The sequence below is a fragment of the Podarcis cretensis genome (assembly GCF_951804945.1).
Source record: "Podarcis cretensis genome assembly, chromosome: 6".
In the NCBI taxonomy this organism is placed as follows: domain Eukaryota; kingdom Metazoa; phylum Chordata; class Lepidosauria; order Squamata; family Lacertidae; genus Podarcis; species Podarcis cretensis.
The window spans coordinates 10,726,996-10,836,419 of record NC_137175.1 but is presented as its reverse complement, the minus strand read 5'-3'; the positions used below and the strand labels follow the sequence as shown (position 1 = coordinate 10,836,419).

The following is a 109,424-nucleotide window of genomic DNA, read 5'->3' as shown; positions in this document are numbered from 1 at the left end:
ATGCGCTGCAATCATGCTGATGTGAAGAAGGGTACTCTGAAAGTTGGAGAAATGGGAATAACTAACAAAAAACCCAAAGCAAACCCTTCTGTCCAGGTTGAAAGGAATATAGCATATCTTTTAGCCTTCTCTGATTAGTCCTGCCATAAATGTTTGATCCATCCTTCCTGTTTTGGAGATTTTGTATATAGGGTGACCAAGCGTGACAATGTGCAAAATTTCAAGTCAGCTGTTCCACAGATTCCCTGCCCCACCGCAAAAGGCCTAAAATCAGGATTTGCACCTTGAATGCATGCGGAAGAGCAGAGATAAGAAAGTTATTTGGATCCAGCAGATGAGCAGTTCCATCAGTTGAGATAAGCAGAGCCTTTGCATGAATGATGTCCAGGACCCTAGCTCTAAATCCCCTGTCCCAATGCCTGGTTATAAATATGATGGATGGAATGTAAACCCCATAAAGATTAGCAAAAGCCAGAGAGAATGGAAAAATCCGGGTCCAAACTGGGTGGCTTTTCTGCATTCCTGAGGAACATTGCATCAGTACTGCTTTCTAACAGCTCCAGCTGCTGGAAATAGCTGGAGGGGAGAGTGCTTTTGTGCTTGAGTCTTGCTTATGGGTTTCCGACACGTTTCTGGTTGGCCACTGTGAGAACAGTGAAGTAGATGGGCAACTGGCCTGATTCAGCGAAGCTCTTCTTCAAAGAAGCAGAGTTATGGCAAAACACTCAATTACAAGTTAAAGGAACATCGTAAAGGGACCCCTGACCATTAGGTCCAGTCGTGGCCGACTCTAGGGTTGTGGCGCTCATCTCGCTTTACTGGCCGAGGGAGCCGGCGTACAGCTTCTGGGTCAGGTGGCCAGCATGACTAAGCCGCTTCTGGTGAACCAGAGCAGTGCACGGAAACGCCGTTTACCTTCCCGCTGGAGCTGTACCTATTTATCTACTTGCACTTTGATGTGCTTTTGTACTGCTAGGTTGGCAGGAGCCGGGACTGAGTGACGGGAGCTCACCCCGTCACAGGGATTCAAACTGCCGACCTTCTGATCGGCAAGTCCTAGGCTCTGTGGTTTAACCCACAGCGCCACCCGCGTCCCACAAAGGAATATAGTAAATACAATATTTTAATAGCCCATGAGATGAAATACACGCTAAAGACAAATATGAAGAATGCATGCGTATATTTTACTTATACGCCAAAAACAAACCCCTGTGTTGCAATAAGAACCAATCACAGAAATATAGGCACAACACGTAGGCTAATAACTGTTGGAGCATATATAATAGAATAATGATATCATTCAAAAAGTAGAAATAAATCTATTAGAGTTCATATATACAATGTAACAGACTAGTAGTGCAGAACGTCGTCATGTGTTCAAGATAGGCTTCGAGGGTTAGCCTCACAATGGTTATTAACAGAAGACGTCTCAAATGTCTAAAAATGTAAAGTTTTCTGAATAGTTTTTCAAAAGTCTCGACAGAAGACGTCCCAAAAGTCTCAAGGACAGTGTTTCCGGAATGATACTACTGTTTTGTGATAGTCTTCATCAGCTGAAAATACAATACAAAGCATACAACCAATGAATGATAACAGATCAGTGCTCACTAGTAGTGTAGCTGCTGATACTTACAACTCAATTGCATAGGATATACCAAGTAAGGCACAGGTGTTTCTAATGATGATATGCTTAAAGAGACAGTATAGTAAGTACAGCATATGAATACAAACTAGATCCATAAGGAGCAGTTACACAGCTACACGCATAATGCGTACAGATCCGAAGCATGAATCTTACTTACATATTCTTGTGAAAAATATTGGGTACATATCTTTCTTTATACACTTTGTTTTGTATATTCAGTTTTATTCTACAATGTGCACGTGGGTAGCTCAATTCTGTTATCATTCAATGGTTGTATGCTTTGTATTGTATTTTCAGCTGATGAAGACTATCATGAAACAGTAGTATCATTCCAAAAACACTGTCCTTGAGACTTTTGGGACGTCTTACGTTGAAAGTTTTGAAAAACTATTCAGAAAACTTTACTTTTTTAGACTTTTGAGACGTCTTCTGTTAATAACCATTGTGAGGCTGACCTTTGACGCTAATCTTGAACACATGGCTTGACGTTCTGTGCCACTAGAAGAAGAGTTTGGATTTGATATTCCACTTTATCACTTCCTGAAGGAGTCTCAAAGCGGCTAATAATCTCCTTTTCCTTCCTCCCCCACAACAAACACTCTGTGAGGTGAGTGAGGCTGAGAGACTGAGTGTGACTAGCCCAAGGTCACCCAGCAGCTGCGTGTGGAGGAGCAGGGAATCGAACCCGGTTCACCAGAGTCCACTGCTCTTAACCAATACCACACTGGCTCTGTTACACTGGCTCTGTTACTAGTCTGTTACATTGTATATATGAACTCTAATAGATTTCTACTTTTTGAATGATATCATTATTCTATTATATATGCTCCAACAGTTATTAGCCTATGTGTTGTGTCTATATTTCAAGGTAAAGGTAAAGGTACCCCTGCCCGTACGGGCTAGTCGTGTCCGACTCTAGGGTTGTGCGCTCATCTCACTTAAGAGGCCGGGAGCCAGCGCTGTCCGAAAACACTTCCGGGTCACGTGGCCAGCGTGATGAAGCTGCTCTGGCAAGCCAGCACCAGTGCAGCACACGGAAACACCGTTTACCTTCCCGCTATAAAGCGGTACCTATTTATCTACTTGCACTTAGGGGTGCTTTCGAACTGCTAGGTGGGCAGGAGCTGGGACCGAAAGACGGGAGCTCACCCTGCCGCGGGGATTCGAACCGCCGACCATATGATCGGCAAGTCCTAGGCACTGAGGTTTTACCCACAGCGCCACCCGTGTCTATATTTTACTTATAGGCTAAATGCCAGCTAAGAGTAAGTACTCCTTAGATGAATCAGTATTGGCAGGGCTGGCCCATGCATGAGGCAAAGCAAGGCACCTGCTTCAGGCAGCAGAATTCACCAGGGCAGCAAATCCCTCATGGGTCTCAGCCCTATCTGGAGATGCTGGGAACTGAACATGGGACCTTCTGCATACAAGACAAATGCTCCACCACTAAGCCACAGCACTAACCATGCAATATTTTCACAAATCAAGCAAGTGTTGCAGGTAAACCCTGACCCACAACCCCAGGGTTTATATGTGAGCAGGGTTGTTGTTGTTTAGTTGTTTAGTCGTTTAGTCGTGTCCGACTCTTCATGACCCCATGGACCAGAGCACGCCAGGAACTTCTGTCTTCCACTGCCTCCCGAAGTTTGGTCAAACTCATGCTGGTAGCTTCGAGAACACTATCCAACCATCTCGTCCTCTGTCGTCCCCTTTTCCTTGTGCCCTCAATCTTTCCCAGCATCAGGGTCTTTTCCAGGGAGTCTTCTCTTCTCATGAGGTGGCCAAAGTATTGTCATGAGGTGGCCAAAGTGAGCAGGGTAGATTGACAAAAACTAAACAAAATACATTTGTCCTGAATTGTGACATCTAGTCTGCAGGAAGGGCCATAGGTCAAGGTAAAGCACATGTTTTGAATGTAATCACTGTGCTGGGCAAGAAGCTGCCTAAGACCCTGGAAAAACACTGCCTGTCTGTGTCGACAGTACTGGGCTAGATGGGCCAATGATCTGACTTAGCACAAGGCAACTTCCTATGTTCCTAGGACAATGGGGAAGTGCTGCCAGTCAGAATAGATGAGGCTAGGTTAAATGGGACCCATGATCTGACTTGTTACAAGGCTCTCCTGTATACCGGTACATCACCACTTGGAATTTAAGTGTTGTGTTTATTTAGTCCCTCCTCAAACCACAGACAAACTTTTCCTTTCTGTCACAGTTCCTATCCGAACATTAAAGGCAACCAAGGGGAAGAAAATAGCTTGCCGCCAGGTCTGCTAACATAACCTGCTTCTTTGCACTGCCATTCATTTCCTTCCCTGACTCTGCCTTGCCGGCATAAACTGCTGCGTTAAAAGCCCATAAAGGGACTTCGCTTTCCCATATAATTTATGTCAAGGGAAACCATCAGGTCTTCAAACAATGCAGCACTGTGCAGGTTATAAGGCGTGCATAAATTGCGGGCTGCCCCTCCCAAGATAGAGACTTGATGTCAGCAAAAGGAGTTCCTTTGGACCCCTCAGGTGACAGGGGGATGGACTGATAAACGGCTGCCTCTGTAGGGATGGCAAATTCCTTGCCTTGGAGGCAAAGAGGGAGTGTTCCGGGCACATATTTCTGCTCTGAAATCACTCCCCTGTGCCTGCCGGCCTACTATTTTCTTCCTCCTCCTCCTCCCTCCTCCAGGTTTTACCCTCTGAAATATCCCAGATAAGAGGAATCCCGGAATGCTGTGTTTTGTGTCATTTTTTACCCTTGCCTAGGCTGAGCCTGGCAACCGTCCTAGTTCTGTTAAGGATGGCAAGGTGGCGGTGAGGGGAGCAGCGGAGATGAAAAGGCTGGGCATTCCTCTTTGGCAGGAAGCACCTCTGGAATTCATAGCTGCTGGGCCTGTTTCATCGAAAGCTGCTCTAAACACAGGCATTTGTGAGCAGACAGTTTTTGCTCCTTTTTTTAAAAAAAGGAAATGTAAAACATTGCACACAGAAAGAAAGAAGGAGGTTTATTGACAATGGGCAGCTGTTTCTCGCATTTGAGGCCCCCTCTGTACCTATGCATCCCACTTTTATCATGACAAAAGCACTTCATTCAGACATTTCAAACAAGAAAAGCCCTGCTGGGTCATGCCAAAGGACCATTGATTTGAGCATCCTCTCTCATGGTGGCCAACCAGATGTCTGTGAGAAGCCTTTAAGCAGGACCAAAGTGTGACATTGCTCTCCCTACTTGCGATGATTCTCATCTGTTGGGTCCCTGCCGGCATGGGGTAGTGTGCAATCTTGACTAACCTTGTTGGCACCAAGCCTTGTGTATGGGTGCTCCCTTCAGCACACAAAGTACGTTTCCAAGTACAACTCAAAGTGTTGGTGCTGACCTTTAAAGCCCTGAATGGCCTTGGCCCAGTATACCTGAAGGAGTTTCTCTGACTGCATCGTTCAGCTGAGGTCCAGCTCTGAGGGCCTTCTGGCGGTTCCCTCACTGTGAGAAGTGAAGTTACAGGGAACCAGGCAGAGGGCCTTCTCAGAAGAGGTGTTCTCCCTGTGGAATGCCCTCCCATCAGATGTCAAGGAGATAAACAACTACAGTGGTGCCTCGGGTTAAGAACTTAATTCGTTCCAGAGGTCCATTCTTAACCTGAAACTGTTCTTAACCTGAGGTACCACTTTAGCTAATGGGGCCTCCCGCTGCTGCGGCGCGATTTCTGTTCCCATCCTGAAGCAAAGTTCTGACCCTGAGGTACTATTTCTCGGTTAGTGGAGTCTGTAACCTGAAGCGTCTGTAATCTGAAGCGTCTGTAACCCAAGGTACGACTGTAAATCCCCAAAGGGTGAAGTTCAGGGTGAGAACACATTCCTCATACCCCTCTCAATTTAAGCAGGGCATTCCCGAATTACAGAAGACATTCCAGCTTCTGATCGAATCATGGAATGTCTTGTTTTGGGGTCTGGCATTCTGGCACAAATCAGCTGGCTCATGCCAGACGACCAGACCAAAAGAAGCTCCTTTTTTTGGTTTCGCACTCTCACACAAATCAGCTAGCTCCTGCAAAAACTCAAGACCAAAAGACAATTGTCCCGATTTTCATCAGTGGTATGTTGGAGGTGTGACTCTTCATGTTGACTGTACGCAGATGTTGAGTATCCTCTAATCCTAAAGCTCTGCTGCCTTACAATTATACTTGTTTGTGAGAAAGGCTTTGGGAGTAAACCCCAAGGAAAAATCCATACCCGCTCCTTTGTGGGACATCTTTGGGAGAAGAAAAGTCTAATGACACAAATACAGAGTGGAGTCCCTTAAACAGTTGAGTGGTGTCTTCTTCTTTTTGTATATAATTTTTATTAAATTTTCTGTTTTACAATTTTAAGTACTCATTTTTATATTCATTTTATATTCATTCATTATATATCATTGACTTCCCTTCTCTTTCCATGGTTCATTTTACATATCATAAATCCCTGCATATTTTACAAAAAATATACCATTCAGTATTCCATTATTGCATCCATCAACACTTATGTACACTGTTGAATTTATCTTAATGCTGCCAGCGTTTTCAGCTCTACACAATTATTTCCCATATATTCAATAAACGTTTTCCAATCTTCTCTAAATGTACAATGGTACCTCTGGTTGCGAACGGGATCTGTTCCAGAGGCCCGTTCGCAACACGAGCAGAACATGAGCATGCGTGGGTCGCGATTCACTGCTTCTGCGCATGCGCGTGATATCATTTTGCATGTCTATGCATGCACGAGTGGTGAAACCCAGAAGTAACCCTTTCTGGTACTTCTGGGTTGCCGTGGGACACAACCTGAAAATGCTCAACCTGAAGCAAACGTAAATGAGGTATGACTGTATGTTCTTCTTGTTCTCTGATTCTATATGTTAATTCTTCTTTGGTTGGGGACTCACTCGTTTTCCATTTTTTGGCTAATGAAACATGGTCCGCAGTAGTGGCATACATAAATAACCTTTTTCGACACCTGGGAATTTCAGTCTGAATTATCCCTAACAGAAAGGACTCTGGTGTTTTTTTTTAGGGGGGGGGAGTACTTTTAAACATTTTTTTTCAATTCATTATGGATCATTTCCCAATACTCTTTTTACCCTTTTACAAGTCCACCACATATGAAAGAATGTTCCCTCAACCCCTTTGCATCTCCAGCACTTCAGTCATACATCTTAGCAAAGCCTACCCTGAGTTAGACACCATCTGTAAATCATTTTTAAGTAGTTCTCCATCAAAGAATAACATGCTGTGAACTTCAGATCACTTTTCCAGAGTTTTTCCCAGAGGTTAAAATCTATATTGTGACTGATATCTATTGCCCAGTGTGTCATTGAGGCTTTGACAAGCTCGTCTTTTGTTTCCCAATCTAATAACAAATTACACATTTTGGACAAAAGTTTCTCTTTGTTTTGTAAAAGATCTTTTTCAAATTGTGAGCTTTGGTCTGAAAAACCATTTTTTCCTATCTGATTTAAACATTTCATGTAACTGATGTCTTGGACACCTCCTTCCAGCAACTCCTGCAGCCAAGTCGGTACCCAACATATTGCTCTGTTTTCCTTTGGACCACATCAGTGAGACCAAGGGGTGGGTGTGTCTTGTCATCTGCGCAGCTGTACGCCGGCTCCCTCAGCCAATAAAGTGAGATGAGTGCCACAACCCCAGAGTCGGTCACGACTGGACCTAATGGTCAGGGGTCCCTTTACCTTTACCTTTACATCACAGGTTTGTGCCCCCAGTCTTACATAGTGGTGCCCTCCCCCCCATCTCCTGCTTCTTTGGCCGTGCTTATTCTTTCCCTAAAATCACTGGTTTCTTCAGCTCATCCTTCCTTAAAGGCTCCTTTCCCCTGAGGGTTCATTTTTCACACTCCACCTACCCTTTTCATGAGAGTTTCCCGTTTCCTGGAATTGCTTGCTTCCTGGACAGCTCGGCTTCAGCTTTGGGGCTTTCTGCCTGAAAGCTCTGACCGCTGCTCCCTCTGTCTGTGACATCGCCGTTGCACAGCCTGGGTGACATCAGTAGTCTTCTGTGACATCGTCGCTGCTTTGTGATATCACCACTGCTTAGCCAGAGGTTTTACCACTGCCACAAACTCCCCATATGCACTAAAACCAAAGATATAATAATACTAATTAGTCTCTCTGGAGATGAAAAACTTGCAGAGCATAGCTGTGGGGGGTCGGGAAGTCTCCTTCCAATGCTTGTGAAGGAAATATTTGGGGCTCCACTCTCAGCAGATTGCTTTGATCCCTTTAACCATCAGTTGCTTTGTAGGCATGTTTGAAGATTAGGCTATGTGCATTTTTAAGAATGGCTGACGATTAAGCAGGAAGCTGTCCAAATTACTTAACTCAGATAGCTGACTTGCCTGGGCAAAACCAGAAATTGATCACTGAAGAAGTTCAAACAAAGTGTCTATTATACACAATGGCAGAAAAAGGGTTCAGCACTCTGGGTCCTCATCGTACTGTAAGATTTGGAGAAAGGCGAATTTCAAAGGAAGGCTGCTTCAGTTCTTATTGCTTCAGAAAGTACAGAAACTTATTTTCTAAATCTTATTTTTCTATCTTTCTCTTTTAACCTCTTTTCTTCTTCTTCTTCTTCTTCTTCTTCTTCTTCTTCTTCTTCTTCTATTATTATTATTCTTTCTTTTTCCTTTTTTCCTTTTTTCCTTTTTTCCTTTTTTCCTTTTTTCCTCTCCCCCGCCCACTTTTTGTGTTTTTCTTGTACTTGGATAAAAGTCTTGGTTTAGTTAAAAAAAAGGAAAGAAAAAAAAGGAAAAGATATCAAGCTTTGTATTTTTCTCTATAAAGCTTAATAAAATTGATTCAAAAAAGAAAGAAAGTGCTGTGTAGGTAGGTTTGCCTTTAAATGTGAACTGCATTTCTCCTCCAGCCCTACCCAAAATCCTTATGAATTGTTTTAACCAGTGGCGTAGCGTGGGGGGTGCAGGGGGGGCCGGCCGCACCGGGCACAACATCTGGGGGTTAGGGAAATCCACGGTTAGGGGGCGCAAATCCACGGGTTAGGGGGCGCAAATTCATGGGTTAGGGGGCGCAAATTACTTGCCTTGCCCCGGGTGCTGATAACCCACGCTACGCCACTGGTTTTAACACACCCCAGTCTGGAAGATCAACTTTTCAAATACAGTTTTGTATTTTTTTTAATTAACACCCACCCACCCGCATTTTAGCCTGATCTAGTTCTGTTTCCTGCAACCCAGCTGCCTGATTATATTAATGGATAAATGGCTGGCTGGCTGAATGAATGAATATATAAACTGAAAATATGGAACAGGCATCAGATGCAGCAGGAACAACAGAAAATAAGGGAGCTACGTTCGAGAAGTTCATTCATAGGGCTATACCAAATTAAAAGCAGAAGATTGCAGTCCTATATCAAGAAGGCTGTGAATATAGTTAGCTTTAATTAAATTTAAATTTCTAATATCTAACCAAGGAGATGTATAGCCTGAGCCTACATTCCCCAAGGATGCAAGACGTCATCCTTCACCACCTGAAAATTCACACACATAACATCCCAGTTTCATTCCTGGAGGAAGCCTTTTCGCAGACACTCAGATGCACCTTCACACACTTAGAAGGAACCCATTTTTGTCCAACTCAGATTTTATCTGAAGATGTTACGGTCTCCAGGCTTGCTGACTATGGGCTGGTCAAGAATAAAGTATTCTGCTGGAGGCATTCAGCACTTGAATTTCATAAGCATCAGAACATAGGGAACATTTGCAAGAGTGACCCTGGAAACGGTAACGGGTGGGCTGGACATAGACGTGGGAACTTTCAAGCGAAGAAAGGGATTGAATCCAGATAACTGAACAGTAGCTCACGCCTACCCTCACGCTGCTCTTTCCATCTAAATCTTTCCCAAGGAACAACAGAGATGACTGGAGATATGGTTAAAATGATATTATTGGTGGACTTAGAATTTATTCCAGTGTGTGTGTGTGTGTGTGTGTGCACGCCAGTTCAGCTACGAGCACAGAGGCCATTTGAATGAGAATGAAGTGGGTGGATTTATGTTTTTTTCTGGCACTGGGTTGAGTAAACAACCCTTTCCACTTAAAAGCACACAGATTCTGACCCAATTCATTTTCAGTATTGGCCACAGCATAAGAAGTCACTGTCAGGGACATTGTAAAAGTTGGACTTAATGTCACACAGCTAGGCTGCAAATTTAGGACAAAATCACAAGGCTTGGAAGGGAGAATTTAACTATTGCTTTCCATATTAATTTCTGGAGAGTCTCCCCCTCTACACCCATGGGCATATGGAAGTTGCAGATTTTCACTGAATATGAAAATTATAGCTTTGTAGAAAGAAGACCAGCAACTGTTAGAGAGATGTCTCTTCGAGGGCCAGGGCATACGACATGCTGCCCTCCAGGTGTCTGTGAGTAACTCCCATTATCCTTATCAAACTGGCAGGCACTGATGAGAGTTGCACCCTATTGGTTATCCTTCCTCTAGGGTGGGACGTGGGTGGCGCTGTGGTCTAAACCACTGAGCCTCTTGGGCTTGCTGATCAGAAGGTCGGCAGTTTGAATCCCCGCAATGGGATGAGCTCCCGTTGCTCAGTCCCAGCCCCTGCCAACTGAGAAGTTTGAAAGCACGCCAGTGCAAGTAGATAAATAGGTACCGCTCCGGTGGGAAGGTAAACGGCATTTCTGGTCTCGGTGTTCTGTTGCGCCAGAAGTGGCTTAGTCCTGCTTGCCACATGACCTGGAAGCTGCCTGCGGACAAACACCGGCTCCCTCGGCCTGTAAAGCGAGATGAGCGCCCCAACCCCAGAGTTGTCTGCAACTGGACTTAACTGTCAGGGGTCCTTTACCTTTACCTTTAGGGTATGGATACAAGCCTCCCCCAAATCCACACTTGAATTATAGACAGCAGCAGTGACAACAAGGAGAGGAACAGGCCCCTGCCTCTCTGTTTATCACAGGAAAGCTGATCACGCCATTCACAACTGACATCAAAGCACATACAGTGGACCCTTAAGAAGAGAAGAAGAAGAGTTTGGATTTGATATCCCGCCTTTCACTCCCTTTAAGGAGTCTCAAAGCGGCTAACATTCTCCTTTCCCTTCCTCCCCCACAACAAACACTCTGTGAGGTGAGTGGGGCTGAGAGACTTCAGAGAAGTGTGACTGGCCCAAGGTCACCCAGCAGTTGCATGTGGAGGAGCGGAGACTCGAACCCGGTTCCCCAGATTACGAGACTACCGCTCTTAACCACTACACCACACTGCTCTGGAGAAGTTACATACTGCTCTGGATATGTAACTTTTGGGTTGTGAACATGGCAAACCTAGAAGTGTATACTTCCAGGTTTCACCGCTCTGCACACTGCACGCATGCACAAAAGCGGCGCCTCCAGTTACGGACTTTTCAGGTTAAGTACGGACCCCCGGAATGAATTTAATACATATCCGGAGGGTCCACTGTATAAGGTTTTTTTAAAAAAGCACATAAAAGTTCCATTCACATGTACAGTAGTACCTCGGGTTAAGAACTTAATTCGTTCCAGGGGTCCCTTCTTAACCTGAAACTGTTCTTAACCTGAGGTACCACTTTAGCCAATGGGGCCTCCTGCTGCCGCTGCACCGCTGGAGCACGATTTCTGTTCTCATCCTGAAGCAAAGTTCTTAACCCAAGGTACTATTTCTGGATTAGCGGAGTCTGTAACCTGAAGTGTCTGTAACCTGAAGCGTCTGTAACCCGAGGTACCACTGTAGTGCTAAGCCAAACCATTGCTTCATGTGAATGAACACACATGCATTCTCCTGGAGAGAGCACAACCATTTCCCTCCTCTTCCAGTCCTGCTCCCACTATGAGATATGCTATGCTTCAGCTTAGCATGCAGTCCAAACCCAGGCTATGGTTTGTCTCCTCCAGACTAGCTGCAAGCTGTATTGGAGAACAAACCATGGTTACAGCTTGCAGTTCATGAAACAGACCACAAGCCCAGGTTCAGGTGACACGACTTAGCTCACAGCACCAGTTGGATAAGGGGAGGATGACAGCAGCTGCAATATCCTCTGCAGGAACTGGCCTGTTTATGCTAAACCAAGCTTTGGCTTAGCGTTAAATGCAAACCAAGGACATAGCTTGACCGCTGAAATAAAGTACCTTTTGTATCCTTGTTCTAAAACAAGGCATGAATCAGCTCTATGATGGAAACAAGCAATTACGGTAAATTATCTATGGAACTCCCTGTCACAAGATGTGGTAATTGCCATTGGTTTAAATGGCATTAAGAGGGGATAAGACAAATTGTCTCTGTGCCCTACTTTCCTGAAGCCAGGGGTCAGCAAGGTTTACCCTGCCTGGGCCGGTTCACTCCAGTGGAGATTTCCGGCGTCTGTGTCTGTGCAGACACGATTTTTAGAGCCACGAAAGCAAGTCTCTGCGCTGCGCTGTGCCGGTTTAGCACAGTGCGCAGGGATTCGCCAAGCGGCAGCTTGGTTTGGGGGCGGCTTGATCCCTGTGGGCCGCTTGTGGCCCATGGGCTTTAGGTTGCCGACCCCTGATCTAGTTGAAAACAAATGGATCGTTGCTCTGATCCAGCAGATCTCTTTTTATTTTGCTGTGCTCTCCTGATCCCAGAAACAAGACAATTCCCTTTATATGTAAAAAGCAGCGGCAGCAGTGGTGAATTATTTACTGCATGGCTTTATTTGACTTACTTTGCCCTTCTTCAAAGCTCAGAGTCAGATTCCTTCTTAACACAAACATGCCATAAAAATACATTAAAACCATTAAGCCTTTTAAAAGCACAAGATCAAACTCTTCAAAACACAAAATGTAATCCCAAGACATCTAGAAGAAGCATCTTCAGTCGAAACCAGTGTGACATTTGTGCCAGCAACTTGGGTGAGGATGGAGTTGCAGGGAAACAATGCGGGCCCATTAAAAATTATAATCTCTCTGGCTAGCTAGAACGAGTTATACCCTCATTCAGGGTGCAGCTGCAGGACAACTCTTTCTGGACTGAGGTATACATTGGCTGTTGGCAATCCTTGATGGCTGTATTTCACATCCACTTTTGGAGGCAATATGCATCTGAATGCCAGTTCCTGGGAATCACAAGTGGGTAGATAATAAATAATCTTCGTCTTGTTGTTGTTTAGTCATTTAGTCGTGTCCGACTCTTCGTGACCCCATGGACCAGAGCACGCCAGGCACTCCTGTCTTCTACCGCCTTCTGCAGTTTGGTTAAACTCATGTTCGTAGCTTCGAGAACACTATCCAACCATCTCACCCTCTGTCGTCCCCTTCTCTTTGTGCCCTCAATCTTTCCCAACACCAGGGTCTTTTCCAGGGAGTCTTCCCTTCTCATGAGGTGGCCAATGTATTGGAGCCTCAGCTTCACAATCTGTCCTTCCAGTGAGCACTCAGGGCTGATTTCCTTCAGAATGGATAGGTTTGATCTTCTTGCAGTCCATGGGACTCTCAAGGGTCTCCTCCAGCATCATAATTCAAAAGCATCACCCCTTCTTGGATCACTGCCTTGCCGTAGCAAAGGGGCTTGAATAACTCAGAGAAGCTATGAGCTTTGCTGTGCAGGGCCACCCAAGATGGACAGGTCATAGTGGAGAGTTTTGACCAAATGTGATCCACCTGGAGGAGGAACCGGCAAGCCACTCCAGTATCCTTGCCAAGAAAACTCCATGGACAAAGACAACAGGCATATAAAAAATCTTTGTCTACATTTATGCTATTTATGTAGACAAAGATTAAATGTAAAGTATTGGTTGTATTGTAAAGTACTGGTTGTGTTTAGAATAGATTTATGAAAGATTTAGAAAACTTATTGATTAGAATATTTGTGTGAGATTGTATGGGAATAATACAGAATAACAGATACAATCTTGCTTAAAATGTATATAAGCGTGCAGTGTAAGCGATGGAAGTCAATCAATGAAATTTTATTAATATTTACATATTGGGATATTTGTAGAATAAATTTGGAAGAAATTCTTCCAACTTTTCTTCTTCTTTTCTTTCTCTATTTTTTCTTCTTTTTTATCTTTTGTTTTTTTTATATATGTGTGCTTATCTGAAATATATATGCATTGGCAATATTTTGCTTATATTTTGTAATAATTATGTTAAATAATTTTTTAAAAATTAAAAAAAAACACAAGTGAGTAGAGTTGTGTTGGGACCTGCTTGCGGATTTCCCATGGGCATCTAGCTGACCACCATGAAAACAGGACGATGGGCTAGGTGATCCATCAGGGCTCTTCTTGTATAATGCCAATTGCAGATCACACAAAGAAGCCACACAAAAAAGCAGCCTCTGGGATTTATTTGTGAACAGTAGTATATAAATTTAATGATGGTGGTGGCAGTGTTCCCATAATTAAAAAGGAAATCTGGGAATAAGTCTCACCAATCAAAGGAATTTATTAGCATTAACTTTCATGTAAATAGATGGAGGATGTTAGGATTTCTTGTTAATTCAGTTTATTGTCCTGGTAACAAATGAGCTAAAAACTGGGAGCATCAACTATTTTATAAAATACTTTACTGATAACCCTGAAGAATAGCAACTACCGAAATCACAGATTGGACTCTGGCAAATTTAACCAGATTGATCTGTCCTGGAGCAGGAAGTGGGCCAGTTGGGATTTTGTTTTTGTATATTTTTCTCTTTTTAGTAATTGTTATATATCAATAAAATCAATAAAATCAATCAATGAAAAATTGTTATATATTGGAAATCAAGAAAACGATATATATATATATATATATATATATATATATATATTCAAAAAACCTATTGCTATAAAAAACCCTATTGTTGCCACCATTATTTCCTGAAAAAGCTTAATTTAATAAGTGGTGTGGGGTGGGGAGAGCAATGGATATTGTAAAACTGGGATGGCTAGCCTCTGCTATACAGCTGTTGGAAGCATCCCAACCTAGGTTGGTTCCATCAGTGCATTTGCACCATGCTGACCTCCTCACTGACTCACCTTCCCTGTGAGCTGCAATGACACTGGCGATGGGAAGTCGGGTGAGTGCCAAAACTGTTATGTACTGAAGTTCTCACCCTCGGCCAGCAGGGGGATACTGTAGATAGTTTTCACTCAGGTCCGCATATGCAAATACGGAATTGAAAGTGACGTTCAGTGATTGGATAGTTACAGAAAGTTGTTACTGTTGCGTTGTAGTTGAGCTCTGAACCCTTCAGTTCCCCTGGCTGAACCCTTCAGTTCAGTTCTGTTCTGGCCTGTGAATAAACAAGAGCTGCCTGAAGAATCGCTGTGTCATCTGATATGTTTGCTCACAACTTAACAAAAACAACTGCTTGTTGCACACAACATGTGAACACTCCTCTTGACACTTCAGTTTGCATAGTTCTTTTCCGGCTTCTCCCGAAGCCACCAAGCCAGTTTGGTGCAGGATTCACAGGGCCTACGAACAATAACTTTTTGTTCATCAAGAGGCCAACGTACCAGGTTCTCCCCCTCCACCCCCAAATTAAATTCAGGTTCATTCATATTTAGCTAGAGGCTTCTTCTTTAACAAAACAACAATAAGCCTATGGTTACGTGAAACATACTCAATAAACACACAAGACGTAACTGGCTGTACTTTTGAATAAATAAAGTATACTGTTCATTGTATCAAATTGTAGATTTCAACAGTCTCATAACATTCAAACCTTCTTTATTGTTAAAACTCTTTTACCTGCAAAGCATATTTGCAGGAGGAGCAATGCTCACACTTAAACACTCTGTGAAAGGATTCTGTGGAACTGTAACAATCCTTCAAGTGGATTATTGGACTCTATGAACAGACAGGTGGAATAGACACGTTTACATGTATGGACCTTATGCATGAACTGATTAGAGAAAGAACTGATCCACTGGGTCTTCTGCTTTTTTTTGTTGAACTTTATGAGACCGTTGAAATCTACAATTTCATACAATGAATAGTATACTTTATTTATTCAAAAGTACAGCCAGTAACGTCTGGAGGCTTATGTTTGGCTGCCATCCAGGATACAGAAAGTGGTTTTTCTGCCTCCTCCTCCTCCTTCGCCCCGTTTTCTTTTTCCTCTCGGCTATGGCTTTCTTTTCTAATCCTTAAACTGAGGCTCCAATACTTTGGCCACCTCATGAGAAGAGAAGACTCCCTGGAAAAGACCCTGATGTTGGGAAAGATGGAGGGCACAAGGAGAATAATAATAATAATAATAATATAATAATTTATTATTTATACCCCACCCATCTGGCTGAGTTTCCCCAGCCACTCTGGGCAGCTTCCAATCGAGTGTTAAAAACAATACGGCATTAAATATTAAAAACTTCCCTAAACAGGGCTGCCTTCAGATGTCTTTTAAAAATAAGATAGCTACTTATTTTCTTCACATCTGAAGGGCGTTCCACAGAGCGGGCGCCAATACCGAGAAGGCCCTCTGTCTGGTTCCCTGTAACCTCACTTCTCACAAAGAGGGAACTGCCAGAAGGCCCTCGGTGCTGGATCTTGGTGTCCATGCTGAACGATGGGAGTGGAGACGCTCCTTCAGGTATACAGGACCGAGGCTGTTTGGGGCTTTAAAGGTCATCACCAACACTTTGAATTGTGCTTGGAAACGTACTGGGAGCCAATGCAGATCTCTCTGTGTTATGTGGTCCCAGCGGCCACTCCCAGTCACCAGTCTAGCTGCTGCATTCTGGATTAATTGCAGTTTTCGGGTCACCTTCAAAGGTAGCCCCATGTAGAGTGCATTGCAGTAGTCCAAGCGGGAGATAACTAGAGCATGCACCACTCTGGCAAGACAGTCCGCAGGCAGATAGGGTCTCAGCCTGCATACCAGATGGAGCTGGTAAACCGCTGCCCTGGACACAGAATTGACCTGCGCCTCCATGGACAGCTGTGAGTCCAAAATGACTCCCAGGCTGCGCACCTGGTCCTTCAGGGGCACAGTTACCCCATTCAGGACCAGGGAGTCCTGAACTGTGGGAGGCAGTGGGAGACAAGAGTGCCTGGCGTGCTCTGGTCCATGGGGTCACGAAGAGTCGGACACGACTAATTGACTAAACAACTAAACAAAAGACTTTACTTATTCGGGGGCGGGGGGTTCTTTCAACTTGCTACATTTGTTCTGCTTGCGCTTTAAAGGTTTGGAAGTACGAACATGGTTCCAGATTTGCAGCAGGGGTTGTAATGTGACGTAGCCATGCTGAAATTTCATTTGCCTCATGAGATGCAAACATATAAGAAGTTTCCCAATTGGGGTGCGGGGGGAAAACCTATTTGTTGAGGATGGGTAGCTCTCAACGTCTAGGAATTAGGTGGGAATCCTATTCTGAGAGAGGTCACATTCCCTTTGAAGGAACAAGTCAGCAATCTGGATTCAAATTTGCACAGCTGCAACAAAACATGTCTCTTCTGCATTTGTCCAGTCACTGCAGGAAATGCAGCCTTCCAATAGCTTCACTTCACCTCCAAATGTGGATTCCTCCATTGTCTCCAGGGACAGATGAATGCAAAGCCCTTTGTTTGTCTTGAAGTTGGCTGCTGGTAGGGTTCAGGACAGAGAGAGGCATGAAAGTCTTCAAGCACACATATAACTCACTTATGGCATTCACCACAACAAGATGTGTCCAAGGCTGTTAACTCAGAGTGAGCATTTACAAGGGTTTAGACAAATTTATTGGTCTATCAAACGCCGTTTAGTTGTGGTAGGTAAACAGAAGAAGAGCCCTGCTTAGAGTCAGTGGATCTCTGAACTGCAAGGGATTTTAAAGGCATGCCCTCTGCTTGAAAGTTTCTCAGAAACAAACTTAAAGCTTTTGCAGATGACCTAGTTTTGACCCTGCAGGAGCCAGAATCTAGTACAAAAAGAGTATTACAACTGATTCAAGATTTTGGTCGGGTGGCAGGATTTAAACTAAATAAACAGAAAACTAAGGTGTTGGGGAAAAATCTGACAGATGTAGAGTCGGAACAGTTTCAGAGAGAAACGGAACTAACTGTGGTTAAAAAAGTAAAGTACCTAGGGGTAAACATAACAGCAAAAAATCTGAGTCTATTTAAGGATAATTACGAAAAATGTTGGGCTGAAATTAAGAGAGATTTGGATAGCTGGACAAAATTGAAGCTTTCTCTGTCAGGCCGAATCGCTGCTGTCAAGATGAATGTATTGCCAAAGATGTTGTTTTTGTTTCAAACATTGCAGATTGTGGACAAGACAGAGTGTTTCCGGAAGTGGCAGAGAGATATATCTAGATTTGTCTGGCAGGGCAAAAAGCCCAGAATTAAGTTCAAGATACTAACTGATGCAAAAGAAAGAGGGGGCTTTGCCCTGCCAGACCTAAAGTTGTATTATGAAGCCGCAGCCTTTTGCTGGCTAAAAGACTGGCTACTTCTTGAGGACACTGACGTATTGGACTTGGAAGGGTTTAATAATGCCTTTGGTTGGCATGCATATCTATGGTATGATAAGGTTAAGATTAATAAGGTCTTTAAGAACCATATTGTCAGGAAAGCAGTTTTTAAAGTCTGGACAAAATACAAAGACTTATTGGAAAATAAAACTCCGAGGTGGCTTTCACCTCTGGAAGCTAAGGCCCGAAAAAGACTCAATATGGAGGCCAACTGGCCAAAATATTGGGAAATATTAGAAAAAGATGGAGACAATTGGAAATTGCAGAGTTTGGAGAAAATGAAGGATAAAGTGCGAGACTGGTTACATTACGCTCAGATTAAAGAAGTTTTTAAAAATGACAAAAAGCTAGGGTTCCAGGTGGAGAAATCGAAGTTGGAAACAGAATTGTTAGAGCCAAAAACTAAGGTTTTATCAAGAATGTATAACTTGCTGCTGAAATGGAATACACAAGACGAAATGGTTAAATCGGTTATGATAAAGTGGGCTCAGGATATTGGGCATAATATTATGTTTGAGGACTGGGAAAGGTTGTGGACCACTGGGCTGAACTTCACTGCATGTAATGCTTTGAAGGAAAATGTAATGAAAATGATGTATAGATGGTACATGACCCCAGTTAAACTTGCCAAAATATACCATTTGTCTGATAATAAATGTTGGAAATGTAAAGAACATGAAGGAACATTCTTTCACCTCTGGTGGACTTGCCCTAGAGTGAAGGCCTTCTGGGAAATGATTTATAATGAGCTGAAAAAGGTATTTAAGTATACCTTTACTAAGAAACCAGAGGCCTTCCTTCTGGGCATTGTCGGCCAGAAGGTGTTAAAGAAGGACCGAACATTTTTTATGTATGCAACAACGGCAGCAAGGATACTCATTGCCAAGAGCTGGAAAACTCAAGATCTACCCACACTGGAAGAATGGCAGATGCAGCTGATGGACTATATGCAACTGGCCGAGATGACTGGCAGAATCCGAGACCTGGGAGAAGAGAGGGTTGAAGAAGACTGGAAGAAATTCAAGATTTATCTACAAAAGTATTGTAATTTGGTTGAATGCTAAGAAGGATGCTAGATCATAAATAATTGCCTACCACTGAATTAGATTGAACCTGGCGATAAGTGAGATTGAGGGAAACATAAAATTTGTGGAGAATAGATTAAATTAACTGAACAAAACTTAAGAATATAAACAAGATGATAAATTGCTGGAAAAAATTTATAACGATGTAAGTGGGAGCGGGAGACGTGAGGGAGTCCAAAGAAGTTCTGAAAAATGTGTTATATTGTTTATTATTTTTGCATTTTGTATTTTAAAAAAAATCTCAATAAATATTTATAAAAAAAAAGAAAAAAAGAAAGTTTCTCAGAAACTTCTCTTTGCACCCAGTGGGCCTTGGTGTTTATCTAGCAGGGACATTGCCGCCATTTATAAACACTCCCAGCAGTTCTCAACAATACTGGGGCCATGCTGGCACTGTTAAAAGTGATACCAATAATGGCTGCATATGTGAAACTCATCAGCCGGTTACTTCACAACAGAACGCAGGAAATGCTATCTTCTAGGATGCAGCTGCAATTCTCCGATGGGTTGAGCAGCTAAATCAGACACAGATCCGGATGGATGCTGCTGTAGCCTGACATTTTGTTTAAAAAGTGTGCGGATTTATGGGGACCCCTGATAAGCTTTTTATCTCCAATCAGTTACCGCCCCCTGGGGTGGATGGAATTTCCCTTGGTTTCCCCATAGCAGTTCCCAGGACATTTGCTTCTGGACGGCTTAACTGGAAGGCTTTTTGTTATGGCGTTTTGCAAAGATGGGCCAAGATTGGAATCTTAAATGGTTTAGCTGTTATCTTCTCTATTTACATTTCAGAGAGCATCGAATTGGGGAGGAAGAACTGGAAAACTTTAGTCCCCTTTCACAAGTGATGTTAGGCTGGCTATGGCATTTTCCTTTTTCTCTAATCCAAATATCAAACCCTATCAGTGGATTTCAAAATATGGTGTTCTCCTGTGTGTTTTTTTTAAACTTGCATTTATCAATATTCATGAGTAGGTCCAGGGAAAAACAAACAAAAAACTGAAACAACAACAAAGTGGTTGTTTTATCCTCCGGGCTTTACATCTCTATATAATAACAGAGCATGGTGCTGATAATTCCATGGTTGTGGGTTCAACCTTTGGATGCGAAAGCCGCATATTCCTGTGTTGCAGGGGGTTGGACTAGATGACCCTCAGGGTCCCTTCCAACTCTACAATTCTATGAAGTGACTCAAAATATTTTTGTGTATTGTCATTTTGCCCTTTTTATGGAGAGTGAGAGAGAGCATCCGCCTTGCATGCAGGAGATCCCAGTTTCAATGAATGGCATCTCTGGGTAGGCCTGGGGAAGCCACTGCCAATCAGTGCAGGCAACACTGAACTCTATGGGCCCATGATCTGACTTGGCTTCCTATAAACAGGCAGTGTCCTATGTTCCTAGATTCACACAAACAGCTAATCACTCAATTATTATCTTGTCTAAGGTGTCCATCTAGTGCTTATGGAACTTCTCCCTGCAGACCCCTCACAGCAGCAAAGTCCACAGAATTCTCAGCGGCTGTGATGAAAAGAAATGAAATAAGAAAAAGAACCACCATGGTGTTCTCTGAGTCTTAATTTGGACAATTTTTAATTTGGAAGTTTTCTCTGTTCAGTTGTGTTTTTCTGTTTACTGTCCTGTGTCTACTGACACAAATGAATGCTTTTATAACCACAAGTGACCTAACAGGCATAAAAAGGTAAAGGGACCCCTGACCATTAGGTCCAGTTGTGACCAACTCTGGGATTGCGGTGCTCATCTCGCTTTATTGGCCGAGGGAGCCGGTGTACAGCTTCCGGGTCATGTGGCCAGCATGACTAAGCCGCTTCTGGCGAACCAGAGCAGTGCACGGAAACGCTGTTTACCTTCCCGCCGGAGCGGTACCTATTTATCTACTTGCACTTTGACGTGCTTTCGAACTGCTAGGTTGGCAGGAGCAGGGACCGAGCAACGGGAGCTCACCCTGTCACGGGGATTCGAACCGCCGACCTTCTGATTGGCAAGTCCTAGGCTTTGTGGTTTAACCCACAGCACCACCCGTGTCCTGTGTCTACTGACACAAATGAATGCTTTTATAACCACAAGTGACCTAACAGCCATAAGACCCTGGAAAAATGTAAGAATTTCCCCCTCCCAGTGTTGTCAGGATCAAGTCAACATCTGTATTACTTTCTGCATTGCTTAGAGGAGGGGTAGCTAATGGAGGCTTCCTCCTGCCATTAAACCCCAGCCAGCATTGCACATGGTCAGGGAATTGTTGTTCAACAACATCTGCGAGGGCACCCCATTGCCTTCCCCTGCTTTATACTGAATCAGACCATTGGGTCCATACAGCTCAGCATTATTGAATTGACATTGAAATTGAAATACTTTGTCACTTGTACAACTTGTGTACAGTGAGATCACACAAGCACCCCCCACTCAGTTCTCTTAGTCTTAATTCCCCTTGTTTACTGACGCACACCCACCAAACCCAAAAGTCAGTTGCCCTGTTATCTTTTCATTCAGCAGCCTAACAGTCCACGGATAGAAGCTGTTCTTTACCCTGTTGGTGCGACTAATCATGCTTCTATATCTTCTGCCTGAGGACAGGAGATCAAGAAAGTGCCAGCCAGGGTGTGAATCATCCCTGAGAATTCTCCTCACTCTCCTGAGGCAACGTTCTTCCGCGATGTCATCCAGCAGATTCACGGGACAGCCCATAATATCTTGTGCTGTATTCCCCACCCTCTGTAGGCACTTCCTATCAGCTGATGTCAAACCAGCGTACCACACCATGATGCAGTATGAAAGGACACTTTCTATTGTAGAAGAAGATCGTCAAATGTTGATTGACATGTTCTTTCGCAATACTCTGAGGAGATGGAGTCTACACTGAATGGCCATTGCTTTCCACGATTTTACACAGGGAGTCACCATCCCTGGACTATGGTATCAGGTACGACTCCAGCAAGAGCAACACGGGCACAAGGGAGTCCATTCCTTCTGTCTCTTCATTTTGTTTTGTCTGTTTGCCACACAGATGCCACCTGCTTACCGTATTTTTTGCACCATAACACTCACTTTTTTCCTCCTAGAAAGTAAGGGGAAATGTCTGTGCGTGTTATGGAGTGAATGCCTGCGAGTGGCGGGGGGGATCTGCTGCAGTCGTGAGCAGAGGATCCGTGGTTCCCCTTCCTTCCCTCCTCCGTGGTTACAAAGCATGGATCCACATGGATCCTCAGGATTTTTGCATTGGGTACTCCAAACTCACTGTCAGATCACATGTCTGTGGCCACAGCATGAACCACAAAAATCATATATCCACTATTTCGTTTAGAATATTTTTTTTCTTGTTTTCCTCCTCTCCTCTAAAAACTATGTGCGTTTTATGGTCTGGTGCGTGTTATAGAGAGAAAAATACGGTACTTTAAAACGTGGGGTGGAAAAATAGAAAACAACTGCTTCCTTTAAAAAGTGGAGAGGAAAAATATGCACAACAATATGGCACAGTTTCCCCTTACTAAAGTGTCAATCGCAAAATAGCACAGCCATGATTTCCTCTGTCAGTGCTTAATAGATTAATACTAAAAGTGTAGGCCACCTCATTTGGCCACCTCATGAGAAGAGAAGACTCCCTGGAAAAGACCCTGGTGTTGGGAAAGATGGAGGGCACAAGGAGAAGGGGATGACAGAGGACGAGATGGTCGGACAGTGTTCTCAAAGCTACCAGCATGAGTTTGACCAAACTGCGGGAGGCAGTGGAAGACAGGAGTGCCTGGCATGCTCTGGTCCATGGGGTCACGAAGAGTCGGACACGACTAAACGACTAAACAACAACAACAAAAGCGTAGGAATGGGAGGCCAGTGCTTAAAGCCCTAAAAGGTAAAGGGACCCCTGACCATTAGGTCCAGTCGTGGCCGACTCTGAGGTTCCAGCGCTCATCTCGCTTTACTGGCCAAGGGAGCCGGCATACAGCTTCCGGGTCATGTGACCAGCATGACTAAGCCGCTTCTGGCCACCCAAAGCAGCACACGGAAAAGCCGTTTACCTTCCCGCCACAGCAGTACCTATTTATCTACTTGCACTTTGACATGCTTTCGAACTGCTAGGTTGGCAGGAGCAGGGACCGAGCAACGGGACCTCACCCCGTTGCGGGGATTCAAACCGCCGACCTTCTGATCGTCAAGTCATAGGCTCTGTGGTTTAACCCATGGCGCCACCCGCGTCCCTCTTAAAGTCCTACTTGGCCATAAAATTTACTGGGTGACTTTGGGCTAGTTGCCAGCTCTCAACTTCATCTGCCACACAGGCAGGGCTGGAACGAGGGTGGGGTGAACAGGGTCCTTGCCCGGGGTCCCTGATTCAAGGCCTCCCCCCCCAAAAAAACCCATGATAAATGTTGTATCTATTTACAAAGATAACATTTACTAATTAATGGTTTAACAAGCAATCCCTGTTTCTTCCCAGGGAACTCTGGGAATTGTAGCTCTGTGAGGGGACTAGAAGTCACTCTCAGCACCCTTAGCAAACTGCAATTCCCAGGGTTCTTTGGGAGAAGCCACTGCTGTTTAAAGTGGTATGACACATTTTTAAAAGCATAGCGCAGATGAGAACCAAGTTTGTTTAGAAGTGAAGTCCTATTCTTTTGAAGAAAGCACTTACGTACAGTGATATCTCGGGTTAAGTACTTAATTCATTCCGGAGGCCCATACTTAACCTGAAACTGTTCTTAACCTGAAGCACCACTTTAGCTAATGGGGCCTCCTGTTGTTGCCGTGCCGCCAGAGCACAATTTCTGTTCTCATCCTGAAGTAAAGTTCTTAACCTGAAGCACTATTTCTGGGTTAGCGGAGTCTGTAACCTGAAGCATATGTGTCAGAGCTGCCTCCAGGTCCCAGCTCACAGAGGACCAACGCTAGGCTGTAGTTATGTACAAAAGTCTTTATTGCGATTCAGTTTCCATTTTAAAGCCGCAGCGTGCAGCTCTACGTCTCGACCTTAGACCGGTGAAGTCCCGTCTGAGTCTCCTCCCCTTCCACACCAGTTTAAGACTCTCGCTTTGCTCCACCTCTTCCTAAGTTCCTTTCTCCTCTGGGCCCTCCTGCCCGCTAGGGTCTCATCCTTCCTGGACTCCTCTGACGCTGACCCTGACGATTCTTGCCCCTCCTTCCGGCGGGCTTTAGGACCTGGTTCCCTATCCGGGCTACCTTCTGTGCCGCTCGCCTGTACCTTTGAACTTGGCGCGCGCGCCCAGCCTGCAACTTTCCTCTTGACCGTTAACTCGCTCTCCGATGGAGGCGTGGTCAACCCTGACTCATCTTCTCTCGCTGGTGGTGCATATGTGGGCTCTGACACCTGGGACTCCTCCCCCCCACTACGCTCTGGTGGGGAAGCTGGTCCTGATTTCCAACTGCTGCTCTGGGAGTCCCCGCTGGCCCCTTGCTTCTGGGGTGTCCCCCTTGGGTCGCCCCTTGCCCTGCCCATCGGCGCCCCCTTCTGTGAATCTTCCGATTCGCTGGAGAGGCTCATGGAATCTATCGGGCTGCTGTCATATTCTCCTACGCTGCCCTCGGATTGCTCCCCCTCGCTTTCCATCTCCTCTCCTCCCTGCGCTCCCGCTGAGTCCCTGACAGTATGTAACCCAAGGTACCACTGCATAGCTACCTCAACTTGGTAATGCTGTGGTTTTTTTAAAAAAAGATGCACAACATCTACCCACTTTGAAGAAGGCATAGACAAACATCTGAAAATCAAATATAAATAAATTCAGAGAGTGATGGTATAACATTTTCAACTTGATTAGAAAAAAAGAAACCCAGAAGGTTTAGGATAACTTACCACAAGGCCTTGGTTGGGCCTGAGCAGGGTTGCAATCCTGTTGCATGGGCTCTGTAGGCTTTGAGGACATCTCAAACTGCCTCACCTGTTTTACAGGTGCAATGATGTAGACAGCTCTCTGGGACCACACAGTGGCCAAGGGAAGTAATGCAAAACTGGTGGCTGAGGTCAAGAAGGCAGTTTAGGCTCTACAGCATTGGTAAGCAAACTAAGGCCCGGGACCCGGATCTGGCCCAATCGCTTTCTAAATCCACTGTCCCTCAGACCTTGGGGGGGGCGGACTATATTTTTTGGGGGGAAATGAACCAATTCCTATGCTTCACAAATAACCCAGAGATGCATTTTAAATAAAAGCACACATTCTACTCATGTAAAAACAGAGGGCAGACCGCACAAATAACCCAGAGATGCATTTTAAATTAAAGGATACATTCTACTCATGTAAAAACACGCTGGTTCCTGGACCGTCCGCAGGCTGGATTTAGAAGGCGATTGGGCTGGATCCGGCCCCTGGGCCTTAGTTTGCCTACCCATGCTATACAGAGTGCTAGCTACCAATGCATAAACTACCTGTGGTGTGGGATATGGAAGAGAAGGGAAGAAATTGATCCCACCCCTAAATGGTGCTTCCATAGATTCGTGAAAGGAGCTGGAAATGTCGAGAACATTTCTGTACCCTGAGAAAATGAGACTCTGTCCTCAAGGTGCCTGGTCTCTGAATTGCTCTACATGTCCCTATTGGCACGGGTTTAAAACAGAAAAGCAGACCTTTTGTTAAAAATCAGAGCTCATACCGGCAAGCTTAATCGAACAGCATGAAATTTAGTTCCAGTTTGGGGGGGGTTTCATCAGAAGGAACTGCTGCCTGCTGTCAAACAATAGTTTGCTTCCTTCTTGGAAAAAGTGTTTAATTGGCTTTCCTTTGTTTACTTCAAGCTGATTAGTCCCACAGATAATGATGGAAGGGTCTATCACAAGTTCCAGATTCCACAAGCTATCTCAGGTTGTGAAGGATGCACAGTGCAGATGAAAAAGAAACCATTTGCATCTCTATACACAAGATACAAATTGTTAACTAGAAACAATAATTATCGTTTGCAGCTCACTTGAACCAAGCTTGCCTGTAAAGAGCCGCTCTCCTATGTGCAGGCGGACATACTTGGGATCTATGAAGATACTGTGGTACCTCGGGTTACATACACTTCACGTTACATACACTTCACGTTACAGACTCCGCTAACCCAGAAATAGTACCTTGGGTTAATAACTTTCCTTCAGGATGAGAACAGAAATCGTGCGGCGGTGGCGCAGCAGCAGCGGGAGGCCCCATTAGCTAAAGTGGTGCTTCAGGTTAAGAACAGTTTCAGGTTAAGAATGGACCTCCAGAACGAATTAAGTACGTAACCAGAGGTACCACTGTACTGGTTTTGCCCAAGTGTTTTTACCCAAAAGGTCCTGGGCAGAATTGCCCCCCTCCAAGATTTATCTCAGTAAGTTGTCTATTTTAAGGACTGTGTTATTTTATGGATTTTATGTGCTCATCTTTCTTTGACGTTGTTGTAAACCGCAGGAGCAAAAGGCAGGTATATCATCTAAACAGACAGACTGTGACGGAAGTTCCACAAATGCTGATGGTAGGAAGTTAAATAACAGGGACTGCAACACAACAAATAAGCCATTCAGGCGTATGCCAGCTTGCGTGAAGAAGTTTGTATTCATATGCCAGCTTCGTGAAGTTTTAGCTATTCAGTCTCTCCCCCCCCCCCCTTTTAAGGACTCCTTTCCCAGCAATGAAACAGAAACAACAGGTTTCATTAAGCAACAGGATTCTATTCCAAAAGAAGGAATCCTAGCCCGTTTTGCGCTCAGGCAAGCAATGTGAAGTTTTAGCTGAAACAGCTCAATTCAATTCAGCTGCCTTTCCAACTGTAAGTAACAGAGGAGAATTTCACAAGCTGGTGTAATGTAACCATGTAAGGGCAATAGGGCACCACTTGTACAATCAAACTCTAGTTCCTTCCCTTTCATGGCTCTTTTGAGATCTGAACTATTCTTATCCGAGAACAGCACTGGCGATTTAACTGCACACTGGAAAGAGTCTTAAAAATACATCTAGAAAAGCTTTCTAGGCTGACCATACTCTTTTAGCCGGGCAAGAATTTTAGAGACCCTGATGTAAGCAGAAACAATACTTCAAAGAAGAAAAGAGTCATATCCTGGTTGGAATTTATTACCAATCCTTAAAGGTAAAGGTAAAGGTACCCCTGCCCGTATGGGCCAGTCTTGACAGACTCTGGGGTTGTGCGCCCATCTCACTTAAGAGGCCAGGGGCCAGCGCTGTCCGGAGACACTTCCGGGTCACGTGGCCAGCATGACATCGCTGCTCTGGCGAGCCAGAGCCGCACACGGAAACACCGTTTACCTTCCCGCTGGTAAGCGGTCCCTATTTATCTACTTGCACCCGGAGGTGCTTTTGAACTGCTAGGTTGGCAGGCGCTGGGACCGAGCAGCGGGAGCGCACCCTGCCGCAGGGATTCGAACCGCCGACCTTTCGATCGGCAAGCCCTAGGCGCTGAGGCTTTAACCCACAGCGCCACCTGCGTCCCACCAATCCTTAGATGTAGGTTAAAATCCAGCAAGATGTTACACTGATTAGGATATACATTAAGGACATGGAAACAGACAATGGGATATCTTGGGCCGAGACTTAGATTACTTAATGGTTTGCATTATTTGAAATAAAGATAATAAACAAAGTTTAACAGAACTAGTTCAGCCTCACAGAAGCATTTCTTGAGTGAAATTAGTTTAGCTGGGACAAAGTTAAATCCATTAATTTCAGTGAGTCTACTCGGAGCACAACTTAGTTGAATAGATTTCTTCACCTTTCCCCAATTCAAATAGTGAATTGAACATAAGTAAAATACAGGAAACAACATAACTGCATAATATAACAATGTAACTGCATGAATAGTACATTTCCGAGCACAATGCAAAGTGTTGGTGCTGACCTTTAAAGCCCTAAACGGCCTCGGTCCAGTTTACCTGAAGGAGCGTCTCCACCCCCATTGTTCAGCCCGGACACTAAGGTCCAGCTCCAAGGGCCTTCCAGCGGTTCCCTCCCTGCAAGAAGGGAGGTTACAGGGACCAGGCAGAGGGCCTTCTTGGTAGTGGCGCCCGCCCTGTGGAACGCCCTCCCATCAGATGTCAAGGCAATAAGCAATTATCTGACTTTTAAAAGACATCTGAAGGCAGCCCTGTTTAGGGAAGTTTTTAATGTTTAATGCTGTATTGTGTTTTTAATATTCGGTTGGGAGCTGCCCAGAGTGGCTGAGGAAACCCAGCCAGATGGGCAGGGTATAAATAACAAATTATTATTATTATTATTATTATTATTATTATTATTATTACTCCTCCAGAACGCCTCTCCATGAGCCCCTTGATGCTTAGATATTTGAGCCAATGATGTTTTGGAAATTTGGAAGGTGGCAACAAATGGTACATTGGGTAGCATGCTGGATTTTGGTTGGGGAGACCTGGGCTCACACCATTCAACAATCATAAAGTTCAAAGAGTGATCTTGATGCAGTCAATGAGCCTAGCCTATCTGCTGAAGGGCTCATGGGCAAGGCCAGACCTTGCCTCCAACCCCTACAGGCTTACAAGCGCTAGAAAACACAGCTCCAGAAGATGTGTCTGTTGCTCCTGCTGAGATAAACATACCTGAGCTGCTGTGCTTCTTCTCGTATCTGCTCTACCCACCAGCAAACTTGGAAAACAGACCAATCCTCAGTCGATTGCAGATATTGCAACACAATACTCTGAAAAACTGTTCAATTCAGCAGCTAACACAAGTTATGATGGAGTGTGAGTTATGGGTCAAGGAAAAATATTAGTTCAAATATATTCTTGTTCTAGGATGGCAGAACTATGTATTTCTGTATACCCTTTCTGCCTAGGTTTTCTATTTTAAGCAGCATGCTAAAAAATGGGGGTTGTCTTAAACATGGGTAGTGCATAGGGTGGATGTTTGATTTCTTGCTGCCATGGCTGTTAGTGGCTTTTGTGTGTGTTATTGGTTGCTGTGTCAATTGGGCGGGTGATTGGCAGCTTCTGCTGGTGAGGGGACAGACGAGAGGATTTTGTGATGCGTGTGGTTGAGCAGTTTTCTGCAACCTGCAACCCCTCCTGAAAAAAAGCTCAACAACCCTGGGTAATCCTCCCTAAAAGAGCCGGTGTGGTGTGGTGGTTAAGTGTGGTAGACTCGCAGTCTGGTGAACTGGGTTCGCATCTCTGCTCCTCCACATGCAGCTGCTGGGTGACCTTGGGCTAGTCACACTTCTCTGAAGTCTCTCAGCCCCCCTCACCTCACAGAGTGTTTGTTGTGGGGGATGAAGGGAAAGGAGAATGTTAGCCGCTTTGAGACTCCTTCGGGTAGTGATAAAGCGGGGTATCAAATCCAAACTCTTCTTATTCTCTAAAAAAAGGTCAACAACCCTGAGTTATCCTCCATGAAAAAAACTCAACTCTGTGCCATCTCTCCCATTTTCTTAAATTTGAGTCCCCCGAAATAGGGGTTGTCTTATACATGGAGGTGTCTTATACATGGAAAAGTACGGTAGCTTGTCTGACATAAATCCTGCACAAATGAAATGCCATTAAGTTCGACTTTCCTGACCCCACTAGTATTAATCCTCTAAAATGAATTGAATATTTAGGCAAATCTATGCACACTATGGCTCAGCTTTGTGCCTGAGCTATATAATGTTTTAACACCTGTTGCCAATTACAGCAGTAGAATGCTCATTTTTATATAATTTCTGTTTCTATAAGCAATTAGCAGGTGCTAAGGCTTCATGAGGGACGCAGGTGGCGCTGTGGGTTAAAGCCTCAGCGCCTAGGGCTTGCCAATTGAAAGGTCGGCGGTTCGAATCCCTGCGGCGGGGTGCGCTCCCGCTGCTCGGTCCCAGCGCCTGCCAACCTAGCAGTTCGAAAGCACCTCCGGGTGCAAGTAGATAAATAGGGACCGCTTACCAGCGGGAAGGTAAACGGCGTTTCCGTGTGCGGCTCTGGCTCGCCAGAGCAGCGATGTCACGCTGGCCACGTGACCCTGAAGTGTCTCCGGACAGCGCTGGCCCCTGGCCTCTTAAGTGAGATGGGCACACAACCCCAGAGTCTGTCAAGACTGGCCCGTACGGGCAGGGGTACCTTTACCTTTACCTTTAAGGCTTCATGACCCATGAGTTATGCAAAATGCTTGACAATCATAATTCTTAATCTGGACAATTGGAAAACCAAGAGGTAAGCTGAAATTTAAATATCAACACTTTTGGCTGGCTTTCTAAAGTACAGTGGTGCCCCGCAAGACGAACGCCTCACAAGACGGAAAACCCGCTAGACGAAAGGGTTTTCCATTTTGGAGGCGCTTCGAAAAACGAATTTCCCTATGGGCTTGCTTCGCAAGACGAAATGTCTTGCGAGTTTTTCCGCCTTTCCCCCCCCCTTCCCCTCCCCTTTTTCTAAGCTGCTAAACCACTTATCAGCTGATCCGCTAAAAGCCGCTAATAGCGCTAATCCGCTAAGCCGTCAATGGGCTTGCTTCGCAAGACGAAAAAACCGCTAGACAAAGAGAATCGCGGAACGGATTCTTTTCGTCTTGCGAGGCACCACTGTATGCAGTCTTCACCTGTAATTTGGCAGCCATGTGAGGAGATGCTATTTATGGTGTAAAATTAAAAATGGTGCAAAGTTTTAAGAAAGCTACTCGTGCTTTTCACAACATCCTCCGTCTCCACTTTGTTCTAGGAATTTAAGTCTCAAATATATAAATTATATGCTCATAAATTTACAAGGCAAACACATACATAAGTATATAAACCACGTCTGAAATAGTACAGGAGAGCAATCCTGAAACCACTTTGACTCTCCCAAATTGACTTCAAATGTTTCTCTGCAAGGAGGAAGGAAATGGGAAAACCTCTCTTTTTCTTACCTGCCTTTAGGGCTCCTTTGTGTATGAATAGGGTGAGCCTGTGACCTGGATTCAGGAATTAAAGTATTTACCATCACAAAAGAATGGCTGGGATGCCCAAGTAATGCAATCGCTGGCCACTGTCAGGTATCCTGGCAGAAAGGATTTCTGCTGTAGACTGCCTCCTTCTTGATGTATGTATGATGTTTTTTGGGGTACTCTTGAGCTACAGGGTGGGCAATTTCAAAAGTATATATAAGGGCTTGCATACCATTGTTCTGGGTTCCTCCTGCCTGTGGTGAGGACTGTTGCAAGTTTAATAAAGATCAGGCTTACTAGCTGCTTCTCAGTATTCTCTGGTTATTTTCTGTTATTTTCTCCTACTGATAGTGAACCCACTTGAGGACTCTATATGGCCTCTTGGTTACCCCATAAGGGAAAAGGAGGTTTTTTCTACAACTTCTTCAGGTGCCTTTTCGTCATTCCTACTGATGACACTGTATCAAACCAGGTGTCTTCTGCTAAGTGCCTCTGCCTCTCAAGTGAGGCAGTGTACCGAGAAGCTGCTGCCATACACATAGGTAAAGGTAAAGGTACCCCTGCCCGTAGGGGCCAGTCGTGTCCGACTCTAGGGTTGTGCGCTCATCTCACTTAAGAGGCCGGGAGCCAGCGCTGTCCGAAGACACTTCCGGGTCACGTGGCCAGTGTGACGAAGCTGTTCTGGTGAGCCAGCACCAGCGCAGCACACGGAAACGCCGTTTACCTTCCTGCTATAAAGCGGTACCTATTTATCTACTTGCACTTAGGGGTGCTTTCGAACTGCTAGGTGGGCAGGAGCTGGGACCGAAAGACAGGAGCTCACCCCGCTGCGGGGATTCGAACCGCCGACCATACGATCGGCAAGTCCTAGGCACTGAGGTTTTACCCACAGCGCCACCCACGTCCATACACATATTTACCTAAAATTCCTACCTACTGCAGCTAACTACTGGCACAGCCTCCAGAATATACCTGGATTGGAAGTTTCATCCTATATGGGAATGTCACTAACACCTCAGGTTCGCCATGATGTTTTAATATACCTGGCTGCTGCTATCTCTTAAGTTTAAAAAGAAGCCTTTGGAAATCTTAAAAGCTGAAACAGCTGTGCACATCAGGTCAAAAGTGCAGCATAGTGGATGTTAGCCAGAATCAGGGGAGTGACAGATAACAAAAGTGGCGTCAGCATGTGTCTGTCTTCTCAATCTATTCAAGATGTGGTTTCCCCTAGGGCTTTGTGAGGCAGATAGAATATAAGCCTTCCTACCTGCTGCCAAGTTAATAGGTTATTAGAATAGACTTGCAGAATTGTGTTTGCTCAGCTACTGGGTAAAACTTAGAATCATAGAATTGCAGAGGTGGAAGGGAACCCAAGGGCCATCTAGTCCAGGGGTTGGCAACGAGTCCCCCGTGCGCTGCGCTAAACCAGCGCAGTGAACGGGGACTTGCTGAGCAGCGACGGAAATCGCGTCTACACATGCGCAGATACCGAAAATCACTTCTGCACATGTCCAGACACTGAAAATCACTTCTGTGCAGACGCAATTTTTGGCGTATGGGCATGCACAAAGTGATTTCTGGCGCTGCGGACATGCACAGACGTGATTTCCGTGCCAGTCCGGCCTGCGGATGATCTCTGTGGGAGTGATCCGGCCCATGACCGGTAAACCTTGCCGACCCCTGAATTCTAGTCCAACCCCACACAATGCAGGAATCTTTTTACATTATTCCCCTTAGAAAAACATGGTCAGCTTTTCTAATAAAGGAAGTTCTCAAACTTTGGAATACCAGAAAAAGAAATAGCGGCTCCAATCAGATCTCTCCAGAAACAAGCCATTGTACTCTGCACTTTGGATTTTTAATTTTTAGTAATTCACTTCAGGTCTCCAGTGAAAAGAGGCGAACAAACAGAGTTCTAAAAATAACCACCCACATCAGACAGCGTCGGGATGAGGGCAGCACACACACCTTATTCTGGGGTGTGACATTTGGTGAGTCTGGGTGTGTGTACAGCTCCTTGAACCACCCACCCAACTCAAACTGAACTCTAAACACAAAAGCTTTCTTCTAAGCTTACTAAACCGAGTGCTTAAAAATCAGCCAGTTCAAGCTCCTACGATCCTTATGACAACTAGTTTACATCAGAATAATTATATTTATCACAGGATATCAATCTACTGCATTTCCTCACATTTCAGACCTTAACAAGCAAAGGGAAGTTCTCTTAACAATTGGCTTGCTGTTCAGGAAAAAAACCTGCCAAGAAATACACATAATTTTCTTTCTCATGGGAGAATATATAAAGAATGAGAACCCTAGAGACAAACGTAATTCACAGATAAATGTAGCAAAACCATTTCTGCATCTTTCTAGCCAGTTAGGTGTGCCCTCTGCAAACGACATATAAATGAAGGCAAAACGTGTGAGACCAGGGATGGAGAGAAAACCTGCAGCTTTGCAGATGGTATTCAGGGCCTCCATCCCTGTGTTTTAGAGTTCTAAGTAGAGAAACAAACGTCATCTTGCATCTCATGGCAAAAATGATGTAAAGTTTAAGAATCTGGGACAATAGTTTGGTGACTAAGAATCTGTGGTCTATTTTGGCTGTTAAGCATTACCATTGCAATCTATCATAAACGCAAGCCTATTTTTAAATATAAAAATAATCCATTTAAATTGTCCTATGTAATCAATATCAACAATTCTGTAATCTTCAGAATTAAGCCTCTTTTAACAGTTTCACCTGTTACGAGCTGAAATGACACACTGAACTTTAGGTGCTTTCCAACAGTTTTATTTTATAACAAATTTCACATCATGCTTCTTCGTCATGCTTTAGAAATTCCTAGAAAAGGAAAAGAAACAGTTACAAACATACATATTAAGCTTAGCAAAACAGCATAAGAAGCTGGCAAACTGAGAATGCACAGCTGCATTAGTACCCGAGAGAGAGATATGAGATTCAACAAAACTTACTTGGATATTATACCATCGTTCTTTGCAAGGCGCAGGATTGAGTCATCAGATTCCCCCTGAAACAGAGAAAATAAATTTAACTGAGTGGCAAAGGCCTGTTCAAAGTGCTCTACATACAGAGCTTTAAGATGCTCTCCTGCAATCGGTTTTTGGAATGCACAAGCCAACACTTGACCAGGGTAGGGTACACAACTGATTTGCTTTCCTTTTTCCTCAGTAGAAGGGGCGGCAACAATTCTTATGAACACTTACCTGCGAGTAAACACAACTTAATACTATGGATCTTGCTTTTGAATAAACTTGGACACAATGTGGTTAGGCTATTTTCACAATACTAGCTTGGTTAACAATTTTTTAATGGGTGCCTTAGTCAGATTCTTACAAGAACGTAAGAATAACCAGTAGGATCAGGCCAATGGCCCATCTAGTCCAGTATCCCATTCTCACAGTGACCAACCAGATGTGGTTTGGTCACTAAATGTTATTCTAACATGGTAACTATCAGTTCTCAACACTGCTTACCTCCCTGTGACAGAATTACATTACTAAGTAGTAGTGTAGCCCACTGTCTTGAGATGACTTCAAATTAAGGCTCACTCTATTCATTCCAGAATGATGGTGTATAATACAGAAGGAATGATTGCTTCTTTCAGGAGCAACTATTCATGGTAGCCTATTCATTTACTGATAGAGGGAGCTTTGCAAAGAATATTGCACACACAGAGAACAGAGAACTCTTGAATGCCACTGTGAGTTAATTCATCAACCATATTTTCAGATAAATGAAAAGCTTCAGAACAGTCCACGAAGATGGTACTCAGTAATCCCTGCAGTGGTATCCAGCTCTGTTCATATTTGCTTATGTTAATGTAGTACAAGTTCATGTAAGAATTTGATACTGCTTGCAAATCTGTTTTCCATACACGCCTCATGAGTTAAACATGAAAGACTAAAAGCCCAATCATAAATATATTTATTGATTTCCATATATGTTACTTCTAAGTAAATGTGCCTAGCATTGCAGTCCAGCAACTGATAGTCCTGGGGAAAGGATGTTTAAATATTACTAGTGTAAAGAGCCCCTTTACATTACTCTCACAACCCAGAGGATGACAATTTCCTTATTTAAAACAGAATTAACTCCAAGACCTAGTCTCTTAACCTTAAATGAGCTGCTACTCATAAAGTAAAATATGTCAAATTAAAGTGCGAGCTGCAGTTTATATAAAAGCAGAAACCCAATATGCAGTGAGACCACCTCCCACAACAGCCAAACACTGAGGTGGAAAGACAACATAAGTCATACTACTGGGGAAGATAAACCATTTTAAGTACATACTTACCATTCTGCGAATTGCTCCACAAATTGCGTAAGTTTTGCATTGGCCATTGACTCTGCCTGTGACTTTATCAACCTGAAATGGGAATTAAGACTGCATTTCAACATGTTAACTGTTGTGCAGTTATACTGGAAAACACAATGCGTAGAAGAGATCAATTATCGGCAGTGAACCCCTTACAAATCTAACCAGGGAGTTTACAGAAAGCAAATTAATAGTTTAAATACCTGTATGAAAAATGTGTTTGCCCAGATTTACTGGATTACTGAAATCTGGGACAAATGTCAGCCATGTCCCATGTACACAAAAGGATTAATTTTTCATTTCTATTAATCCACGATACATCCAAAAATTAATAGGAATTCGTTTAAAACACAAAGGGAAGCAACGGAACAGATGATACTAACCTTTATGAATAAAAACAAAAAGTCATGCAGCAAGCAGTATTAGACCAACAGCACCCAGGGTCAAAAGCAAAAGAATGGCAAGGAAGGAATGTGACCCACCCCTTGCTTTTATTGTCTTATCCTTTTACAAACTGCTTCAAGGTTTATGTTTAAATAAATAAACAAGGCCCCCCATGTGGTTCCTTTGAACCATGAATGCTGTTCTCTCAATATAGCTTGCTACAGGAAGCAGCCCCTGTAATTTATTTTCACCTGCAGCAGGAAGTCTAGCAAAGGAAGTAATTCTACAGTCCCATGCCCTCTGGACCCAGGAGCCTGAGAGAAGCAACAGTGATTATTGCTGCGCTGCTGTAACTTTTAATACTCAGGGCCAGATCCTGAAAGGCAGAAAGGAGTGAAAGAAAACTGCACATTATGCAGGGACACCATGTTGTAACCAATATTGGTTCTCATTGTGACTGCAGTCAACTCCATGTGACCTTGTGTTAGAACAATGCTTAGCCGACTTTTTACACTTAGGCTTCTTCCTACTGTAGCCATAATAAGCCCATAGGCCTCTGGAGCTAGGAATGCATTTTTCACATAAAGTCAGCAACCCAGGCAGGTTACAAGCCTCATTACAATGAAATTAAGTACCAAAAAGAAAACACATCCATTAACGCCTTTCAACTTGTATATTCTAATTAATTATATTTTACTCACTTCAGAAATATTCATCTGGATGGAGGCATGGTCTTTAGCACCAATTATCCGGTTGCTAGCAGAGCTGAAGGGAAGAAAAGAAGCCCCATGAAAATATATAAAAGTTCACGGCTAGAAAATCTTGCCCTGAAGACAACCACCATTGTCTTACAGCAGTGGCACCCACTCTTGGCATGCCTGGGACACCCCCTGCACTCTTGAAATACATGGAACTTAAGCCCTGGGCATAGCTCTTTCTGGAATCCTCAACTTAAGCCTTTCTGTATCTTAAATCCTGCTTGTAGCCACCTTACCTTTACTACAGGTGAGCTGGCAGGTACATGCACCTATCTATGCACCCATCTTTTTTTCTGCTGTAGCAGCCAAATAGCTCAATCTTATTATTCTTGTTTATTAAATTTGTATACCACCCTTCATCTGTAGATCACAGGGTGGTTCACAATGTAAAAATACAATACAGTGGTACCTCGCGTTAAGTACTTAATTCGTTCCAGAGGTCCGTTCTTAACCTGAAACTGTTCTTAACCCGAGGTACTATTTCTGGGTTAGCGGAGTCTGTAACCTGAAGCGTATGTAACCAGAGGTACCACTGTATAAAAAACAAGCACAAACCAAGAACCCCCCTCTGACAACACATTTAAAAGTTTATCAGATGTTAATCAGCCAAAGGCTTGGTTGAAGAGGAACGTTTTTTCCTGGCACCTAAAGGTGTAACCCCCACACCCTCCCCCCAAAACCCACAACTGCCATAGCTGTCAATGTTTTCCTTTTTTTAAGGAAAATTCCCTTATTCCAAATAGGATTCCTCGCAAGAAAAGGGAAAAGTTGACAGCTAGCAACTGACAAATCAGTATATCATAGTTTGGTATTCTAAGAATGAACCCCAGTGAGCCTTGGGCTCACACACTCCCTCAATTGGCATGGGCACAAATAGAAGTTTGGAAGCTTTTGTTTCTGTTTAAGATGATTATTTTTTTACATATAAATTTTTATTAATTAACATCAATAAATAAAACAAAACAAAATACATTAATTTCACATCGTTTTTCACAACTTATTTCTCTTTTGGACTTCCCTCAGCTGTTCCGTAAATCATCCATAGTTATAATTTTAATTACACATTTCTCAAATTTATATTGACATTGTTTATCTCTTTTTTTCCTATTACCTTTAGACAATACTTCTTACTTTTTCACAGTGCTTCTTTAAATCCCTTAAGCGTCATCTGTCCCTCACTTATATATTCCAGATATTCCACAAATTTCCCCCAGTCCTCGATGAACTTTTGGTCTCTTAAGTATCTAATCTTCCCTGTCAATTTATCTAGCTCTGCGTAATCTAACAGTTTCATTCTCCAATCTTCCACAGTCGGTATTTCTTGTTGTTTCTATTTCTGGGCCAGTAACACTCTTGCGGCTGTAATTGCATATTGAAAAAATTTGTTTCTGTTTAAGATTAACTGCAGCTTCCTATGTCACCCAAACCTGGACATACTGTGCTCAATCTTAACTATGGACAGTTGAAACAAAGCCAACTTCAAGTTATAGTTTATCAAGCTAGCTTGCTTCAAGTACAGTCATACCTCGGGTTAAAGTTTCTTCAGGTTGAGCATTTTCGGTTTGCGCTCTGCGGCAACCCGGAAGTAACAGAATGCGTTACTTCTGGGTTTCACTGCTTGCGCAGACGCTCAAAATGACATCACACACATGCGTAGAAGCGGCGAATCGCAAACCGCGCAGATGCAGGTTGCGTTCGCTTCAGGATGCAAACAGGGCTCCGGAACAGAACCCGTTCGCAACCAGAGGTACCACTGTATCTGTACTTAATATTAACCAGCTTGTCTCAGGTTGGATGACACACTGAACTGCAGAACCTCCTGTACTCTTCCTCCTGTCATGCCAGGAAGTCAGGTTGGGAGCACTTGAGCCCAAGGAGTGTTATTGTATGGCTAAAGCCATGATTTAACCCCATGCCCGAATGTGCCATGACTTTCTTCAAGTTGCCCAAGGCAGGCTAGTAATTTCCATGGATAAATTAATACACACCATTTACGAGGAACGTAGAGATCCACAAATTCCCCAGCGTCGTTCTGCATTGTGTTTTTCTAGGGTTTTGCCACAAGTGACGTGCAACAGGAAATTTCTGACAAGATATGTTAAAAGATCAGTACTTAGCAGATTGTTGTGACTGAAAATTACAGAAAAACCCTCACCCCCAGCAGTCTCTGCAACCTATCAGAGTCCTTATCTTCCAGCATCTTCCCATCTCAGTTATGCACCTATTTAAAACTACATTGTGTGTATTAATTTAATGAAGCAGGAATATTTCTATTTAAACTCTCAGTTCTAAGCAGTGTTTATTTCTATTTAAACTCTCAGTTGTAAGCAGGAGCACTTCCCTAGAATATTAAATTATAACAATATTTTTTATTTTCAGGTGGTAGCCCTGTTGGTCTGATGCAGTCAAAATAAATATTTTTTTTTAAAAAAATTGTCCAGTAGGACCTTAGAGACCAGGTAGGTTCGTTCTGGGTATAAGCTTTCGTGTGCATGCACACTTCTTCAGATACTGGACAATCTTTTTTATGTTCAAATTAACTGCTGTTGTATGATATTTCTAATGCTATAATGATCAACGGGTGTTTTCCATTTTAGCAGCAGCAAGCCTCTTCAATGCAAAGCAGGGTCTGTTTACTTGAAAACAATGCAAAATTATTTAATGTATCAGGGAGGTGGTACTCAACTAAGTCAGAGTAGATTGCCTTCAAATTTTCAGAGATGAGATTATTTTAACAGCGACATACTATCTTTACAGCCAGAGTTGTGTCTACTCTTAGTAAAACTCAGAAGAGACATTCATAACATGTAAATGAATAATCCATGAATGAGAAATGTAAGATTCAGAATTACACACCCACTCCACACTGTATGGCAGCCTAGACTTATCTAAATACATTCTCTCACCTAAATCCCACTGTCATCTAACCTCTACTGAACTTGAGGGGGGGTGGAGAGAGGAGCCAATTCCATCTCCCACTTAAGTGGAAGATATCGTTCAACGATTAACAGATGGAAAACAAACACATTTGTGCATTTACTGCACTTCCAATAAACGGAAAGTAAGTACATGAACAGCCCCTCCTCAAAGCAACAATTTCTACCTGCCAGATATTAAGAGTACAGGAAATTGCCTTGTACGGACTCCGAAACAAGGGTGTTTGCAAACTGAACACAACAGGTTTTACCTTTAAAAAAATGCTCCATTTCAGGCTGCAATTCTCTCTTTTTTTTAATGAATATTTATTGGCATTTTCAAAGAAAAACAAAAATAGACAAAGGAACAATAACAAAAATACAAAAATCCAAAACTTAAAAAACCCCACTTAAAAACACATAAAATTTCAGTTGCTTATTTTCATTTAACTTGTTTCTCAGACCTCCTCACACCTCCCCTTCTTGTATTCCAATTTAAATTGTTTACTCAGCAAATCCTTATCAGGCTGCAATTTTCAATTCACACTTAACTTTCCGGATACGGAGCTGCCTTACGCAGCACCAGACCTTTAATCCATGTAGCTCAGCTCTACCTACACTGGCTGGCAGCAGCTTTCCAGGATTTTAGACAGGGTTCTTTCCCAGCTCTACTCAGATATGCTGGAGATAGAATATGGGATATTCTGCATGCAAAGCAGATGCTCTGCTACCTGGATTCATTTCCTGCAACACAGGTAAGGTACACACAAAAGCCCCACAATAAACTCTAATTTCTATTTTCTCAAAATTCCTTGGATATGTCTACCGAGCAAAATCACTATGAAATTCTGCTTTTTGGCAATCGCCCGAGCACGATTTCTGTTCTCATCCTGAAGCAAAGTTCTTAACCCGAGGTAATATTTCTGGGTTAGCCAAGTCTGTAACCTGAAGCGTATGTAACCCGAGGTACCACGGTATATGAAAAGGGTCTCCTTCATGTCCCCTCACCCCCTGGGCCTCCCACCTCAGGGCAGAGGAAGCAGGCGACCCCCGGGAAGAGGGGAAGCTGGGAGCGGGCGGAGGAATCAGCTCCACCGAATACGCGCCTCCCCCCTCCCCCCTCCAACCGACCACCTCAGCGAGGGAGAAATCAAGGCCCACCCGCCCGGGAACACGGAGCAGGCCTCGCCTCACCTCCTCACACGCCGCGAGCCCAGGCCGGAAAGAGAGACCTAACGTCACTCAGAGGCGACTACAAAGCCCGCAACGGCGGCAGCGCGCAGGCGCAAGGGACCACGAGGCGTGCGCGGCGACGTCACGCGCACACAAGGTTTCTAAGGAGGGCGGCGCCGTGAAGAGTGCCGGCTTTCGAGTGGGCGGGGCAGAAGTGGCCGTTATGAAAGGGGCGTGGCTAAAGAGGGCGACTGTTGCGGGGGCGGGGGGCGTTTCGGGGCCGTGCGCAAAAAGGCGGGAATTTGGAGAGGTCCTCGCTGAGGAGAATGAAGGGAGCGAATTATATTATTATTGCTTCGTAACATTTAATGCCCCTTTTGATTGAGAAGAAAACCCAAAGCGGTTTACAGGAAGATGATAAAATCAAGAAAGATTCAGAACCGTGCTTTCAAAACCTACACAATACTAATAACAGATTAAAATCACTTCCTAAGTACCTGGGTAGGCTTGTCTGAACAAAAATGTTTTCAGCAGGCCGGGCAAAATGCTTCTGCTTGATGTCAATAGGCATGGAAAAGATACAAGCAAGAGAGGACAGTTCACTTGTATTTCCCACTGAAGGAAGGTGAGGACAGGTGACCTCACCTAGGCCCAAAGTCACCCCCCATCAAAGCAGGTTCAAATAATAATAATAATAATAATAATAATAATAATTTATTATTTATACCCCGCCCATCTGGCTGGGCCTCCCCAGCCACTCTGGGCGGCTTACATAAAAACCAAAAATACAGTAACATATCACACGTTAAAAACTTCCCTTAAGATGTCTTCTGAATGTCAGGTAGTTGTTTATCACTTTGACATCTGCTGGAAGGGCGTTCCACAGGGCGGGCGCCACTACCAAGAAGGCCCTCTGCCTGGTTCCCTGTAGCTTTGCTTCTCGCAGTGAGGGAACCGCCAGAAGGCCCTCGGAGCTGGACCTCAGTGTCCGGGCAGAACGATGGGGGAGGAGACGCTCCTTCAGGTATACTGGGCCGAGGCCGTTTAGGGCTTTAAAGGTCAGCACCAACACTTTGAATTGTGCTCGGAAACGTACTGGGAGCCAATGTAGATCTTTCAAGACTGGTGTTATATGGTCTCGGCGGCCGCTCCCAGTCACCAGTCCAGCTGCCGCATTCTGGATTAATTGCAGTTTTCGGGTCACCTTCAAAGGTAGCCCCACGTAGAGTGCATTGCAGTAGTCCAAGCGGGAGATAACCAGAGCATGCACCACTCTGGCAAGACAGTCCGCAGACAGATAGGGTCTCAGCATACGTACCAGATGGAGCTGGTAAACAGCTGCCCTGGACACAGATTTGACCTGTGCTTCCATGGACAGCTGTGAGTCCAAAATGACTCCCAGGCTGCGCACCTGGTCCTTCAGGGGCACAGTTACCCCATTCAGGACCAGGGAATCCTCCACACCTGCCCGCCTCCTGTCCCCCAAAAACAGTACTTCTGTCTTGTCAGGATTCAACCTCAATCTGTTAGCCGCCATCCATCCTCCAACCGCCATCCTCAAAGCTTCTCAAAATCATTTTCTCAGCAGCTAAGCATCAGAAACATTCCGCTTGCTGTAACTAAAAAGATTGTACAGTGGTACCTCGCAAGACGAATGCCTCGTAAGACGAAAAACTCACAAAACGAAAGAGTTTTTCGTTTTTTGAGTTGCTTCGCAAGACAGATTTCCCTATGGGCTTGCTTTGCAAGACGAAAACGTCTTGCAAGTTTGTTTCCTTTGTCTTGCAAGTTTGTTTCCTTTTTCTTAAAACCGTGCATTCACTTCGAGGAGCAACTCGTAGCACGCGGTGTGGTAGCCTTTTTTGAGGTTTTTGAAGACTTTGGTGATTTTTGAAGCTTTTCCAAAGTCCGTGCTTCGCAAGACGAAAAAAATCGCAAGACGAAAAAACTCGCGGAACGAATTAATTTCGTCTTGCGAGGCACCACTGTAACAAAGGTAGAGAACAGTCCATTGTTTCTCAGGCCTTTCTGATGCCTTCTGGCCTTGCTAAAGAACCACATTGCAACTTACTTTCTGTCTGGGAACCATGCCAGAACAAGAGATTGAAACATATCTGAACACTCTGAAACCCTTTTCCTGGGAAGGGTGCCAAGAGTCCCAATAGTCCCAAGACAGCTTTCTGTTCATGCTCAGAGGACACCTGAGGGAGGAGAAAAGAGGAGGGAACTGGAAAGGGGTATATATGCTTGTGCACATGACTGTGAATTTCGTGCATGCTTTTTGTGACTTATCACACTTCTACGAGTTCATGGATGGTAGAAATAAAAGCCTTTTCTCCGAAACTATTCCTTGAGTGTCTGTTGACTCCCACTTCCCTTTCCCAGGTGCAATATTTTTCCCACCCGAGGGCAAAGCCTTATAAGGCTACATTTCTTGGTGTGTTTGGCCAGACAAAGAGATTCCCTGAGGATAAAGGATGTGGGTTCAAGGCGTCCCTGCGGTGAACAGCTTGGTTCGTGTCAGCAGTTCCAGTTCCATCCTGCCAAGTTCGTGGGAGGAATTGCCACCCGTTCCTGAGTGGACACACTGCAAGGACCGGAGGAAAAGCAATGGCCGAAAGAAGGTACCTCGAGGACAAGGTAAGCTCCACAGGGTTAGGTGGGAGCAAAGAGAGTTTGATCAGCTCCGCCAGCAGGGTAGAAGAAGTGCCACTGGTTTTGGTGTTGCCCAGAAAAGCAGCAAAAAGAGTGCTGCTGGGCCCCGGTCAAAGTCTAAGCGCTGCCGGTTGTGGTTGGTTGTTGGTTTTGTGCCCAGAAGAAGCAGTAAAGGGTGCTGCTGGGCCCCGGTCGAAGTCGTGAAGCGCTGTCGGTTGTGGTTTTGGTGTTGGTAAAAAGGGGATTGGGGGAGGTGCATGGGTTTTTCTGAATGTGCGTGTGGGGACACTCCAGTGAATGTTTTGAGTGTGTGAGACGCTGAAAGCGTCTGGCCTGTGACTGAGTGAAAAAATAACTAGGAGGGCTGAGTGTCCCAGTATCCCAGTATCCCAGTGTCCAAGTGTTCCAGGGTCCCAGGGTCATGGAGAAAAAGCAGTAAAACAGCTCCCACAACCCCCCTGCGATGTTTCCTGAACAAACTGGAAAGATGCCACAAAGGGAGAAGATTGGGGATTTAAAAACACTTATGTGAGGTTCCTGACCGTCCCCCATGGCTTAGGAAAAATAGAACTGTGATTAGCCCAAGCCAAAACTGTGCCCAGTATGGCAGCAAGTACAAGTTAGAAAAAACAGCAATCTTGCCAGACCCAAAAGAGGAAGGAATAATTTGGCCCCCTCCAACCTACGCACCAACTGCACCCGTTGCTGCACAAGGGTTGCCAAATCTGGGAGCAGAAGAGGGTGAGGGCACTGGTCCTTCCCCCCCCCCCCCCTGCCCAGATTGTAACAAAGGTAGAGAACAGTCCATTGTTTCTCAGGCCTTTCTCATGCCTTCTGGCCTTGCTAAAGAACCACATTGCAACTTACTTTCTGTCTGGGAACCATGCCAGAACAAGAGATTGAAACATATCTGAACACTCTGAAACCCTTTTCCTGGGAAGGGTGCCAAGAGTCCCAATAGTCCCAAGACAGCTTTCTGTTCATGCTCAGAGGACACCTGAGGGAGGAGAAAGGAGGAGGGAAGTGGAAAGGGGTATATATGCTTGTGCACATGACTGTGAATTTCGTGCATGCTTTTTGTGACTTACCACACTTGCTCTTTCTACCAGTTCATGGATGGTAGAAATAAAAGCCTTTTCTCCGAAACTATTCCTTGAGTGTCTGTTGACTCCCACTTCCCTTTCCCAGGCGCAATATTTTTCCCACCCGAGGGCAAAGCCTCATAAGGCTACACCACATTACCTCATATATCACAACAAGGAAAATAATGGACTGTGCGCACAAACTGGATGTAGAGCTTTAAAGCGCATTTGGAGCAATGTTCGCTCCCATCAAGTTGGTTTAAATGTCGCTGGCAAGAGGAGTAAGTTGAAGTGTGCAGAGTTCCATGTTGGCGTGTGAGGGCAGAGGAGGTGGGTTTAAGGCATGCAAGGACCCTTTCCGCCACAAGCCTAGTGGGTGTCATGGGGCGTCACAAGGACATTGTGAATTGAGCAGAATGGAAGGCGAGGCGAAGGATACCCCCCTGCCCGAATTTTGGCCTTGCAGAGGGTGCCACTGAAATTTGAAAGACCAAAGTCTGCCCCTGGCAAGGGAAGGAAAATACTCACTGAAAATTATTTTGCTCCGGTGATGGTACACTCAGGGCTTTTTTTGTTGGCTCAGGGGAACTCCGTTCCGGCACTTCTCAGGTGGGCGCCATTGCCATTATAATAGAAAAAGGGAGGTGTTCGTGGTGAATTCTGGCACCTCTCTTTCTAGAAGAATAGCACTGGGTACACTCATGTTTGCAGTTGCCTGTTTGCCATCAGATATAGTAGAGCAGAGAGTGGTATATGTCTGGGTTTATGTCTGGTAATCGGGCTGCAAAATGGCATTTACAGGCGATTTTTTGGCTAATAGGTAAAATGTCTGAGAAAACCTGGATGTATGGCAAGTACGTAAATGCCTTAAAAATTCCAAAGCCCAAAAAACTGTACATTTCAACAGATGTTCCCAAAATAAAATCAACAACTTCGGGTGTTGGTGTCAAAGCAACCCAACAACCTTGTCCGGATTTTGAGAATCTTATTCTTTGGCGATCACTCATAGCCGAGTAAGATTGCCTTCCATAAACATGGTTTTAAAATTGAGTCCTTAAGTGAATATGGCAACCCTAGCTGTCGGCTAGCCAGCTCTGTAGCACATGTGCTTTGCATTTTATTTGCATTTGTAGAGTTGTGAAATGCATATACATGCTTTTAATTAGTATTATATGCTCCAATGCTCCACGCACCTAGCTGTGATACACACTGTACTAGAGGAAAGTTCTGAAAGGTGCTAGAGGAAAGTTCTGAAAGAAAATTTATCAAGTCCATTTTTGATAACCTCTTCTATGAAAAATTTGGGATACAGCATTCTTGGGACAGTTACTGGGCCTAGGAACCCACCCGCCAAGCATGGCCTGCTAGGGCTGACACTTGTCCTGCAACTTCAAAACTTAGTGACTACGAGCTGCCATTTTAAATTTGCCACAGTGCATGAGCTCGATGCTTGCTTCTGCAACATTTTGAATGGGCAACTCAACTCTGGTCACTTATCTAAATATATCGCTGATCAACTGGCATAAAAAGGCAGGCACTGAAACAGATGCCCTGTTTGTACATATAACTGGAGCGGTCGTAATGAGCTATTTGTGGATTTTTTTTTCTATTTATACAGCTGCTGAGAAGAGTCAACTTCTCATCAGCTGAGGAATGAAATGTGTAACTAATTTACGTACATGAAGTTTTCTTCAAGCCCATCAGAACTTAACTTTGTTTCAATTATTTACTGCAAAGTAATTATTATGTAGTTTACTTTTACATCTGTATCACACTGCCAAAAAATTCAAACGAAGTAGGAACAGCAGGCTTTAGTGGCATTTTGGCCTCAGGAAATCAGTAGAACATTGCAAAAATTAGAAATACTGTACTCTGGTACTGTAGACTAGATATGCTAACGCAGGGCTAGCTCAGATGTGGACTGCAAATCTAGCAGAATGGCCAATAGCCAGGGATGATAGGAGTTTTAGTCCAAAACATCTGGAGGGCACCAAGTTGGGAAACCTTGTGCTAAAGTATGTGTGCCAACTTCCAACACTACTAAATCTAGAATAATGCGAAATATATTTTATACTGGTGGATTTTTAAACATAAAATGCTTACTTTACAAGTTTATGGCATGTGCTTAAAAAAACTACAAATCTGCAAGCTTGTATCTTCAAGGTAGAGTATAAAGTTTCACTAAAAAGCACAAATATAGCAGAAAAAAATGTGTGAATGTCTGCTATAGCCTTATTTTGTTTACGTTTTTCAAAGTTTTGCCACAAATTGTGTCAATTGAAATCTGTTCATCTCTGTAAAAAACAGGAATGTATAAGAAAACTGCATGCAGCTGGTTATTTAGAATTCTAGGTAACCCACCCCAATGTAACAAATCTTTGTATCTCTGGTATGTGTTCCAAAATCTAGTCATTTCCCCCATAGTAGTCTTTACTTACTTACTTACTTACTTACTTACTTACTTATTTTGCATAGGTGGAGGGGAAAAGAAGAAAAAGACATGCAAACTGTTTTTTAAAGGAATATTTATGACACTAACCTGAAGTATCTTCAGGTGTGCTTGGTTATAAAATGGGTATCAAAACATTCAATTACACAGCATCTTATTAACAAATCCATTCATTTCCTTGGAAGAACATAATCAGACAATATACAAAGCAGGAACTTAAAATTAAAGACAGCACAAAAATATTATTTACATAAATATACAAACTTCAGTCCAGAGTGTTTTCTTGGGCTGAAGGTAGACAAGCACCATTATTTACATAAGATTACATAATTTAAACCTCAACTGTTAAAGAGACTAGTATCTCTCTCCAACGAAAGCCTGGGATTTTACAGTGGATCTATGTTTGGTTGTAATAATATTTTTTACCACACAGTGGCAGCTTTTGCATGAAAAAGGAACACAAAGCGGCATAGCTGATTGAGAATATGAACCAAAAAGATAAGGTAAGAAAATGTGAACAGCACCCTTCCACACCCCTCCCCTCAATTCACATACACAACAGGATTCAAGAGCCAAACTGTTTCTATACAGGTTAAGTCACAGCAATAAGATTCTCAACATACAAGTCAATTTGCAGAGTTCAAAATGGACAATTTGATACTCAGTTCTTCATCTTTAGGTCCCTTGAAACAACATTTCTCTTGAGTTATGTATATGATGCTGGACCATCATATACCCTATATATGATAAAAGGGCACTGGTAATCCTTTGCTTAACACGAGCTGTTATCTGTAGGTACATTTGTGCAGAGATGAGAGGAAAAAGGAGTCCAGATCTTGATTGGAGGCTACAGTCTTCATCCTAGAACTCACTACTTTGAAGAATTATAAATCCAGTTCACTAACAGAACTGATGCACCCATGCACTTTCCCTCGGGTATTCAGAACAATGAACATGCTCTGAGTGAAGATCAAGCCTTAAAACATGTAAAATAATTTATCTTTCTGCCCCACAGCCTGAATAATATTCTGTGTAAATTAAATATATGATAATACATTATCCAAAATTCACATAGGTCATATTGGAAATTTACAGCCTCCAGAAGCTCAAATATATCCCAAAAGAATCAATCTACTTCTCACCTCATCACCCCTATTTTTGGTTGGACAAGGTAATGATTGTTTCAGCTGGGGGGTGGGATAAATTGGCAACTATTTCAACTCAAACACAGTGTGTTAATACAAGTCAATTGTGTTCATGATACAAGACTGATAGGTTTTTTAAAAAGCAAATTCTTTCAGTTTCAGGGAGAGGATTAAATGTTTTAACACTCTGTGAAGCCATTTCTAAACTTTATCTTGGGAACAGTTAGGATGTTGTCCTGCATTGGCAAAGTTTACTGGGAAATAAGCATACTACAGCTCACATTTTGAACAGCACTAGTTAGTAAGCTATATAGCTCCTTGTACTACATTATACAAAAAGATGCTATACTATGACTGGTGTTATTATAGCAAGATGTATTAACACACAAGCCTTGGTCAGAGAAGCAATCTTAACTAGGTTTGCTGCAATTTCAGTGACGTCAAGCTGGCCTTATCTAAAATATTTATCCAAATGGTTTTATATTCATGCATAGGTGCTAGAAACAGGAACCAAAAAGCCAAGGAAGGTCTCTTCATGTACAATAATCTTATCTGGAGTTTGGCATTGAACACTGCACACCCTTTTTCAAATGTTTCTAGCACCAAACTTTGCTATTCTCTCTCCCCTTCTCTAGTTTATTTCGTGGCTACTCAATACATATACCCAAGTTAGAATTTATGGCATTCTGGGTACTGGAAGTCATATAGCCCTCTTGACTTAACCATTTTTGAGAGACAATCTACAGGCAGAGATATTAAAAATTGTGGACTATACCACTTCAGACTGCAGCTGTGGTGGTAGCTATTAATTTTTGAATGATCTCTTGTGTGAAAAACTCCCTGTATTTAATAAAAGAGCACATCAGGAAGAACGCTTTATACTGTACATGGCTTTTCACCAGTGTGCTGGTTTACTACACATTGGGGTGTACTGTGTGCTTGAAAACATGATTCTGTGTCTGCACTGGTACAGTCCACAATTCTGCCTCCTTTGTCTACTATTTCATTCTGCATGATGTATAGAACTGGCCAAAGTCACAGTTAAAAATAAATAAATCTATGAACATATCAAATCACAACACCCAAGAATATTAATTTTGTTCCCTGGCAAGTATCACACACACACACACACACACACACACACAGACTTGTATCACAATATTGCTTAGAAAAGAAACTCAACAGCCGTCAACTTTTCTGTCACAGCACAAGAAGTTAATGTTGTTCATCCTCAACATCTGGATGGTTAAGCCAAAAACACCTGGCTAACAGTGGCAGAAGTTGTATCATTTTTATCAACGCCACTGTGTTGGATATAAACCTCAGTGAGTTTGGCTGTCTGAATGTGCAATGAAAAGTCAGGTTCATGAGAACCATCACAGTGGCAAGAAGCTTGGAAGAACCAATTTTTCTGTTTGTTTGTTTTTTTACAAAAGATTATCGAAGTCAGGCATGCCTATTTAGTCTCACCAGCTTAATTTAGAAAATGACAGCTGCACAAGCTGAGACACACACACTCGTCAAGAGCACACAGGAAAGACAATACATGGAATACATTGTTTATAAATAAAACAGTTCATCATTCTAGCCTACAGCAAAGCTGTGACAAAAAGATGCCACCTTTGGGAGCTACAAGACCAAATTACCACCATAAAAATCAACAGGCCTTCAGTCACACTCTGAAGGACAAGATAAAATGGAAATTGTTTTGCTATAGCTGCCTTGATCAACAAGTGCAATGTTTGGGAAATGTTTCAATAAAAAAGAAAAGTTTTTTAAATCATGAACCAAGTAGAATATTGTTTTCAAATATACATCTCCTGGAAATGATAGTAGAGATACAATGGAATTCTTTTCCTTGTAGCACAAGGTGAACAAAGGCAAAAAGGATAAATTGCTGTTTAAGTTCAGAATTTGCCACTAAGCAACAAAAAGAGAGCAAGAGAGAGACTGACTGGTACCAGCCCAGCTAAGTCTTAGGCACGTCTTTCTTTCTGCCCCACACCCACCTCCCCTCCCCGCAAAAGAAGACAAGTTTCCATGGTTTTAAAATGCAAGAATTCTCAGAAATGCTATTGGAAGCATGTGACGTTTTGGAATGGAAATGATGCTCTTTTAGATTCAAGGAAGGGGTGTGGGGGGAGAATGATAAAAGTTTAAGGAAATGAAAAAGTAGCAGTATTTGAAGGGAAGAACAGATTATATCCAAGGGGGGAAAACAGGTTGGGGGTGGGTGGGAAGGTAAATTAGGTATCACCAGCAGCATTTGTGGCAAATGGCGGCAAACAATTTGTGCTTTAGTGTCCAAAGTTCAACGTCTCACTTCTGCCACTTCTCACACATGGAATCTGTGGTGTCTGCACTATCTTGGTAGCTCCACAAAAATCCCACTGCAGTCTTCATGTCGGGTATATACACAACATTGTTCAATATTGTGGCACGGGAAAGGACCAGAGGCCAACACCCAAAAATCAGTGTCTAAGTACTGGCACTTCTGCTAGAATGCAGCTTTGGCTAGGATTGCTGTGTAAGACGTCGGAAGTGAGGTAACACTTGGTTGTCAGGAAGGTAGAGGGCTAGTTCCAAAGCCACAAGTACGGTAAATTCAAATCCAATGAGATCTCTTCTGTTGAATCTGAATCTTTCTTCTAACTTCTGTAAGGACAGAAAACCAGTAAAACAGAACATGAGCTGGTTGCTACAGATTACATCAGTATTTAGTATGTTTTGCAGATGTTTAATGGTATTTTGGCCATCACCAATCTTTTTCAACCTGAGGGCCACATTCTTTTGTGTGCGACCTTTCAGGGGCCACGTGCTAGTGGTGGCTAGGGCTAGAAGTAAAGGAGAAATAAAAGCTGCTGTGGCACTATTATTATATTAGATACCTTACTTGTCCTAAGGGCAAATCCTAGAGCAGATTATGACAATTTAAAGATGCAGCATTAAAATTCAGTTTAACACTTGAAAGAGTCTGTAGGTAAGGAGGTTGTCTTTCGGATACTTGCAACCGAAGTCATTTAGGACTTTAAACAAGAATGTAAGCAACTTGAACTGGGTCTGAAAACAAACTTGCAATCTCTGCCGGTGTTTTAGAACAGGGGCTATGTGAATTCTATATGAAAACTTGGCCAGTAACCTGCTTGCTGAATTCCGAACCAGTTGAAGTTTCCACTTTGGGCAGCCCCACATTTAGCATGTTGCAACAATCCACCCTGGAAGTTACGAGACCATGGGGTACAGTGGCCATGCCATGCCAAGTCCAAAAGAGCTTCCAGGTGGTAAACCAGCCACAGCTGGAAAAAGGCACTCCGAGCCACTGAGGCTATCTAAGATAAGACTCCAGTGACAGCACTGGATCTCCCAAATTATGGTCCTGCTCCTTCCAGGTGAGCACAACCCCATCTAGAACAACCTGTCTCTCAGACTTGAAAACACGAGACACATCACACCTCTGTCTGTTCAGGATTCACCTTCAACTTGTCGTACATGTAGCCCATCACCACCTCTGAGCACTGGTCACTTCAATTGCCTCTCCTGATTCAGACACATCTGAGAGATTGAGCTGAGTATCAGTCACATGACACCTTGCTCCAAATCTCCTGATAAAAGCTCCCAATGGTTTCAGTTATGTGCTGAATAGCACAGGGAACAAGATAGAACCCTTTGGGATGCCACAGGACCACTCCCATGGCATCAAACAAGGGTCCTCTAATAACTGCATTATGGAAATGGCCTTGGAGGTAGGAGCAGAACCACTGAAGTACAGTGTCCCCAACCCTGAGTCCCTGAGCCATGGTCAATGGTATTAAAAAGCTGCCAAGAGATCAAGCAAAATGAACAGGGTTGCAACTCTTCATCTCTCCCTTGACAAGAGTAATCTATGACTCTTCCCTTTCTCCTGCAGAGTTGACATTTCAGACACATGAAAAAGGTGCAAGTTTCTATCTCCATCCCTCACTCCTGCCAATCACCCTGAAACATCTCTCCTGTCAAAACGGTACAAGCCTACTTCTGGTCTCAATGCTAAAAACCATTACATGTTTTCATTCGAAAATTATATGCATAGTTTTAGAAAACAATGTGACTTGCAAGAACCAGCATTTCCAGGGGTCTGGACACTCTTAGGATGTTATTCTGGCTATACTTACATCGATAAGGTGTTTGACCTCGTGTTTCCTGAGATCACTACTAATCTTGGCTGCAAGCAGCACACAAGCACCAGCACACAGTTTTCGGTTCTGTTTGTTGAGCTTGCCTTGCAGGACAAGCTTTTCGAAGTAAACGTAAGCCATGGACACAGTTACTGGCTCCAGGCTGCATTCCATACTCAGGTTTCGCATCTCCCTCTTTAAACTGTGGGCACAGAAAGAGGGAAAGAAAGCTAATTTTGCTTCATATAAAAAAAAAAGGTTACCACAACTTAGGAAACAAGACTCTTAATTCTTGAATTCTCATTTCTGCTTCTTGCCAGATGGTCTGTGTACACTGCAGAAGGTAGTGTATGCTTAGGAGAAGGAAGAAGAGGGCTTGTTTTTGCACACATCCATTGTGATGTGGATCAAGCAACATGATATGCATTAGGCCCCAGTAACATTTGAATTGCAAACACATGACTGCATTAATTGAAGTGTCCTCTCTGACTTTATTTGCATCTGGAGAAAGGAGAACTCATTCTAATCTTGCAGGTAGGTGTTGAGTGAGGATATGGGTACATAGCTGCCACAGTGAGAAGTTGCTTAAGACTGCAGTGTTTGTTCTTGGCTGATGTTTGAAGGCTTCGGGGTTGAGGAAAGAACATGCACGGCTCTTTATCAGTGGAAAGATGGGGTGTGTGGTGTGACCAAGTAGCGATCTTCAGGTGCCCAAAGGAGTATTAACCCAAATGGGAAGAGGAAGGAAGACACAAAATCAAGAAACCCCTCCTTCCTAGCTCAGGGGTCGGAAACGTCTTCAGCTTGAGGGGAACATACTCCTTTCTGGGCAACCTTTCAAGGGCTGGATGCGTGGACAAAAGTGAACGAGGCAATGGATGTAATGTTAGCTTTGGTTAGTTTATCCATGTGCTCACCTATGCTTCTCTGTCTTTTAGCCAGGCAAGCAAGAGGCATTATCAGAGTGATAACCTGAGGCTGTGAAGCAGAGCAGGTAAAGCGTGTGGCCTCAGGGAGAGTATCAAGGGCCAAACAGAGGCCTAAGCCTGAGGTTTTACACCCCTGATTTCAATGATCAAGAAGTCCCTATCACCTACAGAACTATTATATCACACCCCAGCAACATACACTGCTTTCTAATAGGATCTTGACAAGCTATGGTGCAAGATGTCAAGCCATGTTTATACGAGGTCATTGTGGCACACTTACTTGGGACGAAGTCCCAGTGAATGTATTGGGATACACCTGAGTAAGCCTACATAAGAGTGGTCTGAAAGTATTTTAATCATATATATTAATTACTGTTTGGGAGGAAAGAACCACGTTTCAAAGTGGTTTAGAAACACAGTAATGCACCCTCCTATCATTACCATCCCTGTTTTAATTTACCTTCTGATTTTGCTTAGCGTCAGCTTGATGTGAGGAAACTTCTCTTTAAAGGTCTCGTTCATATCCTTCTTAAGGTCCGATGGTTTCACGTATTCTATTACTGTGGTCTAAAATAAAATAAAATAAAATAAAGGAAAAGGGGTTAAAGATCCTTACACTGCCTTTACTGAAAGAGAATGAGAATAAGGATTAAGGATTCAAAGTGTCTCCATGAGAAACTAATCTACAGTAAGGGGCAAACTAGGTGGTGCTTAGAAGGCTGAATTCAGGGTCTCCCATCCCAGCTAGCTCTCTCACAACTAACAGCGCTGAACATCTTTTTTAACAAGATGCATAGCCTTCTTCTGTGACCAAGAGCCCATGAGCCTGGGTTTTTACTATTAGCCTCTGTCTTGTCAATCAGAGAGCAAGTCTTGTCTTCCACACATTATTAGGCCGGACTGCAAATGATCTCAGCAGTTGAAAGCTTAGCATTAGCCGCACCACATCTTCAGAGCAACGATGGCTTGAGATGGTATCCTGCTATGGGAAGTTCCTGCTATTAACCATCATTTGCCCTTGTACAGGATTACAGCCAAGTACTCCTGTATCTAGGCCATCGCTACAGAATCCTCGATGAGAAAACTTTAATCTCTCCGAGGACAGGTTTTCAAAGCTCTTGGGTAATCTCTTAATCCTGTAATACTTGGCACTTCAAGAGTGGTGCAGATTGGGAACTTGAACAGGTTTTCTCTACGGCTGCACGCCCTAGAGACTATTAGCAAACTCCCAAGGAGCCTAGAAGGTAATGTTAGAGGTTAACTGGAGAGTGAGGGAAGGTGGCAAATCCCTCCCTCCCATGCCTTGACCTTTTGATGCAGTGAAGCAACAGTTCACTTCGAGCCCATATAATTGGCTAGATGAAATGTGGGACTTTTGAGTTCATTAGGATTTACTTGCTGGATTAGACAAGGGCTCTGTCTAGTCTACCACCTGTTTTCCAATGGTGACCTGTCAAATAACCCTGGAAAGGTCACGAGCCACACATGATTAAGGATCCCCCAGTGTGTACCTCTAGGAACTGGAAATACTTAGCATTTGTGTTCACCTTTAATGGGTTTAAAACACTTCATACACATTCTCAGCAATCCTTGCAACAATCTTGTTATGGCAGATCACTATTATCCCTATACTGGAGATTGGGTTGAAGAAGAAACTCTGAAGAGTGGTGGCTTGCCCAAAGCCACTTGGTAAATTCACGCCAAGGTGATTCAGCAAATAAATTATATTTTAAAAAAATGATTAAAAAGAAATCAATCACCTGCTCAGCCTTGCATCGAGACAAGAATGCTGACACCACCTCCCACAACAGCTCGTGTAGACAGCTAAGTACTGAAAGCTACATTGCACTTCCAGAAGACTGGAATAAGCACCACCTCTCACTTGTATTTATAACTTGCATTACACCCCCACACAGAAAACAGGATCTATATATTTTAAATCTTGTGTGGAAGCTGCCTGAGGAATGTTTATTGATGGGTGGCTATAATTCCAAATTTAAATGAAACATGCAAAATTTGGAAAAGGAGACATTTTTATTTGTACAGGGTCATATGAAGTCAGAACCCAGGATCTGTATTACACTACGCCTACAATGCCTTATTTGTGAATTAATTTGCTCTACACCAGCTTCGTACCATGTACGATGCAAAGATGAGGACACGTTTGTGCTTCCCACAGGGCCACTGAGGATCATCCAGGAGATTGGGGTTGTACTCTGCTAACTCACCAACTTCATTTCCTAGAAGTAAAAACGAAAAGAAAAGAAATGTACTAGGAGTTCACTGGCACAGTAAAGGAGAGCTTTAAAGGGGAAAAAGAACATGCAAGAAAGCCCTTCTAAGTGGTCATCACTACATCATATGGGAACAAATTCCATAATTCAATTTTGCGCTGTGAAGAAGTGGTTTTGAGAAGGTTCATGTAACAACCAAGGAAGGTTTTAGGAAACAAAGTATTAGCATTCAAAAAGATTTATCCATGCGGATAAATGAACCCATTTATCAGAGCAGATCACTAGATGGACCAATCGCCAGCTCTACCACTTCAACCCAAAGTCTAGCTTGTTTCTGCACTATGATGAATAATAAGCCCTCTATATTCAGAAGCTCGATATGTAGAACAAACATAAAAACACACATCCGTGCATGGCAGAATTACCAATTTCACGGGGCCCAGGAATCTCAACATAAGCACTCTGCAAGATCTCGCAAGATCTCTGTGAGAACTTGCAACCCATATAAGGGAGGCTTTGGCAGGGGTGCAATGGGGCATTCCAATAAGTTTCAGTCCCCCTATCAAACTACAGTTCCCAGGATTCTTTGAGGAAAGCCATTACTGTTTGAAGTGATATTATATGGCTTTAAATATATAGGGCAGATGGGGCCTTACTGGGCACAGAATGCTGACAACTTGAGGGGAGAGCAAATGGAAACTAGATAGAATGGCATATCCTGAAAGAGGACAATCCTAGAACCCTGAACAGAAGCATTATATATTACATGGTTTTCTTACTGGTCTCACTTATATTTCTATAACTGTCTGCATCTTAAGTGGAACTGGCTTCCTAGTTTCAAATTCAAAAGGTGGCATTCATAAATTAGGACTTTTGAAACAGTTTGCAAAAGCCAAATGTTGGCGGGATAGGATATTTATTAAATGCCAGCTCAGTGTTACAGTAAAGTTGTTGGCACTCTGCCCAGATTCTTATAAGACCCATTTAAGGCACTGTCCTGATTCTCAGAAAATGTCTTGCCTGTATCCTTATGCCTACATATGGTTATGAAGCCCAAATAAATAGTTCTTTTTAGATGGTCCTGATATTTCAGTGCTGAAATTAAGCAACATCTAGGACTGAAATATTCCACTCAACCACAAGGAAATCTGATTAAACTGGTAGCATTTAAGAGCGGCTTTGTGTATATTCAGCATGCCTGAACATTTCCTGCAGGGGCATGGAAGCTGGTATCTTATCTAGGCAGAGTTTTGCTTTTTGAAATTGTTACTCTTTTGATTATAAAAATACAAGTCTGTAGCCCTTATTGAGGGACTACTGCCCTGGGAACTTCTTGGAATTATTAAATGAATAACTAAAAAAAAAAAATAATAAGATGGGAGAAATTCAGCAGATTGGTCTGTTTGTCTGACTTTGCACAAAATGGATGATGACGATGATGATAATGATAATGATAACAACAACAACAGCAACAATAACTTCTATCCCATCTTTCCTGCTGAAGGAGCCCAGTTATCCATTCTTCCTTAACAACAATTGGTTGAAAACATGCACATGAACCAGGCAGTGAGATGGGCAGAAAACTAGTTTGGACAGGCAGAATACAAGTGGAGATTGTGAGATGGGACTGTATATCTTCTGAGCAGGGACCTGTCCTTCCTGTGCTCATTATTCTAAAGTATCATGTACACTAAAGGCATTCTAATAATACTACTATTCATTACTGCTAATGCTACTAGTATTAATAACAAAGGGCCTTGAACCCTTGAAAGCTCAGAATCCTCTAACATACTCTAAATGGAATTCAAATTCTCTAAATGGAATTTATACTCTGATTCCTCCTAATCTCATTTTGGCCAATCAAAACCTATCGCTGACACTATTTCATCATCACCTTTGCCTTTTTTTAAAAAAAAACAACGTCAGCACAGAAGGACCACAGAAGGGCATAGAGGAGTCATATAGTGTTTACCAATATCTGCTGTGGAAGGTATTGTTTTGGCTGTTGCAGTTTTGTATCTTGATCCACCAGTACTCCGCAGAACGGAGGCTCGGCACACAGGGACAGGACCATGGACATCATTTTTGCGGCCAACGAGAGCGTTTGTCGGATACAAGAACTTCGCATAAGACACAACCTGCAAGACAGCCAGTCCCAATTAAAGTTAGTATAGTCACCTTAAGATTTTTGCAGGGATCTTTTGAACTCTGGACTGCAAGTTTAAAAATTCTTCTCTTGCAATTAATAGGAAGCCCCTTAGAATTAACTCTTCAGAGTTAATTCAGAGTCTATGTCTTCAGACTGTCTATCTCAGTTTAACTGCTGTGTCTTAAATGCAACCGATAGTTTGGGGAGAACCAGAGAGCTATTTAAAAAACAAATAGCTGCCATTTCCCCAGATAGCAGCTGGACCCCAATTCACTGTGTTTACAGTTAGAGTAAATCTGATGAATTGTACACACACAACACACACACACACACACACACAGACCTAATAGCTTTCATCCAGAATTCTAAAAAGGAATAGGGGAAAGGAAGACAAGAGATTACATTAATGCTCTGTTATAGTTTCAGGTTGAATTGAACTGCTGCTTTTAACATCTTTCTGGAATAACTTTCAAAATGCTCCACAAATGGATTCTCAGAACCTAATGCACCAAAGTGTTATTGCACTGGACAAATACCATATCAACTAGGCGTTCTGGTGATCAAATGAGATTTCTGGTGTGTTCTGGTGATCAAATGAGATTTCCCCGCATCTTGGGCTTTGCTTTAACTAACAGTCAGGGATGCCTCTTCAATGGGCTCTGATGGGAACATGATCCTTGGTTAATTGAACATTAACAGATCCTATCTTTTAGCTACCAAACTCGCTACACCTGCGTGGATGGGGCCTGGAGGAAGAAACAGAGTCTGGGCACAGACTTCACCAGTCTGCTGTCACCAGGGGTTTGGGACTACAACTCTCATTGGTGCTGATGGTGCTGAGTTGTAGCCCAAAACCTTTGAAGGGCACCAGGCTGACAGTTTTGCAATATCTAGATCAGTGTTTCCCAAACTTGGGTCTCCACCTGTTGGACTACAGTTCCCATCATCCCTAACTAGCAGGACGGGTGGTCAGGGATGATGGGAATTGTAGTCTAAACACAAATGGAGACCCAAGTTTGGGAAACACCGGTTTAGGTACTTCACTGGTTGTGTGGAGGAGCTTTGCGAGTTTCAAACCACATGCCGTTTCCTTTGGAGGAAACTGATACTGCTGTGAAATAACAGGATTCCTGCCATACTCAAGATGATTACTGAACATGCTCCCCATGTGGAAACCAATAATGCAAAAGTCTTCCCATCAGCCAGAGAAGCAGAAAATACTAAACAACCTTACCTATGATCACATGCAACTAACCCATTAGCCCTAATCAGTTCAATCAACCTTTACTGGCATACAAAGAAGACAAGAATATATGAATCGAAACAGAGATTTGGCATCTGCTCATAGGAGGAGATGCTTTGAGATCAAACTATACAGGCCTAGGAAGTTAAAAAAGTACCACCCAAGTCTTATGACAACGTAGTTTCATGGCATTGCTCAGATATTCAGCTACTTTCTCCAGATCTCTCCTTCAGAGCATGGGGCTCATTGGCTGTGCTGCCTGGGGCTGATGGGAGTCCAACAGCTTGTGTGGGTGCCGTGTTGGCTACCCTGGCCCAAACCGTATCAGAAGAAGTCGAAAGAGTATGTCTGAATTGCATCAAGAGAGAGCTGAAGGATCCGTGGGAGGATCTATGAGCACATGTGGGCTTAAACCACCAGGCTTGCTCTTGATTTTTGTACCCGAACTGATGAGGCCCCGCAACTTCCAAGAACAAGCAAAGAGATCCACCGTTCGCCAACGGGCTCCTTACCTTGCCATCAGCTCCTAGCTCGACCCCTTCCATTCCTAGCACCATCTCCGTAGAGACCGAAACGCCACCAGAAGGATGTCTCTGCTTCTGCCCCTCTATTCTCAGTTCACTGTTAAGGGCAGAATTGGCAAGACAGGAATTAAAGCTGTTTCTTCTCATCCTAGCTCCGTAGTAAAAAAACCCAAAAAACAAACAAAATAAAAACAAGCCAACACAGCTAGAGATTAGGAGGCCAATTCCCACGTCTTCTCTGCTGCCATAAACATTTGTTCTTAAAAGGCTCAAGACATAAAAACTCACTGAACCAGCAAAGGGGATGTAAGCAATGGCCCTGAGATCTTCCTATTTTTAAAGTAATTTAACTCGAGGGTAATTCATACTTTATTTACACACAGAGAGAGAGAGCTCGACTTTGCAAGGAATTCCCATGATTGGACACAGAATTCTGAACATATTACTGCTGGTTTTGGACGCGATCCCTGAACTGCAATTCTGGGGGTACGTGGGATTCTCAGGGAGAAGACCATGAGCTTCAACTACGTATTGCAAAATCCACATGGATGCGAATCTAGCTGTGGGAACCCATTTGCCTACTTTGTCTACTCTGTCCTTGACCCTTTTTTTAAAAAAAAAAAAATCTGCACAAAATAAATTTTCTTGTGTTTGCTAATCCATTTATAGGCTCTTTAAATCCAAAGCCAACAATGGATTGAATGTGTTCAATGATTATGTACAAATCAGTTTCAGACATAAGCAACACATCAATGACCTTGGGATTTCAGGGCTAAAAAATTCAGGCAACTCCAAGATTTGAAGAGATACCCAAACATACTGTTTATCATCTTAATGTGCACATGTATCTGAAGAAGGCATGTGTATTTAAGTCCTACTAGCTAAAAGGTAAATGTAAAGGGACCCCTGACCATTAGGTCCAGTCGTGACTGACTTGGGTTGCGGCGCTCATCTCGCTCTATAGGTCGAGGGAGCCGGCGTTTGTCCACAGACAGCTTCCGGGTCATGTGGCCAGCATGACTAAGCTGCTTCTGGCGAACCAGAGCAGCGCACGGAAACGCCGTTTACCTTCCCGCTGGAGCAGGACCTATTTATCTACTTGCACTTTGATGTGCTTTTGAACTGCTAGGTTGGCAGGAGCAGGGACTGCGTAACGGGAGCTCACCCTGTCGTGGGGATTTGAACCGCTGATCTTCTGATTGGCAAGTCCTAGGCTCTGTGGTTTAACCCACAGCGCCACCCGCGTCCCCTTACTAGCTAGGTATATAAAATATATAGAGAAATGTATTCCTTTCCTAAATTATCCATCAGGAGCTGCCAGATGACATGTTTTACAGTCTTCTGGGATTTGTAGCAGAGGTCATTGTTCCTAACTGCACTATCCGATACCTCGCTTTGTTTCAAATCCCTCACCCCACCCCTATCATTCGTCTAGTTTTCAGCAAATGCTCTTTTGAGTGACCTTGCAGTGTTCCCACCGAGCTGGAAAGAAAGTTTCCCATAGTCTATTTATGGAAGGCACATCTGTATGTCAAGTTCTGTCATAAAAATATCCGTTTCGTTCTTCAGTGTGCTATGCATATGTGCTTGAGTGACAACAGAAATCGTGTTCTGTGTTTGGCCAGGCCTGATTAAGCGTTAGATATATGCAGAGGAGAACTGGAACACTTTTATCTGTTATAAGTAGGACATGCTCAAAGAGCTGGAAAGTAAATGTCTGCTTACGCTGACACCCTTTTGAAAAACAACCCACTAGTGAAACCAAATGTGTATTTTTTAATTACAGTATTCATACACCAGTTTTTCAGGCAGAGCTCGGAAAACGATTTATATGAAATAAACGGTGAAAAGCAAACGGTAATCATGAAATAAATGGCATTGCCTTCAATGCCACCGTTCTTTATTTTGTATTTGCTTTATTTGATCTTCTTCCCAGTTTTGGTTACTTAGTTTAAATCATATTGGTGGAATTTGTATTGTTTCATACAGTGTTCACTTTAAACTGTTAAGTTAGGCTATTTGTATTGGTTTACACTGATTGTTTTTGTGCTTGTGTTGATATTATGGTTTATAATTGTTTCCAATGTGTTTAGAACCGTTGAACTTCTCGTTTCTTTGGCACATTGTGAAGCACTTTGGGCCCAGTTTTCTGGAAAAGCGGCATAAAAGCAAACCAATGATGATGTTAGAGCATCAGTAAAAACCATAGAACATAAGGAAATAGCAGGGAAACCAGGGTTCAAATCTTCACCCAGCCATGAAGCTAGCTGGGTTGCCTTGGGTCAGTCACTGTCTCTTAGGCCAACCAACCTCACAGGGATATTGCGAAGATAAAATGGAGAAGCACCATGAGTATTACCTTAAATTCCTTGGAGAAAAAGTGGGGATCCAAATGTAATAATAAACAAATAACCAATTGAAAGTTATCGGTCTGACAAAAATAACAGCTACTCACCTGATCCGAAAATTCTCCCCATAGGGCATGATAGAAAAAGCCACACACAAACTTCGTTTAGCACAAATTAATACTATCCTAAAAAGAAATACAGACAGGGTACAGTGAATCATGGGAAATATCTTGCATTCATATCTAGCCTTCCTATGTTGAGTTAGCAGAGCTCTCTGGGAGTGGCGAGAACCTAACTTTGTAACACACACACATACACAACTTAGCCATTTTCTCCTTGCTTTTTTTTAGCCCAACAGCCACATTTCGGGAAACCTTCCTTTTAAAAAAACCACAAATAAACAATATTTTCATTAAAGTTTTTCATAATACTATTTTAAAAAGGCTACCAAGAATACAAATAGAATATGAAGCCCTCTCTTAAAAGTAATCCTTAGCCCTAGCATCTCACCCAGATGTTTTCGACTACATTCTTGGTGGTTTAGTCCACAACATCTGGAGAGCATCAGGTTGGGGAAGCCTGCTTTTGAAGTAACACTACATCCGTTTTCACAGAGATTATTCCTACGTAAGAATAAAATCACCTAGGAAACTATCTTGAAAACCAAGTGCATTTTGCTCTAACTTTCCCATTAGCCATGAGTTCTCTACCAGTCCCCCAAGTACCTTCTCCAATAGGGCACAGAAATATTAACTACCTATTGGGGAGATGAGAAAGAAGCATAGGCACTGAATTCGACCTCCTTGATGGCACTGCGTAGCCCAACTCAGTTGGCTACATGGTGCTGTTGGTGTCAGATAGTTTTACTTAGGAGTAGGCCCATTGGAATTAACGAGCGCAACTAAGTTAAGTCCATTAAATTTCAGAAGATAACATCACCTTAAACTATATTCCTAATATATGGGGCTTAACAAATGGTCAACGTAAATGGACTCTCCCTTACATCTGCGAAAAGATTAATACTGATACATTGGAAAGACAAAAATATGGCTTCCTTTGATTTATTAAAACCATAGTGACTCATGAATCAACGTATACAGGAATACAATAAGTCTATCTATCTATGTGTATATTATATATTTTTGTAATCCTAATTACATTTTAATGACACTTTCTTATTGCTATTATATAATGTATTCTCTTCGTCATCTTCCTTTCCCCCCTTTCCCCTCTCTAATTTCTTCTTTATCATTTCTTCTAATCTACTGTACTGTAAAATTTTCATTATCAATATTTTTTTTTAAAAAAAAAATCTCCGTGTTTATGCAGAGTAAGATTTGTCAGTGTTTCCCAAACTTAGGTCTCCAGCTGTTTTCGGACTACAATTCCCATCATCTCTGGCCACTGGTCCTGCTAGCTAGGGATGATGGCAGTTGTAGTCCAACAACAGCTGAAGACCCAAGTTTGGGTCACACTGATTTAGATGAATGCCCCCCATAATCCCCCATTAGTAAGGTTTTCACATCAAGGTATTTTGCACCAAACATGGTCACTCGTGAACATATAGGCCACAGCTAGTGTAGAGCCATTTGCCATAATTTAACTGCAAGGTGGATTGGGATTTCTTCAGTTACAGAAAGGTTACCTGCTGTTCCTTGTGTCATACTGCCTCATGCTCTTGATGAAGTGGATCTTCTTCAAGCCTTTATGTCTTGGTGATCCAGATACGTGCTTGGTTCTACGATTTAAGAGGGTAAGGGGAAATGCGAGTAAGATCCGGGCAAAATGTAAATTAAAAGGGTAATTAAAAGGATGCACATGTCGGAGTCGGAATGAGTACACATGCAGGACTTGAGGAATTTGTCTTGGAAAAGGGTGCAGGAGGGAAAGGACTTGCAATGCATGCAACAAGAGAAGGTTAATGCTGCTTTTGAACAAGTACCTTCGCACACTGGCACATTCCACTATGTCTTCTAAAAACTCTAGAGAGCAGCGCTGGGAGATAAAACGCCTTCTGCAAAAACGCACAACACCACGAAGAGCGAACAATATTAGTTCATGGTCTCCGAGATCAGCAAGCTGTCTCAAGCACAACAGTGGCCCGGCATGCAAGCTTTCCCGAGCTGTAGCTTTCAACTTTCAGGGAACACCTTTCATACGGATCTGCTGAGGAATTTCCAAGGGTCGTTCGTAGAAACTCTGAATATTTTTGGTCATGGGTAAAAAACAACCACCAAAAAACAACCACCCACCATGCCAATGAAGGGTTCAGCTTGTATACCCATAAAGGTAAAGGTAAAGGTACCCCTGCCCGTACGGGCCAGTCTTGACAGACTCTGGGGTTGTGTGCCCATCTCACTTAAGAGGCCAGGGGCCAGCGCTGTCCGGAGACACTTCCGGGTCACGTGGCCAGCGTGACATCGCTGCTCTGGCCAGAGCCAGAGCCAGAGCCAGAGCCGCACACGGAAACGCCGTTTACCTTCCCGCTGGTAAGCGGTCCCTATTTATCTACTTGCACCCCGAGGTGCTTTCGAACTGCTAGGTTGGCAGGCGCTGGGACCGAGCAGCGGGAGCGCACCCCGCCGCAGGGATTCGAACCGCCGACCTTTCGATCGGCAAGCCCTAGGCGCTGAGGCTTTAACCCACAGCGCCACCTGCGTCCCTGTATACCCATACCCCAATCAGAAATCAGCTCAATATATTATTTTGCCTAGGCTTGCAGAGCAACTATTTACAACATGCCTGCTGTCCTCATTCCACTTCTTTTAAGGCTGGGCGAGGTGGCTATGGTAGTGTGCGAGTGAGGACCGGCTCTACCATTAGGCAGAGTGAGGTGGCCAGCAGTAGTGTGTGCTATGCGGTGGAGCACACTGCCAGTGCTGAACAGCCAGTCCAGTCAGCCCTGGCCACAGTGCTCTTCCTGGAAGCCAGGTGCTGCTGGGAGATTACTGCTCCCCCTCTTCAAACATGAGCAGGGGGAGGCTTACAGCACCCCAACTTTAGCCATACTAAAATGGTTTATTCTGGGCCTGCACTGCAACAAAAGTGTGGGTTGCCAGAACCTTCTACATGCAAGTGACTCTCCTGGTCTGAAGATGGGAATGAGGCGGGTGGATCATACAGTTTTGGACTGCAGGCTCATGCTCTGAAAATCCTCTACGTAAAAAAGAAGAGAAGACTTGCCTGCAAGAAAAACTTAGTATGAAGGTTGGAATTTCTCCCCAATAGAGATGCTGCTAGTGGATATTTTTTAATGCATCCCAATGTACCAAAAAACAAAACAAAACAAAAACGTGCATAGCAAATTATGGATAGTGCTACTCTAAATCTCTCTTGATTAATTATTAGCTGATTAAAAGTCTAAGCATTCAAAAGCAGGGTCTCCCACCTGCAGCTTAAAACTTCTGCCACTTCCTTCTGTGTAATGTGAAGCTCATCTCTATTATGGCATTCAGAGATGCAAGAAGTTTAAATGAACAGGGCAAGCAGCCTGTACACTCTGGAAACCCCAGATAACTAATGCCACCACAAAACATCTCAGCTTGCTGTGACCATCTCCTCTGTGGCTTATTTAAAATGCCAGGTAATCCTGCCTTTCCTTATCAGCTAATCCATCTTTCCTTATCAGTTAATCCAAAAATCAGGTTTTCACCACCATGTGGTGGCTTGGTCTTAACACATCCAGTTCTGGGAAACAAGCGCCAGAGGGTATATTTAATTATAGCCATCTTAAAACAGTAAATTGCAATACAATGGCAAATCCAAATTACAAACCTTCCTTCTCACATGTTCAGGACAAACCTTTCTAAAATGAAGTTATTTGTGCCTTGCAACTAACATGTCAATTGTTCTCCTCTATATAATTCACGGCACTAAATGCTGCTTGTAAACAACCATCCGTCCGTCCATCCATCCTGGAAATGGTTTATTATAACTCCCATCTTGCCTCTGCACTGAGAGTGATAGCCTCTGAATTAGCATATGAAATTACATAAAAACTAGTCTCTGGAACGAAAGCTGCAAAGGAGCTATTTCCACAATCAGTCACTGCCACCATATCCATTTGCTGTGTTCAAGTTATTAAAATCCCTTGTAACTATACTTGAAATCCATCTGTTTTGGAAAGCCTTTTGGAATGTCCTTTCTAACACTGCCCTTCTCTTAAGAACAAGCTAATGGAAATTCTGTTCCTTCAGCAGTAAAAGGGCAAAGAAAACAAATGTGTTTAACAAGTATCCTGGGAATTTGCAAAGGGATCTTCCTCTGGTGGCGGATCTTGGTAGCTTTTACTTTCTGGTAAAAATAAATAAATCCATTTCTAATTTCAATTGGTAGAGGTGGGAAGACTCAAGCCTGGGGATCTGATGTGGCCCTCCATGTCTCTCTATCTGGCCCTCGACTTTTTCCCCAGGCCACACCCCCTCATGAGCTAAACCTCTCACTGGCCTTGCTTCACACACTGCTAGAGTTGTGTGCCTGGTTAGAATGTGCCCTTGCACTCCGATAATTAGTTGCTCCGCCCACTTTTTGCTCCTGGCTCCTCCCACCTCACCCTGGCCAAAGGTTGCCTAGGAGGAAATGTGGCCTCTTCAAGCAAACAGCAACAAAATTTTCCCCCATTCTTGGGGACGACAAAATGTTGTTCAGGAACAAGCAAGCAAGTTAAGCAGCTGGAAAAATCTTAAGTTTCTCTTCAGAAATAACAGCTACCAACCTCAGCTTTTTAGTTTAGAATATAAATAAACGGAAATAGCTTGGAACAATTTTCTCGTGATAAAGCACCTCTGCTTCAGAGAAAAGGAACACAGGACACTTTTCATCACTGCACACCTCTCGCCAAGATCTCGATCAGAGCTAGAAACTACTGTATTATATCCTTGACAGCTCTGGGGGGCTCTGTTGTGAGAAGAGATTAATACGTTTAATAAGCCTAACCTAACATTTACCTAACCTTAATTAATTTCTACAACCTTGCGTACAAAATTCGCTTGGCAATTATTTTTAGCAAAGCAAGTGGAGTTGAACAAAGATGAGACACCATGGGATTTGTTCAAGGTTACAATGAGCTCTGGGCCCAAGAAAGAACTGCGGGAGACTTTCACATCAAACTCAACAACTATCAGTTGCGGTACAAATGTTGACTTTGGCTGAAACTTGGAAAGGAACGTCCGTCAAGTGTATCCAGCCCCACCAATGCTAGCTTGCATTTACTACTTTATCGGTGAATCATCTGATGAAAATGTAAGAATATAGGAAACTGGCTTATACCAAATCAGGACATTGGCCCACCCAACTCTGTATTGTGTACTGCAGGAATAGCCATTGTGGTGCCCTCCAGATACAACTGGTCTGCAACTCTCATTATCGCTGACCATTGGACATGTTAGATTGAGATGGTGGGAGTTGGGGTCAAGGAACATCTGGGATGCACCATGTGGGCTACCCCTCATCTACCTTGACTGGTGGTGAGTCTCTAGCATTTTCCCGTGCCCTACCTATAAATGCCAATAACTGAAATATGAACTGCATACAAAGCAGGTGCTTTGCTAACATACTATGACTCTTCTATCTACAGACTGCAACAAGGGTGGATAAAAATCATTGATATACTTTTTTAAAAATAATAATAATCAATTTTTAAAATTCAAAACAGATTTTTAAAAAAATTAAATTGGATTATTAAAATAAAATGCTTTTGGAGGAAAAATCTTTGTAGAGATAGTTTTCTATTTAAGTTACATTATAGTCCAAAGGCTATTCATCAGGAAATAAGGATTTGTTTAAGTTTTTCATGTGTGCTAAAACTTAGTCTTTTTAAAAATTGTTTAACCACATCAATTAACAAACATTGATACATATGCTATAATGTTATTTTAGTTAAATAATTTGTTTAAATTGTTATTAAGGAAATGATTATTTTTCTCCTTCTGATAAAGTACAGCAGAAAAGTTGTCCAAATATAAACAGTTCACTTATTAAACCTCACAATAATATCATAATTATTGGTCTATGTACTTCTAATAGTATACCGAAATCAGTAATTTTTGATAAAACTGTAAAAACTACTCTGAAAATTTATTACTGTATTCCAAAAATGAAACCTTCATCTGGTTGTAAATGTAAATATACCAGCAAGAATGAGTTTTTCTGTAAAAAAAAATGATTTAAATCAAGTCTTACTGACTAGTGATTTAAATCAATTTTATTTAAATCAAATGCATCCTGCTTGCAACCTTCTCTTTGTGAAAAACTAAACATGTAAGACCACAAAATCTCTATGCACATGGAAAATCAATTATAGTTGACTTGCAAAAATCACCTGTGTGGTTAAATTACCAATACTATTCTCGCTCTGCAATCTTACACATATAGAGATGCCCTGACAATTCAACAAAAAATGGTGTTTAAGAATGATTAGCACATCTAATATATAGATACTGTAGTATATAGACTGTACATGTAGCTTTGCAGTATCCTTTCTCCAAATGTGGGTGTTTATCCATCATCCCTGGCCCTCAATGAACTGCAGTCTTGGGAAATTTTAAAGGCATCATTTGAAAACTTACTTTTTGTCCAACAAGCCTACTTAAAAACAAAACAAAATAGTATGTTACCACACACACACACTCCATCATCTGTCATGATCTCTGTTTCACAGATAGCAATCATAATCCTCATTTTATCGACTAATGGAATTATCCCAAGAACAGGCCATATACTGGGTCAACGGTGTCAGGATTAGCTCTTGGCTTATAGTTCACTGGACTATGTCGGCTTATTTCTGACTATTTTCTCAGCAATGTTCTGTGGATTTAGGGCACAAACTCAACTGGGCTATAATAAGCTGTGCATCTGATCACTATCACCCACTGAAAGAATAGTAGTTAAGGAAACCCAAAGCCCATCGAGAAAGCTGGACAAGACCTGTCCAGCAAGCTTGCATGTTCATGCCAATGCTAAAACAACTATGCACTGATATGATTGCTTTACTACTAGGAGAAATGCTCTTAAGTTTTACCAGTTAATCCAATGATGCCACCATGACGCACCAGCTGCAGTGCGATGTAACAGCATTATGCCTAGTTGGTGGTCATTTGCTATCATAATTTGCTGGGCCAGGCTGAAGGTCCATCTCGCCCGGCATCCTGTTCTACAGAGGCCAACCAGATACCTGTAAGAAGCCTGAAGGTGGAAAATGAGTACAACGATGTTCTTCCCACCTGTGATTCCCAGGAACTGGTCTCCAAAGGCATATAGCGGAGGTAGGACATAACCCTTGTGGCTAGCCGCCATATTGCTAAATGCTTATCTAAACCACTGAGCCTCTTGGGCTTGCCAATCAGAAGGTCGGCAGTTCGAATCCCTGTGACGGGGTTAGCTCCTGTTGCTCAGTCCCAGCTTCTGCCAACCTAGCAGTTCGAAAGCACGTCAGAAAGTGCAAGTAGATAAATAGGTACCTCTCCGACAGGAATGTAAACAGCATTTACGTGCGCTGCTCTGGTTTCACCAGAGCTTAGTCATGCTGGCCACATGACCCAGGAAAACTGTCTGCGGACAAACGCTGGCTCCCTTGGCCTGTAAAGCAGATGAGTGCCGCAAACCCAGAGTCGTCTATGACTTGATATAATTGTCAAGGGTCCTTTACCTTTACCTTTTTTACAGCAGAATCCCGTCAACAACTTCCTTTGCCACTTGCACACAAGCCAAGAAGAACAAGGGTTGAACACTTTCAAAAGTCTTGCTCATGTACTTCAACCTCGGCAACTGCATTATGATGGTGTGCGGAAAAACAATCTCTCAAGGGCATCTATGGAAGGAATGTTTATAGGTAAGGGTAAAGGGACCCCTGACCATTAGGTCCAGTCGTGGCTGACTCTGGGGTTGCGGCGCTCATCTCGCTTTATTGGCCGAGGGAGCCGGCGTACAGCTTCCGGGTCATGTGGCCAGCATGACTAAACCGCTTCTGGTGAACCAGAGCAGCACACAGAAATGCCGTTTACCTTCCCACCGGAGCGGTACCTATTTATCTACTTGCACGTTGACGTGCTTTCGAACTGCTAGGTGGCAGGAGCAGGGACTGAGCAACGGGAGCTCATCCAGTCGCGGGGATTCGAATCGCCGACCTTCTGATTGGCAAGTCCTAGGCTCTGTGGTTTAACCCACAGCGCCACACCGAGAAATATTGGTCTCTTTGACTTTTATAATCTGCATGTGTCAGCTTATTTTGCATTATCAGCCCGCTTTTTTGATGCAGGGCAATGAGGTCACTCAGGCCTCCTTCCTTAGTCAGGTACTACCTTTATAAATCTAAAGGAAAAAAACAAGTTGGGAATCGTAGTATGCTCAGATCTCACCCAGTGCCAATTCCTTCCTGTAATACACACAACCAGCATGGTCAAAACCCAAAACAAAGGTGAAAAATGCTGGTACTTTTTGTTTTGTTTTGTTTTTCTTATTGGTAGCCTAGCTAGAGGCCAAGGCAACTCGTGGGAACTTGATCCCTTTGCTATGCAACAAGGGCAGGCAGTGAGCTCATTCAGAGATCAGAATTGCACACAGCTGCCCATCAATCCCCTCCAGGCATATGGATAAAAAGATACAGATTGGCTCCCCCAGGGGACGCTTTTTAGCTGGCTTTGACTACAGGGAGAATGGATTGCTGCTGTACTCACACCCACACAGCCCCCAGTGCGTGCATCTGGCTAAAATTAGTTTCCAATGCTCTTTGAAAAGTACACAAAGCACTAGTTTCAAGCACTACCTGCAATAAAAAAACAGCTACACACAGCTACTGATACGATTCTTTAGTACAGCCTGTATTTAACTTGGAAGAATGCAAAGCACCAGGTGTCCAACTTTATATATAGGGATATGCCAAGACCAACACTTCAGAAGCGGATAAAGGAATTCCACAGGACTCCTGCAATATGAAATGCAACCCCTCTATCATTGTCTGTCAGGCTTTAATATTACTGAATAAAGGGCTGCCAAAAGCAGTCATACCTAGGGACAAGTCAAAGAAATAATTAGGAATCTGGCATGGGCAAGAATGAGGCAAATGGGACAATAGGTAACACCAATAGCTGGTCCTACAAGGAAATTTTACAAGCTAGAATGGGGATCTAGGAATCAGCAGATCAGGCAGGTGTAAAGAATGTGTTTAGGAAAACACCCCCCAATTGTTTTTCTGCTATATTTATACTTATAGTTTCTGTTGTTACCAAATGTTATATTTTTATTCCTTGTTGAAAGCCATGCAGAGTACTTTGTAACAGGGCAGCTGTGATATTCTGATCCAGCTCACCTACAGCACTTGGGATTTCATGCCACAGAAGTGAATCCTAAATAGCGAGAGCTATCCAGCGTTCCAGTTCTGAATATGATTCCTTGTTAATCCTTCCCTTGCTTCGCCCCCACAAAAGCTAACTGGCCAGCTCTTTTGTAATCCAAGTTGAAAGTCATTAGGGAGATGGATCTAGCCGTCAAAGTTTCATTGGCTGCATAAACTGGCATAAGAAAATGGAATATCTCTCACCACTGGACAAAAGCATCTCCATGGAAGGTGCTGGAGAGGTTGCCTCCCTCGCTCTTTTTTGCAAGTAACTTTGAACAAACTAGCTAAGAAAGCCTGAGATTGGCTTTATTTCAACTGGAAGTATCTGTTTATCTTCCCAAATAGGCTGGTATTTTCCAGTCTGTTGGTTTAAAGAGGATATCCCCCTTCCTACTGAAATCTTCTCCGAAAGCTAGATTAGATGGGCATTTAAGCTATGACCTTGTGTTTTTAGAATATTTCGCAAGGTTTCATTAAGTTTTACATCTGTTTCAGGATATTTATCCTTGGGGAGCATATAGTAGTTACGTGGTGTAGGGAGGGATATTTATACAAAAAGGGGGTCAGCCTGCAACCAAAGCCCCTCCTCCAAACAATCACAGTGACCTACAACCACTGCAAATAAAACAAAACAAAACATCGTTGTCCCACTTTCTCTCACTAGATTTCATTGAAGTAAAACCATGTGAAAGAGTGAATCACCATCATCGTTTCATTAATGAATGAAATTTCAGCATCTCTACACGTCTGCCTTTGCTTAAGCTAATAATTCCTATTTCTATTTGTGTTGTGCTCTAAGGCTGGTTGGCACCACCATGATGCAAGATTCGAGAGACCCGGTGCCTTGTTAGCATATGAAACCTGAGACTTCCTCCAACTGAGGCACACACAGCAGATCAGATAACCTTTCTGACTTCCGCGCCACCATCTGCTGCACTGGTTAAGTCCCAGGTATTTGGATATTCAGATTCAAGTTGCATTCATAAACCTAGCAAAACTAGGAGTTATTGTGCGGTCTACCTGCTCCCCCAAATATCTTATTACAAAAAGTGATTTACCAAGATACATGCAGCATGGATACCACAGACTGCCAACAACCTGGTTTGTTTAGGGGCTTTTTTTTAAAGAGAGAAACCCCCCCTCCCATGCAAACTATGGGTCTGGGTTTAGTCATCTAAATTCAGTAAACAGAACCCCGGATGCAGCGAATCACGCAAAATTCACACAACAAAATGTACTGGCAACCAATGAGCCTGGTATGTGACAAATCACTATGTCAGAGTTCAAAGGTGTTTGCAAATGGGGATCATAGTGAGCAAAATCTGGAAAGTCGCAGAAACCTAAAATTCAACAGAAGCCATTGAGAAATTTGAGGATTCCCCACTAAGAGTTGCCAGCCAAGTCAACTGGCAGAAGCCCATCCGTGGCAAATCAATTCCAACGTACACTACTAGAATCACAAAGTCTACTCTGTGTACCAGTTCCCCCCCTCGGGCTTCCACCCACACTGCTGGCGCTCCTTAAGAGTGCACATCTAAAAACAGAATGTGCGTGGAGCTTGTGTGTTTTATTGACAGACACAGAATAGAAACCATAGGTGTGACCCTCGGTCATCAATCCAGAATATTAGTCTTCAGCCTTTTAAGACTAGGGTGCGAAAATAGAATAGGATTCTACATAATGTAATTATATTATATATTTATAAGGTTGGATGCTACCACTGCAGTGGCAGTGGCTGTGCTCCAAGTGGTAAAGCCCATTGGCTCAGAAGAGTAGTTAGTTTGTTTTGCAAATGATGGTTGCGAGGAACTCTGGACTCCCTAGATCAGTACTGGCGAAACTGTCCTTAGGAAGATATTGTGGCCTGATGTATTTTCCCACTTGAATGTGCAGGAGTAGGGGTAGTGCTGGGAATAACCTTTCCAACCATTGCATTTTATACAAGCCACCCTGGGGAGAGCATTCCACAAATGGGGAGTCACGGCAGAAAAGGCCTGTTCACGTGTTCCCACTCTCCGGACCTCTTGCAGAGGGGGCACAAGAAGAAAGGCCTCAGATGATGATCGCAGGGCCCAGGTCGGTTCATATGGGGAGAGGCAGTCCTTGAGGTATTGCAGTCCTGGGCCCACAAATAATAAAACGACATGTCTGGGTAGGCTTGCCTTAACGAAAATGTTGTTAGCAGGTGTCAAAACCACACAACAAAGCAAAGTTTATGAATGTTAAAAGGATGTTGGATATGAAAATAATATGGCATTGGTGATACAGTGTGAAAAAACATGCAAAAATGTAATAGAAAAAAGGTGAATGACAAAAGTTTTATTATGTCAAAGGTAAATAATATGCTAAGGGTATTTAAATATAAGGAGGAAAGATTGGAGACATAATAGAGTGATTTTAATAATTAGAAATGATTTCTGAAAGAGGGTTAGGATTTGCTGTATTTGATTGGGTAAAGAGGAACACAAAAAGGGAGGCGTGAGGAAGTCAAGAAAGAAAGTTAATCAAGTATGAATTTAAAAGCTGGATTTTTTACCTTTTTTATTGTTAATTTTATTTTTCCTGTATGTTGTTGGTTTTTTTATCTGTTTTATGTGTATAAAAACTTAATAAATATATATTTTTTTTAAAAAACAAAACCACACAACAAAGGTTCCTGCCTGGTATAAAGACGTTAATAATAATAATAATAATAATAATAATAATAATAATAATAATAATACCCCGCCTATCTGGCTGGGTTTCCCCAGCCACTCTGGGCGGCTTCCAACTGAATATTAAAAACAACACAGCGTCAGACATTAAAAACTTCCCTAAACAGAGCTGCCTTCGTTGTCTTTTAAAAGTAAAATAGTTGTATATTTCAATGACATCTGATGGGAGGGTGTTCCACATGGCGGGCGCCACTGTGAGGTAACCGCCAGAAGGCCCTTGGCGCTGGACCTCAGTGTCCAGGCTGAAAGATGGGGGTGGAGACGCTCCTTCAGGTATACAGGACCGAGGCCGTTTAGGGCTTTAAAGGTCAGCACCAACACTTTGAACTTTGCTCAGAAAAGTACCGGGAGCCAATGAAGCGCTTTCAGGACCGGTGTTATATGGTCTCGGTTTCAAAGTACAGTTGCTGCAGCACCAAGAATTTTCGACAGATGCCCTTGGGTGATGGTGAAGTCTACTTCCTTGGAGGCTTTTAAGCAGAGGCTGGATGGCCACCTGTCATTGATGTTTCAGCTGAGATTCCAGAATTGCAGGGGTGGACTAGATGACCCTTGGGTCCCTCCCAACTCTACAATTCTATGATTAAGTAAGAATTAATACCATATTTTTCGCCCTATAGGGCACACCTAGTTTTCAGGCCTAGACAGCATCTTGAGAAGTAGAGACATCACCTTGCCAACAAAGGTCCGTATAGTTAAAGCTATGGTTTTCCCAGTAGTGATGTATGGAAGTGAGAGCTGGACCATAAAGAAGGCTGATCGCCGAAGAATTGATGCTTTTGAATTATGGTGCTGGAGGAGACTCTTGAGAGTCCCATGGACTGCAAGAAGATCAAACCTCTCCATTCTGAAGGAAATCAGCCCTGAGTGCTCACTGGAATGACAGATTGTGAAGCTGAGGCTCCAGTACTTTGGCCACCTCATGAGAAGAGAAGACTCCCTGGAGAAGACCCTGATGTTGGGAAAGATGGAGGGCACAAGGAGAAGGGGGCGACAGAGGACGAGATGGTTGGATAGTGTTTTCGAGGTTACCAGCATGAGTCTGACCAAGCTGCGGGGGGCAGTGGAGGACAGGAGTGCCTGGCGTTCTCTGGTCCATGGGGTCACGAAGAGTTGGACACGACTAAACGACTAAACAACAACAAGTTTTCGGGGGGGGGGGAAATCAAGGGGAAAAATTTGACACCCCCCCCCGCAGCTCTGGGAGCAGCGGACAGGCTGCACGCAGCCTGTGTGCTACTCCAAGACCTTCTCCCTGCTTTTGCGGGAGGTGGCGGAATTCCCCCACCTCCCGCAAAAGCCCACAGGAACTGTGCGCGATCCTCTGGGGCTGGCAATGGGGGGAAGTGCTGCTTTCCCCCACCGCCAGCCTCCAAACCAGGTCGGAGAGTAGCGGGAAGGTGTCGCACACCTTCCCGCCGCCCCCCGATCCTCTGGGGCTGGCGGTGGGGGGAAGCGCTGCTTTCCCCCACCGCCAGCCTCAAAGAGCAGACTCTCCTGGCTTCAGCGAAAGCAACGCGAAGCCTCCGCAGCGCAGGCTTCAGAGGCTTTGCATTGCTATCGCTGAAGCCAAGGAGCCTGCATTCGCCCCATAAGACGCACACACATTTCCCCTTCATTTTTGGAGGGGAAAAAGTGCGTCCTATAGGGCGAAAAATACGGTATATATTGCAAACACACACACACACACACACAGGGCTCACCAAAAGTGAAATCCTGTAAACCTAGGAGATGCTCTAAGAAATCCCCATTTGTGACGGGGTGGGGGAGTGTCAAAATCTGGTATATTGTTACAGCAATAATATGGCCTATCTATATAGTCTTTTACAAGCAGATGCCAGAAGGCTGAGGTAGGAAGATGAAGGATGGATTTCAAGTAGTACCTATATGTTAATTAAATACCAGGCGACAGTGCCAATATACCATGGTTATGGCTCTGCAGTTCTGGGAAGCGAAGCATTAAAAAGCAACGGGGATTTTTATTTGAAGACATGGAAAGCCCTATCTGTAATGAAGCTTTCGCTCATCAAGTTTAATGGCATATTGTACATTAGATATAAATGTCAGGTTTCATAAAGAATTAAGACTTTAGTAAGTGATGGCTACCAGGAGGAACTGGGCCACAGGCTCCGATAATCAAAGACGACAGCCAACATCATCTTTATCTGTTCTTGAACTTTTGGTTATATTTATGGGACTGTTAAGAAGGAGGTTACAGAATGAACACAGTTTTTTTAAGTTCCAGATTTAAGCACAGCAAAAAGGGCCGGAATGTACTAATGAATGCCAGCAGTCAAAGAATACAGTCATACCTTGGGTTACATACGCTTCAGGTTGCGGTTTTTTTGGGTTATGGACCGCTGAAACCTGAAAGTACTGGAACTGATTACATCCGGGTTTTGGCAGTCGTGCATGCGCAGAAGCGCTAAATCACACTTTGCGCATGCTCTGCAACATAGCTGAAGTGTTGAAGCTCACAAAATAAAACACCTTAAATATATGTTGACAAAACATATTTTAGAAGTAGGTGATAACCTTTAACTTTGCAGGTTGAAATGACCCACATTTAACTGTAGGATATTTTTTGCATATTATCCTATACTTGATACACAGGGAATCCCAAATGTCTGAGTTCCTTGAGCCCTTGATATTACAAAGTTGTCACAAACCCCAACTCAAATCCCTAGAAATGCAAATAAAATAGAGTCAATAAATGCAAATATATAATCAACATGTATTAATCACGAATCACCATCACTAGGAACCATAAAATGTAAAATAATATTAATAGGGAAGGAAAACAAGTGAAAACAACAATACCATACTTCTTATCACCTCTAATAAGATGCAGGGGACGACAGAGGACAAGATGGTTGGACAGTGTTCTTGAAGCTACGAACATGAGTTTGACCAAACTGCGGGAGGCAATGGAAGACAGGAGTGCCTGGCGTGCTCTGGTCCATGAGGTCACGAAGAGTCAGTCACGACTGAACAACAATAAGATGCATGGGACTGATGGGCATGTGAATATTGGACTAAAGGTTTGTGCATCTGAGTCCTGTCAACATGTACTTCAGGGTTCAGCCTGTTTCTCTGCTGAAGAGCACTAACAAGGCTGAATCCAGCTTTGGTTGCCTTTAAATTCCCTAGGTCTTTATTCATCCCACTGGCATGTGGTTGGCCACTGTGGGAACAGGATGCTAGACTACACGGGCCTTGCGTATGACCCAGCAGACCTCCTCTAATCTTGTAAAAGTACGCCTGTATTCTGAACATTTTAACCAGGAGATTAAAACTGGCAGAGTCTGTCCCTGCCAGGGTTATGAGAACCCTGTGGATAGGTTGCAATAAAAATAGTTGGGTGGAGACATAAGGACAATGCCACACTGGAGGTCACAGAAGGACTTCGACTTCATAGACTGGAACAGGCAGTTGTTTCCCTTTTGTGATGTCATCCCCTCCTCTCCACTCTAAAATTAAGTCTTATCCTGCAGGAATCTTTACCACCACCTATTTTACTTGTTCTCGCTCTCTGCTGGAGGCAGGCAACAACAATAGCAGATCTGGGTTGACATCTGCTACTGGAGCACCTAGGACCCTGCTGCAGCCAACCCAAAGGAGGAAGACAGGGATTTGCCTTGTCCTGAGTCAGACCATGGGCCTATCCAGCTCAGTCATTGCCAGTGCTGCATGTGGAGATGCCGGGGGATCGAACCTGGAACTTTCTGTGTGCAACACAGATGCTCTGCCCCTGAGCTATGGAATTACGTCCTGCAATCATCATGCATTGCCTGCAGTTCACCGCTGTGTTTTAAATTAATGAAAAATACACATTTAGTTTAGTAGCCAAGGCACAACTAATCTGTACCGAGCAGGAAGGAGAATACACTTCTGCTCAAGTATGTGTTAAGTGCTTGGCAGGATCAGGCCTTCATCTAGCTCAGTCTTTCTCAACCTGTGGGTCCCCAGATGTTGTTGAACTACAACTCCCATCACCCCTAGCTAGGAAGGCTCGATGGGAGTTGTAGTCCAACAACATCTGGGGACGCACAGGTTGAGAACCGCTGATCTAGCTAGTCCAGTATTCTTTGCAAGAATCCCAGCAATCAGAAGGTAGTCTTAGATGGCCCATCATCAACACATTCCTGTTATGAACATCTTATAGATGAAACGTGCCACAATCAAGTCTCACCGAAACATACCTGCAAGATCTTTTAAAAGCAAAAGGCAAAATAATATCCTCCTCCCTGTAACATGATCTTGACTAGTTCAAACCAACCATCAGCAAAGAGCCTTTAAAATTGCTGCTTTGGATCTCATATGCTTTACACGGCAGCAGATGCACGTAGCCTCCCTTCTCAAAAACTTCCTTGATAGCTGAGTCATTGTACCAATGTCACCACCCAATTAAACACAGGTTATTTTTATCTCTGTTCCGCCTTATTACAGATTACTGGCAGATCTCCTCTCTACACCTAAACTATGTGTGATTGTAGAGCCATGATTTAGGGCTGGACGTCTTGGCTGCGAGCCAGAGAACTGTCGAGGATCGTGGAAAGGGGCTCAAACCATCCCAGTGGGATGCTGAATTTTTCTCTCTGAACAGCTGGCCCCCAAATCATAGTACTTAGCATTTGTGTTGTGTTTTACAGCGTGCAAAGAGCTTCACATACTACAATCTTACGGAAAAGGTTTTGCAAATGCCACCCTGTGAGTTAGGCTAGGATTACTGTACCCATATTGGCATAAAATAAAATAAAATTCCTCACCCCCATATATCTGCAACTGATCACTGTGCTCCACAGGAGACGGCCTCCCGCAGATTTCATCACATCACGAGGTCCACTCCCAATGCTGCAGGAATCAGGCCTTTGGTAGCAATACCCACCCATTTGAACTCCTTCCTGTTACATATCTGGCAGGGAGTATTAGAAACTCAGATATATAAGCTAGGTTCCAAATGGCTCCTTAAACCAAGGTTTCCATTGCCAGAACGGAATGTCTAGTTGCCTCTTTTTTTGGAAAAATGGTTCTAAAGTCTTATTTTTCAAATGTTGGGATTGACTGTGATTGATTATCTGTTAAACATCTGGCTAGTTCAGATGACAACCTTAAGCTAAGCTGAGAACTTTGAGAACTTAGAAAAGAAAAAGTCACTTGGGACAGTCCACTTAATGGTGACATGGACCATTCATGACACAAGAATATTCTTCACAACTGTGGCAACCAGACACTCCATTTTAATAATAATAATAATAATAATAATAATAATAATAATAATATCTTTATTGTCATTGCCCCCTCTCGGGGACAACGAAATTACTTAGCTGCTCCATCCACCCAGGTAGGGCACTCCACTCAAAATCAGAACAACTATAAAAACACTAATTAAAACAATACAGTATAATACAGCAAGGAAGATTAGATGACTTTCAAAGTCCAGGTTTCCCATTCAGGGCCGAGATCGCTCTGGAGAAGAAGCTGTTCTTGAGACGGCTCGTTCTTGTCTTCATCGTCCTGTATCTCCGTCCCGACGGCAGGAGCTCGAAGAGACAGTGACCAGGATGCGATGGATCTTTTACTATGTCCAGTGCCTTCCTATGGCACCTTGTGGCATAAATCTGCTCTAAGGTGGAGAGTGGGCAGCCAACAATGCTCTCTGCTGCCTTAACAACTCTGCACAACCCCATCCTGTCCTGGGTAGTACAGCTTCCGTACCACACACATAAGCCATAAGTGAGCACGCTCTCAATGGCACAGTGATAGAAGGCAAGCAGCAGTTTCTGCAGAAGGTGGTTTTTCCTTAGGATTCTCAGAAAGTACAGTCTCTGCTGCGCCTTCTTCACAAGCCCCCTTGTGTTGACACTCCAGGACAGATCCTCTTGTAATTCAATACCCAAAAATCTGAACGTTGTTACCCTCTCCACACAGACCCCCTCAATCAAAAGTGGCTGGACATTGCTCTTCTGTCTCCTGAAGTCCACCACAAGCTCCTTTGTCTTCCTTGTATTTATGAGCAAGTTGTTTGCCTGGTGCCTTCATTATGTATCTTTAGGTGCCAGGCAAAAACATTTCTCTATACCCAGGCCTTGGGCTGATTAACATTATATGGGCTTTTAAATGTTTGTTGGAAGAAGGTTATTGGTTTGTTTTGGTTTTATTACATATTTTGTGTTCTCGTTTTGTATTTTTCTGCTGTGAACTGCCCTGTGATCTTCAGATGAAAGGTGGTATACAAACTTAATGACTAATAATAATAATAATAGTATTAACAGAATAAACATCTAGGGAAAGATCATAGGGAAAGATTGGTATAAGGCAGCTTCCTTTGTTACACTTCATCAGCTCTAACTAGGCTACAACTGATCCTTATGATTTATTATTATTATTATTATTATTATTATTATTATTATTATTATTATTGAAAAACTCAATTCCTGAATTGTTACAGAATAAGAAAGGCGGAAACCTCATAAATCAACACCTCCAAAATTATGGGACCTGAGAAGTGGCAAAACGTAGGCTCCTTTTCATTTGCATTTTGCTCTGAGCAAATATTGCAGTTGTGCCTCTTTCAGACTTCTTTACAAATCATGACAGCTTAAAAACACTTCATCCTATTTCACATGGCAGGAAGCGGAGATATTTGACATTTTGAGAAGAAGTGGGCTGTGAAAACCCCCGGAAAGTGCTTAAAAAAATATCCATCTCTAGTCTGAGACATAAAAGCACATTCACGGCCGTCCGTTACAAGCTTCCCACTCATTTGAGAGAAGGAAGGAGGATATTTGTGGCCCTCAGGCATCACCCAGATGACTTATAAAGCACAATCATTTTACCTCCAAGAGGTTACTCAAGTTCCAATTGCGGTGATCCTGGAAGCGAGTACTGAAGACTGATTTTTCAACATGTGGTATACTCCTGGCTAAGTGACCAAACCAAGCACCACAGTAATTTAGAGTGGCAGCAGCTGCTGTTGTATGCAGGGAGCTGCCTTCTAAAGATTTCAGACCACTGTTCCATTCAGCCCAGTACTGTCTACTTTGGGAGTGGATCTCCAAGAGGAATCTTCTCCAGCGCTGCCTGGAGATGTCAGGGACGGAACCTTTTGCATGCACAGAATGTGTTCTGACACTGAATTATGGTGCAGACAGCTCTGAAATGGATGCAGTTGGCCCCTTTACAGAACTGAGGAAGCAGAGCCTGCTCCTCTGCCAGTTTAAAGTCAAGAAACAGCAACAAAAGTATTTACAGAGTTCAAGGGACAGATACGTATGATGTGTTCAGTTTCTAGCACACACCATTCCCAGGAATCTGGTCACAAAACCACCAATATGCACACCAATGACAAAAGCTGCATAATGGATTGGCAGCGGTTAATTTTATATAGTCACACAGAGAGAATGCTTCTTGCTAGGGCAGTTTTGCTCATATGCAGATTGAATCAGATCAAATCAAATGAGGTTTCCTTAATCAGGCGACAAACCCAACAATACCCAGTTATAAGAAGAGTCATCCCACACTGGCTTAATCCTAGCCTCTGAGAGCTATGATGTTACAGGGACCACAACTACCATCATACCCAAACACTGTTCTTGCTGTCTGGGGCTGATGGGAACAGTATTAGAAACTCAGGTATATAAGCTAAGCATCAAATGGCACTTTGGATCTAGGTTGTGGTCGCCAAAATGGAATGTCTGTTCACGATCGGGCTGGACTAAATGACCCGGGGGGTCCCTTCCAATGCCAGAATTCTATGATTCTATGATCTCAACTACATTGCTTGATCTGTAAAGGTAAAGGAACCCCTGACCATTAGGTTGTGGTGCTCATGTCGGTCTATAGGCCGAGGGAGCCGGCGTTTGTCCGCAGACAGCTTCTGGGTCATGTGGCCAGCATGGCTAAGCCGCTTCTGGCAAACCAGAGCAGTGCACGGAAATGCTGTTTACCTTCCCGCCGGAGCTGTACCTATTTATCTACTTGCACTTTGACATGCTTTTGAACTGCTAGGTGGGCAGGAGCTGGGACCGAACAACGGGAGCTCACCCCGTCGCAGGGATTCGAACCGCCGACCTTCTGATTGGCAAGCCCCAGGCTCTGCGGTTTAGACCACAGTGCTACCCACTTCCATTGCTTGATCTGTAGCTTGCTCTAAATTCACTGGTCCCAGTATGCAAGATGGAGAAACACACACAGCAGAAATGAAACTAACAATGGACCAAGGCAGAGGTTTTTAAACTGTGGTCGCCAACCTGGTGCCCAGAAATCTCCATGTAGTCGCAATTGGACATGCACCAGTAGCAAAACGCACCTGGCTAATTTCGAACACTGGATGGGAGCTGAAGATCAACAACATCTGGAGGTCTGAAGGTTGCCCATTCCACTGGGGCTCTCGAGGCAAAAGTCAACCCCTTGAATTACGCCTGGATGTTACACAATTTATGAAGGATTATCCGGCCATTTCTATTTTGGTAGTTTCGGTAGCACAGTTGTGACTCACTGCAGGAAACAAAAGTCCCTTTTCCTTCTCACACGCCCCGCGAGGCAGAGATCCTATTTCCACGGCACAATGCAACAACCTCTGGAATTGTGCAGCAATCAGCCATTTCGCAGGTAACTGAACTCACATTTCTAGCCCGGAGGCATCTGCTGTCATCTCCACTATCAAGCATGTTACAACTCCCAGTCCCTGTTGGGTAGCAGAACTGCACTGAGCAACACTTTAAGCAGCGAGCAACCTGACAGCCAACACAAAATCAGAGCACTAAGCTGGGGTCACTGCTTGCAGCATCCCCAACAAAGCTTGCCGTTGCTGTTACAGCTTTTTATTGTCGCCCCCGCCAGCATGAAGCTCTCTTCTTCTTCACCTACAACGGAAAGCCACCTCTCCTCGCCTTCAAATCCCTCCAAACACACCATTTCTATGATGCTCTTGCAAAAAAAGCAAGCGACGCAAAAGACTTGAAGCGCAGCAAAGTCTAACTCTGTGCCACTGCATTCATTTGTTCACAACAACCCCGTGTTGCTCTTTCACCCAGTCCTCTGTTCTCTCTCTCCAGTCTTGCTTCTAGGCTGCACACTCTTTAACACAGGGACTCCCTCATTTGTGCAGAAGCAGCAAAGCGCAATGTTTCGAGAACTGAACTCACCGTCTATGTTAGAAACTGGGATAGAAAACCTAGGAGCCAAATGGCTTCTGGGACCTGGGTTGTGGGCGCCAAAACAGAATGTCTAGTCGCCACTGTGGGGGGAGGTCGGCAACACTTTTTATTTATCATTTTTGTAAGCATGAATTAATATACAATTCACGTAAGTGGCACATTGTTAATATTACAATTTTATCAGAAATTGTTAATAAGTGTTTCATTTAGTGTTGACAATAAAAATATTGGTACCATACTTCAGTTTTCAAAACACTCCACTCTTTATTGTTAAACTCCTTAACATCTCGTCTATCCTTAACATATAGTTTGAGGCTTCAAAGCACATGCATTTCAGCAATCCTTGAGTGTCAGCCAGGCGCAAAAAATGGCACCCAGACTTCTTGAGGTGCTTGCAAATGGAGAACCTTCAGGTGCAAAATGCACCTGGCACCCTGCTAATTTCGAACCCTGCTCACCATCTTTTCACCTGCCTCTATGAAGCAGATTTCATTTCGCCAACCCATCCTTGAGTATCCTAGAAGGTAAGCGGTAGAAAGCTTTTTGCAGCAACTGAACAGCCAAGGGTCAGAAACCCTTTGCAATTCTGCTGCAATTCATCCGCTGAACTACCAATAGATGGGGATCGGCCTTCCACCCACCAACTGTCCTAATGGGTTCTCCCAGCCCAATTTCTATTCTGAAGGAACACAGGGTCCTGGTCTTCGGGTCCAGGGTCCCCAAACCAGTCAAGGGCTTTCAAACATGCTAAATGGCAGTGTCTTTCTAGCAGGAAGCTGAAATATAGAGCCATTTACATCTGCTGCTGCTGATCTATTTGCTTACCCAGATGCGTCTCTCTCCCTCCACCCCCTTCAAGGCCGCATTGGGACTTCAGAAGAACATAATCAAAAGCTGCGTAGTCAGGCAGATGTCTTTGCCTTCCTCACATTTCTCCGAGCTTTCATAACCTGTCAAGTTTTCAAAGCCCTTCAGCTATCTTGGATGCCACTGAAAGAATCTGGCCTCTCTCCCCCCCCCCCCCCCCGCGGACCAGTTGCAAAAATTCATTTTAAATCTAGCCCTGCCGCAATGCGCTCCCCCCTTCTCTCCACACCTTTCCCTTTGAGAAAACCAAGGGACCAAAAGCAGGAGCAGAAAGCAGAGGGATCAAAACCTAAAAGGAAGCTAATTTAAAAAAGGAGTGGCGAGAGGAGAAGAAAAGGTAGAGCACACCGGGGGTTCTTTTATTTGGCAATCATAGCAAGCGTGCTGCCTATGGGAAGGTGTGCAGTGACAAACCCACTGTTTTCATTTGTTGCCAGGAGGGCTTAAGGCAGGTGACCTTTTTTTCCTTATTATTAAAGCTTTTTCATGGTACAACAAGATAAAAGGAACTAATCTAAATACAGTCATACCTCTGGTTGCGAACGTGATCCGTGTGGGAGGCACGTTCGCAACCCGCAGCGTTCGTAGCCTGAAGCGCCATGTCTGTGCATGACGCAATTTGGCGCTTCTGCACATGACGTCATTTGGCACTTCTGCGCATGCGCCAAAACCTGGAAGTAACCCGTTCCGGTACTTCTGGGTTTGGCGTGGTCCGCAACCCGAAAACGCACAACCTGCAGCGTTCGTAACCCAAGGTATGACTGTAAAAACAAAAACAGATGGGGGGGTGCAGAGTCTGCTCTCAAAGGTAGCTTTTGTCTCACACAGGAAGTGGGGGACCCTCCCAGAGTCCCATCTCTCACTTTGGAGATTTTCTTTCTTCTCCCAGCCTCTCACCCATCCCATCCCTGTCTGTCTCTCAGGGCCCTTCCATCAAGGCAGGTGGCATTTCCCAATTAGCATGGAAAACTGTGTCAGGGAAGCCTGCATAGACACCATGAGTTTCAAGCACATGGCTTCCGCCAAAGGAGCCTGGGAACTGTGGTCCGTCCCCCCGCAGAGCTACAATTCCCAGTGTCCTTAACAAACTACAGTTCCCATGGGAGAAGTAATGTGCTTTAAATGTATGGTGTGCACAAAGTCCACTTATACAAGTCTTGGATTATCAATGCATTCTGCAACGTGCGACCTGGCCAGTGGCTCTTTTGAACTCTGTGGAGGACAGGAGTGCCTGGCGTTCTCTGGTCCATGGGGTCACGGAGAGTCGGACACGACTAAACAACTAAACAACAACAACAACAACAAGAATCATAAGAGTTGGAAGCGACTGTGAGGACCCATCCAGCATTCTAGCCCAACCCCCTGCAATGCAGGAAACATTCGCCCAATGTGGTGGGGCTCAAACACTTTTGGTTTCTGCTTAGATCCACACAGCTCGCTCGCTTGCTCCCCTAACACAAAACCCCACCTTTCCCCCTCCCAGCAGCATCCCACGTCTACCTGCACACTTCCAGTAGCATCCCATGCAAGGAATAAGTGAGAATGGCTAAGCAAAGACCCAGAGGGCTTTGAAAAGATCCAGTGTTTGGCATTCACTTTGCCTCTCCTATGAAACATTTTTCTTCTGAGGGATATTGACAGCATAACTGCATATGGATAACCAGAAAGGGGCCTGTGCAGAGGTGGCCACAAAACAGGAAAATGCACAATGCTTTCAGATTGATGACTGGGCCAAACAGAGTGGAATATGTATTACCTATATATTACCTATTATGTCCAGTGGAAGGCGAGAGGTGGTTTGGGGTGCCGGATTTTGGAGTCGCACAGAGCACTGCTGAAATTTGGGGCACCAAGGCCCACTAATGGAATAACAAAGCAGCATACAAGTCCCTGCCCCACTGAGCTTACAAGGTAGATATGTACTAAATAAGAGTTTTCTTGCACACATCCCCATGTTTTAGCATTTAGAACAGATGCTTGGTCCTAGTTACAACCTGCCCCTTTTCTCTTCCTTTGCTTTGTAGTTTGGCTTTTTCTAACCAGATAAAGGCACCCCATCTCTCAAAAAGGCTAAAAATACTACTATTATCCTTTTCGCTCGCTGCTGCGATTGTGCTCCAAGAAAACTCCTGCCAAGGAAATGCTGAAGCCAACTGATCTGCCCTCCTTAGGAAGAACGGCTTTTAGATTCTGTTTCAAAAGTGCAATTCGTAATTACGGCTTTGCTGTACCCTTTCCTAATTGTGTAACTGATTCTCTTGAAATGTCAACATGCCATTTGAGTTCCGAATATTTGCTCTCAAAAGACACCCAAAAAAGAAGAAGAGAGAGTCAAACACCACATACTAAATAAAGCTACCCTGACCTCTTATGTAAGAACAGCCTGAGTCAATATCATGTCAGCCCTACAAGTCATTAATTTTGAAGCCTGCAGGGACAAGGTTTTAATGCTCTTTTCTTTATTTGATGCTGAGCAGATATTCTCCAGCTCCTCTCTCCACCCCCTAAAGGGGCTCAGATATAAATGATGTGAAGCTTCCCACACTGGATCTTGCTTGTACTTTCAGGGATACACATCAGCACCACAAAGCCAGCAAAGTTCACCTGCCCCAAAGACCTTTCAGTCTAAACCTAGCTGGCTCGCCCCAGAAGGGCAAGACCACCTCCAAGCCTCAGCTGGAGAGCAGGCTCTTTTGCAATTGCAAAAACTTTGCTGTCAGCTCCTCATTAATGAGGCACAAATTCACCTCCACCACACTTCAATCCCCCTGGATCACACAGCTGGAATTATGGTCTGCTGCACCATGGAATTCAGGGACAGGGTCGACAACAAGGTTTCCAAGACCCAATCACAGCACAGGCAGTGGGTTTGGGCAGGTGTTCTTCCACGTTCCTCATGTACTTGTGCCCATGTTCCTTCCTGTGATATTTACTGTGCATGGGAGAGGAGGTCTTGTAGCCTTCCCTGAGACAGGGCTGTGGCTCAGTGGTACAGAATCTGCTTTCCACACCAAAGGTCCCGGGTTCAATCCTTGGCATTGCCAGGTAGGGATGGGCTGCTTTCCCGAAACCCTGGGCAGCTGCTGGCAGTCAGTGTAGGCTATACTGAGCTGGGTGGGCAGACTTGATATAAAAGCAGCTTCATATGATTCCCCGTCTTCCCTATCATCAGAAAGGGATATTACGGGATGTTTAGCTAGCAATGCCACTTTGCTCCTTCCATTGCTTCCAGAGGATGGAGAAACTAAGGAAAGCAAGGCAATAAGAGAGGCCACCTGCTCCCCTGATTAATGTTTCTGGAAGAAATCTCAGCTGAGGGTTGTTGTTGTTTAGTCGTTTAGTCGTGTCTGACTCTTTGTGACCCCATGGACCAGAGCATGCCAGGCACCCCTGTCCTCCACTGCCTCCCGCAGTTTGGTCAAACTCATGCTGGTAGCCTCGAGAACACCATTCAACCATCTCGTCCTCTGTTGTCCCCTTCTCCTTGTGCCCTCCATATTTCCCAACATCAGGGTCTTTTCCAGGGAGTCTTCTCTTCTCATGAGGTGGCCAAAGTCTTGGATCCTCAGCTTCACAATCTGTCCTTCCAGTGAGCACTCAGGGCTGATTTCCTTCAGAATGGAGAGGTTTGATCTTCTTGCAGTCCATGGGACTCTCAAGAGTCTCCTCCAGCACCATAATTCAAAAGCATCAATTCTTCGGCGATCAGCCTTCTTTATGGTCCAGCTCTCACTTCCATACATCACTACTGGGAAAACCATAGCTTTAACTATACAGACCTTTGTTGGCAAGATGCTGTCTAGGTTTAGTTTGGTTTATTACAAATCACCAGCTAGCTCATACTATGAATTTTATTTTTACAGCATTTATACCCTGTCCTTTAGCCAAGAAAGGGCTTGCAAAAAATCGGTCCCAAACTGGCTAAAAAATCGGTCCCAAACTGGCTAAAACCCACCAGCTACTACTACAGTGGCCATGTTCTATCCTACCAGGTGCAAGGCTGCCTAGGGCTAACATGGAGGACACTGGGCAGCTGTATTACAGCATATCATTAATGAAAGCAAACGGATGGGTCAGGAACGAGACTCAGTAGTGGAGTCTGTGCTTTGCGCATGCAGGTTCAATCTGCAGCTAGGATAATAAGGTTATGGAGAAAGGATTATCTTAAGAGTCGCTGCCCATTGATGCACAGACAACCCAAACCTAAATGGAAGAACAGTCTGATCCTGGTGTAGGGCAGTTCTCTCTGTTCTGAGTCTTTAAGGGCTGCATCTCGTTGTTTAAGAAACACCAGGGAAGCACAATCCACAATACAGACACAGGAGGCACACCTGCTGCCTTTACCTGACAAGCTTCCAGCCTTGCATTTCCTGCCAGTTACGTGCATCTGGCAAACTGGAAGGAGATCTGGCAAGAAAGAGAAGCTTGTTCAAAGGGTCACGGCAAGGACATTGCGCAGCAACCATGCTGTGACAGCTCCTTTTGAATGTGGCTTGGCACAAGAAGAGGCTGAATTATGATTTATATGATGCAGGCAGAGCCTGAATGCTGCTGCAGCCTGTATATTTTAAGACGGGGTTGTTCTAGATCTGCAAGTGGGGTCACCAAAGCACCTGGCTTACTTATACGGGCTGAGCCAAAGGGTTGCTCTCCAGAAATTCTGGGCTCATTCTCAGTGACGGACGACTGATACGTCAGTCACAACGGGAAGTCTGGAACTTTAATCCTGTTTATGCCAGGGTTGAAAGGGAATCACAACCAGCGTTAGAAACTCAGATATATAAGCTAGGCGCCAAATGGCTCTTTAAACGAGGGTTACAGTCGCCAAAACGGAATGTGGTCATTGCCAATTGGAGGCCAGGGGGCTTGAAAGCCATATTTTCCAATACAACTTTTTGGTTCCTGAAATTTTTGCTGATTGTGCAGATAAAATATGATAGGATGTGTTGTTAGTGTGTGAAAGCAGGCAAGATCCAAGGATCCCCAGGCATGCATCCTGGCGTCTGGGCATTTTCACTTAGTCACAAGTGAACGATAGCCAGGTGCAAAATGCAGCTGGCAAATTCTGAACGCTGAGCACAAGAGGACTGCAGGAAGAGGTCACAGAGCAAAAGGTTTTGCAAGGGGGCCAAAGGGGGGGGGGAGGGGAGAGGGGTGCACCCTCGTACCAATGAACTAATTGCAATGCCAAAATGCCTAAGGCAACATCACCACCGTTGCATTTCTAGCACTCAATGCTTAAAAAAACCCCGCTTTGTGTTCCCTACCCAGGCAGTCCAATATTATGTACAACCTATGCAACAGAACCCTTTCCCAAGTAATGCAAGGGAGGAGTCAATGGCTAGATAAACAGGGAAAGGAGACTGCGATGGGTGGTTGTTCCTGAAGAAGGAATTACTAATGCCACGACGACAAATAATTCCAATCAGACAAACCAACCAATAGCTGGACCAAGCAAGGGGCAGATAAACAAGTCATGTCACTGTACTAGAATTAACAGGTTTATGTAACAGGAGAATGGATTTTGGATGAACACTAGGAGAAACTTCTTAACTGCAAGGGCTGTTCAACCACGGATCCAGGTCGCTAGAGGTGGTGGCTTCAACTGCAGCGAAAGATTTTGAAGCAGAGGCTGGATAGCCTCTGTTGAGGATGCTCAGGATCCAAATTTCCCACTTTGAGCAAGGGTGTTTGCTAGATGGTGTATGTGCTCCCCTCTCACTCCACAAAGCAACTCTGATTCATTTCAATGTTTTTGCTTGCATCATTTATTCTGCTTGCCCTAGAGAAGTGAAGGGAAAGATGCAGGGCATTGGCTACTCCTCCTCAAACCCCGGAAATCTTATTTGGCCATCGCTCCAGGCTCTGAGAGAACGATTGCCCACACAGTTCTCAGAAGAAGAAGAAGAAGAGGAGTTTGGATTTGATATCCCGCCTTTCACTCCCCTTCAGGAGTCTCAAAGCGGCTAACATTCTTCTTTCCCTTCCTCCCCCACAACAAACACTCTGTGAGGTGAGTGAGGCTGAGAAACTTCAGAGAAGTGTGACTAGCCCAAGGTCACCCAGCAACTGCATGTGGAGGAGCGGAGACGCGAACCCGGTTCCCCAGATTACGTGACTACAGCTCTTAACCACTACACCACACTGGCTCTCAAGAAGTAGGCGAGAAGCCTACGCTTTGCAAATAAAAAAGGTTGGTATTCAGGAAACTGAATTCCTCTTCCCAAGAGCTTGTTTTGTTCCATCTTAGTGCTAGCAAGAATTGCAGTACCCGCGCACACATCTGTGCAGTGCTTACGCCAGCTCAGAGAAGAAGGTGCCATCTATGGATAGAAGAATATCAGAAGAGGGCTGCTGTGACAGGACAAACGAGTATCTGCTCCAGAATCCTGTTCTCACAGTGGCTCACCAGAAGCCCATGGGACGCACGCAAGCAAGACTTGAGTGCAACTGAGCTCTCCCCACTTGAAAATCCCACAAGTGCATGCTGCCTCCAACTGTGGAATACCAGTATCAATGTGCTGTGAACCCTGCCACACTGTTAGCCTAGGGCATGTCCTTTTAGGGGGTGCAACTTAATTGTTCCAAATTTCTTCAGTGAGGGGTTTTATAAATATGTTTTGGGGTGTGAGAAATTCAAATCTGCTATTATTTTTGTGACTGGACAACGTTTGGTTTGCTAAGTTTTTGTTTGATGGAGAAGCACATGACATGCTTTTGGAAAACCAAAGCATTTTAATTTTACCTTCTGAAAACGTCAGGTAATGCTAAATAACAACAACAACAATAATAATGAGCAATAATAGTAACATACAATATAACTGCCAGTACTTGGCAATCATTTTTAATTATTTCTATGCAATTTTCACACACATTTCACTTACCAAGCAAAACTAAATTATATTAATTTAACAAAAATATCCTTTGAATTCCAAAGTCATGCTACAACCTTTTACCACCCCTCATTTTTGGAAGCTGAAAGTTGAAAAATCCAGTACGCTCTCCATGTTAGCCCAAACCCAGCTTCTTTGGAGCCATTTTCTCACACCCTGGCTCAGAAAACACATGGTAGGGAGCAGAATCTCAACCGATGGTATGTGGGAAGCTCCCTTATTTCAAGCCACACCACTGACCCACCTAGCTCAGTACTGTCGGATCTGACTGGTAGCAGCTTTCCGGGGGTTCAGAGTGGAGTCTTTTTCCAGCCTTTTCTGTAGATGTTGGTGATTGGACCCGGGATCTTTTGCACACAAAGAATGTGCTGCACCACCGAGTTATGACCTTTCTCACTTGCCTCGTGCCCAGCCTCCACATTCTGGAGAGCGTGGAAGCACAACTGGTTACAGAGTTCCTAATGGTAGACAGAGATTTTATGCGCACAGAACCCTTTGCTACAGTCTACCCAAAGCTTGGAGGTCAGGGGGGCATGACCTGAAGCTGAACATATATCCAGGGAAGAGGAGCATGGCTATGATGCCACCCCTCTCCAGGCACTGATTGAACATGCAGGCTGGATTGTGGGAAGAGAGATAGGATCACAGGATCCAACCCACCACCAACAGTTTTGCATCCCAAGATCTTAAATGGAACAGACCCCACACATGCACAACACATTCCCTACTAACTGAGCCACAGCTCTCTCAATTATTGCACATCTCTATAGTTGTACTAAATTATCTCATGCTGTACTAAAGTCAGATGCACTGGCATGTAATGATCCTTGCTTAAAAATAAAATAAAACCAACTGAGGTGCTGGCGGAGAGGTTAGTCAGCAACATCAGTTTTGCAAGCAGAACAGGAATAATTATGCTTTTGGTAAACACGAGCTCTGGGATGCCATAGGCCCAGGCTGGAAATTTCTGAACCCGACAGCCTGACTTTCATTAAAAGCAGCAATTCTTAATTCTTCCCTGCGAAACACTTGGCGTTCTCTTCTCCGGAGGCTCACCCTCAAAGCTCGACAGCACACAACAAGCCTATTATAACCGAAGAGCCAGGGCAAACAAACAAAGACAGGGCAGTGAAGCAACACAAACATACAAGGGAAAGAGTTTTTGTCTGGGCAGGGTAATTTACAGGCCGGATCAAGGAATTTACAGGCCTACCGGGAACGCATTGTGCCCAGGTTAGAAGAGCACAATAAGAGAAGTTTGCTCTGCTCTCCCAGGGCTGCCATTTGGTGGATTAAACCACACATAACAACCCCTTCTCCCAACCCTAACTGGTCAACCGATGAGTAAAATATGTAAGTTATTAATGTGTTAAATGCAGTTAACAGTGAACCTAGAGAAAAAGTGAGGGTCTTTAGAAGACTCAAATGCAGGTACTCTCAGAAACTTGGTGGAAGGCCATCTATGGTTCTCCTTGAAGGTCTATTGACTTCATCCTACATGGCCAATGGTCACCGACGACAGGAATTCCACAACAACTGGGAGACAGATCATCCCCACCCCTTATTTATGGAGTACCACACCAGGCCACACTCAGCAAGCGTGATGGACTTAAGCTCCTGAACGCTGGGTAATCAAAACGACACTCTTCTGACCAGCTCTACACATTTCCTTCCCGCTTCCTCCTGGACCCTGCATATGGGTCACGGACACATCCTCCAGGTACTCCAGGAGACTCAATGTCATGCAAATTAAATGTGGCATGCAGCACCCTAGACAAGAGTTTCAGGGATGGCCAACACCTGAATGAGAGTTGCATTCACGCGTCACTGTGAAGCATGAGGACCGGAATCTAAGGGTCCCATTGTTATCAATTGACACCACAATACGCATATACTTATTTATGTTCTTGATTATATGGAATGTTTGGTAGTGTGCAGGCCATGACAAAATAATAATAGTTAGCTTTTTAATAAGCCTCTCTTGCCTTGCCTTCCTATATTGACATGGACAGACTTTGGAGGAAGGGGAAAGCAAATACTAGCTTGAACTTATCGCATCCTATTTGCATCCTGTGTCCCAAGTTGCTCAGGGCAACTGCATCTCAATAACCCCTTTGGGCCACTCATTCTCCCAGGCCGTTGCCAAAAAGCTTCATGTAGTAATAAACACTAAAAGCAAAAGATTTCTGTTGTAAATGGAACACTCCGACTCTCATGGCCTTTTGCTATTGCTCAACATTTATTAATACTGTAATTATTCCTAGTTGTTAGGGGATTTGGTGTGTGTGGGGGTGTTCTTTGACATTTTCACTTGTTTGCCATGAAAAGTTGAAATGGCTTATATGTGTGTGATGAGAGGCTCCTTAGTTGTGCGAAGCTTGCTGTAAAACAAAACATAGCATTTCTTATCGCCTGCTCAGGTTTCTAGCCCCTAAGAGGTAGATATCTGGTTGGAGGGAGCATCCTTTAATCCATCGGACCACTTATGTTAGGATATCGCTGCCTTGTATTGTTTTGCTAGCTGATGGATTTATGCCATTCTGTTGCACACCCTAGTATATATTTTATGGTTTTTAATAGGCTGTTCACTCCTTTCAGGGGTGTGGGTGTGTGGACTTTGGGTCAAAAAAGTGGCATATAATATACTGCAAGAGGATCAGCACCCTATCTTTATTTACTCTCTTAATATGTTTCTTCCTACAGAGATGCTGCTGCTAAATTTATTTACTGTTGTCTAAGAGCCTTCAGCGGCTCCTGCAGGCAGCCATGAACGACTGTCGGTTTGGGAATCATAGAATTGTAGTGCTGTAAGGTACCCCCTCCTGTAATGTCGTTTCTGTGTGGCCAGACAACACACAGGGAAAATCCGAGGTGGGAGAGGGGTCCAGAAGAAAGTTGGGCTTCTGGAAGGATGGGCTGAGGGAAGACTACTCCTGAATCTTCGAATGGGGCATTATAAACTCAACAGAGCTAAAACCACTTGACTCTCCTCTAAGCACAACACAGGGCTTGGGTCACCACTGTGCACCATTCCTCGGACACACAAGCACAACCCTACATGCCCTTTGGTAAAATCTGCTTTTCCTCTCAACATACGCACAATAATTTTAAGGACTCTTGAGCAGCTGATTTTTTGAGCAGCAAATTAAATAGCATCCCCAATAGACCTAGCAAAACAAAGGCACAGCTCATGCCACCTTTTGCTAAGTCCCATAAGGTCAACGCAGAACCTGAATTCCACTAGTGGAATTCTCAAGAGCATCCTCAAAGCACAGTCGAGTTATGAATCCCAGGAGAAGTTACTTAGACTCTCATAATATGAAAGGGAAAGAAGTACGGTGTTAATTTGGGCTCATCACCAAACCTCTCCATGGGGCAGTGAGGCCCATAAGCAGAGCGGGAGATATTCCCTAGGGTTTGGGGGAAGCGGAAGCTTAGCTCCCAGGCAAACATTAATTTCCCAGTAAGAAATTAAAAGAAAAGATGGACTTACGTTAATAGGACATTAAAATGTTGTAAGACATAGGCATGTAAGTTTATCATCAATCACTTTATCTGTATGCCAAAGTTAAAACCTTTCTCAAGGCGGCATATTAAAACATATTTAAATAAGTCACAAGCATAATAATACTGGTCATAAACATTAAACAAGACATTAGAAAGCACACAGCCAAACTGAACATTTCCACATAATTCCTAAGAACCAAAATAATGATAGAATAAAATAACATCAACAATAGCAGCAACCCTATTAGCCTATTAGATACCTTATTAGCATCTAAGACCAAATGCTTCTGGGGGGCAGGGATAGGAAAGAGAAGAATCCACATCAAAAGTAAAGATGCCAGAAAGACTCTCTCATCCTTTATACACTTAAGATAAAGAGACTTGTTGGAACAAGTCTGCAATCCTGCACAGACTTGCTTCAGAGTAAGCACCATTTACAATGCAGCTGTTTGGATGTTTACTCACAAATACACCACAATGAAGCCTGCAATGGAAAAGGGCCCTAGCTCAGTGATAGATCTGTTTTGTCTCTCGTTCAGTCCTTGGAGCCGGGAGGGAAGGGGCGGCGAGTGAACCCTGCATGAAACGCTGGAGAGTTGCTGCCAGCCAGTGTAGACAATATTGAGCTACATGGACTAAAAAAAAAAAAAAATTAGAAAAAGTCCGGCCAGGTAAGTTATGGCTGTAGTCTTAGGGCGGCTTTTCTTCCATAAAGAAAAAGTCAACCATATAAAAGCAGGTGGGCCTTTTTAACCCCTTCGTGCGCGTTTGTTTATTGCAGCGTTTACAAATGACGCCGCTGGGGCAGCCTTTAGCTAGCTATAAAACAAAACAATAAAAACACACACCGACGACAGGATCTCCAGCCTGCAAGGGACCGATTATATCTGCCCAGCAATCCAATAAAACGGACAGGTGGGCGTGGGGAACAAGGAAGACAAAACCCGACGTAAAGAGGGAAAGCGTTTGCGCAGCGCAAGAAGACTGAAGATAGGACACATGTATACACGTGCATTTAGATCCGGAAACTGGTCAAACGCAGGCACCTGCCCGAACTCCCCCTCCCACCCCGCTTTTTCCCAAAAGGACCCAGGAATCCGAGACACACCTCCCCCCCCCCTCGGGGCCCTCCTCACCTTTGCCTCTGCACTTCCAAGGGGAACCCTCCTCCGGCGGCGGCGATGCTCTGGGTGGGGCTCAGCAGCCCCGCGGGGGCGACGCCCGGCTTCGCCAAGACCCCTGCGGCTGCGACGGCCGGGGCGGGCACCACGGGGCAGAGCGGGCTGCCCAGCAGGAGCTGGGGCAGGAGGGCGGCGGCGGCGGCGGCGCCCAGCCCGCGGGAAGGGTCCAGCTCGGCGGCGGCGGCGGGCAGCAGCAGCCCCGGCGGGGTGGCGAGCAGGAGCCTCGAGGCGGGCAAAGCATCGTCGTCGGGCCGCTCCCCGGGGGCCGCGGCGGAGGACGAGGGCGGCGGGCGCGGCGGAGGCGGCGGCTGCTGCTGCTGCGGAGACTGCAGCGGCGTCTTGCCCGGGGCCAGGCACGGCGGCCGCCCGTCCAGGGAGATGTTGTTGAGGAAGAAGAGGGCGGCCTGCCGCCGGCGAGAATCCCCGCCGCGCTTCCTCGCCGGCGGAGGCCGGGCGGGCTCCCCGGGCGGCGGAGGAGGAGGCTCCGGGGGCTCCCGGTCCGCGGACGAGCCGCACGCAGCCGCAGCCATTCTCTCCGCTCGCTGCTGCTGCTGCTGCTGCTGCCACCAGCGGCCGCCCGGGCAGCCGTCGCGGCCGCCCCAAGCCCGGCCGGGTGGAGCCCTCTTCTCCGCGCTGCCCAGCGAGAGGGCGCTCGCCCAGGCGGCTCGCAAGGCCATTGGCCGCGGCGCGCCGCTATGCAAATACTCGAGGCGGCCCCCGCCGACCAGCCCATTGGCTGCCGCGCTTCCCCATTGTCTGCCTGGCGCCGCCCCGTCGCCTCCTTCCGCCCGGCCGCAAAAGCGTTTTTCTTTCTCCCTCGGCGCCGCCTCTTCCTCCCTCTTGCCAAACGGAGCCGGCCGGGTCCTAAAGGGCGCCGGGTTCCGGGAGCTGCGTTTATTATTCAGCAGGGCGAGGGGACGAGGCTAGTCCTCATGGAGGATCGTGGGGTTTTTCTCTTTCTTATCCTTGTTGAAGCAGGGGCGGGAGGGGGGAAGCCGGCGGCCCTGCAGATGTCTCGCTGGGTTTGGTTTGGTTTATTGTATTTCTGTGCCGTTTTTCGTGCAACTGAATCCCAAAGCATAGCTGTCAGCTTACAGATTTGAAAATAAGGGACCAGCAGCCTCGAAAATAAGGGATCAGCAGCCAAAATAAGGGATTTTAGTCAACCAGCTGAAATACAAAGTTAAAAGGGACCAGATAATTTGGGAGAGCAGCGCCGGTTTTTAGCCCTTAGTTTCCAGAGGTTGCTGCTCAAGACACCAGCTGATGAAACACTGCAATTAAATAACTACAACCAGCAACCACTTTTCGCGCAAAACCCTCCCTCAGTTTGGTCAAACTCATGCTGGTAGCTTCGAGAACACTATCTAACCATCTGGTCCTCTGTCGTCCCCTTCTTGTGCCCTTGCAGATGCAGCGTGAATTGTATGAAATAATGAACAAATAATCAATGAAACAATTACAATTCAATATGAAAACACCTATATGACACTATTAACCAAACAACAACAAAAAAATCACAACTAAATGCTATTAACAAAACAGCAGCTGAAAAATAAGCTGAACATCACCATTACAGCAAAAGCCATATTATTTGGTTAGCATATCAATACGGCGTTTATAATCTAAAATAATACTAACAGCATTAACAGAAGAGCAGCTAAAAAAAAACTAAGCTAAGCACTGTTAAGTTCATACAAACGTTCTCCACGGCCCCATGACTTGTGATCTTCCTCACATTAAGATACACATAAAATACACACAATGTCCATTGTTAAGCCAGCTCACCAGCAGCTGCGCTGGCTGTGGTCCTTAGGTAATGCGCCATAGTGGAGACAATGGGGCTCTTACCACCAGTGGGAAGAAGAAGAAGAAGAAGAGTTTGGATTTGATATCCCGCTTTATCACTACCCTAAGAAGTCTCAAAGCGGCTAACATTCTCCTTTCCCTTCCTCCCCCACAGCAAACACTCTGTGAGGTGAGTGAGGCTGAGAGACTTCAAAGAAGTGTGACTGGCCCAAGGTCACCCAGCAGCTGCATGTGGAGGAGCGGAGACGCGAACCTGGTTCCCCAGATTACGAGTCCTCCGCTCTTAACCACTACACCACACTGAAAAGGTGGACTGCAGCTCCTTCATCGGTTGTGCCATGCGAAGTTGGTAGGCTCCTCCAGTCAACAGATCACCTGCATCATCCTGTGCCAACTGCAGCTTCTGGGCCAACATTAAGAGCAGGGAGAACATTGCAGAAATCATATATTGGCGTTACCAATGGCTGAAACATTGGTGGCCAGGTTATCCTAGTCCAGGAACTGCTGTAGCTGAAGCTTGTAGCAGGCACGCCTGATCACTGAGCTCACCAGGGCCTCCAACAATAATGATGGATCAAAGAGCACCCCGGACTATGCACCTGTTCCTTTAGAAGGAGTGCAACCCCATCCAAAACAGGTAAGGCGATCTATCTTCCAGATACCCACAGGGATTATGCCTTTCCAGGATTTAAACTGCACGGCATAGCTCATAGCTTCTCTGAGTTATTCAAGCCCCTTCGCCACAGCAAGGCAGTGATCAGTTAAAGCTATGGTTTTCCCAGTAGAGATGTATGGAAGTGAGAGCTGGACCATAAAGAAGGCTGATCGCCGAAGAATTGATGCTTTTGAATTATGGTGTTGGAGGAGACTCTTGAGAGTCCCATGGACTGCAAGAAGATCAAACCGATCCATAGTTAAGGAAATCAGCCCTGAGTGCTCACTGGAAGGACAGATTGTGAAGCTGAGGCTCCAGTACTTTGGCCACTTCATGAGAAGAGAAGACACCCTGGAAAAGACCCTGATGTTGGGAAAGATGGAGGGCACAAGGAGAAGGGGACGACAGAGGATGAGATGGTTGGACAATGTTCTCGAACCTACCAGCATGTGTTTGACCAAACTGCGGGAGGCAGTGGAAGACAGGAGTGCCCGGCGTGCTCTGGTCCATGGGGTCACGAAGAGTCGGACATGACTGAACGACTAAACAACAACAACAGCAAAGGATTTAAACTCAGTTTATAGGCCCTTCATCCACTTCATACAGGGCGTGCATGGCCACACCTGCTTCAGATATTATGGAGAAAAGAGCTGAGTGCCATCGGCATGAGGACGACATTTTGCTCCCCCACATACAGTTGCTAAATGGCACAGGGGACAAAATAGTGCCCTGAGGCACGCCAGGGCAAAAGTTCCGTGCTTGGATGCCTTCTTTTTTTGAGTGTGGCCCAGTCACTCACTCTCAGCCTAAACTACCTCACAGGGTTGCTGTGCAAATAAAATGGGAGCTGGAGACTCATGAACGTTGCCTTTATCTGTCTTCTTCATTATTCGTGAGGACAATTGTGAGAATGAAGAGTTCTAAATGCAAGGTTCTTCTAGAGATAGGTGGCTTTGCCACTACTCCTAGGGTGGCATAAGAAGCTGGATCCAATTGGTGGATCTTGGTCCCACCCTTGCAGGTCACATTTGACAGGTGGGCAGGGCCACTCTCCTGTCAATCACCTGATGTCACAATGATGGCAGGGGATCCATTTTTGCATAGCACTGTGCATGGAAGCCCCAACTACTGTATCAGCTGATTGTTGACTCTTGATAAGCCCTGTGGACAGGGTTTTGCAACCCCACTCTCAGCTCTGTTTTGCCTTTACCATTTTGACAGGACGCGGGTGGCGCTGTGGGTTAAACCACAGAGCCTAGGACTTGCTGATCAGAAGGTCGGCAGTTCGAATCCCCGCGACGGAGTGAACTCCCGTTGCTCGGTTCCTGCTCCTGGCAACCTAGCAGTTCGAAAGCACGTCAAAGTGCAAGTAGATAAATAGGTACCGCTCCGGCGGGAAGGTAAACAGCGTTTCCGTGCACTGCTCTGGTTTTCCAGAAGCAGTTTAGTCATGCTTGCCTCATGACCCAGAAGGTGTACACCGGCTCCCTCGGCCAATAAAGCAAGATGAGCACCGCAACCCCAGAGTCGGTCACGACTGGACCTAATGGTCAGGGGTCCCTTTACCTTTACCTATAGGGCAGGTGGGAGGCCAAATGGGGAGGCCTAGTGGCCTGAGGTTCCCCACCCCTACATTAAGAGGAGACAGGGAGTCTCACTTACTAGGGCTGCATAGCAGTGGCTTTTGGTGAGAAGCTTCCTGCTGCCCAAGGTCGCTGCATCAGTCCGACTCATGAGCAGGCCAGCCTTGGGAGGAGGTGATAAAGGCAAATTTCTCAATGAGCACAGGTGCAAGCCTTCAGAAGATCTGGGGGTCTTAACAGACGACAAGCAGTGCAGTCAACAGTGTGATACAGCAGGGGGGAAACCCAAATGCGATTATAGGCTGCATCAACAGAGGTATAATTCCATATCAAGGGAAGTAATAGTACCACTCTATTCTGCCTTGGTGAGACCCCACCTGGAATACTGTGTCCAGTTCTGGGTGCCACAATTTAAGAAGGATATTGACAAGCTGGAACGTGCGCAAAGGAGGGCAACCAAAATGATCAATGTCTGGAAACCAAGCCAGAGTTGGTTATGTTTAGCCTGGAAAAGGGGAGGTATGAAAGCCATCTTCAAATATCTCAAGGGCTGTCTCATGGAAGAGGAAATAATAATAATAATAATAATAATAATAATAATAATAATAATTTTATTTTTACCCTGCCCTCCCCGGCCAGAGCCGTGCTCAGGGCAGCTAACACCAGTAAAAACATAATGGGAAGGGGGGGGGGGGGGAAACCAATTTAAAATACAGGTTGAAATGAAATTTAAAATGCAGCCTCATTTTAAAAGTAGCCGATAAATCAATAATAATAATAATAATAATAATAAATTTTATTTATATCCCGCCCTCCCCAGCTGAAGCCGGGCTCAGGGCGGCTAACAACATTAAAACAAGACCATAAGGGGAGGGAAACATAAGGGTCAGACTGAGTCCAAACCAAAGGCCAGGCGGAACAGCTCTGTCTTGCAGGCCCTGTGAAAAGATGTCAAGTCTCGCAGGGCCCTAGTCTCTGGTGACAGAGCGTTCCACCAAGTCGGGACCAGTACTGAAAAGGCCCTGGCCCTAGTTGAGACCAATCTAACCACATTGCGACATGGGACCTCCAAAATGTTGTCATTTGTGGACCTTAAGGTCCTCTGCGGGGCATACCAGGAGAGGCGGTCCCGTAGGTACGTGGGTCTTGGGCCGCATAGGGCTTTAAAGGTCAAAACCAGCACCTTAAACCTGACCCTGTACTCCACCGGGAGCCAGTGCGGTTGGTAAAGCACTGGATGAATGTGATCCCGCGGCAAGGACCCCGTAAGGAGCCTCGCTGCGGCATTCTGCACCCGCTGGAGTTCCTGGGTCAGCTTCAAGGGCAGCCCCGCATAGAGCAAGTTACAGTAATCAAGCCTGGAGGTGACCGTCGCATGGATCATTGTGGCCAGATCAGAAAACAAGCTTGTTTTCTCCTGCTACAGACATTAGGATCCAAACCAATGGAAGAATTTCTGGCAGTAAAAGCTGTTCAACAGCGTAATGGACTTCCTTGGAGGTTCTTAAGCAGATGCTGGATGGCCATCTGCCATGGATGCTTCAGTTGAGATTTCCTGCATTGCAGGGGGCTGGACTAGATGATCCTTGGGTTCCCTTCAAACTCTACAATTCTGTGATTCTGTGATTGTAAAAGGCTCTGTACCACGCTCCAGAGAAGGAAAATGCCAGTGAACACAGCAGCATATATGGTGCCAATAGCTTATATGCCTTGGGAAATGACTCAGAGTTTTATTATGACATTAAGTGTTTAAGAAAGAATGAGCAGATTGATTTAATCATGCCACTCCAGACTGCAGAGAGCGATGTATCCTCTTAATGAAACGGGCATACAGCACAGATATGAACAAATGAATCAAAAAGACCCCTCTTCTCCACATGCTGCAGAAGCTGTTCTATGTGACTCATCGTCAAAGGAGTTGCAGGGCTTTTTTGCTGGGGGGGGGGTTCGTGGTCACGTAGAAGGAAAGAGAGGAAGACAATGAGAGGTCAGAGAGTTGGGGGCTAAGGAAATACATTTTCCAAATCAGTACAGAAACCAGTTTTCAGAAATGCATCGCTGTTTGCTTGCTTAATTGTGGAGCACAAACCCTCGGGTATTGCCCAGAGGAGAAACTATAGCTCAGTGGCGGTGAAATAACTTAGTCACATATTAGCATCTTCCTCTCTTTCCAAGGTAGCGATGACTGAACAGTCTGGCTGCTATACACGTATTGATCTTCCTTTTTAAATAATTCTGCACAGTCATTGTACCTCCAGCCATCAGAGAAATAAAAATTATTATCGCTACAGATCAGGCTCTGGATTGTGTGAAGATATTTCTTTTATCTGTCCCAAACATAGCTGCCAACTTACAGATTTGAAAATAAGGGACCAGCAGCCTCGAAAATAAGGAATCAGCAGCCAAAATAAGGGATTTTAGTTAACCAGCTGAAATACAAAGTTAAAAGGGACCAGATAGTTTGGGAGAGCAGCACCGGTTTTTAGCCCCTCGTTTCCAGAGGTTGCTGTTCAAGACACCAGCTGATGAAACACTGCAATTAAATAACTACAAGCAGCAACCACTTTTCGCGCAAAACCCTCCCTCAGCCAAGCAACACAGTTGGAGCCTCCCTCCTCCCTGGCCAGCAGGGAGGGAGGGAGAGGAGCTGCTTCCTTTGAAACCCGGGAAATTTAAGGGACATCATCAATAAGGGACAGCAGAGGGACACAGCGCTGGGATAAGGGAGTTTCCCGCCAAATAAGGGACGGTTGACAGCTATGGTCCCAAATCTTCCAGCATTCCACTTCATTGGCAATCAGAGAAATAAAAATGGCCGGGCTGCTTTTCTGTTCTTGAACTCTGGACCTAGTAGCCATTGCAGATACGCAGACAACCTGTTTATTAAACATTCAGTTGATTTGTTTGCAGATTGTTAGATGACATGTCAAAGCAAGTGCCATCCATTACTTCCCAGTGCATTTTCCTGTCACTCCTTATCGCATAAAAGATCCAATCTTTTGGAGAAGTTGGTTTGTTACATAAGACCTTCTGGTCAACTATAATGACACAATTATGCAACCTGAATTTTCCAGGGTTGCTGTCCCTGGGTGATGTGGGGACTGGATATTGTGTAGCATTTCTGAAGGGTGCATCACATGACATGACATCACATGACAGGGATTGTTGGATTTTCTGGAAAAACACATGTAGGTAAGAAAGGAAAAGTTAATGAGTTAAGTTGCATCCCCAGCAGAATGTCACTCTGACAGAAGATGTATGAATGCATGTGCCCAGAAAACAGTACATCTAACTGAAACACATACTTGGAGATTGGCATTAATAGTTTATTATTATTTACTGGTTGCAAATTGGTGAGCACGGGCATTATAGGCTGATCCTAGGTGCCGGCTGCCTGGTGCTCACGCACTGGGTGCCCAGCCACTCTGGGCAGCTTCCAACAGAATATTAAAATACAATAACCTATTAAATATTAAAAGCTTCCCTAAACAGGGCTGCCTTCAGATGTCTTCTAAAAGTCTGGTAGTTGTTTTTCTCTTTGACATCTGGTGGGAGGGCGTTCCACAGGGCGGGTGCCACTACCGAGAAGGCCCTCTGCCTGGTTCCCTGTAACTTGGCTTCTCGCAGCGAGGGAACCGCCAGAAGGCCATTGGCACTGGACCTCAGTGTCCGGGCAGAACGATGATTGTGGAGATGCTCCTTCAGGTATAGTATACTGGACCGAGAACAAAGAAATGAACCTAAGGGCATGTGTACAGTGGTACCTCAGGTTACAAACACTTCAGATTACAAACGCTTCAGGTTACAGACTCCGCTAACCTGGAAATAGTACCTTGGGTTAAGAACTTTGCTTCAGGATGAGAACAGAAATCGTGCTCTGGCAGCAAGGCGGCAGCAGGATGCCCCATTAGCTAAAGTGGTACCTCAGGTTAAGAACAGTTTCAGGTTAAGAACGGACCTCCGGAATGAATTAAGTTCTTATCCCGAGTTACCACTGTACTGATGAGAAGAGTCCCAACCATGAAAATGAGGTGGCTAGGTCTCGTCAGGTGGCTCTGAACATAAGAGTCATGCTGGATCTCTGAAGGCGCTTGAGAGGCAGGAATGTAGGAATTCTCCCATCCAGCAACTGGTATTCAGAGGCCTACTGTTAAGTTGTGGGTGAAAATATCAGACAGCACAGCAATTCTTCAAACAGCTTTTCTTTATTCACAGGCCAGGCCAGAACTGAACTGAATGGTTCAGCCAGCCTGCTTATATAGAGCTCTACTACAACGCAACAGTAACCACTTTCTTTAACTATCCAATCACTGAACGTCACTTTCAATCCCTTATCTGCATATGTGGACCTGAGTGAAAACTATCTACAGTATCCCCCTGCTGGCCCAGGGTGAGAATTTCAGTACATAACACCTACGGTCTCCGTCTGTGAATGGAGGTAAACACTATTTATTCTGTTGACAGTTCTCAAGGAAGAGTCAGCTGCCAGCCCAGTTGCTTCTGCACACGGACTTCTCGTCTTTTGCCTTCTACAATGAGATGTCTTGGGTCCGTAGCTTGCACAACGGTTTATGTCGAGCTCCTCCTAGCGGCTCTCCCACGAAGGCATGATATCTGCACTTGCCAGGGTGCATGCAGACGTGGTGCCCAAAATCTGTGAACAGACTCTCCCATGGTTTGGTTGTATGTTTTAAAAAAAGGGAATTTCTGCAGTTTGGAGGAGGGGAGATTGTGGAAAGGGAGATCAAGTTTGATTATGATTGAGGTGCTGGGGGAGTTAGAAAACCCCAGCAACCCCTGCCCTGCACCAATTCATGATAAAAATGCCAATTTCCTCCAGCTGCTTTTTGCCCTGTGGAGCAAAACATCGGAAGGGGCCTCTTAGTCCACAAAACCTTCTGCCCTAGCAAAAGTTTTTTAGTTTTTAAGTTGTGGCAAGACTGCTTTTTTGCTTTTGCTGCAAGAGGCTAACACAGCTCCCTCTGTGGAAATGGGTGCAATACTTGGGTGCTTGCAGACCATTTAAAAGCAGAAGCTGTATTCTTGAAGCTGGCAATGGTCTGCCTTGTACTCTAGTGTTTTTTTTTAACAGATGGGAGCAGACATGGTAATGTTTCTGCTTTGGGAGACAGGCTTAGACTTTGTCCCTAATCCAGAAGCAGGAACAAGGGCTGTACTCTCTTCTGTGCAAGTTCCTGAGGGGCTACTGGCGAAAGTGGGTGGAACAACAAATGTGCATTTTACCCTGTTTCATGGTAGAATATTTTGTCTACCTGGGTTCCATCATAACCAGCAATCTCTCCACTGACACTAAGCTGGACAGGTGTATTGGCAAGGCAGCTACGGCAATGGCTTGCCTCTCCAAAAGGGAATGGGAGAATGCCAGGTTGAAGATCCACCAGGCTTGTGTGTTGAGCTTGTTGCTTTATGGAAGTGAGTCGTGGGCACAGTGGCGTAGCGTGGGGGGTGCAGGGGGGGCCGGCCGCACCGGGCGCAACATCTGGGGGTTAGGATTAGGGGGCGCAAATCCATGGGTTAGGGGGCGCAAATTATTTGCCTTGCCCCGGGTGCTGACAACCCACGCTACGCCACTGCGTGGGCAACTTACAAGTGTCAGGAGTGATACCTTAATGCCTTCCGCACCTGTGCTGCATCAGGAGGATTTTGGGTATCACAAGGCAGGACAGAGTCTCTGCTATGTACTGAAGTTCTCACCCTGGGCCAGCAGGGGGATACTGTAGATAGTTTTCACTCAGGTCCACATATGCAAATAAAGGATTGAAAGTGACGTTCAGTGATTGGATAGTTACAGAAAGTGGTTACAGTTGCGTTGTACTGGAGCTCTATATAAGCAGGCTGGCTGAACCCTTCAGTTCAGTTCTGTTCTGGGCTGTGAATAAACAAGAGCTGTCTCAAACAAAGATGTGCTCCCCCAAGCCCACATTCCCAGCATGTTCGCACTCCTGCCTCAGTAATGTCTACACTGGCTTGTCCACAGAATCCCCAAGTACTCGCTCTATGGAGAGCTGGCTTCAGGCACCAGGCCCATTGGCAGACCAACTCCGTGCTACAAAGATGTCTGCAAGCATGACGTGAAGGCTGGCAACATCAACCTTGCTGTGTGGGAATCCCTTGCAGATGACAGCAGGGCCTGGGGACAGTCAGGTTGTGCATCCAGAGCAGTGGCCAGAGGAGGAATGACCGCTGGGAAGAGCACAGAGAGAAGAAACGCTATGGTGCATCTTCAGCAGCACAACCGGACGCCTTCATCTGCCCCAGCTGCAACAAAACATGTCTCTCCCATATGGGTCTCTACAGCCACAGCAAGTGCTGCAAGCTTCTAGCAGTTGGACTTCACCCTGAAAGGTGCACTCCTCCAATCTTCCCTGTCCCTTATAGGCAACCGCAAAGGAACAGACACAAATGACTGTGTTGTTCTTTTTCTTAAAAAATAAATAAATAATAACATTCTTTCCAGTAGCACCTTAGAGACCAACTAAGTTTGTTATTGGTATGAGCTTTCGTGTTATCTGAAGAAGTGTGCATGCACACGAAAGCTCATACCAATAACAAACTTAGTTGGTCTCTAAGGTGCTACTGGAAGGAATTTTTTATTTTGTTTCAACTATGGCAGACCAACACGGCTGCCTACCTGTAACTTTAAAAAAACACACGACACCCCAGTTTGAAAACTAAGGATGTTTTTGCTTTGACTTCTGTTCCAGGAAACCTATCCTAGAACTGCACTTTGCAGAGCCCATTTCTGAAGGTAATTCTTCAACACAGTGGACACCCCAATGCCTCATTTTTTAGGCTGGCGGTGTCACAACTGGAACACATAAAATTATGGAGCACACTAAAGAAAGGTAGCAGCATTTCATACTTCCTCTGTGTCGGGAGTTGGAGATTTGGGAGAAACCAGGCCACTGAGTTTGGAGCCTGTGGATGTCACTCACGAAACCTGCATTTAGTACCCTGATTTTGCAAGTCTGGTGTGTGTGTGTGTGTTTCATAAAGTGATAAAGGTGTTTCCAGTGTCTTTCCTATGTGAGGGCACATGCCAACCTTAGAAATACCATGCTGTATCCACTAGGTGGCAGGCACAGACCAAAAGAGGCAAGGGCCCTTTGAAAAATGACAACGGATTTAGTGCCCCCACCATTTCCACATGTGCCAGCAGTCGACTAATGGCTAAAGCTGCGTCAGAACACCCAACTCACTGCAACACTCGCAAAATGTACGAAGGCATGGAGAAAACCTTTGGACCAACCCGTCAAGGGAAACTGCACTGTTGAGAACCTTTGTCGGGAAAGATCATCACAGATCACAGCAAGCGAAGTGATGGACAGGGCACTATCAAGAACTGTATTTGTGGGAAAACATGGTCTCTGACACAGCAATTGACAGTATCAGGACTCTGCTTGGCGATGTGGTTTGGGAACAACAGGATATGAATGACCTTCCCAAGGTCAGTGTGAACCGAGTGCTAAGTGCCAGCACTGCTTACAGCTTGGCTGGTGTGTAGCTAGAGAATATTTATTTCCTTGTATGCCACCTTGTTTTCCTCTGTCCTCTAGCTTTGACATTTAAGCTGCCATTTTGGCATCCCTTCGATGAAGGCCTCTGTTATCGACATCATTTGTGAGGATTCTGTACATGAGTCAGGTTCTGGGCACCAGAGTCATTTGCTGGGTATGTGCTGTATTTTTCGCTCCATAAGACACACTTTTTTCCTCCTAAAAAGTAAGGGGAAATGTCTGTGCGTCTTATGGAGCGAATGGCGCTGCGCAGAGAGGGAGAGCTGCACAGCGCCTCTTCAGCGAAATGGGAGGAGAAATGGAGCCCCTTCCATTTCTCTTCCCGCTTCACTGGAGAGGCGCTGTGCAGAGATGGAGAGATTTTTTTTTTCTTGTTTTCCTCCTCTAAAAACTAGGTGCGTCTTATGGTCAGGTGCGTCTTATACAGCAAAAAATACGGTAAATATTCAGGGCATGGACTCACGAACACAAATGTGCATAACATTTGCCCATGCTAGTTTATATGCATAGATGTGTGACGGAAGAGAAGCCAACTACCTTCCCATGCAAATGACCCCCCCCCAAATCTTCAATTAATTTGCACCCAACCAAAGGTCATCCCAGATCAGGTCCTCTTTAACTCATCAAGCCCAAAAATTTTCCTTTCAGATCGGGCTCTGGATTGTGTGAAGAAATACTTTTATCTTTTATCTGTCCTAAATATTCCAACAATTAGCTTCACTGGATGTCTATGAGTTCTAGAGTCATGAGAGAGGGAGAGAGAGAAAAAAATCCAGTCCACGTTCTCCAAGCCAGGTATAATTTTATAAACGTCTATCATTTCACCTCTTACTTGGTTTTGGTCCTAACTAAAAAGTCCCAAATGTCACAACCTTTTCTCACATGGGTCAAGGGGCACTCCAGCCCCTTGATCACAATTCAGTTGCTCCTTTCCAACTGCTATATCCTTGAGGAGAGGAGACTAGAACAGCACACATGGAATTCCAAGCATGGAATTTACCTTTTTAAAAATAGTTGCCATACACTGGGTCAACATCTTCACGGAGCTATCCACTCTGACCTGAAGGTCTCATCGCTGGTCAGTCACTGCCTGCTCATGCCCCATGTGCGTATATGTGAAATTAAGATTTATTGCCACCACAAGCATCACTTGACAGCTGCTTACACTGAACTGGGCCATTTTATTGCCCATTTGCTCACTTTGGAGAGGCGCTTTTGAAGCTCTTCACAATCTCTTTTAGTTTTTAGTTTTGATGGCCCTGAACAGGAAGTCTGCAGTCAGCTCCCATGTTGTTCACCCCTGAAATATGGAAAGCAGCTGCTATAACCTCCCCCCCCCCAAATCCCTAACACAGAGTTCACTTAAAATAAGATCACTTATTTTAGGGTAAACTATGCAGTGGTTTAATCAATGCAGCGTTTATGTACAATCAAACTGGGTACCTGGCGATACGTAGGTGTTTTTTGTACCCTGTGCATATCAAGATCCAGAAGTTTTTGTTTAGTGTGTGGCACCTTTTCCCTCGAATCCCCGCGACGGGGTGAGCTCCCGTTGCTCGGTCCCTGCTCCTGCCAACCTAGCAGTTTGAAAGCATGTCAAAGTGCAATTAGATAAATAGGTACTGCTCTGGTGGGAAGGTAAACGGCGTTTCCGTGCGCTGCTCTGTTTCGCCAGAAGCGGCTTAGTCATGCTGGCCACATGACCCGGAAGCTGTACGTGGACAAACGCTGGCTCCCTCAGCCTATAGAGCGAGATGAGCGCCACAACCCCAGAGTCGGTCATGACTGGACCTAATGGTCAGGGGTCCCTTTACCTTTACCTTTCCCCCTATTAACTTCAAAGGTGTGATTGCTTCCTTGTCACCAGGACCCACCACCTGCAAAACTGATGTCAATCAAAAGCTACCAGGAAGATCACTAGGCCATTTCTGGCCCTCAGACTACTTCAGACTGGCAACCATGAGGATGTGGCTAGCAGATATTGTTTCTTATCGCTGGTCCTTCAGACTTCCCCATCAGCCATGTGCAATAGCTAGGGCCCTTCTCCTTGCTGAATCTTCTGATGTGTGTGTATGGGGATCACAGGTGCAACAATATCTGAAATAAGATGAACTTCGGGAAGTTCTCCAGGAGTCGTCAAACCATGCTTTCGCCATCTTGGCCCTTTTGACAAAGGAAAGCTGCTGTGAAAGTTCAGCCCATTTATTCTTATCTTGCACCTCGCAGGACGACCTTATTCTGCCGCTGTTTCCCCAGTGCTTTCGGTGGGATTTGCAGCACACCAATGATGCCTGATAGATACCTAGCCTACCCTCCAACATTCCCCTGATGAAAATCGGGACGTGTGTCTTTTGGTGTCATGCTGCCATGGGGGTCAGCAACACCACTACAAGTGCCAACGCTGGCTGCAAGCGCCAGCTTATCCCCGGGACATTCCGGGATTTAATCAGAAGCCGGGATGGCTTCTATGATTCCAGGAATGCCTGGGAAAATAGGGACAATTGGTGGGTATGACTAGGAAGTCAGAACATTGGTCCATCCAGTTTAGCATTGTCTACACTGCATTTCAGCAGGTGTCTAGTGTTCCAGGCAAAGATCTTCCCAGTCTCACCTGGAGATGCTGGGGATTGAACCTGGAACCTTTTGGATTCAGAGTAGTTGCTCTGGCACTGATCTACAGCCCTCCCCTTGTGGATCCACAGGCTACAG

The 109,424-nt window shown here is 44.4% G+C and overlaps 2 protein-coding genes and 2 long non-coding RNA genes across 7 annotated transcripts; 1 reads left to right on the top strand and 3 right to left on the bottom strand.

Annotated features, from left to right (window-relative positions):
* Positions 1 to 33,769: 33,769 nt before the first annotated feature.
* Positions 33,770 to 40,632, bottom strand: RPS21 (ribosomal protein S21; the record flags this gene model as incomplete). 3 transcript variants are annotated; one of them, XM_079980170.1, is made up of 6 exons in its annotated part: positions 40,583 to 40,632; positions 38,462 to 38,558; positions 36,417 to 36,480; positions 35,311 to 35,382; positions 33,968 to 34,023; positions 33,770 to 33,836 (listed from the first exon to the last, which is right to left on the bottom strand). In XM_079980170.1, the coding sequence occupies exons 2-6, from the start codon at positions 38,509 to 38,511 to the stop codon at positions 33,827 to 33,829; spliced, it is 252 nt and encodes an 83-aa protein (XP_079836296.1). In that variant the 5' UTR covers positions 38,512 to 38,558; positions 40,583 to 40,632. The 3 variants fall into 3 exon arrangements, with proteins under 3 accessions (XP_079836296.1, XP_079836297.1, XP_079836298.1); XM_079980171.1 differs by having other exon boundaries at positions 40,578 to 40,601; XM_079980172.1 differs by lacking the exon at positions 33,770 to 33,836 and having other exon boundaries at positions 33,964 to 34,023.
* A 6,174-nt stretch (positions 40,633 to 46,806) lies between these two features.
* CABLES2 (Cdk5 and Abl enzyme substrate 2) lies at positions 46,807 to 95,883 on the bottom strand (the record flags this gene model as incomplete). Its single annotated transcript, XM_079979328.1, is given in 10 exon segments — positions 46,807 to 50,547; positions 52,044 to 52,248; positions 53,436 to 53,542; positions 55,112 to 55,215; positions 57,182 to 57,347; positions 59,114 to 59,222; positions 61,581 to 61,658; positions 63,119 to 63,211; positions 95,086 to 95,846; positions 95,848 to 95,883. Coding segments are annotated over 10 exon segments (1,800 nt in total). The 3' UTR covers positions 46,807 to 50,406.
* On the top strand, positions 52,257 to 85,920 carry LOC307218119. 2 transcript variants are annotated; one of them, XR_013839791.1, is made up of 3 exons: positions 52,257 to 52,580; positions 71,607 to 71,758; positions 85,574 to 85,920. It is a non-coding gene; the product is annotated as an uncharacterized lncRNA (long non-coding RNA). The 2 variants fall into 2 exon arrangements; XR_013839792.1 differs by lacking the exon at positions 52,257 to 52,580 and adding an exon at positions 69,065 to 69,301.
* Positions 78,787 to 79,515, bottom strand: LOC307218100. Its single transcript, XR_013839768.1, has 2 exons — positions 78,893 to 79,515; positions 78,787 to 78,851 (listed from the first exon to the last, which is right to left on the bottom strand). It is a non-coding gene; the product is annotated as an uncharacterized lncRNA (long non-coding RNA).
* Positions 95,884 to 109,424: the final 13,541 nt, after the last annotated feature.